The following is a 144,179-nucleotide window of genomic DNA, read 5'->3' on the forward strand; positions in this document are numbered from 1 at the left end:
CATCAGCACCACACTTCTGTTTGTCCAAAACACACAATATCTCCTCTCCCACCGACGTCATGTGTTCATTTATCTTCAGCCGTACAGACTCCATTTGACACGTTTTTACCTCCTTTATGGCCTTTAGCCCCCTGGTGGAAGAGGTGTGTAAGTGAAGATAGAGCTGTGGAAAGACAGTCTGTCCTCCCTCACTGTGAGTCCTGAGAGTTTAACTGTGGTGTGTCCTGGAGTCTGAGCAGGAGGATAGAGTGGAGATTTGGAGTGAAAACACCACCATTTATCTTGAAGAGGAGAAAAACCTCCCACCTCCTCACATTCTTCCAGTTCACTGCAGTCAGGGTCCATTTAAATGTGAAAGGCTCGTAACAAAAGACAGTGTAATGATGGGTCATCGTCAGAGAAACATTTACATAGATGCAAGTTCCAATGTCTTTTGTTTCGACAGATTTCACTCACTTATTTGTGATGAGGCAAAAGTGAATTTTGAGTTTCAGCTATTGATCAAGTTCTTCTGTGGAATTGTCCGTTTAGATAACAAAATGTTACTTCGCTTTGAAAACAAGTGTGTTTGGTGGACATTACAATGATACGCTGTCATGCCAACCTTTTTTGTTTTAGAAAATGTGCTGAATTCTGGGTTTTGAGTGGGAGTGTTTACTAATGAATGACATTATTCCAGTGATTTTGTTCTTCTTTTACATAGCATGTGAATGAGTTTAATTCTTGAACTACCAACAATGTCTTTACTTTCATTTCAATACCCAGAGCAACATGTTGCGCAGATGTTAAACATCTGCATACTGATTGACATACAGATAGATAGATACAGAACTAAAATATTAGTTAACTTTATATGGGGAACTATTACTAGGGAGGTTACAAATGTATTAAAAATTAAAGGATGGAGGGCTTGGTAAAAATGTAGCATCCGGTTTATAAAGAAGAGCTTTGTGGATAGGTGAGGCCTTGAGTTGGAACAATCAGAAGGGTTGTGCAAGGAGCTCTGTGCCTAATTTTAATATTATGTATGGTGAGTTAGTAAGCACATTTGCACGTTTAAATATTGGTCTGAAATGTCCAGTACAAATATTTATGTTAATCTGTGTGAAGATGCGTATGGTGGCCTTTTCCCCTACAAATGTCTAGATGACTCTCAAAAGCAGGTGTGTATAAAAATATTTGGAGTAAAAACATTTCTGAAAAAGAGGTATGTCATGTGGCTGGTCTCAGTGAGGAGCTGCTTTTTGAAAACTGTTAAAAGACCTATTGAGAACTGTAATGAGGACGAATCTATTGAACAATGTATGTTTTTTTTGAAGAAAACATGTATGCCATGGATCAGGAGTTCCATTGGCCTGTTGTGTGCACTGTGGTCAGCCAACTATGGACCACTCCATGTGCCATGGTCATACATCAGGAGTCAATCTCTGGAGAGGTGGTCTTTAAACAAATATAAAACTGAACTAAAAAGACAAAAAACTATTGACTCCAGACCAAAAATGCTGAAGCCATGGTTGATGCCATCTTTGTATTGAAAGTCTTTTTGCTATATTTTTGTATGCAATTGCTTATAACCTTGTCATCTAAATGCCGATTCATTATAAACCCTGAATAATTTCAAATAAAGTATATATAAAATGTAAATGAGGTGTTGAAATGATATTAAGCAGTAAGGTCTGCTCCTTTTTGAGCTCAGCATCAAATCTCTTTACTGAAAATAGCCCATCTACAAGTCGCAATGTGACGCATTGTGAGCATTGTAGATCGGTTATTTTCGTCACCAATGTTACTCCTTGCAACTCCTTGCAACCATTATCCCCAGTTGCAAAGAGTTGCATTGGTGTGGACTGTTCTTAAAACTGTCTTGTTGCAAGGAGTTGCGACTAGTTCCTCTTTGCCTCTTTGCCTGGCCTACTTGTTGTTAACTAGTTGCACAAACGCTTGTTTTATTGTTGTATTGTTTTATTGGATCTTGTTTAGTCGATACAATTATTTGTTTTAGCTCCTGCTCATTTGATTTAGCTATTTTCTCTCATCTGTTTAAGGAAATAGGTAGCTGATATATTGCACTTTTACCTTAGCGCTAGGTATACTCTTGGTTGCTTGTTTTTGCAGAAAATGCACTTAAGACTTCTGGTGATTAGTAGTTTTTGTTCCCTACCTATGTTGAATGCACTTATTGTAAGTCGCTTTGGATAAAAGCGTCTGCTAAATGACTGCAATGTAGTTGCATTGGTGCGGTCTGGTCTTTAGAATGTTGCTTTAGAGTTTTTGTTCAGTAACAGTGGTCTCCCTGTCTCTCCAGGTCTTTAATAAACTGTTCATTTTCAGGTTGGTTACAAATTAAGTCAAATTTGTCAAATTAAGTTTTGTCAAATTATTTTCACCAAATACACTTGTTTATTCACTTTTTACTGAAGAGCTGGAGAGACCCCAGTCATCTATAGCAGTGGTTCTGAACCTTGTGTTATAATTAATACATATTGTGAAAACAGCAGATCTACATGCTCACAACGCCTCACATTGCGAGGTCTTAATAGTCCTTCAATTGTGACTTCATCCCAAAAATTAGATCCACAGGTTGAGAACCACTGGCCTATAGCAATGATTATACAGGAATATTGAGTGGGCAGAGGATGGGCCGTGGGTAGCGTGGGAACCAACGCCCATCCTGCCACATTAACAACACAGATCATCACTTTATTTTATTCACATACCAGTAGACTAACCTTTTTCATCATCTAAACTGACCATTTTATTGACCAAAATAATTTGATCACTTTCGGAAAAAAACTAGAAGAAATAAACTGTTAACATCTTGAGGTTTGCTTTCTTTGGCAAAGAACAGTCAGCATGTTGATGAAGACCTTGTCAACTTGTCTCTATGTCAATATCTCTGATGATGGCCCATCATCATCTAGGTGTCTTTTGTTATGAGCCTTTTACATTGAAATGGTCCCTGACTGCAGTTAACTGGAGGAGGTGGGAGGAGGTTTTTCTCCACTCCAAGACAAAAGACACACACACACACACACACACACACACACACACACACACACACACACACACACCTTATTGTTGTCTTATTTGCATTTCAAATGTGCCGGCCGGCCCACTTGGCACAGCACGGATAATCTACACACACTTTAGGTGTGTCATTGTCTCCAAGTATCCCCCAATCTAGACTTGGTTGTCGTTGATCAACATGTGATTCTCAAACTCTCTAATTTCAAGGACCCCACATTAGATTTGCATTAGACCACAAACCTCCATTTGACAAGATGTTTATCTCTGGAACCCAAATCTAAGATATTTATGTTATTAGGAATGATTCAGTCAAATTGTCGGTCCATAATACATTTACTGTCTATGTACTGAAGGTATGGAGATCACAGTGAAATTGTGATCAAATTCAATGACCTCTGGAGGTCCCCAAACCCTACATTGAGATCCACTGATCTACAATATGGCAAATTAAGAACTAACTAGAGACACCATGATTGATATACTGATATCTGTTTGGTGCATCTTTGGGTTGGTTTGGTAGTTGAAGAAACTCAGCATTTATGAATGAAACAATGTCATTCATTAGTAAACACTCCCCCACTCTGTGTGCAGTGCAAAGGGCCTTGATCAGCCACATCCTGAAAAGACAGGAGAGGATATGTAAAATGTTATTATATTAGGCAGTATTGTCTCAACAACCTAAGAGTCTCCAGATAAATATAAATCCCTGTCTGCAGATTTGACTCTAATTTAAAAACAATAAAAGACTAGGGGTCCTTTAGTTTAGGGCGTTTCAGGGGGATCCCAGCTAATTTGGTGAAATATTTGGTGTAGAGGAAAACAGGGAGGGGGGACCCCAGTCAACATAGTGGTTCATATAGCATAGACATTATGACAATTTTACCTGTTTTATACTATATATACTTCTGGGTCACTGTTCAAAATTATCATTTTATAATGACAACTAATAATAATAATAATAATGCATTTTATTTATAACGCACTTTACATTATTGTAAATCTGAAAGTGCTTCAGGGTTTAAAAGCATGGCATAAAAACAGCATAGGCAACCAAACAATTACATGGGACCCAACTAGGCTAGATTAGGGTCAAATTAAAACTATAGGTGAAAAAGCAGTTTCACTCTCAAAACCTTTGCATCATCATCATGTCACACACACAGAATGCGGCACAAACACAACACCAATGGTTTGGATCATGTGGATTGTGGAAGTTAAATGGTGGATTTGTGGATAGGACTCTATATCAGGGGTCTTCAACCTTTTCAGGCCAAGGACCCCCTAGCTGAGAGAGAGATGAAGCAGGGACCCCCTCTACATATTGTATAAAAGTGTGTTGCAGATTAAACCTTTTCATAGATTTCAACAGTGTTGTGTGAACTAATGTTTTTTGTTTATTTCACTTAAACCCTCAAGTCAATACTTCAATCGTTGGCTCTGTACTTGATCTGCTCTTTTTTCCTTCTACACCAAACCTCTTTGCCGAAAATAGCCGATCTACAAGCGAGGCGTTGTGAGCTTGTAGATCTGCTATTTTCGGCTATTTCCCCTCAGAATAGGGATTCTAAGGTTGAAGGTGTTAATGTAAAAAAGAAATCCTATCACTCAAAGATTTGGTGGCCCCCCTTTAGTAACTCTGAGGACCCCCTAGGGGTCCCGGACCCCCTGTTGAAGACCCCTGCTCTATATGAACAAACTTGTTATGTCAACAAAATGCATCGCATTCTGTTTGTGTGACATGCATGATGCAAAGGTTTTGAAAGAGAAACTGGTCAAAGTCACTGGCCACCTACTGTAAGACATTAAAGGAATGGTTTTGTCACAAAGGCAGCGCCGTACCATATGCACGCAATTCGGGAGTTCCGAGGCGGCTATCCACGGAATGAAGTGCACTCGTTCCGTGCAATGTTACGGTAATCTCTGGAGATCGGGTTGGTTTGGTAGTTGAAGAAACTCAGCATTTATGAATGAAACAATGTCATTCATTAGTAAACACTCCCCCACTCTGTGTGCAGTGCAAAGGGCCTTGATCAGCCACATCCTGAAAAGACAGGAGAGGATATGTAAAATGTTATTATATTAGGCAGTATTGTCTCAACAACCTAAGAGTCTCCAGATAAATATAAATCCCTGTCTGCAGATTTGACTCTAATTTAAAAACAATAAAAGACTAGGGGTCCTTTAGTTTAGGGCGTTTCAGGGGGATCCCAGCTAATTTGGTGAAAGATTTGGTGTAGAGGAAAACAGGGAGGGGGGACCCCAGTCAACATAGTGGTTCATATAGCATAGACATTATGACTATTTTTTACCTGTTTTATACTATATATACTTCTGGGTCACTGTTCAAAATTATCATTTTATAATGACAACTAATAATAATAATAATAATGCATTTCATTTATAACGCACTTTACATTATTGTAAATCTGAAAGTGCTTCAGGGTTTAAAAGCATGGCATAAAAACAGCATAGGCAACCAAACAATTACATGGGACCCAACTAGGCTAGATTATGGTCAAATTAAAACTATAGGTGAAAAAATCAGTTTCACTTTCAAAACCTTTGCATCATCATGCATGTCACACACACAGAATGCGGGACAAACACAACACCAATGGTTTGGATCATGTGGATTGTGGAAGTTAAATGGTGGATTTGTGGATAGGACTCTATATCAGGGGTCTTCAACCTTTTCAGGCCAAGGACCCCCTAGCTGAGAGAGAGATGAAGCAGGGACCCCCTCTACATATTGTATAAAAGTGTGTTGCAGATTAAACCTTTTCATAGATTTCAACAGTGTTGTGTGAACTAATGTTTTTTGTTTATTTCACTTAAACCCTCAAGTCAATACTTCAATCGTTGGCTCTGTACTTGATCTGCTCTTTTTTCCGTCTACACCAAACCTCTTTGCCGAAAATAGCAGATCTACAAGATCACAACGCCTCGCGCTGCGAGGCGTTGTGAGCTCGTAGATCTGCTATTTTCGTCTATTTCCCCTCAGAATAGGGATTCTAATGTTGAAGGTGTTAATGTAAAAAATAAATCCTATCACTCAAAGATTTGGTGGCCCCCCTTTAGTAACTCTGAGGACCCCCTAGGGGTCCCGGACCCCCTGTTGAAGACCCCTGCTCTATATGAACAAACTTGTTATATCAACAAAAGAAACGCATCGCATTCTGTTTGTGTGACATGCATGATGCAAAGGTTTTGAAAGAGAAACTGGTCGAAGTCACTGGCCACCTACTGTAAGACATTAAGGCTAAAAGCATAGCACAAAAAAAATCCTGGGGACTTCTTTCCACATAGCATAAAATAATAATAATAATAATAATAATACAATGTATGCAGACTGTAAAATGAATACTTACTCATGTACCCTGTAGTAATACAAGTATACAAGGTATAAAGGCTAACATTGCTGTAATGATAAAGCACACATAGAGGACATACAGTGGTGAAACCTTTATTAAATCAAACAACCAAAAACATTATCAACATTTATTTTCCCAGGTATTAAAGTGTTTCTTTGGGTTAAAAAAAACTGAGTAAATGTAAATAAGTAATCTGTAAAAACAATTCCGTAAAAGTAAACTAAGTCAACTGTCAGCTGTCTCAGACATCTACAAAATATGTACTATAATAATTTAACAATACAAACAACACACGTGTCAACACACAGTGAACAGCTACACAAAACCAGCAGCTTGTCAGCACTTTACTGCACCATTATGCATGCATATCAATGAAAATAATAATGAACAAGACTCGTTTTAATCCCGACAAATGTGGACAGACAGTGGTGCTCATGTTGTTCTACCAATAACCTATAGGCTGGAGGGAATAATACAAGATTATAAAAAACAAGCAATTGAAATTACATCATGTTAAATGGAAAATAAGATCCATACACAAGATAAATCAAACATCTATATACACAAACAAATAATGTTTATTCAGTCGTGTTGATATTGTCAGATTATGAGATTCCTCTGCTTTAGTATCCTTGTCATTGACATCCTGGATTAGACTGAATGATCATATGTGTGTCTGTGTGTGACTAACTTCAACTAAAGGCTCCCCCCTGTATGAGTCCTCATGTGTTTGTTTAGATTACTTGTGCTAGCAAAGCTTTTACCACAAACTGTACAGGTATAGGGCTTTTCACCTATGAGTCCTCATGTGTGTTTTTAGATGACCCTGTTGATTAAAGCTTTTACCACAAACTGTACAGGTATAGGGCTTTTCACCTGTATGAGTCCTCATGTGTATTTTAAGATGACTTGGGCTAAGACAGCCTTTACCACAAACTGTACAGGTACAGGGCTTTTCACCTGTATGAGTCCTCACGTGTGTTTTTAGATTACTTGTGCTAGCAAAGCTTTTACCACAAACTGTACAGGTACAGGGCTTTTCACCTGTATGAGTCCTCACGTGTGTTTTTAGATTACTTGTGCTAGCAAAGCTTTTACCACAAACTGTACAGGTATAGGGCTTTTCACCTGTGTGAGTCATCATGTGTTTTTTAAGATGACTTGTGCTAACACAGCCTTTACCACAAACTGTACAGGTACAGGGCTTTTCACCTGTATGAGTCCTAATGTGTGTTTTTAGATTACACTGTTGATTAAAGCCTTTACCACAAACTGTACAAGAAAATGGCTTTTCACCTGTATGAGTCCTCATGTGTGTTTTTAGATTACCCGTGTAAACACAGCCTTTACCACAAACTGTACAAGAAAAGGGCTTTTCGCCTGTATGAGTCATCATGTGTGTTTTAAGATGACTTTTGCTAACACAGCCTTTACTACATACTGTACAAGAAATTTGCTTTATGCCTGTATGAGTTTGTTTCTGTGATTTCAGGTCTTGGGACAGCTTTCGCTGTCCTCCCACATGTTGTGTCTTGTGTGATTTCAGTGTGTTTAAAGCTGACTGATCTGCCCTAGTCTCCTCCCAGTCATCACTGTCTTCAGTGTCTGATTCAGAACAATGTGAAGAGAGGAGCTGGTCATCACTAGTTGGTTGTGATGTTCCACAGTCCTCTACATCAGTTTGTGTTTTCATGTGTTCAGTTGAGGTGCTGGCTACAGGCTCTGTCTCTCTGTTTTCATCATCATCTTCACTTTTCACAGCTAGTAATGTCAACGTTGACCCACCAGCCTCTTCTGGTCTTTGAAGTAGCTCCTCTTGTTCCTCTTTAATCTGTGGAGGTTGTGGTTCCTCCTGGAGCAGACTGGGGCTCCTCTCCTCTTCAGGGCAAACCTCCTCTTTACACACAGGGACATGCAGGAAGTCTACGAAAAAGATACAATGAGACTCTATAAAATGTTTGAATCTTGTACATCCACTGCACTACCCCAGTGCAGAGTTGTGGCTGGAATAAGTATCAACAGATTACTCTTTGCCCACAACTGAACCATCGTCTGATTCATGGTACATTTAGATTGATGCAGCGGTCCGTGCATCAATGTAGTCACATCGCTAATGCTAAAATCGATAACCAATTCATATCGGTTCAACTTTACACCCTCAGTACCGGCCTACTTTCACCAATAAAATAAATAAAGAGTGTGCTTGAAACTTACTGAGATCCAGGTGGTCTTCAGGTTCCTGTTTAATGTGGTCTTCAGGTTCCTGTTTGATCGAAACAGTCCTGGCTGGAGAACTGATCTTCACCTGCAGACTGGACTCCACACACTGATCTGGAATGAAGTAATACAGCACACACTTTAATAATATGGACTTTGATGTGATGTGAATAAGGACTGTAATAATACGGACTTTGTGACATAAATAAGGACTTCAATAATAAGGACTTTGAAAAATAAATAAGGATTTTTTTAAACAATTATGAATCTAATCTCAAAATGAAAGAACCTCAGCGAGCAGTATTTGTATTGCATATTAGAAACAGCCAATCAGTTTGATAACAGATGTATGATCCTAAAATAGATGACACAAGTAGGTATAATATTGTTGCTGTCAGGTGGAAACCAGGTGGACAATAATTTACGAGAAAAAATCACTTCAAAGGTTAACATATGGAGATACAAGGTTTCTGCCCGACAGCAACGATATGTTAACAAAATGAACAGCTGCTATAATAGAACAGTGAGAATCAGGATGTGAATCTCAGGATTCACATGGGAACGGTGTGGCTCCATCTAGAGTTACCAAATGGAAATCACGTACTGAATGTATTGACAGAAAAGCTCATAACATGTCTATGGCGGATTTTTATGAAACACAAACTTTGCAGATAGTGAGAGGATCATTCAAGATTTCTTTACAGCTACAATATGTTGGTGAGTTTAAACGTGTTTAATACAATCAGATAGGACTTTTCTGTTTGGATGTATGGGCTGTCAAGGGTTGGTATTAAAACTCTACAGGCCAGATATAAAAAATAGGATCAAAGAGTTGATTGCGGCTGTGTGTGTGTGCAAGAGACATACCTGCAGTGTGTAGTTTAATTGTGTGTGTGTGTGTGTGTATGTGTGTGTGTGTGTGTGTGTGTGTGTGTGACAGACAACCTGCAGTGTGTAGTTTGATGTTGTGTGTGCAACAGACATAGGCTATCTGCAATGTGTAGTTTAATGTTGTGCGTGTGTAACAGACTACCTGCAGTGTGTAGTTTGATGCTGTGTGTGCAACAGACATACCTGCAGTGTGTAGATCGATGTCCATATCAAAATCAATGTCCAGCAGTTTGTTTTGTTTCTCCAGCAGAGTTTCTAGTGTCTCTATCTCTCTATGGAAGAGGTTGCACATGAACTCTGCAGCCGCACTGAGGCGCTCCAACACAAACACTCTGACAAGCTTCACACTACAAACATCAGCACCACGCTGTTGTTTGTCCAAAACACACAATATCTCCTCTCCCACCGACGTCATGTGTTCATTTATCCTCAGCCGTACAGACTCCATTTGACACTTTTTTACCTCCTTTATGGCCTTTAGCCCCCTGGTGGAAGAGGTGAGTAAGTGAAGATAGAGCTGTGGAAAGACAGTCTGTCCTCCCTCACTGTGAGTCCTGAGAGTTTAACTGTGGTGTGTCCTGGAGTCTGAGCAGGAGGACAGAGTGGAGATTTGGAGTGAAAACACCACCATTTATCTTGAAGAGGAGAAACACCTCCCACCTCCTCACATTCTTCCAGTTCACTGCAGTCAGGGTCCATTTCAATGTGAAAGGCTCATAACAAAAGACAGTGTAATCATCAGAGAAACATTTACATAGATGCAAGTTCCAATGTCTTTTGTTTCATCAACATGTTGACTGTTTTTCTTTCACCAAAGAAAGCAAACTCACTCACTTCTTTGTGATGAGGCCAAAGTGAATTTTGAGGTTTAGCTATTGATCAAGTTCCTCTGTGGAATTGTCCGTTTAGATAACAAAATGTTACTTCGCTGTGAAAACAAGTGTGTTTGGTGGACATTACAATGATACGCTGTCATGCCACCCTTTTTTGTTTTAGAAAATGTGCTGAATTCTGGGTTTTGTCAGCACTGCACACAGAGTGGGAGTGTTTACTAATGAATGACATTGTTCCAGTGATTATGTTCTTCTTTTACATAGCATGTGAATGAGTTTAATTCTTGAACAACCAACAATGTCTTTACTTTCATTTCAATACCCATAGCAACATGTTGCACAGATGTTAAAAATCTGCATACTGATTGACAGACAGATACAGAACTAAAATATTAGTTAACTTTATATGGGGAACTATTACTAGGGAGGCTACAAATGTATTAAAAATTAAAGGATGGAGGGCTTGGTAAAAATGTAGCATCCGGTTTATAAAGAAGAGCTTTGTGGATAGGTGAGGCCTTGACTTAGAACAAACAGAAGGGTTGTGGAAGGAGCTCTGTGCCTTATTTTAATATTATGTATGGTGAGTTAGTAAGCACATTTGCACGTTTAAATATTGGTCTGAAATGTCCAGTACAAATATTTATGTTAATCTGTGTGAAGATACGTATGGTGGCCTTTTCCCCTACAAATGTCGAGATGACTCTCAATAGCAGGTGTGTATAAAAATATTTGGAGTAAAACATTTCTGAAAAAGAGGTATGTCATGTGGCTGGTCTCAGTGAGGAGCTGCTTTTTGAAAACTGTTAAAAGACCTATTGAGAACTGTAATGAGGACGAATCTATTGAACAATGTATGTTTTTTTTTAAGAAAACATGTCTGCCATGGATCAGGAGTTCCATTGGCCTGTTGTGTGCACTGTGGTCAGCCAACTATGGACCACTCCATGTGCCATGGTCATACATCAGGAGTCAATTTCTAGAGAGGTGGTCTTTAAACAAATATAAAACTGAACTAAAAAGACAAAAAACAATTGACTCCAGACCAAAAATGCTGAAGCCATGGTTGATGCCATCTTTGTATTGGAAGTATTTTTGCTATATTTTTGTATGCAATTGCTTATAACCATGTCATCTAAATGCCGATTTATTATAAACCCTGAATAATTTCAAATAAAGTATATATAAAACGTAGATGAGGTGTCAAAATGATATTAAGCAGTAAAGGTCTGCTCCTTTTTTAGATCCAAATCTCTTTACTGAAAATAGCCCATCTACAAGTCGCAATGTGACGCATTGTGGGCATTGTAGATCGGCTATTTTCGTCACGTTTGTCTCAAGGCCAGTCCACACCAATGTTACTCCTTGCAACTCCTTGCAACCATTATCCCCAATGGCAGTTGCAAAGAGTTGCATTGGTGTGGACTGGCCTTAAAACTGTCTTGTTGCAAGGAGTTGCGACTAGTTGCATTGGTGCGGTCTGGTCTTTAGAATGGGGCAGTTGCTATAGAGTGTTTGTTCAGTAACAGCGTGGTCTCCCTGTCTCTCCAGGTCTTTAATAAACTGTACATTTTCAGGTTGGTTACAAATTAAGCCCCATCAGCAGAGGGAACCCCACAAATATAATTCCTCAGCTTGTGTCATACGTAGTTCCAATTTTGTCAAATTATTTTCACAAAATACACTTGTTTATTTACTTTTTACTAAAGAGCTGGAGAGACCCCAGTCGTTTATAGCAGTGGTTCTGAACCTTGTGTTATAATTAATACATATTGTGAAAACAGCAGATCTACATGCTCACAACGCCTCACATTGCAAGGTCTTAATAGTCCTTAAATTGTGACTTCATCCCAAAAATTAGACCCACGGGTTGAGAACCACTGGCCTATAGCAATGATTATACAGGAATATAGAGTGGGCAGAGGATGGGCCGTGGGTAGCGTGGGAACCAACGCCCATCCTGCCACATTAACAACACAGATCATCACTTTATTTTATTCACATACCAGTAGACTAAAATTTTTCATCATCTAAACTAACCATTTTATTGACCAAAATAATTTGATCACTTTGGAAATAAACTGTTAACATCTTGAGGTTTGCTTTCTTTGGCGAAGAACAGTCAGCATGTTGATGAAGACATTGTCAACTTGTCTCTATGTAAATATCTCTGATGATGGCCCATCATCATCTAGGTGTCTTTTGTTATGAGCCTTTTACATTGAAATGGTCCCTGACTGCAGTTAACTGGAGGAGGTGGGAGGAGGTTTTTCTCCACTCCAAGACAAAAGACACACACACACACACACACACACACACACACACACACACACACACACACACACACACACACACGTTATTGTTGTCTTATTTGCATTTCAAATGTGCCGGCCGGCCCACTTGGCACAGCACAGATAATCTACACACACTTTAGGTGTGTCATTGTCTCCAAGTATCCCCCAATCTAGACTTGGTTGTCGTTGATCTACATGTGATTCTCAAACTCTCTAATTTCAAGGACCCCACATTAGATTTGCATTAGACCACAAACCTCCATTTGACAAGATGTTTATCTCTGGAACCCAAATCTAAGGATATTTATGTTATTAGGAATGATTCAGTCAAATTGTCGGTCCATAATACATTTACTGTCTATGTACTGAAGGTATGGAGATCACAGTGAAATTGTGATCAAATTCAATGACCTCTGGAGGTCCCCAAACCCTACATTGAGATCCACTGATCTACAATGTGGCAAATTAAGAACTAACTAGAGACACCATGATTGATATACTGATATCTGTTTGGTGCATCTCATGTGATTTGGTAGTTGAAGAAACTCAGCATTTATGAATGAAACAATGTCATTCATTAGTAAACACTCCCCCACTCTGTGTGCAGTGCAAAGGGCCTTGATCAGCCACATCCTGAAAAGACAGGAGAGGATATGTAAAATGTTATTATATTAGGCAGTATCGTCTCAACAACCTAAGAGTCTCCAGATAGATATAAATCCCTGTCTGCAGATTTGACTCTAATTTAAAAACAATAAAAGACTAGGGGTCCTTTAGTTTAGGGCGTTTCAGGGGGATCCCAGCTAATTTGGTGAAAGATTTGGTGTAGAGGAAAACAGGGATTTATTATGACTATTTTAACCTGTTTTATACTATATATACTTCTGGGTCACTGTTCAAAATTATCATTTTATAATGACAACACAAAAACAACTAATAATAATAATAATAATGCATTTTATTTATAATGCACTTTACATTATTGTAAATCTGAAAGTGCTTCAGGGTTTAAAAGCATGGCATAAAAACAGCATAGGCAACCAAACAATTACATGGGACCCAACTAGGCTAGATTAGGGTCAAATTAAAACTATAGGTGAAAAAGCAGTTAAACTTTCAAAACCTTTGCATCATCATCATGTCAAATACACAGAATGCGGCACAAACACAACACCAATGGTTTGGATCATGTGGATTGTGGAAGTTAAATGGTGGATTTGTGGATAGGACTCTATATCAGGGGTCTTCAACCTTTTCAGGCCAAGGACCCCCTAGCTGAGAGAGAGATGAAGCAGGGACCCCCTCTACATATTGTATAAAAGTGTGTTGCAGATTAAACCTTTTCATAGACTTCAACAGTGTTGTGTGAACTAATGTTTTTTGTTTATTTCACTTAAACCCTCAAGTCAATACTTCAATCGTTGGCTCTGTACTTGATCTGCTCTTTTTTCCTTCTACACCAAACCTCTTTGCCGAAAATAGCCGATCTACAAGCTCACAACGCCTCGCGCTGCGAGGCGTTGTGAGCTTGTAGATCTGCTATTTTCGACTATTTCCCCTCAGGATAGGGATTCTAAGGTTGAAGGTGTTAATGTAAAAAAGAAATCCTATCACTCAAAGATTTGGTGGCCCCCCTTTAGTAACTCTGAGGACCCCCTACACTGAAAAAAATAAGTCGTTGGATCTATGTGATTGAATAGTGGACATTGGTTGCACACTAATCGTTTGCATTGGCAGCACTCAATCCAGTTGTCTAGATTAAACACATCAATATTAACTTCACCTAATGTAATTGAACAAAGTTATTCATACATGTTTCAATCACGTTCTGGCAACATGATTCAGTCATGTTATTTTAACATCATTCCATTGATTTATAAATGTTTCAATCACGTTCTGGCAACATGATTCATTCATGTTCTGGCAACATGATTCAGTCATGTTCTGGCAACATGATTCAGTCATGTTATTTTAACATCATTCCATTGATTTATAAATGTTTAAATCACGTTCTGGCAACATGATTCAGTCATGTTATTTTAACTTAATTCCATTGATTTATAAATGTTATAATCATGTTCTGGCAACCTTATTCAGTCATGTTCATTATTCTAGATACATGATATGATCATATTAGTCCAACACAATTCAAATAGTGCAAATAAATTTTATTTCAAATGCAGGGGAATACAGTAAAGTGCATTGTGTAATGTAAAACACTGCATCAAATGAACATTTTCAACAAACAACAATATAAACATGTTAACATTCTTTTTTTAATACATTTTAGCTAATTTTAGATTTTTTTTTTTGTCTTCCCCATTAGTCACATTCAGAGAGAGATTCACAGTTTGAGAGAGGTTCTCTTGTATTCAAACAGAGGCAAAATTCTTAAAATGCATTTCTTCAAAGTCCAGGACTAATTCAGTCCAAACATATGGAACAAGATGCATGGTATTTTCTAATGTGAACAGTGGTTAGAATATTTATACATTTCTATACTTATTTGGGCCGTGAGTGAGAACGGACATAAGGCACATAAAAACATCAAACCCATTAAAACCGGAAAGTGCCATTTTAGATTTGAACCACTTTAACTAACACTATTTATACTAACTATTATGTTAAACTTTGGCCATTATTAGTATAAAACATGACATGTTTTGGTCAACTTTAAGATATTAAAGAGGCAAACAAGAGTCTGAGATTCTTTGACACAGTCTTCTTCAAAGACTGGTAGAATGTGTGAGTACCCCCCCTTCCCTTCACCCCCCACCAGTGAGCATCACTCACACTGGTGTAGCTTGGTCTTCAAGCTTTGTGCTTTGTGGGAGAGGACCCCACCATCCAACTCCATAATGATCTTCTGCAGTACCTCAAATGTGCAGCTGAGCTTTTTTGGGTAACTCAGGTTCAGAGAGTAAATCAGTCCCAACAACATGGCGGCTGCAAAAGCCACAGTCTCCAAATCTTGAATGACTGTGACCCCCTCCAGGACAATTCTGACATCGTCCTCACTGGCGGTGTTTTTTAGGCTGAAGATCCCCATGGTGGTCTTCTCAATCGCACCTTCAACGATCGTCTCATCCACATCCTAGTGTTCACAAAAAGGATTATTAGTTAAGAAAAAGCATTCATGAGACCAGCATTCAACACAGGAATCTCAATCATGAGTCAAGACTGTGATATAGCTCTGATTAGCTTGTAGTCAGGGGATATTAGCAGAAAAATGTCCAATCTTGGAATAAATTCCTTACCAAAAAAAATATTCACCAATGCGTTTGTAAAAGTGTCTAGTAACACATCTCACAAAGACTGAAATGCAGTTTCCCTAGGGGAATTTTTGACAGCTGCTGAAAGTTGGGGTGATGTTTATACCCACCATAACCTTATGCGGGGGAAAAAAATAAAAATGTAATTCTGTTTTAAGTAGCATGTGAGGGGTCAAACTAGGGTGTTTTTATGATTCTGAATCCATTGCAAGCATTTGTTTTGCACCAAAACCACTCCTTGGGCTAAAAACGGCCCAATCTCAATGGGCTTTTTACACAAAAAGTATACCTGGAAAAGGATGGCTATGGCCGTTTTATTTATTTATCTGTAGTTAATGAGATGCACTGTGCTTTGAGGCTGTGTCACTTTAGCTTCTTTCTCATATACAGAGTGGTTTGATCAAGTCTGATTACACTTTTTGTACTTTTTTGGTTGTCTGGCACCGAAATCTACAACCTCACAACGTGTTGTGAGCTTGTAGATCAGCTATTTTTGGTGAGACACTGGTGTGCAACTAAGTCATGTGTAAAGTATGACCATCATGGGAGATGAAGCAATCATTAGTAGCCCATGTTTCTCAGCCAACAGTTTAGTTGTTAGTTAAATAATCAGCAATCATGCAGTCACTAAAGGAGTGATAGAATAATTAGTCAGTGCTTTTAGTAGTATTTACCATTTTAGTATGTGTTTAAGTCACAACTATGTAATTCAACTACAGTACAGTTCATTTGAGTAGCATCACACTTGAGCAGAGTTAACAGAACACTGACGTCTGAGTGCTCAGCTAAAAAAGAGCTAATGACAGAGAAAGTTCTCTGGTTCTTAATCTAAGATGTACACATGTATACACTTTACAATTAGTCACTTACTATGAACTCCTGCACAAGGTCTCCAGGATCCTCGTTGAGGTAGAGGCAGAGTCCTTTCAATAGGAGGTCCCTTCCCGCATCAATGTCATCCTGAAAGATGAGTGACAGAAGAACAGAATACACACTTAAAACTAAAATACACAAATACATAAGGTCCTTGCAGCACATGTTTGGCAATACATTTAAAAAAAAATTGCTGTGCATGCACTATCATCATCAACACAAATCCTGCTCCAATGGCCACCTTTCCCTTTTAGAACATTCTATTTATGACCAGGACCACAACAAAGTTCCATACTTTATAGCAGCCCACCCCACACCTCCCCCTGAACTCTCAAAGGAAAGCAATGGGTGGAACAATGACAAGCCAGAGTGACTCTTTTCTAAAAAAAAATAAGAACCATGGTCCACAGGTTAAACTTGGGCTAGACACCTAGCTTAACCGAGTAAGACCTGAGGCCAATTCTAAAACCGTTTCCTGACAAAATTATGTTGCTATATTTCAGTGTTGCTCAAACTTTTTCATGTCAAGGACGCCCAAAACAATAATGGCTATCTACACGTTATAAAACTTGATATGGTGAACCAGATCAAGTTGATGGATGAGGAGTCTGGCGACTAACGAGACTTAAGTATCTGAGAGGAGAAAGCCGGGGTGTCCCCACAGGGTCCCACCCAGAGGATTCCATAGGCTGACATTACTGTACTCTGACCTGTGTTTAGCCTCACTTCCTGCTTTATGTCTAGCGACGTCCTTTCACTTGCCCACCTAAACATCTACTAAAGTATCAGATAACTTACAGTGTCCATGTTGTTGGTCAACGCTTTCAGTTTTTTCCCTTTCTGCCCAGTTGTGCTTTCAAACATCTTCAGCAGGTTTGCAGAGTACAGGTCCAGCTGTGATAGGAACTTAGACTGCAGAGGAATTGTGGTGATCCGTTTGAACTCAGCATTAATCTGAAAGCACACATATGGCTTTATGAGACAATTTTCATTAATATGGCACAGCGTTTACACAATAAGTCACATACGCTGTCACTAGTTCATACTAACCTCAGTCTCATCAAAGAGAGCAGGCCATCTCATTGTGAAGTCGCTGATCATGGGATCACAACCAATGACTTCGTGTCTTCTTAAAGCGAATGTTCTCTGCATTTTCATCTTAACAGTCTCTCTGTTGTTACGCTTCTTGATATCAGACAGAAGTTCAACTCGAATGTTTTCCAGTGAATCGTCATCTTCTCCACTCGGAAAGGAGGGGCAGTAAGCCACTTCACCTCTCTTTGGCTTCTTAACAGCAAAGGCAGGACTGCGTCTGCCATCTGGTTTGTGCTTCAAGGCATTTACAGTCACTTCCCGACATCCCATCTTCCGGAGAATTGTGCGATAACTGGACAGCTTATTTTTAATACTCCTTACCCATCCAGAACATCCAGTCTCAGAGGCTACCTCTGTTAAGCAAGGATGTTTATGGATGAGTGCCTGTGCGATTTTCTCAGCATCCATGTCTGCGAAATAGACTTTGTATTGGACTATCTCCTGGTTCAAACCCTGAAGTATGTCAGACCTCAGCTTTGGATCAGGGATCAGCCGCGTCCCTTCTTCTCTGTAGACTTGGCTGGCCTGCTCAAGCTTCAGCTCTGCATCATAAGTAAAACGGGGAATGTGGAAGACCTCTGGCCAAGAAGACCTAGGGGAAACGGACTCTTGAGATGAGAGCATCACAGTAGTGTCAGCAGGTGAAACGGATGAGGGTTCACCAGCGTGATTAGGAACGTGTGTCGGAGTTAATGGGCCATTGTCACAGCCCCCAGCAACAACAGGTCTGAGGGGCAGCACTTTGACTGTAGCTCTGTCTTGTATTTCTTCCATGGAAGTCAAGTCCTGGAAGATGTTTCCAAAAAGTTCATCCATGAACTGCAGTCGAAACAGGTCCTGAAGTTGACACTGCCTCCTTATCTCATTCTCCAGTTGAGTCACGGTATCTGGCAGGCCCAAGGGAAGGACCACTCTCTGGCTGCTGTTCTCCCCCAGGATGACTCTGAGAACTGCCGAGGTTGCCATGGTCCACCTTCTTTGTCTAAGGAAAAAGAAAAGCACACTCATGATACAAGTTGTAGTCAATTCAAGAGGCAACTTTGTTCAAAGTTGAATTAACCTGAAAAAAGCACTAGTATTAATAACCGTATCTTCACAGGCATGTTTTCACCACACAGGACTGTGGCTATATTGAAAATTCACACCTTTTGGGTTAAAATGTCAAGTTATACCTCTAAGATGTGAAATTAGTGATAGAAATCATAGCTATAGTGTTCAGTAATAGGGCTCTACGCGTCTCTCCAGCTCTAACTAAAATACATTTTCGGGTTGGTAGCTAATTTGACCTCATCAGCAAAGAGTAACCATTTATCAGCTTGTTTTATAGTGTTCCAGTTCCATTTTGTCTGCTCATTTCTTTACGTCATCACTTCCAATTTCACTCGTTTATCCTGTATGAGTCCTTCCTCCTGATTGGATTAAATTGGTACAACAACCTGACATTTCTTTTTGTGTATTAAGAGCTGGAGAGACAGGAAGACCCATACAACACACGTTTAATTTGTTACCTTATCACAGACAGATTGACCTTTTCAAGGTCACCATCCGTACATTTCCAACCCGATACTCAGCCAGGGGGTAATCATCGGCAAGTTCATTTACATCTACAAGATTCAGTCCTCGTGTAGGAGCTGGAGTCAGCTCATAGGCTCTATAGTGCTCATTATACCATCCACACAGCTCTTTCAAAATGAAACACAATCTCTGATCCAAAATGCATATTTGACTAATTTCCCCAAATTCAGGTAGGCCACCTTCAGACCCATGGGGAACTACCATCCCAACTCTGTAGTTTATACCCTTGCTCCAAGCATTTTTAGCCAGATGGATTTCAGATAGGTCAGGGTATCTTTGCTTAACAGCTTGAGCTATCTCCTCCTTCAAGATATCTAATGGGACTGTAGATACACTTGACACATCTAGCGTTGGTTTATCAAGACTTGGAGATGACAAGTGGTACCCCATCATGAATTGATGCTTCACAGCCAGTGACAACGGCACATTTTTAAAGCAACTGGTATGTTTAATAACCTTCTTAAAAAAACTGTGCTTTGCCTCAAATCTTAAAGTCCAAAGTCCCACAAGAGGTCCAAACAACCTAATCAATGTGGGGTAATGTTCCAAGTAGTGGTGTTTAGGCAGCAGTCTATTTTCAGGAAATAGCTCCTGATATCTTTGTCTATGCTCTGAGATTTTGCAATCAAGGTAAGCAATGGACTCATCATTGTGGACTGGCGCAGCAACAAGCTCCATAATCTCTTTTAAATCCATCAGAACCAGCCATGCTGGCTCGCCCTCAGGAATCTTAGTCCCTATTAGAAACGGGAGCAATCTTAACAGGCACCAGTTTTCATGTGCATTACCACCTATGGATTTCCTGCTTGAAAGATTTTGTGGCACAATATGAGGCTTATTAGTTTTATCAGTCCACTTATAGGGGAAGTTCAGAATGGCATTATTTATGCCCTCCAAAGTAATATACTTCTTGGATATAAATAATTTGAGACGCAGTGCAAGTTCAACAGGTACAACGCCCTCAAAGATATCATGAGCAATGTCAGGAGGGTACCCAGTGAGGACATGGAAATGAGAAAGAGCTTTAGTCAAAGGACAAGCTTGTTTTACTCCAAAACTGCTAGTGCCACTCTCTTTAGCTGACTTTACATGAGCCTCATGTTGCTCTTTACTTCTGAGGCTGAATTTTCCTGCTCCCACTTCTTGTGATTGGAAGTCTGCGTTACTTGCAATGCAAAAACGGCAACAATAATGAGCTGTGAAACCTTCAACGAAGCCTGCAAGTGAGTGAGCTCCCAAATTGTCTGCTGCAACAGTTTGAACTGTACCTTTCAGAGTTGTTCCCAACTCCGAAACAAATATGCCTTCTTCTTCCAAAGCCCTGAGATCTTTTAGCAGTGGCTCTAAAACTTCCAAGCGATGTTTCTTTAGATCATCTGTTTTGCATAAAATGGCTAAGTAAATGGAGGACAAAGAGGAATTGGATTCTGGGGGTAGGTTACTGAGCACCCAGTATACACCACAAAGTTTGTGTTTCTTACAGGAGGTGCCCAGAGGATTACAGACTTCAAAGTCATCCGCATACAATCCAATAGATATTCTTAACTCGTCACCTGAGAAGAAATCATTTTTCTTAAAATGTTGGCCATCCCTGAAAGACCTATACAGATTCAGATTTTCTGCCTCTGCTTGTGGTCTGTGATTACCAACTACAAGGTCCAAAACATCTTTCCTATTCAAGAGCACTTGCAGGGATTCCAGAATGGGAACATACTGAAAGGTTTTCTTTTTTCTAATATCCAGAAAATATTCAATTGGCTCAACAACTTTGAAGTTAGCCTTATAGTATTTCTTACGTTGATATGCAGAACTCAGAGTGCCACCTTTCTGTATAGCTTTAGTTATAGGGTTAACTGTGCACAAAGTACTGGCTATTTCCTTTATGATAGATCTGTCAACTTGGAGATTGTGCTTCTGAAAAACTTGACCCAAAACATTATCAGTAATGGGAATATACAGAGAGCTAGTTATGCGGTGAAGCTCTTGTAAGAATTCATTGATTGTTTTACTTGGTACATGAGAAAAATGTTCAAGTTTCAACAAAGCTGCAGCAAAGGAGTGCTCAATTACTTGGGGAAGGTCCTCTGTGGCATCAATATTACTATCTGGTTGTACATCAGAGCATGCCTCACCTACTACATCATCATCATCATTTTCTACAGCTTCTTGGTCAACTGTTGCGGTAGTTGTCACAATATCTGGTTTAAAATCTAATAAAGAATAAGAACGATGTGTTCTGCTCCTGTGAGATTTAAACGTGCCACAGATATTTGTTTGATAGTTGCAACCCAAAAACATGCAAGTCACTACTTCCTCTTTCTTCAGGTGTGCATTAATGTGAGTCCAATAATCTTTTTCAGAGGCAAGATCTTTACACGGGCATAGATGGCAGCTAAATGTACAACCAGCTGAACGATTGTGACTGGTAACGGTCACATGACATCTGTTTAAATGAATTTGAAGAGCATTCCAAGTTCTAAAAGTACAAGGGCAGCTTGTATATATACACATAAAACGACAATTTTTCCCATGAATCGTATGTTTCTCTCTGTAATGTTTTAAAAGTTGGGACCTACTAGACACTGCTACAGCACACACCTTACACAGCCACATTCACAGCAACAGTCACTGAAAAAGAAGAGAATGTTGCAATTAGTGATCATCAATAAATCCAATGGATGTTGTTGCCGTCTGGCAGAAACCTTGCATCTCCACATTTTTTTATTATTTTAATACATGAATGCCCCATTTTATACTTCATCATGGCAGTGTCACAAGTAGGGAAACTCACAGCTTGATGCATCAGGTCGTGAGATTGGCGGTTACAGCAACAAACAAATTGTGAATATATTTTGAAAATCTTCACCTATAATAAAATGCAAATTTGGGTTGCCAGATTGAGTAGTTAGGTGCGTATGTCGATTATATGAATATTTAACCAATGAAAGTATTAACAATAACTTGTGACTGAACAACTACGTTCATTCAATGTTGTGGACATGCAAGGTTTCTGCCCAACAGCGATGATATTAAGCAGATCATTTGATAGTTAAGGTAGAGGGGAAGTGAATGAAGTCATATACTCACCACAAGAAAATGAGCCTACAGTACAATGAGCCTAGTTGACAGCGTGCCGGAGCGTGACTTGGACGCAGGGCGAGATTCAACCCGCTACACAGGTCGTTTGTCTGCAACACATCAACATACAACAGGTTACAAACATACAACGGTAACTCTGTAGTTTTACCAAAGTGTTAAAGTATTCATTCAAACATTTCTACAACATTGACTGCATAAGCAGTCATTTTTTAAGGTTAACAGGTTAGAATTTACCAGTGGAGCAGGGACGACAGGCTTGACTTGGATGCAGGGCGAGACTCAAGCCGCTATACACGTCGTTTGTCTGTAACACACCCACATCAAACAGGTTAAAAACATACAACTGGGGTGCCATATTGCACTTGGCATCACAAACAGAGAGAACAGAGTTTGTGTGAGTGAGTGTGTGAGTGTGTATGTGAATCCAACAGTTCTTTCACAGCTAGCCTTAATGACCTTCAGCCTGATGGAAGGGTCTCGTAGTGGTGTGTGAGGGGTCCTTGACTTGGATGCAGGATGACACTCAACCCGCTACACAGGTCGTTTGTCTGCAACACATCAACATACAACAGGTTACAAACATACAACGGTAACTCTGTAGTTTTACCAAAGTGTTAAAGTATTCATTCAAACATTTCTACAACATTGACTGCATAAGCAGTCATTTTTTAAGGTTAACAGGTTAGTATTTACCAGTGGAGCAGGGACGACAGGCTTGACTTGGATGCAGGGCGAGACTCAAGCCGCTATAAACGTCGTTTGTCTGTAACACACCCACATCAAACAGGTTAAAAACATACAACTGTGGTGCCATATTGCACTTGGCATCACAAACAGAGAGAACAGAGTTTGTGTGAGTGAGTGTGTGAGTGTGTATGTGAATCCAACAGTTCTTTCACAGCTAGCCTTAATGACCTTCAGCCTGATGGAAGGGTCTCGTAGTGGTGTGCGAGGGGTCCTTGACTTGGATGCAGGATGACACTCAACCCGCTACACAGGTCGTTTGTCTGCAACACATCAACATACAACAGGTTACAAACATACAACGGTAACTCTGTAGTTTTACCAAAGTGTTAAAGTATTCATTCAAACATTTCTACAACATTGACTGCATAAGCAGTCATTTTTTAAGGTTAACAGGTTAGTATTTACCAGTGGAGCAGGGACGACAGGCTTGACTTGGATGCAGGGCGAGACTCAAGCCGCTATAAACGTCGTTTGTCTGTAACACACCCACATCAAACAGGTTAAAAACATACAACTGGGGTGCCATATTGCACTTGGCATCACAAACGGAGAGAACAGAGTTTGTGTGAGTGAGTGTGTATGTGAATCCAACAGTTCTTTCACAGCTAGCCTTAATGACCTTCAGCCTGATGGAAGGGTCTCGTAGTGGTGTGTGAGGGGTCCTTGACTTGGATGCAGGATGACACTCAACCCGCTACACAGGTCGTTTGTCTGCAACACATCAACATACAACAGGTTACAAACATACAACGGTAACTCTGCAGTTTTACCAAAGTGTTAAAGTATTCATTCAAACATTTCTACAACATTGACTGCATAAGCAGTCATTTTTTAAGGTTAACAGGTTAGAATTTACCAGTGGAGCAGGGACGACAGGCTTGACTTGGATGCAGGGCGAGACTCAAGCCGTTATACACGTCGTTTGTCTGTAACACACCCACATCAAACAGGTTAAAAACATACAACGGTAACTCTGCAGTTTTACCAAAGTGTTAAAGTATTCATTCAAACATTTCTACAACATTGACTGCATAAGCAGTCATTTTTTAAGGTTAACAGGTTAGTATTTACCAGTGGAGCAGGGACGACAGGCTTGACTTGGATGCAGGGCGAGACTCAAGCCGCTATAAACGTCGTTTGTCTGTAACACACCCACATCAAACAGGTTAAAAACATACAACTGTGGTGCCATATTGCACTTGGCATCACAAACGGAGAGAACAGAGTTTGTGTGAGTGAGTGTGTATGTGAATCCAACAGTTCTTTCACAGCTAGCCTTAATGACCTTCAGCCTGATGGAAGGGTCTCGTAGTGGTGTGTGAGGGGTCCTTGACTTGGATGCAGGATGACACTCAACCCGCTACACAGGTCGTTTGTCTGCAACACATCAACATACAACAGGTTACAAACAGCAAAGTACGGCATTCATTTATGGAGAATGTTAAAATACGGAAATAAGAGGTTTCTGCTTGACAATATATGCAATGTGTCCCTCTTGAGTGAGTGTGGAAATAGTGGCCTTCTACATCATTAAAGTTGCATCACCCCTGCTCCATTTTGTAGAGCAGGGTCAGGTTCAAATGAAACATAACATTTTTTGTGTTTGAAACATTAATTTTTTTTGTGTTTGTTTAACAAACACGGTTGTTAGCAGTTACATATGTAACCAAATGGACAAAATAGAAGTTACTAAATACATGAAAACACTACTGACTACACCAGTTGGAATTGCACCTACAGCCATTTAAGGTTTTAACTTTAAAAAGAAGGCTTTACAGATTAGTAACAGACAGTAACAATTTATGCCACATTAATACTGGTTAATATTAGTTATAGTCTTCCTCAAAAGTTACCATTTCCATTTTTGACTCAATAAACAAATACATTAATACACAGCACACAACAAGGGTTTAACTGAAATCTCAAGTTATGGCATATAAAAAGGAGGGAGGACCAACATTTTAATAAATCATCGCTGAATTCCAGTTTTATTTTGAAATTTGTCTAGTTTTTAGGAAGTCCTTTAATCTGAGGCTGGATTGAAGCAACACTTTGGCTAAACCAGTGGTTCTCAACCTTTGCAGGCCGCGACCCCCCGAAATAATCATATTTGAACTGGGGACCCCCCAAAATAATCATATTTGAACTGGGGACCCCCCAAAATAATCATATTTGAACTGGGGACCCCCCCAACATAATCATATTTGAACTGGGGACCCCCCAAAATAATCATATTTGAACTGGGGACCCCCCCAACATAATCATATTTGAACTGGGGACCCCCCAAAATAATCATATTTGAACTGGGGACCCCCCCCCCCAAAATAATCATATTTGAACTGGGGACCCCCCCAAAATAATCATATTTGAACTGGGGACGCCCCATTTTGTTTGACTCCGTTCCACAGATAAATATTGTGAAAATAGCAGATCTACAAGCTCACAACGCCAGCTGCTATTTTCACAATGTTTGTCTCTTTCTTATATTATTTGACAATTTGGCCAATGTTTTATACTAGTTCATTGATTACTTGTGTTTTTACTTTCTTTTTAGGTATTAAAAAGGTTTAAAAGTCCTTAAATTGTCACTTCACTATCATCTGGGGACCCCCCAACATCATGTGGGTCCCGACCCACAGGTTGAGAACCACAGGGCTAAACAATGTGTTTATACTACGAGTATAATGTAGACTAGATGTGCCTTTATTTTCACCCTCTGGTGCATAAATAAGTTGCTGAGACTGCACTTCAAGTGCACAACTATTAATAGTCTAGCTAGCGCGACATGTGTGATGAACAGAGTCACGGTTTGATCAATATAACGTTGTTAATAGGCACAAACATTACTAGGCATGGTCTGTCCCAAACAAGTGCTACTTGTTCCTGGTATTGGAAATGTCTCCATTACAACCCGTACATCTACATAAACGTTCACATTTCAAATATAAAGTGATGACCCCACGGCCACGGATGTAACAAATCAAAACGCCTGTGTCTAAGTACCCGTATCTTCCGTATTGTTCGATAAAAATCTTTTTAATCCAACCGGTGGCCATTTTCTCAATTTCCATAAAATGCTTTCAATGACGTGACCCTACCGGTTGGGAGGTGTATTGCAGTCTCTGATACATTATAACTCTGAGAAAATGGCCGCCGATCAGATTAAAATGCTTTTTATTGAACAATATGGATGATACGGGTACTTAGACCCACCCGTTTCAACGTGTTATATCGATGCACACCTGGCGACATGTTGGGAAGCAACACCGTTGTGTGATGGACAGAATCAAGGTTTTACTAATAATATGACACAGGCTAGCAGCGCTAGCTGCAGGGACTAGCTAAGCTAACGCTGTTGCTAATGTTAATGCGAACAGCGTTGCTGTTAAGTGTTAACATTCCCTACCAAGTACGTCTTTTGAACGATAACAAACACATTAGGCCTACTGATATGAAATGTAAACCTTATAACGTTTTGATGGATGGATTAAGGGTTTATATTCTTACCGTGTGCCTGAGGGAATGCTTCCATCAACAAGTGGATGAAAGAAGAGGGAAAGGCGAACTTCCGTCCGCGCGCTTATTAGCGCCCCCCTCTGATCTTCCGGTGCAATTGAAACGCGTCAGGGCAATGTGATTGAATCACTTTCAGAGGATGATGTCAAGCTTCATGTTATCTCAACACAATGTAATCAGGTTTTTTGGTCAAACATGAATTGTTTATGTTGAGCACATATAATCAGTTCAATTATATCCCATAGGCCAACTTCTCATTTTTTTCAGTGTAGGGGTCCCGGACCCCCTGTTGAAGACCCCTGCTCTATATGAACAAACTTGTTATATCAACAAAACGCATTGCATTCTGTTTGTGTGACATGCATGATGCAAAGGTTTTGAAAGAGAAACTGGTCAAAGTCACTGGCCACCTACTGTAAGACATTAAAGGAGGAGTTCACCCAAAAATGACTTATTTTCTATCAATTACACACCCCATGAAGCCTTGATTTCATGGATTTATTTTTGTTTTTGTGGCATTCCTAAGACAATAATTTGATGACCGTGTGTATTTCCGGTAGGAGACACAAATAATCTACTTTGTGTCTCCTACCGGATACATTAGCCGGTAGGAGACGGGAATCAAATTATTAGCTTAGGAATGTGACAAAAACAAAAAATAATCAAATTGATAGAAATAAGTCATTTTTTGGGTGAACTCCTCCTTTAAGGCTAAAAGCATAACACAAAAAAAGTCCTGGGGACTTGTTTCCACATAGCATAAAATAATAATAATAATAATAATAATACAATGTATGCAGACTGTAAAATGAATACTTACTCATGTACCCTGTAGTAATACAAGTATACAAGGTATAAAGGCTAACATTGCTGTAATGATAAAGCACACATAGAGGACATACAGTGGTGAAACCTTTATTAAATCAAACAACCAAAAACATTATCAACATTTATTTTCCCAGGTATTAAAGTGTTTCTTTGAGTTAAAAAAAACGGAGTAAATGTAAATAAGTAATCTGTAAAAACAATTCCATAAAAGTAAACTAAGTCAACTGTCAGCTGTCTCAGACATCTACCAAATATGTACTATGATAATTTAACAATACAAACAACACACGTGTCAACACACAGTGAACAGCTACACAAAACCAGCAGCTTGTCAGCACTTTACTGCACCATTATGCATGCATATCAATGAAAATAATAATGAACAAGACTCGTTTTAATCCCGACAAATGTGGACAGACAGTGGTGCTCATGTTGTTCTACCAATAAAATATAGGCTGGAGGGAATAATACAAGATTATAAAAAACAAGCAATTGAAATTACATCATGTTAAATGGAAAATAAGATCCATACACAAGATAAATCAAACATCTATATACACAAACAAATAATGTTTATTCAGTCGTGTTGATATTGTCAGATTATGAGATCCCTCTGCTTTAGTATCCTTGTCATTGACATCCTGGATTAGACTGAATGATCATATGTGTGTCTGTGTGTGACTAACTTCAACTAGAGGCTTCCCCCCTGTATGAGTCCTCATGTGTTTGTTTAGATTACTTGTGATAGCAAAGCTTTTACCACAAACTGTACAGGTATAGGGCTTTTCACCTGTATGAGTCCTCATGTGGGTTTTTAGTTGACCCTGTTGATTAAAGCCTTTACCACAAACTGTACAAGAAAAGCGCTTTTCACCTGTATGAGTCCTCATGTGTGTTTTTAGATGACCACAGCCTTTACCACAAATTGTACAGGTAAAGGGCTTTTCACCTGTATGAGTCCTCATGTGTGTTTTTAGATGACCCTGTTGATTAAAGCCTTTACCACAAACTGTACAAGAAAAGGGCTTTTCACCTGTATGAGTCCTCATGTGTGTTTTTAGATGACACTGTTGATTAAAGCCTTTACGACAAACTGTACAAGAAAAGGGCTTTTCACCTGTATGAGTCCTCATGTGTGTTTTTAGATCACCCTGTTGATTAAAGCCTTTACCACAAACTGTACAAGAAAAGGGCTTTTCGCCTGTATGAGTCATCATGTGTATTTTAAGATGACTGTTGCTAACACAGCCTTTACTACATACTGTACAAGAAAGGGGCTTTTTGCCTGTATGAGTTTGTTTCTGTGATTTCAGGTCTTGGGACAGCTTTCGCTGTCCTCCCACATGTTGCGTCTTGTGTGATTTCAGTGAGTTTAAAGCTGACTGATCTGCCCTAGTCTCCTCCCAGTCATCACTGTCTTCAGTGTCTGATTCAGAACAGTGTGAAGAGAGGAGCTGGTCATCACTAGTTGGTTGTGATGTTCCACAGTCCTCTACATCAGCTTGTGTTTTCATGTGTTCAGTTGAGGTGCTGGCTACAGGCTCTGTGTCTCTGTTTTCATCATCATCTTCACTTTTCACAGCTAGTAATGTCAACGTTGACCCACCAGCCTCTTCTGGTCTTTGAAGTAGCTCCTCTTGTTCCTCTTTAATCTGTGGAGGTTGTGGTTCCTCCTGGAGCAGACTGGGGCTCCTCTCCTCTTCAGGGGAAACCTCCTCTTTACACACAGGGAAATGCAGGAAGTCTACGAAAAAGATACAATGAGACTCTATAAAATGTTTGAATCTTGTACATCCACTGCAGTACCTCAGTGCAGAGTTGTGGCTGGAATAAGTATCAACAGATTACTCTTTGCCCACAACTGAACCATCGTCTGATTCATGGTACATTTAGATTGATGCAGCGGTCCGTGCATCAATGTAGTCACATTGTTAATGCTAAAATCAATTCATATCGGTTCATCTTTACACCCTCAGTACCGGCCTACTTTCACCAATAAAATAAATAAAGAGAGTGTGCTTGAAACTTACTGAGATCCAGTTGGTCTTCAGGTTCCTGTTTAATAGAAACGGTCCTGACTGGAGAACTGATCTTCACCTGCAGACTGGACTCCACACACTGATCTGGAATGAAGGAATACAGCACACACTTTAATAATATGGACTTTGGTAAGACACAAATACAAACTTTAATAATAAGGACTTTGATGTGATGTGAATAAGGACTGTAATAATAAGGACTTTGTGACATAAGTAAGGACCTCAATAATAAGGACTTTGTGACATAAATAAGGATTTTTTTAAAAAACAATAATGAATCTAATCTCAAAATGAAAGAACCTCAGCGAGCAGTATTTTTATTGCATATTAGAAACAGCCAATCAGTTTGATAACAGATGTATGATCCTAAAATAGATGACACAAGTAGGTATAATATTGTTGCTGTCAGGTGGAAACCAGGTGGACAATAATTTACGAGAAAAAAAATCACTTCAAAGGTTAACATATGGAGATACAAGGTTTCTGCCCGACAGCAACAATATGTTAAAAAAATGAACAGCTGCTATAATAGAACAGTGAGAATCAGGATGTGAATCTCAGGATTCACATGGGAACGGTGCGGCTCCATCTAGAGTTACCAAATGAAAATCACGTACTGAATGTATTGACAGAAAAGCTCATAACATGTCTATGGAGGATTTTTATGAAACAAAAACTTTGCAGATAGTAAGAGCATAATTCAAGATTTCTTTACAGCTACAATGTTGGTGAGTTTAAATGTGTTTAATACAATCAGATAGGACTTTTCTGTTTGGATGTATGGGCTGTTAAGGGTTGGTATTAAAACTCTAGAGTCCATATATAAAAAATAGGATCTAAGAGTTGCTTGTGGCTGTGTGTGTATATTACTAGTTAACTTTATATGGGGAACTATTACTAGGGAGGTTACAAATGTATTAAAAATTAAAGGATGGAGGGCTTGGTAAAAATGTAGCATCCGGTTTATAAAGAAGAGCTTTGTTGATAGTTGAGGCCTTGAGTTGGAACAAACAGAAGGGTTGTGCAAGGAGCTCTGTGCCTTATTTTAATATTACGTATGGTGAGTTAGTAAGCACATCTGCTTTTTGAAAACTGTTAAAAGACCTATTGAGAACTGTAATGAGGACGAATCTATTGAACAATGTATGGGTTTTTTGAAGAAAACATGTCTGCCATGGATCAGGAGTTCCATTGGCCTGTATTGAACGTCTTTTTGCTATATTTTTGTATGCAATTGCTTATAAACATGTCATCTCAATGCCAATTCATTATAAACCCTGAATAATTTCAAATAAAGTATATATAAAACGTAGATGAGGTGTTGAAATTATATTAAGCAGTAGAGGTCTGCTCCTTTTTGAGCTCAGCACCAAATCTCTTTACTGAAAATAGCCCATCTACAAGTCGCAATGTGACGCATTGTGAGCATTGTAGATCAGCTATTTTTGTCACGTTTGTCTCAAGGCCAGTCCACACCAATGTTACTCCTTGCAACCATTATCCCCAATGGCAGTTGCAAAGAGTTGCATTGGTGTGGACTGGCCTTAAAACTGTCTTGTTGCAAGGAGTTGCGACTAGTTGCATTGGTGCGGTCTGGTCTTTAGAATGGGGCAGTTGCTATAGAGTTTTTGTTCAGTCTCCCTGTCTCTCCAGGTCTTTAATAAACTGTACATTTTCAGGTTGGTTACAACTTAAGCCACATCAGCAGAGGGAACCCCACAAATATAATTCCTCAGCTTGTGTCATACGTAGTTCCAATTTTCTCAAATTATTTTCACCAAATACACTTGTTTATTCACTTTTTACTGAAGAGCTGGAGAGACCCCAGTCGTCTATAGCAGTGCTAGATGCAAGTTCCAATGTCTTTTGTTTCATCAACATGTTGACTGTTTTTCTTTCACAAAGAAAGCAAACCCATGATGACAGATTTGCCTCTTTTTGATGAGGCAAAAGTGAATTTTGAGTTTCAGCTATTGAGCAAGTTCTTCTGTGGAATTGTCCGTTTAGATAACAAAATGTTACTTCGCTGTGAAAACAAGTGTGTTTGGTGGACATTACAACGATACACTGTCATGCCACTCTTTTTTGTTTTAGAAAATGTGCTGAATTCTGGGTTTTGAGTGGGAGTGTTTACTAATGAATGACATTATTCCAGTGATTGTGTTCTTCTTGTACATAGCATGTGAATGAGTTTAATTCTTGAACTACCAACAATGTCTTTACTTTCATTTCAATACCCAGAGCAACATGTTGCGCAGATGTTAAACATCTGCATACTGATTGACACACAGATAGACAGATACAGAATATAAATATTAGTTAACTTTATATGGGGAACTATTACTAGGGAGGTTACAAATGTATTAAAAATTAAAGGATGGAGGGCTTGGTAAAAATATAGCATCCGGTTTATAAAGAAGAGCTTTGTGGATAGGTGAGGCCTTGAGTTGGAACAAACAGAAGGGTTGTGCCTTATTTTAATATTATGTATGGTGAGTTAGTAAGCACATTTGCACGTTTAAATATTGGTCTGAAATGTCCAGTACAAATATTTATGTTAATCTGTGTGAAGATACATATAGTGGCCTTTTCCCCTACAAATGTCTAGATGACTCTCAAAAGCAGGTGTGTATAAAAATATTTGGAGTAAAAACATTTCTGAAAAAGAGTCATGTGGCTGGTCTCAGTGAGGAGCTGCTTTTTGAAAACTGTTAAAAGACCTATTGAGAACTGTAATGAGGACGAATCTATTGAACAATGTATGGGGTTTTTGAAGAAAACATGTCTGCCATGGATCAGGAGTTCCATTGGCCTGTTGTGTGCACTGTGATCAGCCAACTATGGATCACTCCATGTGCCATGGTCATACATCAGGAGTCAATCTCTGGAGAGGTGGTCTTTAAACAAATATAAAACTGAACTAAAAAGACAAAAAACAATTGACTCCAGACCAAAAATGCTGAAGCCATGGTTGATGCCATCTTTGTATTGAAAGTCTTTTTGCTATATTTTTGTATGCAATTGCTTATAACCATGCTATCTAAATGCCAATTCATTATAAACCCTGAATAATTTCAAATAAAGTAAATATAAAACGTAGATGAGGTGTTGAAATGATATTAAGCAGTAAGGTCTGCCCCTTTTTGAGCTTAGCACCAAATCTCTTTGCTGAAAATAGCCCATCTACAAGTCGCAATGTGACGCATTGTGAGCATTGTAGATCGGCTATTTTCGTCACGTTTGTCTCAAGGCCAGTCCAAACCAATGTTACTCCTTGCAACTCCTTGCAATCATTATCCCCAATGGCAGTTGCAAAGAGTTGCATTGGTGTGGACTGTTCTTAAAACTGTCTTGTTGCAAGGAGTTGCGACTAGCTGCATTGGTGCGGTCTGGTCTTTAGAATGGGGCAGTTGCTATAGAGTTTTTGTTCAGTAACAGTGGTCTCCCTGTCTCTCCAGGTCTTTAATAAACTGTACATTTTCAGGTTGGTTACAAATTAAGCCCCATCAGCAGAGGGAACCCCACAAATATAATTCCTCAGCTTGTGTCATACTTTTGTCAAATTATTTTCACCAAATACACTTGTTTATTCACAGAGCTGGAGAGACCCCAGTCGTCTATAGCAGTGGTTCTGAACCTTGTGTTATAATTAATACATATTGTGAAAACAGCAGATCTACATGCTCACAACGCCTCACATTGCAAGGTCTTAATAGTCCTTAAATTGTGACTTCATCCCAAAAATTAGACCCACGGGTTGAGAACCACTGGCCTATAGCAACGATTATACAGGAATATAGAGTGGGCAGAGGATGGGCCGTGGGTAGCGTGGGAACCAACGCCCATCCTGCCACATTAACAACACAGATCATCACTTTATTTTATTCACATACCAGTAGACTAACCTTTTTCATCATCTAAACTGACCGTTTTATTGACCAAAATAATTTGATGACTTTGGAAATAAACTGTTAACATCTTGAGGTTTGCTTTCTTTGGAGAAGAACAGTCAGCATGTTGATGAAGACGTTGTCAACTTGTCTCTATGTAAATATCTCTGATGATGGCCCATCATCATCTAGGTGTCTTTTGTTATGAGCCTTTTACATTGAAATGGTCCCTGACTGCAGTTAACTGGAGGAGGTGGGAGGAGGTTTTTCTTCACTCCAAGACAAAAGACACACACACACACACACACACACACACACACACACACACACACACACACACACACACACACACACACACACACACACACACACACACACACACCTTATTGTTGTCTTATTTGCATTTCAAATGTGCCGGCCGGCCCACTTGGCACAGCACGGATAATCTACACACACTTTAGGTGTGTCATTGTCTCCAAGTATCCCCCAATCTAGACTTGGTTGTCGTTGATCTACATGTGATTCTCAAACTCTCTAATTTCAAGGACCCCACATTAGATTTGCATTAGACCACAAACCTCCATTTGATAAGATGTTTATCTCTGGAACCCAAATCTAAGGATATTTATGTTATTAGGAATGATTCAGTCAAATTGTCGGTCCATAATACATTTACCGTCTATGTACTGAAGGTATGGAGATCACAGTGAAATTGTGATCAAATTCAATGACCTCTGGAGGTCCCCAAACCCTACATTGAGATCCACTGATCTACAATATGGCAAATTAAGAACTAACTAGAGACACCATGATTGATATACTGATATCTGTTTGGTGCATCTCATGTGTTTGGTAGTTGAGGAAACTCAGCATTTATGAATGAAACAATGTCATTCATTAGTAAACACTCCCCCACTCTGTGTGCAGTGCAAAGGGCCTTGATCAGCCACATCCTGAAAAGACAGGAGAGGATATGTCAAATTATATTATATTAGGCAGTATCGCCTCAACAACCTAAGAGTCTCCAGATAAATATAAATCCCTGTCTGCAGATTTGACTCTAATTTAAAAACAATAAAAGACTAGGGGTCCTTTAGTTGAATACAAGAAGACTCACTCCAAAACCAACTCACCCCAACTCAAAAAGGAAAACTCACCCCGGAGCTAGGAACACTCACCCCGGGGGGTGGGTAAACTCACCCCAGGACCTGAGAAAACTCACTCCGGAACACTCACCCCGGGGGTAGGAAAACTCACCCCGGGGGTAGGAAAACTCACCCCGGGGGAGACGCACTGTGATTGGCCAGTAGTCACTTTGAGTGGCAGTTGGGGCAAACGCAGTCAGTGGGGCAAACGCAGTGAGTTGGGCAAACGCAGTCCCCACCAAAAATATTTACTATTCTGTCCCTATCGGTACATAACTCGGACGGCGCTGATTCGACTAGCAGACCATCGGCTGGTCGTTGCGGGCACTCGCGCCTGGAGGCGCTCGGGCGCAACTCCTCAGCCTCAAGGTCTGCTGAGTCGGCGCGCCTCCGTCATGGTCCAAAACTATACTTTATCGGCGAAAAAAAGAAGTCCGCGGATGACTGAAAAAGTTTTACCCCAAGCATTCTGTGAAAATGGAAAGCTCACAAAGTTAAAAACCATTGGGGTGAGTTTTCCGGAGTGGGTTTTCTCAGGTCCTGGGGTGAGTTTTCCTACCCCCGAAAATCTTGGGGGTGAGTTTTCCTACCCTGTGGGGTGAGTTTTCCGGAGTGAGTTTTCCTAGCAATGGGGTGAGTTGGTTTTGGAGTGAGTCTTCTTGATACCCTTTAGTTTAGGGCGTTTCAGGGGGATCCCAGCTAATTTGGTGAAAGATTTGGTGTAGAGGAAAACAGGGAGGGAGGGGGGGGGGGACCCCAGTCAACATAGTGGTTCATATAGCATACAAATTATGACTATTTTAACCTGTTTTATACTATATATACTTCTGGGTCACTGTTCAAAATTATCATTTTATAATGACAACACAAAAACAACTAATAATAATAACGCATTTTATTTATAACGCACTTTATATTATTGTAAATCTGAAAGTGCTTCAGGGTTTAAAAGCATGGCATAAAAACAGCATAGGCAACCAAACAATTACATGGGACCCAACAAGGCTAGATTAGGGTCAAATTAAAACTATAGGTGAAAAAGCAGGGCAAAGACAAAAAAACAAAGGCCCAGAAAAAATTAAGAAAACGCTTTGTTAATTTTTTTTGTGTTATCAATTATTTTAAATTAATTTTCATAATCATTTTTAAAAGCATCAGTGGACTGTGGTGCTCTCAGGTGTTTTCGGGGAGGGCATTCCCTCTGTGTAGCAGAAGGCCTGTTCGCCCATGGTGAAGGAGGTTGGTGTTGGGGATGTGTGAGAATTTCCCCATGTTTTTCCCCACATTTAACATTGGGACATATAGGCCTATATTAATGACATCCCGCTCTTTCTCAGAGCGAATTAGTATTCGTAGGTAACATTTCACTCGTCTCGCTCAAACCTTTGGGTCGAGCAGGACAAATGAATGAGGTTTCTGGAACAATGCAAATACCCCCAAATACCCCCCAAAGCTGCCTCTTCTCTTCCCTTTCCGGATGTTTTAGACCAAATATGATTATTTTGGGAGGGGTCACAGCCTGAAAAGGTTGAGAACAACTGGCATAGCAAATTTAGGCTTAATGTTGCCTACAATCCCTTTAAAATGACACAGATTAGTTCCCGGCCTTAATGGATTAACTTGGAGGTGTGTGTTATTTTTTTTCCTTCTGCAAAGAGGTGGAAAGTAACTAAGTGAATTTACTTAAGTACTGTACAATTTTGAGGTATTTGTACTTTACTTGAGTATTTCCAACTTCTTCCAATACTTGTCCTTTACTCCACTACATCTCAGTGGCAGATATTGTACTTTTACACTAAATTTATTTGAACACTTAAGTTACTAGCAGTGGTGGACGAAGTAACTCGACCCCAGTACTTGAGTAAAAGTACATATACTCCTGGTCAAATTTACTCCACTACAAGTAAAAGTAGCTCAGTCAAATATCTGTCCGTCTGTGTGTGAATACATAGTGTTGGCAGGTGGAAGCAGCGAGTGTCCTGACATCCTGCAGGTCATGCAGCGAGCGCAGACATCAACACAATTTGAAACACGCTCTTTTTTTCTCCTTTTCTTTTGAGGTTTTTTATCCAGTGGCTTACAATGAACACACCTGTTTCACAACAACACACAGTAAGCCACATTTCCCAGAAAGTCCCCTCTCTTAAGCCATGGATTTATGTTGCTGTCTTGTCTGCGGTTGACTGACACATCAGTCTCCTTGATCTCATTGACCTCAGTCTGTCAGTGTTATTGATCTATATACGGTTGATCAAACATATAGTATGTTTTGATTGATTGAATACTTTATTAGACAGAAATGTAAGCACTTGGTATTAAAGTACAGTAGGTGGCCAGTGACTTTGACCAGTTTCACTTTGAAAACCTTTGCATCATCATCATGTCACACACACAGAATGCGGCACAAACACAACACCAATGGTTTGGATCATGTGGATTGTGGAAGTTAAATGGTGGATTTGTGGATAGGACTCTACAGGGGTCTTCAACCTTTTCAGGCCAAGGACCCCCTAGCTGAGAGAGAGATGAAGCAGGGACCCCCTCTACATATTGTATAAAAGTGTGTTGCAGATTAAACCTTTTCATAGATTTCAACAGTGTTGTGTGAACTAATGTTTTTTGTTTATTTCACTTAAACCCTCAAGTAAATACTTCAATCGTTGGCTCTGTACTTGATCTGCACCAAACCTCTTTGCCGAAAATAGCCGATCTACAAGCGAGGCGTTGTGAGCTCGTAGATCTGCTATTTTCGGCTATTTCCCCTCAGAATAGGGATTCTAAGGTTGAAGGTGTTAATGTAAAAAAGAAATCCTATCACTCAAAGATTTGGTGGCCCCCCTTTAGTAACTCTGAGGACCCCCTAGGGGTCCCGGACCCCCTGTTGAAGACCCCTGCTCTATATGAACAAACTTGTTATGTCAACAAAACGCATCGCATTCTGTTTGTGTGACATGCATGATGCAAAGGTTTAGAAAGAGAAACTGGTCAAAGTCACTGGCCACCTACTGTAAGACATTAAAGGAGGAGTTCACCCAAAAAATTACTTATTTTCTATCAATTACACACCCCATGAAGCCTTGATTTCATGGATTTATTTTTGTTTTTGTGGCATTCCTAAGACAATAATTTGATGTATGTGATGTGTGTATTTCCGGTAGGAGACACAAATAATCTACTTTGTGTCTCCTACCGGATACATTAGCAGGTAGGAGACGGGAATCAAATTATTAGCTTAGGAATGCGACAAAAAAAAACTCAAATTTTGAGAACCCGCGCCCGCCCCGCCCGTCAATACTCAGATCCGTAGACCGACCGTTTACCCGTGAGTATTTAAAAAAAAAAAGAGAGAATCAAATTGATAGAAAATAAGTGATTTTTTGGGTGAACGCCTCCTTTAAAGGTTTCATGACATTCACTTTTACACCACATTCAAAGTCTTTGTCCTGGTCCTTCAAAAGTGTACAAAAAGTGAAAATTCCATTCCAGTGATCCATGGCAGGTGTTTTTCTCTCACATTTCTAAAGCCTTTTCAACTGCAATGAAAAAAGAAATCTTTGCCTGCGGGTGTCACTGGTGAGGGATTTTGCCTGTCAATCATCGCCTCTGCTCCGCCCCCCCCAAAGGAAAGGATAGGGGAGGGGAGGGGCGAGGAGGAGAGTGGGCGGGATTAATCGACTGTGACCTCATTGTCGAAGGGCCAAGCTCAGATTACTTTTCAGCCTAATTATTCAGAAAACCCCAGACCACAGAAAATCCACTGAATGTTCTAAGTTCAGGTTTTTTGGGTGTAATTGAGGTCATAAAACCCCAAATAAAACATTGAAAATAAAAAAAGTTAAAATGAATGTCATGATACCTTTAAGGCTAAAAGCATAACACAAAAAAGAGTCCTGGGGACTTGTTTCCACATAGCATAAAATATGAATAATAATACTACAATGTATGCAGACTGTAAAATGAATACTTACTCATGTACCCTGTAGTAATACAAGTATACAAGGTATAAAGGCTAACATTGCTGTAATGATAAAGCACACATAGAGGACATACAGTGGTGAAACCTTTATTAAATCAAACAACCAAAAACATTATCAACATTTATTTTCCCAGGTATTAAAGTGTTTCTTTGGGTTAAAAAAAACTGAGTAAATGTAAATAAGTAATCTGTAAAAACAATTCCGTAAAAGTAAACTAAGTCAACTGTCAGCTGTCTCAGACATCTACCAAATATGTACTATGATAATTTAACAATACAAACAACACACGTGTCAACACACAGTGAACAGCTACACAAAACCAGCAGCTTGTCAGCACTTTACTGCACCATTATGCATGCATATCAATGGAAATAATAATGAACAAGACTCGTTTTAATCCCGACAAATGTGGACAGACAGTGGTGCTCATGTTGTTCTACCAATAACCTATAGGCTGGAGGGAATAATACAAGATTATAAAAAACAAGCAATTGAAATTACATCATGTGAAATGGAAAATAAGATCCATACACAAGATAAATCAAACATCTATATACACAAACAAATAATGTTTATTCAGTCGTGTTGATATTGTCAGATTATGAGATTCCTCTGCTTTAGTATCCTTGTCATTGACATCCTGGATTAGACTGCATGATCATATGTGTGTCTGTGTGTGACTAACTTCAACTAAAGGCTTCCCCCCTGTATGAGTCCTCATGTGTTTGTTTAGATTACTTGTGCTAGCAAAGCTTTTACCACAAACTTTACAGGTATAGGGCTTTTCACCTGTATGAGTCATCATATGTGTTTTTAGATGACCCTTGTGAACACAGCCTTTACCACAAATTGTACAGGTACAGGGCTTTTCACCTGTATGAGTCATCATGTGTATTTTAAGATTACCTGTGCTAAGACAGCCTTTACCACAAACTGTACAGGTACAGGGCTTTTTACCTGTATGAATCCTCATGTGTGTTTTTAGATTACACTGTTGATTAAAGCCTTTACCACAAACTGTACAAGAAAATGGCTTTTCACCGGTGTGAGTCCTCATGTGTGTTTTTAGATGACCCTGTTGATTAAAGTCTTTACCACAAACTGTACAAGAAAAGGGCTTTTCACCTGTATGAGTCATCGTGTGTTTTTTAAGATGACTTGTGCTAACACAGCCTTTACCGCAAACTGTACAGGTATAGGGCTTTTCACCTGTATGAATCCTCATGTGTGTTTTCAGATTACACTGTTGATTAAAGCCTTTACCACAAACTGTACAAGAAAGGGTATTTTCACCTGTATGAGTCCTTGTGTGTGTTTTTAGATGACCCTGTTGATTAAAGCCCTTACCACAAACTGTACAAGAAAGGGTCTTTTCACCTGTATGAGTCCTCATGTGTCTTTTTAGATCGCTTGTGCTAACACAGCCTTTACCACAAACTGTACAGGTATAGGGCTTTTCACCTGTATGAGTCCTCATGTGTGTTTTTAGATTACCCTTGTAAACACAGCCTTTACCACAAACTGTACAAGTATAGGGCTTTTCACCTGTATGAGTCATCATGTGTGTTTTAATAGTATTTTTCAGATTAAAGCCTTTACCACATACTGTACAAGAAAAGGGCTTTTTGCCTGTATGAGTTTGTTTCGGTGATTTCAGGTCTTGGGACAGCTTTTGCTGTCCTCCCACATGTTGTGTCTTGTGTGATTTCAGTGTGTTTAAAGCTGACTGATCTGCCCTAGTCTCCTCCCAGTCATCACTGTCTTCAGTGTCTGATTCAGAACAGTGTGAAGAGAGGAGCTGGTCATCACTAGTTGGTTGTGATGTTCCACAGTCCTCTACATCAGCTTGTGTTTTCATGTGTTCAGTTGAGGTGCTGGCTACAGGCTCTGTCTCTCTGTTTTCATCATCATCTTCACTTTTAACAGCTAGTAATGTCAACGTTGACCCACCAGTCTCTTCTGGTCTTTGAAGTAGCTCCTCTTGTTCCTCTTTAATCTGTGGAGGTTGTGGTTCCTCCTGGAGCAGACTGGGGCTCCTCTCCTCTTCAGGGCAAACCTCTTCTTTACACACAGGGACATGCAGGAAGTCTACGAAAAAGATACAATGAGACTCTATAAAATGTTTGAATCTTGTACATCCACTGCAGTACCTCAGTGCAGAGTTGTGGCTGGAATAAGTATCAACAGATTACTCTTTGCCCACAACTGAACCATCGTCTGATTCATGGTACATTTAGATTGATGCAGCGGTCCGTGCATCAATGTAGTCACATTGTTAATGCTAAAATCAATTCATATCGGTTCACCTTTACACCCTCAGTACCGGCCTACTTTCACCAATAAAATAAATAAAGAGAGTGTGATTGAAACTTACTAAGATCCAGTTGGTCTTCAGGTTCCTGTTTAATAGAAACAGTCCTGGCTGGAGAAGTGATCTTCACCTGCAGACTGGACTCCACACACTGATCTGGAATGAAGGAATACAGCACACACTTTAATAATATGGACTTTGGTAAGACACAAATACAAACTTTAATAATACGGACTTTGTGACATAAATAAGGACTTCAATAATAAGGACTTTGTGACATAAATAAGGATTTTTTTTAAAACAATAATGAATCTAATCTCAAAATGAAAGAACCTCAGCAAGCAGTATTTTTATTGCATTTTAGAAACAGCCAATCAGTTTGATAACAGATATATGATCCTAAAATAGATGACACAAGTAGGTATAATATTGTTGCTGTCAGGTGGAAACCAGGTGGACAATAATTTACGAGAAAAAAAAATCACTTCAAAGGTTAACATATGGAGATACAAGGTTTCTGCCCGACAGCAACGATATGTTAACAAAATTAACAGCTGCTATAATAGAACAGTGAGAATCAGGATGTGAATCTCAGGATTCACATGGGAACGGTGCGGCTCCATCTAGAGTTACCAAATGGAAATCACGTACTGAATTTATTGACAGAAAAGCTCATGACATGTCTATGGAGGATTTTTATGAAACAAAAACTTTGCAGATAGTAAGAGGATCATTCAAGATTTCTTTACAGCTACAATGTTGGTGAGTTTAAATGTGTTTAATACAATCAGATAGGACTTTTCTGTTTGGATGTATGGGCTGTCAAGGGTTGGTATTAAAACTCTAGAGTCCAGATATAAAAAATAGGATCTAAGAGTTGATTGCAGCTGTGTGTGTGCCTCAGACGTACCTGCAGTGTGTATATTGATGTTGTGTGTGCAAGAGACATACCTGCAGTGTGTAGTTTAATGGTGTGTGTATGTGTGTGTGTGTGTGTGTGTGACAGACAACCTGCAGTGTGTAGTTTGATGTTGTGTGTGCAAAAGACATAGGCTAACTGCAATGTGTAGTTTAATGTTGTGCGTGTGTAACAGACTACCTGCAGTGTGTAGTTTGATGTTGTGTGTGCAACCGACATACCTGCAGTGTGTAGATCGATGTCCATATCAAAATCAATGTCCAGCAGTTTGTTTTGTTTCTCCAGCAGAGTTTCTAGTGTCTCTATCTCTCTCTGGAAGAGGTTGCACATGAACTCTGCAGCCGCACTGAGGCGCTCCAACACAAACACTCTGACAAGCTTCACACAAACATCAGCACCACGCTGTTGTTTGTCCAAAACACACAATATCTCCTCTCCCACCGACGTCATGTGTTCATTTATCTTCAGCCGTATAGACTCCATTTGACACGTTTTTACCTCCTTTATGGCCTTTAGCCCCCTGTTGGAAGAGGTGTGTAAGTGAAGATAGAGCTGTGGAAAGACAGTCTCTCCTCCCTCACTGTGAGTCCTGAGAGTTTAACTGTGGTGTGTCCTGGAGTCTGAGCAGGAGGACAGAGTGGAGATTTGGAGTGAAAACACCACCATTTATCTTGAAGAGGAGAAACACCTCCCACCTCCTCACATTCTTCCAGTTCACTGCAGTCAGGGCCATTTCAATGTGAAAGGCTCATAACAAAAGACAGTGTAATGAAGGGTCATCATCAGAGACACATTTACATAGATGCAAGTTCCAATGTCTTTTGTCTCATCAACATGTTGACTGTTTTTCTTTCACCAAAGAAAGCAAACCCATGATGACAGATTTCACTCACTTATGAGGCAAAAGTGAATTTTGAGGTTTAGCTATTGATCAACTTCTTCTGTGGAATTGTCCGTTTAGATAACAAAATGTTACTTCGCTGTGAAAACAAGTGTGTTTGGTGGACAGCGTACAATGATACGCTGTCATGCCACCCTTTTTTGTTTTAGAAAATGTGCTGAATTCTGGGTTTTGTCAGCACTGCACACAGAGTGGGAGTGTTTACTAATGAATGACATTATTCCAGTGATTTTGTTCCTCTTTTACATAGCATGTGAATGAGTTTAATTCTTGAACAACCAACAATGTCTTTACTTTCATTTCAATACCCAGAGCAACATGTTGCGCAGATGTTAAAAATCTGCATACTGATTGACAGACAGATAGACAGATACAGAACTAAAATATTAGTTAACTTTATATGGGGAACTATTAGTAGGGAGGCTACAAATGTATTAAAAATTAAAGGATGGAGGGCTTGGTAAAAATTTAGCATCCGGTTTATAAAGAAGAGCTTTGTGGATGGGTGAGGCCTTGAGTTGGAACAAACAGAAGGGTTGTGCAAGGAGCTCTGTGCCTTATTTTTTATTATATATTATGTATGGTGAGTTAGTAAGCACATTTGCAAATTTAAATATTGGTCTGAAATGTCCAGTACAAATATTTATGTTAATCTGTGTGAAGATTTGTATGGTGGCCTTTTCCCCTACAAATGTCTAGATGACTCTCAAAAGCAGGTGTTTATACAAATATTTGGAGTAAAAACATGAAAAATGCAGGGCAAAGGTTTTTACTTGGCCTCTAGAGAGTGTGCATACAAAGATTTACACTGATCGGTGCAGTTATAGGTAAAAACATAAATCGGCCTGTTACAGCGCCACCATGAGGCTGATTTGAACATTTTCAAATGGCATTTCTTCCTCGGCCTAATGGGAATGTGTTTGCAAAATTTCACGGAAATTGCATGCTGTGTTCATGATTTGAGGCATTTTGTTCAAAACGGAGTACTCCTGCAAACTTTGAAAGTCCATGTTTGCCAATCAGGATTGAGTATGAAAAATCTGAAACGAGCCGTTTCTTTTAATGACTATAGAGATACTATCTAGCGATTTGCTGGATTTTTGGCCAAAATCTGTAGGAGTACTGTCCAAAAATGTGTTTTGCACAAATCGGCCTCCTGGTGGCGTTATAAAAGGCCCATGTGAAAAATTTGGAGCAGAGGTTCTGCTCTGGCATCCAGGGAGTGTGTTTGCACAGTTTCGCTGCGATCAAGCCAACGGTGCCAGAGATTAGCTGTACACAAAATGACACACACACACACACACACACACACACGGACGGACGAACGGACAGGGAGTAAAACATACTCTCTCGCCATGCCTTTCGGCCTGGCGGAGACAACAATAGACTCCAGACCAAAAATGCTGAAGCCATGGTTGATGCCATCTTTGTATTGAAAGTATTTTTGCTATATTTTTGCATGCAATTGCTTATAACCATGTCATCTAAATGCCAATTCATTATAAACCCTGAATAATTTCAAATAAAGTATATATAAAACGTAGATGAGGTGTTGAAATGATATTAAGCAGTAAAGGTCTGCTCCTTTTTGAGCTCGGCACCAAATCTCTTTACTGAAAATAGCCCATCTACAAGTCGCAATGTGACGCATTGTGAGCATTGTAGATCGGCTATTTTCGTCACGTTTGTCTCAAGGCCAGTCTACACCAATGTTACTCCTTGCAACTCCTTGCAACCGTTATCCCCAATGGCAGTTGCAAAGAGTTGCATTGGTGTGGACTGGCCTTAAAACTGTCTTGTTGCAAGGAGTTGCGACTAGTTGCATTGGTGCGGTCTGGTCTTTAGAATGGGGCAGTTTCTATAGAGTTTTTGTTCGGTGGTCTCCCTGTCTCTCCAGGTCTTTAATAAACTGTACATTTTCAGGTTGGTTACAAATTAAGCCCCATCAGCAGAGGGAACCCCACAAATATAATTCCTCAGCTTGTGTCATACTTTTGTCAAATTATTTTCACCAAATACACTTGTTTATTCACAGAGCTGGAGAGACCCAAGTCATCTATAGCAGTGGTTATGTGGACCCCCTCTACATATTGTATAAAAGTGTGTTGCAGATTAAACCTTTTCATAGATTTCAACAGTGTTGTGTGAACTAATGTTTTTTGTTTATTTCACTTAAACCCTCAAGTCAATACTTCAATCGTTGGCTCTGTACTTGATCTGCTCTTTTTTCCTTCTACACCAAACCTCTTTGCCGAAAATAGCTGATCTACAAGCTCACAACGCCTCGCGCTGCGAGGCGTTGTGAGCTTGTAGATCTGCTATTTTCGGCTATTTCCCCTCAGAATAGGGATTCTAAGGTTGAAGGTGTTAATGTAAAAAAGAAATCCTATCACTCAAATATTTGGTGGCCCCCCTTTAGTAACTCTGAGGACCCCCTAGGGGTCCCAGACCCCCTGTTGAAGACCCCTGCTCTATATGAACAAACTTGTTATGTCAACAAAACGCATCGCATTCTGTTTGTGTGACATGCATGATGCAAAGGTTTTGAAAGAGAAACTGGTCAAAGTCACTGGCCACCTACTGTAAGACATTAAAGGAGGAGTTCACCCAAAAAATTACTTATTTTCTATCAATTACACACCCCATGAAGCCTTGATTTCATGGATTTATTTTTGTTTTTGTGGCATTCCTAAGACAATAATTTGATGACCGTGTGTATTTCCGGTAGGAGACACAAATAATCTACTTTGTGTCTCCTACCGGATACATTAGCCGGTAGGAGACGGGAATCAAATTATTAGCTTAGGAATGCGACAAAAACAAAAAAGAATCAAATTGATAGAAAATAAGTCATTTTTTGGGTGAACTCCTCCTTTAAGGCTAAAAGCATGACACAAAAAAAGTCCTGGGGTCTTGTTTCCACATAGCATAAAATAATAATAATAATAATAATAATAATAATAAGGGAAATAATAATAATAATAATAATGATAAGGGTAATAATAATAATAATAATAATAATAATAATAATAGTACAATGTATGCAGACTGTAAAATGAATACTTACTCATGTACCCTGTAGTAATACAAGTATACAAGGTATAAAGGCTAACATTGCTGTAATGATAAAGCACACATAGAGGACATACAGTGGTGAAACCTTTATTAAATCAAACAACCAAAAACATTATCAACATTTATTTTCCCAGGTATTAAAGTGTTTCTTTGAGTTTAAAAAAAACTGAGTAAATGTAAATAAGTAATCTGTAAAAACAATTCCGTAAAAGTAAACTAAGTCAACTGTCAGCTGTCTCAGACATCTACCAAATGTACTATGATAATTTAACAATACAAACAACACACGTGTCAACACACAGTGAACAGCTACACAAAACCAGCAGCTTGTCAGCACTTTACTGCACCAGTAGACTCGTTTTAATCCCGACAAATGTGGACAGACAGTGGTGCTCATGTTGTTCTACCAATAACCTATAGGCTGGAGGGAATAATACAATATTATAAAAACCAAGCTATTGAAATTACATCATGTTAAATGGAAAATAAGATCCATACACTAGATAAATCAAACATCTACATACACAAACAAATAATGTTTATTCAGTCGTGTTGATATTGTCAGATTATGAGATTCCTCTGCTTTAGTATCCTTGTCATTGACATCCTGGATTAGACTGAATGATGTGTGTCTGTGTGTGACTTACTTCAACTAGAGGCTTCCCCCCTGTATGAGTCCTCATGTGTTTGATTAGATTACTTGTGCTAGCAAAGCTTTTACCACAAACTGTACAGGTATAGGGCTTTTCACCTGTATGAGTCCTCATGTGTATTTTAAGATGACTTGGGCTAAGACAGCCTTTACCACAAATTGTACAGGTACAGGGCTTTTCACCTGTATGAGTCATCATGTGTATTTTAAGATGACTTGTGCTAAGACAGCCTTTACCACAAATTGTACAGGTACAGGGCTTTTCACCTGTATGAGTCCTCACGTGTGTTTTTAGATTACTTGTGCTAGCAAAGCTTTTACCACAAACTGTACAGGTACAGGGCTTTTCACCTGTATGAGTCCTCATGTGTATTTTAAGATGACTTGGGCTAAGACAGCCTTTACCACAAACTGTACAGGTACAGGGCTTTTCACCTGTATGAGTCCTCACGTGTGTTTTTAGATTACTTGTGCTAGCAAAGCTTTTACCACAAACTGTACAGGTACAGGGCTTTTCACCTGTATGAGTCCTCACGTGTGTTTTTAGATTACACTGTTGATTAAAGCCTTTACCACAAACTGTACAAGAAAAGGGCTTTTCACCTGTGTGAGTCCTCATGTGTGTTTTTAGATCGCTTGTGCTAACACAGCCTTTACTACATACTGTACAAGAAAATGGCTTTTTGTCTGTATGAGTTTGTTTCAGTGATTTCAGGTCTTGGGACAGCTTTCGCTGTCCTCCCACATGTTGTGTCTTGTGTGATTTCAGTGTGTTTAAAGCTGACTGATCTGCCCTAGTCTCCTCCCAGTCATCACTGTCTTCAGTGTCTAATTCAGAACAGTGTGAAGAGAGGAGCTGGTCATAACTAGTTGGTTGTGATGTTCCACAGTCCTCTACATCAGCTTGTGTTTTCATGTGTTCCGTCGAGGTGCTGGCTACAGGCTCTGTCTCTCTGTTTTCATCATCATCTTCACTTTTCACAGCTAGTAATGTCAACGTTGACCCACCAGCCCCTTCTGGTCTTTGAAGTAGCTCCTCTTGTTCCTCTTTAATCTGTGGAGGTTGTGGTTCCTCTTGGAGCAGACTTTGGCTCCTCTCCTCTTCAGGGCAAACCTCCTTTTTACACACAGGGACATGCAGGAAGTCTACGAAAAAGATACAATGAGACTCTATAAAATGTTTGAATCTTGTACATCCACTGCAGTACCTCAGTGCAGAGTTGTGGCTGGAATAAGTATCAACAGATTACTCTTTGCCCACAACTGAACCATCGTCTGATTCATGGTACATTTAGATTGATGCAGCGGTCCGTGCATCAATGTAGTCACATTGTTAATGCTAAAATCGATAACCAATTCATATCGGTTCAACTTTACACCCTCAGTACCGGCCAACTTTCACCAATAAAATAAATAAAGAGAGTGTGCTTGAAACTTACTGAGATCCAGGTGGTCTTCAGGTTCCTGTTTAATAGAAACAGTCCTGGCTGGAGAAGTGATCTTCACCTGCAGACTGGACTCCACACACTGATCTGGAATGAAGGAATACAGCACACACTTTAATAATATGGACTTTGGTAAGACACAAATACAAACTTTAATAATACGGACTTTGATGTGATGTGAATAAGGACTGTAATAATACGGACTTTGTGACATAAATAAGGACTTCAATAATAAGGACTTTGTAAAATAAATAAGGATTTTTTTAAACAATTATGAATCCTAAAATAGATGACACAAGTAGGTATAATATTGTTGCTGTAAGGTGGAAACCAGGTGGACAATAATTTACGAGAAAAAAATCACTTCAAAGGTTAACATATGGAGATACAAGGTTTCTGCCCGAAAGCAACGATATGTTAACAAAATGAACAGCTGCTATAATAGAACAGTGAGAATCAGGATGTGAATCTCAGGATTCACATGGGAACGGTGCGGCTCCATCTAGAGTTACCAAATGGAAATCACATACTGAATTTATTGACAGAAAAACTCATAACATGTCTATGGCGGATTTTTATGAAACAAAAACTTTGCAGATAGTAAGAGGATCGTTCAAGATTTCTTTACAGCTACAATGTTGGTGAGTTTAAATGTGTTTAATACAATCAGATAGGACTTTTCTGTTTGGATGTATGGGCTGTCAAGGGTTGGTATTAAAACTCTACAGTCCAGATATAAAAAATAGGATCTAAGAGTTGCTTGCGGATGTGAGTGTGTAGATTGATGTTGTGTGTGCAAGAGACATACCTGCAGTGTGTAGTTTAATGGTGTGTGTGTGTGTGTGTATGTGTGTGTGTGACAGACAACCTGCAGTGTGTATTTTGATGTTTGTGTAACAGACATAACTGCAATGTGTAGTTTAATGTTGTGCGTGTGTAACAGACTACCTGCAGTGTGTAGTTTGATGTTGTGTGTGCAACAGACATACCTGCAGTGTGTAGATCGATGTCCATATCAAAATCAATGTCCAGCAGTTTGTTTTGTTTCTCCAGCAGAGTTTCTAGTGTCTCTATCTCTCTCTGGAAGAGGTTGCACATGAACTCTGCAGCCGCACTGAGGCGCTCCAACACAAACACTCTGACAAGCTTCACACAACAAACATCAGCACCACGCTGTTGTTTGTCCAAAACACACAATATCTCCTCTCCCACCGACGTCATGTGTTCATTTATCTTCAGCCGTACAGACTCCATTTGACACGTTTTTACCTCCTTTGTGGCCTTTAGCCCCCTGGTGGAAGAGGTGTGTAAGTGAAGATAGAGCTGTGGAAAGACAGTCTGTCCTCCCTCACTGTGAGTCCTGAGAGTTTAACTGTGGTGTGTCCTGGAGTCTGAGCAGGAGGACAGAGTGGAGATTTGGAGTGAAAACACCACCATTTATCTTGAAGAGGAGAAACACCTCCCACCTCCTCACATTCTTCCAGTTCACTGCAGTCAGGGTCCATTTCAATGTGAAAGGCTCATAACAAAAGACAGTGTAATGATGGGTCATCATCAGAGACACATTTACATAGATGCAAGTTCCAATGTCTTTTGTCTCATCAACATGTTGACTGTTTTTCTTTCACCAAAGAAAGCAAACCCATGATGACAGATTTCACTCACTTATGAGGCAAAAGTGAATTTTGAGGTTTAGCTATTGATCAAGTTCTTCTGTGGAATTGTCCGTTTAGATAACAAAATGTTACTTCGCTGTGAAAACAAGTGTGTTTGGTGGACATTACAATGATACGCTGTCATGCCACCCTTTTTTGTTTTAGAAAATGTGCTGAATTCTGGGTTTTGTCAGCACTGCACACAGAGTGGGAGTGTTTACTAATGAATGACATTATTCCAGTGATTTTGTTCCTCTTTTACATAGCATGTGGATGAGTTTAATTCTTGAACAACCAACAATGTCTTTACTTTCATTTCAATACCCAGAGCAACATGTTGCGCAGATGTTAAAAATCTGCATACTGATTGACAGACAGATAGACAGACAGATACAGAACAAAAATATTAGTTAACTTTATATGGGGAACTATTACTAGGGAGGCTAAAAATGTATTACAAATTAAAGGATGGAGGGCTTGGTAAAAATGTAGCATCCGGTTTATAAAGAAGAGCTTTGTGGATAGGTGAGGCCTTGAGTTGGAACAAACAGAAGGGTTGTGCAAGGAGCTGAAATGTCCAGTACAAATATTTATATTAATCTGTGTGAAGATTTGTATGGTGGCCTTTTCCCCTACAAATGTCTAGATGACTCTCAAAAGCAGGTGTGTATACAGATATTTGGAGTAAAAACATGAAAAATGCAGGGCAAAGGTTTTTCCTTGGCCTCTAGAGAGTGTGCATACAAAGATTTACACTGACCGGTGCAGTTATAGGTAAAAACACAAATCGGCCTGTTACAGCGCCACCATGAGGCTGATTTGAACATTTTCAAATGGCATTTCTTCCTCGGCCTAATGGGAATGTGTTTGCAAAATTTCACGAAAATTGCATGCTGTGTTCATGATTTGAGGCATTTTGTTCAAAACGGAGTACTCCTGCAAACTTTGAAAGTCAATGTTTGCCAATCAGGATGGAATATGAAAAATCTGAAATGAGCCGTTTCTTTTAATGACTATAGAGATACTATCTAGCGATTTGCTGGATTTTTGGCCAAAATCTGTAGGAGTACTGTCCAAAAATGTGTTTTGCACAAATCGGCCTCCTGGTGGCGCTATAAAAGGCCCAATTGATACATTTGGAGCAGAGGTTCTGCTCTGGCATCCAGGGAGTGTGTGTGCACAGTTTCGCTGCGATCAAGCCAACGGTGCCAGAGATTAGCTGTACACAAAATGACAGAATGACACACACACACGGACGGACGGACAGGGAGTAAAACATACTCTCTCGCCATGCCTTTCGGCCTGGCGGAGACAACAATTTACTCCAGACCAAAAATGCTGAAGCCATGGTTGATACCATCTTTGTATTGAAAGTCTTTTTGCTATATTTTTGCATACAATTGCTTATAACCATGTCATCTAAATGCCAATTCATTATAAACCCTGAATAATTTCAAATAAAGTATATATAAAACGTAGATGAGGTGTTGAAATGATATTAAGCAGTAAAGGTCTGCTCCTTTTTGAGCTCAGCACCAAATCTCTTTACTGAAAATAGCCCATCTACAAGTCGCAATGTGACGCATTGTGAGCATTGTAGATCAGCTTTTTTCGTCATGTTTGTCTCAAGGCCAGTCCACACCAATGTTACTCCTTGCAACTCCTTGCAACCATTATCCCAGATGTTTCAAAGATTTGCATTGGTGTGGACTGGCCTTAAAACTGTCTTGTTGCAAGGAGTTGCGACTAGTTGCATTGGTGCGGTCTGGTCTTTAGAATGGGGCAGTTTCTATAGAGTTTTTGTTCAGTAACAGCGGTCTCCCTGTCTCTCCAGGTCTTTAATAAACTGTACATTTTCAGGTTGGTTACAAAGTAAGGTCCATCAGCAGAGGGAACCCCACAAATATAATTCCTCTACTTGTGTCATACGTAGTTCCAATTTTGTCAAATTATTTTCACCAAATACACTTGTTTATTCACTTTTTACTAAAGAGCTGGAGAGACCCCAGTCGTTTATAGCAGTGGTTCTGAACCTTGTGTTATAATTAATACATATTGTGAAAACAGCAGATCTACATGCTCACAACGCCTCACATTGCAAGGTCTTAATAGTCCTTAAATTGTGACTTCATCCCAAAAATTAGACCCACAGGTTGAGAACCACTGGCCTATAGCAATGATTATACAGGAATATAGAGTGGGCAGAGGGTCATACCTATGTTCCCCGGACCTTTTTCATCATCTAAACTGACCATTTTATTGACCAAAATAATTTGATCACTTTGGAAATAAACTGTTAACATCTTGAGGTTTGCTTTCTTTGGCGAAGAACAGTCAGCATGTTGATGAAGACATTGTCAACTTGTCTCTATGTAAATATCTCTGATGATGGCCCATCATCATCTAGGTGTCTTTTGTTATGAGCCTTTTACATTGAAATGGTGCCTGACTGCAGTTAACTGGAGGAGGTGGGAGGAGGTTTTTCTCCACTCCAAGACAAAAGACACACACACACACACACACACACACACACACACACACACACACACACACACACACACACACACACACACACACACACACACACACACACCTTATTGTTGTCTTATTTGCATTTCAAATGTGCCGGCCGGCCCACTTGGCACAGCACGGATAATCTACACACACTTTAGGTGTGTCATTGCCTCCAAGTATCCCCCAATCTAGACTTGGTTGTCGTTGATCTACATGTGATTCTCAAACTCTCTAATTTCAATTATAACTTTAGATTTGCATTAGACCACAAACCTCCATTTGACGAGATGTTTATCTCTGGAACCCAAATCTAAGGATATTTATGTTATTAGGAATGATTCAGTCAAATTGTCGGTCCATAATACATTTACTGCAGTAAGGCGGGAATTTGATACCATAGTGCACTTGGTGATACAAGCTTGAAATTTGGCACAGATGTCCTTCATATGACCCTAATTGATAATCAACCTCTGGCCACGCAAAAATCCTAAGATTTCAAGATGGCCACCACCAGTTTTCAAAATGGCTGCAACTGGGCCAACATTTTGGACTATATCACTTTGCTGGGGCTGTAAATCTTTGATTTCCCCCTTATTCTAATATAGGAGAATATGTTCTGAAGGTATTTCTACCAAGTAATAATAATAATATTAGGTTCCAATATGGCGGCATATTTTCCAATATGGCTGCCGATAAATTGCATAAATGTACATTCACATGAGCTTGTAGCACATGTATTTGTATTAATTACCATACACAGATTTGGTAGCTTTTTAATTACCTAGGGCAACAGACTTTTCAATATGTTCACCAATAAATACAAAAACTTATATATATAGGGATATTTTCTCAAACAGGTGCTGACCCTTTTCTCTTTCCGTGGAAGGACAAAACTGTATGGCATCTGCTGAGCGCATGAAAGAAGCAAAGACCTGATGACTTTGATCCAATAGCTGATGCATTTTCATGAAGGGGGATCCATCTGAGGTCCTTCGACAGCTTTTTCAAGCCAAGTCTTTGTGTCTGGGTAGCTCAGTCGGTAGAGCTTTCACCTTCGGATCACATGGTCATGGGTTCGGTCAGGATCAGTGTATGAGTAGGTACAGTGAGTGTGGCGCTCCACCTCAGCAATACCAGGGGGTCAATAAGACCCCTGCGTTCTCAGCTGATACTGACAATAAGTCTCAGACTTACTTAATATGAACAAGTGCAACTGCTATGACGACAACGTCAGTATCTGAGCTGCAAATCATGATGTGTCAGATGCTATCCTCCTCTGCAGCTCTGCCTCAGATACTGACATTGTTGACATAACAGTTTCACTTGTTCAAAGACTTGGCTTGAATTAGCTGTGGATTGCCTTTGGAAGGAGGGAAGGATCTCAGATAGATCCCCGTTCATGAAATTGCATCAGCTATTGAATCAAAGTCATCAGGTCTTTGCTTCTTTCATGCATTCAGGGGATGCCACACAGTTTCGTCCTTCCATGGAAAGGGAAAAAGGTCAGCATGGCAGAAAACTTCTCCAAATTAGGTTCAACACCTGTTGCAATAAATGATAAAAATATGCAAGTCATTAAGGAGTTCATAGTACTCATGTACGATAGAACTTCATAGAAGTAGTTCCTACAAGGAAGTGAATGCAAGTGAAGTGCATTCCAAGTAGGACATATATGGGGCCAGTCACTCTTGTGCAGTCCTGTTTGCCAAATTATGCCAGAAGCTGACACGATGTGGATGTAAAAAAGCATGTTCTGGACACTGCAAATGCTTTAAGTTTGGACTTATCTGCACACCCCTCTGTGGTTGCAGTTGCTAGTACACTGGCCTGTCAGTTGCCCAGCCACCATTGTAAATGAGAATGTGTTTATAATGACTTATAACAAAACAAAAAGTAAGCACTAAGCTTTACCAAGCTAATAAATCACTTTCAAATGTTCCATAAATGGATTCTGTGTATGGTAATTAATACAAATACATGTACTACAAGCTCATGTGGATAAACCATAAGCAGATGCACATTGCTGCAATTTATCGGCAGCCATATTGGAAAACATGCCGCCATATTGGAACCTAATGTTATTTTTTATCGTACTTGGTAGAAATACCTCCAGAACATATTCTCATATATTAAAATAAGCCCCAGCAAAGTGATATCGTCCAAAACATTGGCCCAGTTGCAGCCATTTTGAAAACTGGTGGTGGCCATCTTGAAATCTTAGGATTTTTGCGTGGCCAGAGGTTGATTATCAATTAGGGCCATATGAAGGACATCTGTGCCAAATTTCGCGCTTGTATCACCAAGTGCACTATCGTGTATTGAAAACGGCATATTCCCGCCTTACTTGAAGGTATGGAGATCACAGTGAAATTGTGATCAAATTCAATGACCTCTGGAGGTCCCCAAACCCTACATTGAGATCCACTGATCTACAATATGGCAAATTAAGAACTAACTAGAGACACCATGATTGATATACTGATATCTGTTTGGTGCATCTCATGTGTTTGGTAGTTGAAGAAACTCAGCATTTATGAATGAAACCATGTCATTCATTAGTAAACACTCCCCCACTCTGTGTGCAGTGCAAAGGGCCTTGATCAGCCACATCCTGAAAAGACAGGAGAGGATATGTAAAATGTTATTATATTAGGCAGTATCGTCTCAACAACCTAAGAGTCTCCAGATAAATCCCTGTCTGCACATTTGACTCTAATTTAAAAACAATAAAAGACTAGGGGTCCTTTAGTTTAGGGCGTTTCAGGGGGATCCCAGCTAATTTGGTGAAAGATTTGATGTGGAGGAAAACAGGGAGGTCAACATAGTGGTTCATATAGCATAAAAATTGTGACTATTTGAACCTGTTTTATACTATATATACTTCTGGGTCACTGTTCAAAATTATCATTTTATAATGACAAAAACAACTAATAATAATAATAATAATGCATTTTATTTATAATGCACTTTACATTATTGTAAATCTGAAAGTGCTTCAGGGTTTAAAAACATGGCATAAAAACAGCATAGGCAACCAAACAATGACATGGGACCCAACTAGGCTAGATTAGGGTCAAATTAAAACTATAGGTGAAAAAGCAGTTTCACTTTCAAAACCTTTGCATCATCATCATGTCACACACACAGAATGTGGCACAAACACAACACCAATGGTTTGGATCATGTGGATTGTGGAAGTTAAATGGTGGATTTGTGGATAGGACTCTATATCAGGGGTCTTCAACCTTTTCAGGCCAAGGACCCCCTAGCTGAGAGAGAGATGAAGCAGGGACCCCCTCTACATATTGTATAAAAGTGTGTTGCAGATTAAACCTTTTCATAGATTTCAACAGTGTTGTGTGAACTAATGTTTTTTGTTTATTTCACTTAAACCCTCAAGTCAATACTTCAATCGTTGGCTCTGTACTTGATCTGCTCTTGTTTCCTTCTACACCAAACCTCTTTACCGAAAATAGCCGATCTGCAAGCGAGGCGTTGTGAGCTCGTAGATCTGCTATTTTCCCTCAGAATAGGGATTCTAAGGTTGAAGGTGTTAATGTAAAAAAGAAATCCTATCACTCAAAGATTTGGTGGCCCCCCTTTAGTAACTCTGAGGACCCCCTAGGGGTCCCGGACCCCCTGTTGAAGACCCCTGCTCTATATGAACAAACTTGTTATATCAACAAAACGCATCGCATTCTTTTTGTGTGACATGCATGATGCAAAGGTTTAGAAAGAGAAACTGGTCAATGTCACTGGCCACCTACTGTAAGACTTTAAAGGAGGAGTTCACCCAAAAATGACTTATCAATTACACACCCCACGAAGCCTTGATTTCATGGATTTATTTTTGTTTTTGTGGCATTCCTAAGACAATAATTTGATGACCGTGTGTATTTCCGGTAGGAGACACAAATAATCTACTTTGTGTCTCCTACCGGATACATTAGCCGGTAGGAGACGGGAATCAAATTATTAGCTTAGGAATACGACAAAAACAAAAAAGAATCCAATTGATAGAAAATACGTCATTTTTTGTGTGAACTCCTCCTTTAAGGCTAACATCATAACACAAAAAAAGTCCTGGGGAATTGTTTCCACATAGCATTAAATAATAATAATAATAATAAGGGTAATAATAATAATAATAATAATAATAATAATGTATGCAGACTGTAAAATGAATACTTACTCATGTACCCTGTAGTAATACAAGTATACAAGGTATAAAGGCTAACATTTCTGTAATGATAAAGCACACATAGACATACAGTGGTGAAAGGTTTATTAAATCAAACAACCAAAAACATTATCAACATTTATTTTCCCAGGTATTAAAGTGTTTCTTTGGGTAAAAAAAAACTGAGTAAATGTAAATAAGTAATCTGTAAAAACAATTCCGTAAAAGTAAACTGTCAGCTGTCTCAGACATCTACCAAACATATACTATGATAATTTAACAATACAAACAACACATGCGTCAACACACAGTGAACAGCTATACAAAACCAGCAGCTTGTCAGCACTTTACTACACCATTATGCATGCATATCAATGAAAATAATAATGAACAAGACTTGTTTTAATCCCGACAAATGTGGACAGACAGTGGTGCTCATGTTGTTCTACCAATAACCTATAGGCTGGAGGGAATAATACAAGATTATAAAAAACAAGCAATTGAAATTACATCATGTTAAATGGAAAATAAGATCCATACACAAGATAAAACAAAAATCTATATACAGAAACAAATAATGTTTATTCATCGTGTTGATATTATGAGATTCCTCTGCTTTAGTATCCTTGTCATTGACATCCTGGATTAGACTGAATGATCATATGTGTGTCTGTGTGTGACTAACTTCAACTAAAGGCTTCCCCCTGTATGAGTCCTCATGTGTTTGTTTAGATTACTTGTGTTAGCAAAGCTTTTACCACAAACTGTACAGGTATAGGGCTTTTCACCTGTATGAGTCATCATATGTGTTTTTAGATTACCCTTTTGAACACAGCCTTTACCACAAACTTTACAGGTATAGGGCTTTTCACCTGTATGAGTCATCATGTGTTTTTTAAGATGACTTGTGGTAAGACAGCCTTTACCACAAACTGTACAAGAAATGGGCTTTTCACCTGTATGAGTCATCATGTGTGTTTTTAGATTACCCTTGTGAACACAGCCTTTACCACAAACTGTACAGGTATAGGGCTTTTCACCTGTATGAGTCATCATGTGTTGTTTTAGATTACACTGTTGATTAAAGCCTTTACCACAAACTGTACAAGAAAAGGGCTTTTCACCTGTATGAGTCATCATGTGCTTTTTAAGATGACCTGTGCTAAGACAGCCTTTACCACAAACTGTACAGGTACAGGGCTTTTCACCTGTATGAGTCCTCATGTGTGTTTTTAGATTAGACTGTTGATTAAAGCCTTTACCACAAACTGTACAAGAAAAGGGCTTTTCACCTGTATGAGTCATCATGTGTTTTTTAAGATGACCTGTGCTAAGACAGCCTTTACCACAAACTGTACAGGTACAGGGCTTTTCACCTGTATGAGTCCTCATGTGTGTTTTTAGATTAGACTGTTGATTAAAGCCTTTACCACAAACTGTACAAGAAAAGGGCTTTTCACCTGTATGAGTCATCATGTGTTTTTTAAGATGACCTGTGCTAAGACAGCCTTTACCACAAACTGTACAGGTACAGGGCTTTTCACCTGTATGAGTCCTCATGTGTGTTTTCAGTGATTTCAGGTCTTGGGACAGCTTTTGCTGTCCTCCCACATGTTGTGTCTTGTGTGATTTCAGTGTGTTTAAAGCTAACTGATCTGCCCTAGTCTCCTCCCAGTCATCACTGTCTTCAGTGTCTGATTCAGAACAGTGTGAAGAGAGGAGCTGGTCATCATTAGTTGGTTGTGATGTTCCACAGTCCTCTACATCAGCTTGTGTTTTCATGTGTTCCGTCGAGGTGCTGGCTACAGGCTCTGTCTCTCTGTTCTCATCATCATCTTCACTTTTCACAGCTAGTAATGTCAAGGTTGACCCACCAGCCTCTTCTGGTCTTTGAAGTAGCTCCTCTTGTTCCTCTTTAATCTGTGGAGGTTGTGGTTCCTCCTGGAGCAGACTGGGGCTCCTCTCCTCTTCAGGGCAAACCTCCTCTTTACACACAGGGACATGCAGGAAGTCTACGAAAAAGATACAATGAGACTCTATAAGATGTTTGAATCTTGTACATCCACTGCACTACCCCAGTGCAGAGTTGTGGCTGGAATAAGTATCAACAGATTACTCTTTGCCCACAACTGAACCATCGTCTGATTCATGGTACATTTAGATTTATGCATCTGTCCGTGCATCAATGTAGTCACATTGTTAATGCTAAAATCCCTCAGTACCGGCCTACTTTCACCAATGAAATAAATAAAGAGAGTGTGCTTGAAACTTACTGAGATCCAGGTGGTCTTCAGGTTCCTGTTTAATAGAAACAGTCCTGGCTGGAGAAGTGACCTTCACCTGCAGACTGGACTCCACACACTGATCTGGAATGAAGGAATACAGCACAAGTCACACATTAATAATGTGGACTTTGGTAAGACACAAATACAAACTTTAATAATAAGGACTTTTTGACATAAATAAGGACTTTGACATAAATAAGGATTTTTTTAAAACAATAATGAATCTAATCTCAAAATGAAAGAACCTCAGCAAGCAGTATTTTGTATTGCATTTTAGAAACAGCCAATCAGTTTGATAACAGATGTATGATCCTAAAATAGATGACACAAGTAGGTATAATATTGTTGCTGTCAGGTGGAAACCAGGTGGACAATAATTTACGAGAAAAAAAACAAACACTTAAAAGGTTAACATATGGAGATACAAGGTTTCTGCCCGACAGCAACGATATGTTAACAAAATGAACAGCTGCTATAATAGAACAGTGAGAATCAGGATGTGAATCTCAGGATTCACATGGGAACCGTGCGGCTCCATCTAGAGTTACCAAATGGAAATCACGTACTGAATTTATTGACAGAAAAGCTCATAACATTTTTTTTTTCATAGGATTTTTATGAAACAAAAACTTTGCAGATAGTAAGAGGATCATTCAAGATTTCTTTACAGCTACAATGTTAGTGAGTTTAAATGTGTTTAATACAATCAGATAGGACTTTTCTGTTTGGATGTATGGGCTGTCAAGGGTTGGTATTAAAACTCTACAGTCCAGATATAAAAAATAGGATCTAAGAGTTGCTTGTGGCTGTGTGTGTGTAACAGACATACATGCAGTGTGTGGTTTGATGTTGTGTGTCTGTAACAGACATACATGCAGTGTGTAGATTGATGTGGTGTGTGTGTGTGTGTGTGTGTGTGTGTGTGTGTGTGTGTGTGTGTGTGTGTGTGTGTGTGTGTGTGTGTGTGTGTGTGTGTGTGTAACAGACGACCTGCAGTGTGTAGTTTGATGTTGTGTGTGCAAGAGACATACCTGCAGTGTGTAGTTTAATGGTGTGTGTGTGTGTGTGTGTGTGTGTGTGTGTGTGTGTGTGTGTGTGTGTGTGTGTGTGTGTGTGTGTGTGTGTGTGTGTGTGTGTGTGTGTGTGTGTGTGTAACAGACGACCTGCAGTGTGTAGTTTGATGTTGTGTGTGCAACAGACATACCTGCAATGTGTAATTTAATGTTGTGTGTGTGTAACAGACTACCTGCAGTGTGTAGTTTAATGGTGTGTGTGTGTGTGTGTGTGTGTGTGTGTGTGTGTGTGTGTGTGTGTGTGTGTGTGTGTGTGTGTGTGTGTGTGTGTGTGTGTGTGTGTGTGTGTGTCAGACAACCTGCAGTGTGTAGTTTGATGGCTTGTGTGTGTGTGTGTGTGTGTGTGTGTGTGCAACAGACATACCTGCAATGTGTAATTTAATGTTGTGTGTGTGTAACAGACTACCTGCAGTGTGTAGTTTGATGTTGTGTGTGCAACAGACATACCTGCAGTGTGTAGATCGATGTCCATATCAAAATCAATGTCCAGCAGTTTGTTTTGTTTCTCCAGCAGAGTTTCTAGTGTCTCTATCTCTCTCTGGAAGAGGTTGCACATGAACTCTGCAGCCGCACCGAGGCGCTCCAACACAAACACTCTGACAAGCTTCACACAAACATCAGCACCATGCTGCTGTTTGTCCAAAACACACAATATCTCCTCTCCCACCGATGTCATGTGTTCATTTATATTCAGCCGTACAGACTCCATTTGACACGTTTTTACCTCCTTTATGGCCTTTAGCCCCCTGGTGGAAGAGGTGTGTAAGTGAAGATGTGGAAAGACAGTCTGTCCTCCCTCACTGTGAGTCCTGAGAGTTTAACTGTGGTGTGTCCTGGAGTCTGAGCAGGAGGATAGAGTGGAGATTTGGAGTGAAAACACCACCATTTATCTTGAAGAGGAGAAACACCTCCCACCTCCTCACATTCTTCCAGTTCACTGCAGTCAGGGTCCATTTCAATGTGAAAGGCTCATAACAAAAGACAGTGTAATGATGGGTCATCATCAGAGACACATTTACATAGATGCAAGTTCCAATGTCTTTTGTCTCATCAACATGTTGACTGTTCTTTCACCAAAGAAAGCAAACCAATGATGACAGATTTCACTCACTTATGAGGCAAAACTGAATTTTGAGGTTTAGCTATTGATCAAGTTCTTCTGTGGAATTGACCGTTTAGATAACAAAATGTTACTTCGCTGTGAAAACAAGTGTGTTTGGTGGACAGCGTACAATGATACGCTGTCATGCCACCCTTTTTTGTTTTGAAAATGTGCTGAATTCTGGGTTTTGTCAGCACTGCACACAGAGTGGGAGTGTTTACTAATGAATGACATTATTCCAGTGATTTTGTTCCTCTTTTACATAGCATGTGAATGAGTTTAATTTTTGAACAACCAACAATGTCTTTACTTTCATTTCAATACCCAGAGCAACATGTTGCGCAGATGTTAAAAATCTGCATACTGATTGACAGACAGATAGACAGATACAGAACTAAAATATTAGTTAACTTTATATGGGGAACTATTACTAGGGAGGTTACAAATGTATTAAAAATTAAAGGATGGAGGGCTTGGTAAAAATGTAGCATCCGGTTTATAAACAAGAGCTTTGTGGATGGGTGAGGCCTTGAGTTGGAACAAACAGAAGGGTTGTGCAAGGAGCTCTGTGCCTTATTTTAATATTATGTATGGTGAGTTAGTAAGCACATTTGCACGTTTAAATATTGATCTGAAATGTCCAGTACAAATATTTATGTTAATCTGTGTGAAGATTTGTATTGTGGCCTTTTCCCCTACAAATGTCTAGATGACTCTCAAAAGCAGGTGTGTATACAAATGTTTGGAGTAAAAACATGAAAAATGCAGGGCAAAGGTTTTTACTTGGCCTCTAGAGAGTGTGCATACAAAGATTTACACTGATCGGTGCAGTTATAGGTAAAACACAAATCGGCCTGTTACAGCGCCACCATGAGGCTGATTTGAACATTTTCAAATGGCATTTCTTCCTCTGCCTAATGGGAATGTGTTTGCAAAATTTCACGGAAATTGCATGCTGTGTTCATTATTTGAGGCATTTTGTTCAAAATGGAGTACTCCTGCAAACTTTGAAAGTCCATGTTTGCAAATCAGGTTTGAATATGAAAAATCTGAAATGAGCCGTTTCTTTTAATGACTATAGAGATACTATCTAGCGATTTGCTGGACTTTTGGCCAAAATCTGTAGGAGTACTGTCCAAAAATGTGGTTTGCACAAATCGGCCTCCTGGTGGCGTTATAAAAGGCCCATGTGAAAAATGTGGAGCAGAGGTTCTGCTCTGGCATCCAGGGAGTGTGTGTGCACAGTTTCGCTGCGATCAAGCCAACGGTGCCAGAGATTAGCTGTACACAAAATGACAGAATGACACACACACACGGACGGACGGACGGACGGACGGACAGGGAGTAAAACATACTCTCTCGCCATGCCTTTCGGCCTGGCGGAGACAACAATTGACTCCAGACCAAAAATGCTGAAGCCATGGTTCATGCCATCTTTGTATTGAAAGTCTTTTTGCTATATTTTTGCATGCAATTGCTTATAACCATGTCATCTAAATGCCAATACAAATATTTGGAGTAAAAACATTTCTGAAAAAGAGGTATGTCATGTGGCTGGTCTCAGTGAGGAGCTGCTTTTTGAAAACTGTTAAAAGACCTATTGAGAACTGTAATGAGTATGAATCTATTGAACATTGTATGGGTTTTTTGAAGAAAACATGTCTGCCATGGATCAGGAGTTCCATTGGCCTGTTGTGTGCACTGTGGTCAGCCAACTATGGACCACTCCATGTGCCATGGTCATACATCAGGAGTCAATCTCTGGAGAGGTGGTCTTTAAACAAATATAAAACTGAACTAAAAAGACAAAAAACAATTGACTCCAGACCAAAAATGCTGAAGCCATGGTTGATGCCATCTTTGTATTGGAAGTCTTTTTGCTATATTTTTGTATGCAATTGCTTATAACCATGTCATCTAAATGCCAATTCGTTATAAACCATGAATAATTTCAAATAAAGTATATATAAAACGTAGATGAGGTGTTGAAATGATATTAAGCAGTAAAGGTCTGCTCCTTTTTTAGCTCGGCACCAAATCTCGTTACTGAAAATAGCCCATCTACAAGTCGCAATGTGACGCATTGTGAGCATTGTAGATCGGCTATTTTCGTCACGTTTGTCTCAAGGCCAGTCCACACCAATGTTACTCCTTGCAACTCCTTGCAACCATTATCCCCAATGGCAGTTGCAAAGAGTTGCATTGGTGTGGACTGGCCTTAAAACTGTCTTGTTGCAAGGACTTGCGACTAGTTGCATTGGTGCGGTCTGGTCTTTAGAATGGGGCTGTTGCTATAGAGTTTTTGTTCAGTAACAGCGGTCTCCCTGTCTCTCAAGGTCTTTAATAAACTGTACATTTTCAGGTTGGTTACAAATTAAGCCCCATCAGCAGAGGGAACCCCACAAATATAATTCCTCAGCTTGTGTCATACTTTTGTCAAATTATTTTCACCAAATACACTTGTTTATTCACAGAGCTGGAGAGACCCCAGTCGTCTATAGCAGTGGTTCTGAACCTTGTGTTATAATTAATACATATTGTGAAAACAGCAGATCTACATGCTCACAACGCCTCACATTGCGAGGTCTTAATAGTCCTTAAATTGTGACTTCGTCCCAAAAATTAGACCCACAGGTTGAGAACCACTGGCCTATAGCAATGATTATACAGGAATATAGAGTGGGCAGAGGATGGGCCGTGGGTAGCGTGGGAACCAACGCCCATCCTGCCACATTAACAACACAGATCATCACTTTATTGTATTCACATACCAGTAGACTAACCTTTTTCATCATCTAAACTGACCGTTTTATTGACCAAAATAATTTGATCACTTTGGAAATAAACTGTTAACATCTTGAGGTTTGCTTTCTTTGGCGAAGAACAGTCAGCATGTTGATGAAGACATTGTCAACTTGTCTCTATGTAAATATCTCTGATGATGGCCCATCATCATCTAGGTGTCTTTTGTTATGAGCCTTTTACATTGAAATGGTCCCTGACTGCAGTTAACTGGAGGAGGTGGGAGGAGGTTTTTCTCCACTCCAAGACAAAAGACACACACACACACACACACACACACACACACACACCTTATTGTTGTCTTATTTGCATTTCAAATGTGCCGGCCGGCCCACTTGGCACAGCACGGATAATCTACACACACTTTAGGTGTATCATTGTCTCCAAGTATCCCCCAATCTAGACTTGGTTGTCGTTGATCTACATGTGATTCTCAAACTCTAATTTCAAGGACCCCACATTAGATTTGCATTAGACCACAAACCTCCATTTGACAAGATGTTTATCTCTGGAACCCAAATCTAAGATATTTATGTTATTAGGAATGATTCAGTCAAATTGTCGGTCCATAATACATTTACTGTCTATGTACTGAAGGTATGGAGATCACAGTGAAATTGTGATCAAATTCAATGACCTCTGGAGGTCCCCAAACCCTACATTGAGATCCACTGATCTACAATATGGCTAAAGGGTCCTTTACTTTAGGGCGTTTCAGGGGGATCCCAGCTAATTTGGTGAAAGATTTGGTGTAGAGGAAAACAGGGAGGGGGGGGGACCCCAGTCAACATAGTGGTTCATATAGCATACAAATTATGACTATTTTAACCCGTTTTATACTATATATACTTCTGGGTCACTGTTCAAAATTATCATTTTATAATGACAACACAAAAACAACAAATAATAATAATGCATTTTATTTATAACGCACTTTATATTATTGTAAATCTGAAAGTGCTTCAGTGTTTAAAAGCATGGCATAAAAACAGCATAGGCAACCAAACAATTACATGGGACCCAACTAGGCTAGATTAGGGTCAAATTAAAACTATAGGTGAAAAAGCAGGGCAAAGACAAAAAAACAAAGGCCCAGAAAAAATTAAGAAAACGCTTTGTTAATTTTTTTTGTGTTATCAATTATTTTAAATTAATTTTCATAATCGTTTTTAAAAGCATCAGTGGACTGTGGTGCTCTCAGGTGTTTTCGGGGAGGGCATTCCCTCTGTGTAGCAGAAGGCCTGGTCACCCATGGTGAAGGAGGTTGGTGTGGGGGATGTGTGAGAGTAGTAGAATGAGAATTTTCCCATGTTTTCCCCCACATTTAACATTCGGACATATAGGCCTATATTAATGACATCCCAGCTCTTTCTCAGAGCGAATTAGTATTCGTAGGTAACATTTCACTCGTCTCGCTCAAACCTTTGGGTCGAGCAGGACAAATGAATGCAGTTTTTGGAAAACTGCAAATACCCCCCAAAGCCCACCCTAAGCTGCCTCTCTTCCCTTTCCGGATGTTTTAGACCAGATATGATTATTTTGGGGCGGGTCGCAGCCTGAAAAGGTTGAGAACCACTGGAATAGCAAATTTAGGCTTAATGTTGCCTACAATCCCTTTAAAATGACACAGATTAGTTCCCGGTCTTAATGGATTAACTTGGAGGTGTGTGTTATTTTTTTTCCTTCTGCAAAGAGGTGGAAAGTAACTAAGTGAATTTACAATTACAATACATTTCCTGTACAATTTTGAGGTATTTGTACTTTACTTGAGTATTTCCAACTTCTTCCAATACTTGTCCTTTACGCCACTACATCTAAGTGGCAGATATTGTACTTTTACACCAAATTTATTTGATCACTTAAGTTACTAGCAGTGGTGGACGAAGTAACTCGACCCCAGTACTTGAGTAAAAGTACATATACTCCTGGTCAAATTTACTCCACTACAAGTAAAAGTAGCTCAGTCAAATATCTGTCCGTCTGTGTGTGAATACATAGTGTTGGCAGGTGGAAGCAGCGAGTGTCCTGACATCCTGCAGGTCATGCACCAAGCGCAGACATCAACACAATTTGAAACACGCTCTTTTTTTCTCCTTTTCATTTGAGGTTTTTTATCCAGTGGCTTACAATGAACACACCTGTTTCACAACAACACACAGTAAGCCACATTTCCCAGAAAGTCCCCTCTCTTAAGCCATGGATTTATGTTGCTGTCTTGTCTGCGGTTGACTGACACATCAGTCTCCTTGATCTCGTTGACCTCAGTCTGTCAGTGTTATTGATCTATATACGGTTGATCAAATATATAGTATGTTTTGATTGATTGAATACTTTATTAGACAGAAATGTAAGCACTTGGTATTAACGTACAGTAGGTGGCCAGTGACTTTGACCAGTTTCACTTTCAAAACCTTTGCATCATCATCATGTCACACACACAGAATGCGGCACAAACACAACACCAATGGTTTGGATCATGTGGATTGTGGAAGTTAAATGGTGGATTTGTGGATAGGACTCTATATCAGGGGTCTTCAACCTTTTCAGGCCAAGGACCCCCTAGCTGAGAGAGAGATGAAGCAGGGACCCCCTCTACATATTGTATAAAAGTGTGTTGCAGATTAAACCTTTTCATAGATTTCAACAGTGTTGTGTGAACTAATGTTTCTTGTTTATTTCACTTAAACCCTCAAGTCAATACTTCAATCGTTGGCTCTGTACTTGATCTGCTCTTTTTTCCTTCTACACCAAACCTCTTTGCCGAAAATAGGCGTTGTGAGCTTGTAGATCTGCTATTTTCGGCTATTTCCCCTCAGGATAGGGATTCTAAGGTTGAAGGTGTTAATGTAAAAAAGAAATCCTATCACTCAAAGATTTGGTGGCCCCCCTTTAGTAACTCTGAGGACCCCCTAGGGGTCCCGGACCCCCTGTTGAAGACCCCTGCTCTATATGAACAAACTTGTTATATCAACAAAACGCATCGCATTCTGTTTGTGTGACATGCATGATGCAAAGGTTTTGAAAGAGAAACTGGTCAAAGTCACTGGCCACCTACTGTAAGACATTAAAGGAGGAGTTCACACAAAAAATGACTTATTTTCTATCAATTACACACCCCATGAAGCCTTGATTTCATGGATTTATTTTTGTGGCATTCCTAAGACAATAATTTGATGACCGTGTGTATTTCCGGTAGAGGAGACACAAATAATCTACTTTGTGTCTCCTACCGGATACATTAGCCGGTAGGAGACAGGAATCAAATTATTATCTTAGGAATGCGACAAAAACCAAAAATAATCCAATTGATAGAAAATAAGTCAATTTTTGGGTGAACTCCTCCTTTAAGGCTAAAAGCATAACACAAAAAAAGCCCTGGGGACTTGTTTCCACATAGCATATAATAATAATATTAATAATATTAATAATATTAATAATATTAATAATATTAATAATATTAATAATATTAATAATATTAATACAATGTATGCAGACTGTAAAATTAATACTTACTCATGTACCCTGTAGTAATATAAGTATACAAGGTATAAAGGCTAACATTTCTGTAATGATAAAGCACACATAGAGGACATACAGTGGTGAAACCTTTATTAAATCAAACAACCAAAAACATTATCAACATTTATTTCCCCAGGTATTAAAGTGTTTCTTTGAGTTAAAAGAAACTGAGTAAATGTAAATAAGTAATCTGTAAAAACAATTCTGTAAAAGTAAACTAAGTCAACGGTCAGCTGTCTCAGACATCTACCAAATATGTACTATGATAATTTAACAATACAAACAACACACGTGTCAACACACAGTGAACAGCGACACAAAACCAGCAGCTTGTCAGCACTTTACTGCACCATTATGCATGCATATCAATGAAAATAATAATGAACAAGACTCGTTTTAATCCCGACAAATGTGGACAGACAGTGGTGCTCATGTAGTTCTACCAATAACCTATAGGCTGGAGGGAATAATAGAAGATTATAAAAAACAAGCAATTGAAATTACATCATGTTAAATGGAAAATAAGATAAATCAAACATCTATATACACAAACATATAATGTTTATTCAGTCGTGTTGATATTGTCAGATTATGAGATTCCTCTGCTTTAGTATCCTTGTCATTGACATCCTGGATTAGACTGAATGATCATATGTGTGTCTGTGTGTGACTAACTTCAACTAAAGGCTCCCCCCTGTATGAGTCCTCATGTGTTTGTTTAGATCACTTTTGCTAGCAGAGCTTTTACCACAAACTGTACAGGTATAGGGCTTTTCACCTGTATGAGTCCTCATATGTCTTTTTAGATGACCCTTGTGAACACAGCCTTTACCACAAATTGTACAGGTACAGGGCTTTTCACCTGTATGAGTCATCATGTGTGTTTTTAGATTACTTGTGCTAAGACAGCCTTTACCACAAACTGTACAGGTACAGGTACAGGGCTTTTCACCTGTATGAGTCCTCATGTGTGTTTTTAGATTACTTTTGCTAGCAAAGCTTTTACCACAAACTGTACAGGTATAGGGCTTTTCACCTGTATGAGTCATCATATGTGTTTTTAGGTGACCCTTGTGAACACAGCCTTTACCACAAACTGTACAGGCATAGGGCTTTTCACCTGTATGAGTCATCATGTGTATTTTAAGATGACCTGTGCTAAGACAGCCTTTACCACAAACTGTACAGGTACAGGGCTTTTCACCTGTATGAGTCATCATGTGTGTTTTTAGATGACCCTGTTGATTAAAGCCTTTACCACATACTGTACAAGAAAAGGGCCTTTCGCCTATATGAGTCCTCATGTGTATTTTAAGATGACATTTGCTAACACAGCCTTTACTACATACTGTACAAGAAAATGGCTTTTTGCCTGTATGAGTTTGTTTCAGTGATTTCAGGTCTTGGGACAGCTTTCGCTGTCCTCCCACATGTTGTGTCTTGTGTGATTTCAGTGTGTTTAAAGCTGACTGATCTCCACTAGTCTCCTCCCAGTCATCACTGTCTTCAGTGTCTGATTCAGAACAGTGTGAAGAGAGGAGCTGGTCATCACTAGTTGGTTGTGATGTTCCACAGTCCTCTACATCAGCTTGTGTTTTCATGTGTTCAGTTGAGGTGCTGGCTACAGGCTCTGTCTCTCTGTTTTCATCATCATCTTCACTTTTCACAGCTAGTAATGTCAACGTTGACCCACCAGCCTCTTCTGGTCTTTGAAGTAGCTCCTCTTGTTCCTCTTTAATCTGTGGAGGTTGTGGTTCCTCCTGGAGCAGACTGGGGCTCCTCTCCTCTTCAGGGCAAACCTCCTCTTTACACACAGGGACATGCAGGAAGTCTACGAAAAAGATACAATGAGACTCTATAAAATGTTTGAATCTTGTACATCCACTGCAGTACCTCAGTGCAGAGTTGTGGCTGGAATAAGTATCAACAGATTACTCTTTGCCCACAACTGAACCATCGTCTGATTCATGGTTAATTTAGATTGATGCAGCGGTCCGTGCATCAATGTAGTCACATTGTTAATGCTAAAATCGATAACCAATTCATATCGGTTCAACTTTACACCCTCAATACCGGCCTACTTTCACCAATAAAATAAATAAAGAGAGTGTGCTTGAAACTTACTGAGATCCAGGTGGTCTTCAGGTTCCTGTTTAATAGAAACAGTCCTGGCTGGAGAACTGATCTTCACCTGCAGACTGGACTCCACACACTGATCTGGAATGAAGGAATACAGCACACACTTTAATAATATGGACTTTGGTAAGACACAAATACAAACTTTAATAATAAGGACTTTGATGTGAATAAGGACTGTAATAATAAGGACTTTGTGACATAAATAAGGACTTCAATAATAAGGACTTTGTGACATAAATAAGGATTTTTTTAAACAATAATGAATCTAATCTCAAAATGAAAGAACCTCAGCAAGCAGTATTTTTTATTGCATATTAGAAACAGCCAATCAGTTTGATAACAGATGTATGATCCTAAAATAGATGACACAAGTAGGTATAATATTGTTGCTGTCAGGTGGAAACCAGGTGGACAATACTTTACGAGAAAAAAAAATCACTTCAAAGGTTAACATATGGAGTTACAAGGTTTCTACCCGACAGCAACGATATGTTAACAAAATGAACAGCTGCTATAATAGAACAGTGAGAATCAGGACGTGAATCTCAGGATTCACATGGGAACGGTGCGGCTCCATCTAGAGTTACCAAATGGAAATCACGTACTGAATGTATTGACAGAAAAGCTCATAACATGTCTATGGAGGATTTTTATGAAACAAAAACTTTGCAGATAGTAAGAGGATCATTCAAGATTTATATACAGCTACAATGTTGGTGAGTTTAAATGTGTTTAACACAATCAGATAGGACTTTTCTGTTTGGATGTATGGGCTGTCAAGGGTTGGTATTAAACCTCTACAGTCCAGATATAAAAAATAGGATCTAAGAGTTGCTTGCGGCTGTGTGTGTGCAACAGACATACATGCAGTGTGTAGTTTGATGTTGTGTGTGCAAGAGACATACCTGCAGTGTGTAGTTTAATGGTGTGTGTATGTGTGTGTGTGTGTGTGTGTGTGTGTGTGTGTGTGTGTGTGACAGACAACCTGCAGTGTGTAGTTTGATGTTGTGTGTGCAACAGACATAACTGCAATGTGTAGTTTAATGTTGTGTGTAGTTTGATGTTGTGTGTGCAACAGACATACCTGCAGTGTGTAGATCGATGTCCATATCAAAATCAATGTCCAGCAGTTTGTTTTGTTTCTCCAGCAGAGTTTCTAGTGTCTCTATCTCTCTCCGGAAGAGGTTGCACATGAACTCTGCAGCCGCACCGAGGGGCTCCAACACAAACACTCTGACAAGCTTCACACAAACATCAGCACCACGCTGTTGTTTGTCCAAAACACACAATATCTCCTCTCCCACTGACGTCATGTGTTCATTTATCTTCAGCCGTACAGACTCCATTTGACACGTTTTTACCTCCTTTATGGCCTTTAGCCCCCTGGTGGAAGAGGTGTGTAAGTGAAGATAGAGCTGTGGAAAGACAGTGTGTCCTCCCTCACTGTGAGTCCTGAGAGTTTAACTGTGGTGTGTCCTGGAGTCTGAGCAGGAGGACAGAGTGGAGATTTGGAGTGAAAACACCACCATTTATCTTGAAGAGGAGAAACACCTCCCACCTCCTCACATTCTTCCAGTTCACTGCAGTCAGGGTCCATTTCATGTTTTGTGAAAGGCTCATAACAAAAGACAGTGTAATGATGGGTCATCGTCAGAGAAACATTTACATAGATGCAAGTTCCAATGTCTTTTGTTTCATCAACATGTTGACTGTTTTTCTTTCACCAAAGAAAGCAAACCCATGATGACAGATTTCACTCACTTCTTTGTGATGAGGCAAAAGTGAATTTTGAGTTTCAGCTATTGATCAAGTTCTTCTGTGGAATTGTATACTGGTATGTGAATAAAATAAAGTGATGACCTGTGTTGTTAATGTGGCAGGATGGGCGTTGGTTCCCACGCTACCCACGGCCCATCCTCTGCCCACTCTATATTCCTGTATAATCATTGCTATAGGCCAGTGGTTCTCAACCTGTGGATCTAATTTTTGGGATGAAGTCACAATTTAAGGACTATTAATTAAGACCTTGCAATGTGAGGCGTTGTGAGCATGTAGATCTGCTGTTTTCACAATATGTATTAATTATAACACAAGGTTCAGAATTTACTTGATCTGCTCTTTTTTCCTTCTACACCAAACCTCTTAGCCGAAAATAGCAGATCTACAAGCTCACAACGCCTCGCAGCGCGAGGCGTTGTGAGCTTGTAGATCGGCTATTTTCGGCTATTTCCCCTCAGAATAGGGATTCTAAGGTTGAAGGTGTTAATGTAAAAAAGAAATCCTATCACTCAAAGATTTGGTGGCCCCCCTTTAATAACTCTGAGGACCCCCTATGGGTCCCGGACCCCCTGTTGAAGACCCCTGCTCTATATGAACAAACTTGTTATATCAACAAAACGCATCGCATTCTGTTTGTGTGACATGCATGATGCAAAGGTTTTGAAAGAGAAACTGGTCAAAGTCTGGCCACCTACTGTAAGACATTAAAGGAGGAGTTCACCCAAAAAATGACGTATTTTCTATCAATTACACACCCCATGAAGCCTTGATTTCATGGATTTATTTTTGTTTTTGTGGCATTCCTAAGACAATAATTTGATGACTGTGTGTATTTCCGGTAGGAGACACAAATAATCTACTTTGTGTCTCCTACCGGATACATTAGCCGGTAGGAGACGGGAATCAAATTATTAGCTTAGGAATGTGACAAAAACTAAAAAGAATCCAATTGATAGAAAATAAGTCATTTTGTGGGTGAACTCCTCCTTTAAGGCTAAAAGCATAACACAAAAAAGTCCTGGGGACTTGTTTTAACATAGCATAAAATAATAATAATAATAATAATAATAATAATAATAATAATAATAATAATAATAATAATAATAATACAATGTATGCAGACTGTAAAATGAATACTTACTCATGTACCCTGTAGTAATACAAGTATACACGGTATAAAGGCTAACATTTCTGTAATGATAAAGCACACATAGAGGACATACAGTGGTGAAACCTTTATTAAATCAAACAACCAAAAACATTATCAACATTTATTTTCCCAGGTATTAAAGTGTTTCTTTGGGTTTAAAAAAAATGAGTAAATGTAAATAAGTAATCTGTAAAAACAATTCCGTAAAAGTAAACTAAGTCAACTGTCAGCTGTCTCAGACATCTACCAAATATGTACTATGATAATTTAACACGTGTCAACACACAGTGAACAGCTACACAAAACCAGCAGCTTGTCAGCACTTTACTGCACCATTATGCATGCATATCAATGAAAATAATAATGAACAAGACTCGTCTTAATCCCGACAAATGTGGACAGACAGTGGTGCTCATGTTGTTCTACCAATAACCTATAGGCTGGAGGGAATAATACAAGATTATAAAAAACAAGCAATTGAAATTACATAATGGAAAATGGAAAATAAGATCCATACACAAGATAAATCAAACATCTATATACACAAACAAATATCGGTATTCAGTCGTGTTGATATTGTCAGATTATGAGATTCTTCTGCTTTAGTATCCATGTCATTGACATCCTGGATTAGACTGAATGATCATATGTGTGTCTGTGTGTGACTAACTTCAACTAAAGGCTTCCCCCCTGTATGAGTCCTCATGTGTTTGTTTAGATCACTTTTGCTAGCAAAGCTTTTACCACAAACTGTACAGGTATAGGGCTTTTCACCTGTATGAGTCATCATATGTGTTTTTAGATCACCCTTGTGAACACAGCCTTTACCACAAATTGTACATGTACAGGGCATTTCACCTGTATGAGTCCTCATGTGTGTTTTTAGATTACACTGTTGATTAAAGCCTTTACCACAAACTGTACAAGAAAAGGGCTTTTCACCTGTGTGAGTCCTCATGTGTGTTTTTAGATCTCTTGTGCTAATACAGCCTTTACCACAAACTGTACAAGAAAAGGGCTTTTCGCCTGTATGAGTCATCATGTGTGTTTTTAGATGAGCCTGTTGATTAAAGCCTGTACCACAAACTGTACAAGAAAAGGGCTTTTCACCTGTATGAGTCATCATGTGTTTTTTTAGATCACCCTGTTGATTAAAGCCTTTACCACAAACTGTACAAGAAAAGGGCTTTTCGCCTGTATGAGTCATCATATGTGTTTTTAGATGACCCTGTTGATTACAGCCTTTACCACAAACTGTACAAGAAAAGGGCTTTTCGCCTGTATGAGTCATCATATGTGTTTTTAGATGACCCTTGTGAACACAGCCTTTACCACAAACTGTACAGGTAAAGGGCTTTTCACCTGTATGAGTCCTCATGTGTTTGTTTAGATTACTTGGGCTAGCAAAGCTTTTACCACAAACTGTACAGGTATAGGGCTTTTCACCTATATGAGTCCTCATGTGTGTTTTTAGGTTACCCTTGTGAACACAGCCTTTACCACAAACTGTACAGGTAAAGGGCTTTTCACCTGTATGAGTCATCATGTGTATTTTAAGATGACCTGTGCTAACACAGCCTTTACTACATACTGTACAAGAAAATGGCTTTTTGTCTGTATGAGTTTGTTTCTGTGATTTCAGGTCTTGGGACAGCTTTCGCTGTCCTCCCACATGTTGTGTCTTGTGTGATTTCAGTGTGTTTAAAGCTGACTGATCTGCCCTAGTCTCCTCCCAGTCATCACTGTCTTCAGTGTCTGATTCAGAACAGTGTGAAGAAAGGAGCTGGTCATCACTAGTTGGTTGTGATGTTCCACAGTCCTCTACATCAGCTTGTGTTTTCATGTGTTCAGTTGAGGTGCTGGCTACAGGCTCTGTCTCTCTGTTTTCATCATCATCTTCACTTTTCACAGCTAGTAATGTCAACGTTGACCCACCAGCCTCTTCTGGTCTTTGAAGTAGCTCCTCTTGTTCCTCTTTAATCTGTGGAGGTTGTGGTTTCTCCTGGAGCAGACTGGGGCTCCTCTCCTCTTCAGGGGAAACCTCCTCTTTACACACAGGGACATACAGGAAGTCTACGAAAAAGATACAATTCAAATGTTTGAATCTTGTACATCCACTGCAGTACCTCAGTGCAGAGTTGTGGCTGGAATAAGTATCAACATATTACTCTTTGCCCACAACTGAACCATCGTCTGATTCATGGTACATTTAGATTGATGCAGCGGTCCGTGCATCAATGTAGTCACATTGTTAATGCTAAAATCGACAACCAATTCATATCGGTTCAACTTTACACCCTCAGTACTGGCCTACTTTCACCAATAAAATAAATAAAGAGAGTGTGCTTGAAACTTACTGAGATCCAGGTGGTCTTCAGGTTCCTGTTTAATAGAAACAGTCCTGGCTGGAGAAGTGATCTTCACCTGCAGACTGGACTCCACACACTGATCTGGAATGAAGGAATACAGCACACACTTTAATAATATGGACTTTGGTAAGACACAAATACAAACTTTAATAATAAGGACTTTGATGTGATGTGAATAAGGACTGTAATAATAAGGACTTTGTGACATAAATAAGGACTTCAATAATAAGGACTTTGTGACATAAATAATGCTTTTTTTAAAACAATTATGACAAATGAAAGAACCTCAGCAAGCAGTATTTTTTATTGCATATTAGAAACAGCCAATCAGTTTGATAACAGATGTATGATCCTAAAATAGATGACACAAGTAGAAATCACGTACTGAACTGAATGGAAATCACGTACTGAATTAATTGACAGAAAAGCTCATAACATGTCTATGGCGGATTTTTATGAAACACAAACTTTGCAGATAGTAAGAGGATCATTCAAGATTTCTTTACAGCTACAATGTTGGTGAGTTTAAATGTGTTTAATACAATCAGATAGGACTTTTCTGTTTGGATGTATGGGCTGTCAAGGGTTGAGTCCAGATATAAAAAATAGGATCTAAGAGTTGATTGCGGCTGTGTGTGTGCAAGAGACATACCTGCAGTGTGTAGTTTAATGGTGTGTGTATGTGTGTGTGTGTGTGTGTGTGTGTGTGTGTGTGTGTGTGTGTGTGTGTGTCAGATAACCTGCAGTGTGTAGTTTGATGTTGTGTGTGCAACAGACATAGGCTAACTGCAATGTGTAGTTTAATGTTGTGCGTGTGTAACAGACTACCTGCAGTGTGTAGTTTGATGTTGTGTGTGCAACAGACATACCTGCAGTGTGTAGATCGATGTCCATATCAAAATCAATGTCCAGCAGTTTGTTTTGTTTCTCCAGCAGAGTTTCTAGCGTCTCTATCTCTCTCTGGAAGAGGTTGCACATGAACTCTGCAGCCGCACTGAGGCGCTCCAACACAAACACTCTGACAAGCTTCACACAAACATCAGCACCATGCTGCTGTTTGTCCAAAACACACAATATCTCCTCTCCCACCGACGTCATGTGTTCATTTATCTTCAGCAGTACAGACTCCATTTGACACGTTTTTACCTCCTTTATGGCCTTTAGCCCCCCGGTGGAAGAGGTGTGTAAGTGAAGATAGAGCTGTGGAAAGACAGTCTGTCCTCCCTCACTGTGAGTCCTGAGAGTTTAACTGTGGTGTGTCCTGGAGTCTGAGCAGGAGGACAGAGTGGAGATTTGGAGTGAAAACACCACCATTTATCTTGAAGAGGAGAAACACCTCCCACCTCCTCACATTCTTCCAGTTCACTGCAGTCAGGGTCCATTTCAATGTGAAAGGCTCATAACAAAAGATAGTGTAATGATGGGCCATCATCAGAGAAACATTTACATAGATGCAAGTGTCTTTTGTTTCATCAACATGTTGACTGTTTTTCTTTCACCAAAGAAAGCAAACTCATGATGACAGATTTCACTCACTTCTTTGTGATGAGGCAAAAGTGAATTTTGAGGTTTAAGTATTGATCAAGTTCTTCTGTGGAATTGTCCGTTTAGATAACAAAATGTTACTTTGCTGTGAAAACAAGTGTGTTTGGTGGACATTACAATGATACGCTGTCATGCCAACCTTTTTTCGTTTAAGAAAATGTGCTGAATTCTGGGTTTTGTCAGCACTGCACACAGAGTGGGAGTGTTTACTAATGAATGACATTATTCCAGTGATTTTGTTCTTCTTTTACATAGCATGTGAATGAGTTTAATTCTTGAACTACCAACAATGTCTTTACTTTCATTTCAATACCCAGAGCAACATGTTGTGCAGATGTTAAAAATCTGCATACTGATTGACAGACAGATACAGAACTAAAATATTACTAGTTAACTTTATATGGGGAACTATTACTAGGGAGGTTACAAATGTATTAAAAATTAATGGATGGTGGGCTTGGTAAAAATGAAGCATCCGGTTTATAAAGAAGAGCTTTGTGGATAGGTGAGGCCTTGAGTTGGAACAAACAGAAGGGTTGTGTCTTATTTTAATATTATGTATGGTGAGTTAGTAAGCACATTTGCACGTTTTAAATATTGGTCTGAAATGTCCAGTACAAATATTTATGTTAATCTGTGTGAAGATGCGTATGGTGGCCTTTTCCCCTACAAATGTCTAGATGACTCTCAAAAGCAGGTGTGTATAAAAATATTTGGAGTTAAAACATTTCTGAAAAAGAGGTATGTCATGTGGCTGGTCTCAGTGAGGAGCTGCTTTTTGAAAACTGTTAAAAGACCTATTGAGAACTAATGAGGGCGAATCTATTGAACAATGTATGGGGTTTTTGAAGAAAACATGTCTGCCATGGATCGGGAGTTCCATTGGCCTGTTGTGTGCACTGTGGTCAGCTAACTATGGCCACTCCATGTGCCATGGTCATACATCAGGAGTCAATCTCTGGAGAGGTGGTCTTTAAACAAATATAAAACTGAACTAAAAAACAATTGACTCCAGACCAAAAATGCTGAAGCCATGGTTGATGCCATCTTTGTATTGAAAGTCTTTTTGCTATATTTTTGTATGCAATTGCTTATAACCATGTCATCTAAATGCCAATTCATTAGAAACCCTGAATAATTTCAAATAAAGTAAATATAAAACGTAGATGAGGTGTTGAAATGATATTAAGCAGTAAAGGTCTGCTCCTTTTTGAGCTCAGCACCAAATCTCTTTACTGAAAATACACTCACACACACACGCACACGCACACATACACACACACACACACACACACACACACACACACACACACACACACACACACACACACACACACACACACACACACACTCACACTCACACACACCCCTTATTGTTGTCTTATTTGCATTTCAAATATGCCGGCCGGCCCACTTGGCACAGCACAGATAATCTACACACACTTTAGGTGTGCCATTGTCTCCAAGTATCCCCCAATCTAGACTTGGTTGTCGTTGATCTACATGTGATTCTCAAACTCTCTAATTTCAAGGACCCCACATTAGATTTGCATTAGACCACAAACCTCCATTTGACTTCATGTTTATCTCTGGAACCCAAATCTAAGGATATTTATGTTATTAGGAATGATTCAGTCAAATTGTCGGTCCATAATACATTTACTGTCTATGTACTGAAGGTATGGAGATCACAGTGAAATTGTGATCAAATTCAATGACCTCTGGAGGTCCCCAAACCCTACATTGAGATCCACTGATCTACAATATGGCAAATTAAGAACTAACTAGAGACACCATGATTGATATACTGATATCTGTTTGGTGCATCTCATGTGTTTGGTAGTTGAAGAAACTCAGCATTTATGAATGAAACAATGTCATTCATTAGTAAACACTCCCCCACTCTGTGTGCAGAGTGTCAAGGGCCTTGATCAGCCACATCCTGAAAAGACAGGAGAGGATATGTAAAATGTTATTATATTAGGCAGTATCGTCTCAACAACCTAAGAGTCTCCAGATAAATATAAATCCCTGTCTGCAGATTTGACTCTAATTTAAAAACAATAAAAGACTAGGGGTCCTTTAGTTTAGGGCGTTTCAGGGGGATCCCAGCTAATTTGGTGAAAGATTAGGTGTAGAGGAAAACAGGGAGGGGGGACCCCAGTCAACATAGTGGTTCATATAGCATAAAAAATATGACTATTTTAACCTGTTTTATACTATATATACTTCTGGGTCACTGTTCAAAATTATCATTTTATAATGACAACACAAAAACAACTAATAATAATAATAATGCATTTTATTTATAACGCACTTTACATTATTGTAAATCTGAAAGTGCTTCAGGGTTTAAAAGCATGGCATAAAAACAGCATAGGCAACCAAACAATTACATGGGACCCAACTAGGCTAGATTAGGGTCAAATTAAAACTATAGGTGAAAAAGCAGGGCAAAGACCAAAAAAAACAAAGGCCCAGAAAAAAATAAGAAAACGCTTTGTACCTTTTTTTTTTGTTATAAATGATTTTAAATTAATTTTCATAATCATTTAAAAAAGCATCAGTGGACTGTGGTGCTCTCAGGTGTTTTCGGGGAGGGCATTCCCTCTGTGTAGCAGAAGGCCTGGTCGCCCATGGTGAAGGAGGTTGGTATTGGGGATGTGTGAGAGTAGTAGAATGAGAATTTTCCCCACATTTAACATTCGGACATATAGGCCTATATTAATGACATCCCCGCTCTTTCTCAGAGCGAATTAGTATTCGTAGGTAACATTTCAATCGTCTCGCTCAAACCTTTGGGTCGAGCAGGACAAATGAATGCAGTTTCTGGAACAATGCAAATACCCTCCAAAGCCCACCCTAAGCTGCCTCTCTTCCCTTTCCGGATGTTTTAGACCAGATATGATTATTTTGGGGGGGTCACAGCCTGAAAAGGTTGAGAACCACTGGCATAGCAAATTTAGGCTTAATGTTGCATACAATCCCTTTAAAATGACACAGATTAGTTCCCGGTCTTAATGGATTAACTTGGAGGTGCGTGTTATTTTTTATTTATTTTTATTTTGCACAGAGGTGGAAAGTAACTAAGTGAATTTACGTAAGTACTGTACAATTTTAAGGTATTTGTACTTTACTTGAGTATTTCCAACTTCTTCCAATACTTGTCCTTTACTCCACTACATCTCAGAGGCAGATATTGTACTTTTACACTACATTTATTTGAACACTTAAGTTACTAGCAGTGGTGGACGAAGTAACTCGACCCCAGTACTTGAGTAAAAGTACAGATACTCCTGGTCAAATTTACTCCACTACAAGTAAAAGTAGCTCAGTCAAATATCTGTCCGTCTGTGTGTGAATACATAGTGTTGGCAGGTGGAAGCAGCGAGTGTCCTGACATCCTGCAGGTCATGCACCGAGCGCAGACATCAACAGAATTTGAAACTATCTCTTTTTTTCTCCTTTTCTTTTGAGGTTTTTTATCCAGTGGCTTACAATGAACACACCTGTTTCACAACAACACACAGTAAGCCACATTTCCCAGAAAGTCCCCTCTCTTAAGCCATGGATTTATGTTGCTGTCTTGTCTGCGGTTGACTGACACATCAGTCTCCTTGATCTCGTTGACCTCAGTCTGTCAGCGTTATTGATCTATACGGTTGGACCATCATATAGTATGTTTTGATTGATTGAATACTTTATTAGACAGAAATGTAAGCACTTGGTATTAACGTACAGTAGGTGGCCAGTGACTTTGACCAGTTTCACTTTGAAAACCTTTGCATCATCATCATGTCACACACACAGAATGCGGGACAAACACAACACCAATGGTTTGGATCATGTGGATTGTGGAAGTTAAATGGTGGATTTGTGGATAGGACTCTATATCAGGGGTCTTCAACCTTTTCAGGCCAAGGACCCCCTAGCTGAGAGAGAGATGAAGCAGGGACCCCCTCTACATATTGTATAAAAGTGTGTTGCAGATTAAACCTTTTCATAGATTTCAACAGTGTTGTGTGAACTAATGTTTTTTGTTTGTTTCACTTAAACCCTCAAGTCAATACTTCAATCGTTGGCTCTGTACTTGATCTGCTCTTTTTTCCTTCAACACCAAACCTCTTTGCCGAAAATAGCCGATCTACAAGCTCACAACGCCTCGCGCTGCGAGGTGTTGTGAGCTTGTAGATCTGCTTTTTTTCGGCTATTTCCCCTCAGAATAGGGATTCTAAGGTTGAAGGTGTTAATGTAAAAAAGAAATCCTATCACTCAAAGATTTGGTGGCCCCCCTTTAGTAACTCTGAGGACCCCCTAGGGGTCCCGGACCCCCTGTTGAAGACCCCTGCTCTATATGAACAAACTTGTTATCGCATTCTGTTTGTGTGACATGCATGATGCAAAGGTTTTGAAAGAGAAACTGGTCAAAGTCACTGGCCACCTACTGTAAGACATTAAAGGAGGAGTTCACCCAAAAAATGACTTATTTTCTATCAATTACACACCCCATGAAGCCTTGATTTCATGGATTTATTTATTTTTGTGGCATTCCTAAGACAATAATTTGATGACCGTGTGTATTTCCGGTAGGAGACACAAATAATCTACTTTGTGTCTCCTATCGGATACATTAGCCGGTAGGAGACGGGAATCAAATTATTAGCTTAGGAATGCGACAAAAACAAAAAAGAATCAAATTGATAGAAAATAAGTCATTTTTTGGGTGAACTCCTCCTTTAAGGCTAAAAGCATAACACAAAAAAAGTCCTGGGGTCTTGTTTCCACATAGCATAAAATAATAATAATAACAATAATAATACAATGTATGCAGACTGTAAAATGAATACTTACTCATGTACCCTGTAGTAATACAAGTATACAAGGTATAAAGGCTAACATTGCTGTAATGATAAAGCACACATAGAGGACATACAGTGGTGAAACCTTTATTAAATCAAACAACCAAAAACATTATCAACATTTATTTCCCCAGGTATTAAAGTGTTTCTTTGAGTTAAAAAAAACTGAGCAAATGTAAATAAGTAATCTGTAAAAACAATTCCGTAAAAGTAAACTAAGTCAACTGTCAGCTGTCTCAGACATCTACCAAATATGTACTATGATAATTTAACAATACAAACAACACACGTGTCAACACACAGTGAACAGCTACACAAAACCAGCAGCTTGTCAGCACTTTACTGCACCATTACGCATGCATATCAAAGAAAATAATAATGAACAAGACTCGTTTTAATCCCGACAAATGTGGACAGACAGTGGTGCTCATGTTGTTCTACCAATAACCTATAGGCTGGAGGAAATAATACAAGATTATAAAAAACAAGCAATTGAAATTACATCATGTTAAATGGAAAATAAGATCCATACACAAGATAAATCAAACATCTATATACACAAACAAATAATGTTTATTCAGTCGTGTTGATATTGTCAGATTATGAGATTCATCTGCTTTAGTATCCTTGTCATTGACATCCTGGATGAGACTGAATGATCATATGTGTGTCTGTGTGTGACTAACTTCAACTAAAGGCTCCCCCCTGTATGAGTCCTCATGTGTTTGTTTCGATTACTTGTGATAGCAAAGCTTTTACCACAAACTGTACAGGTATAGGGCTTTTCACCTGTATGAGTCCTCATGTGTGTTTTTAGATGACCCTGTCTATTAAAGCCTTTACCACAAACTGTACAAGAAAAGGGCTTTTCACCTGTATGAGTCATCATGTGTTTTTTAAGATGACTTGTGCTAACACAGCCTTTACCACAAACTGTACAGGTATAGGGCATTTCACCTGTATGAGTCATCATGTGTCTTTTTAGATCACCCTGTTGATTACAGCCTTTACCACAAACTGTACAAGAAAAGGGCTTTTCGCCTGTATGAGTCATCATATGTGTTTTTAGATGACCCTCGTGAACACAGCCTTTACCACAAACTGTACAGGTACAGGGCTTTTCACCTGTATGAGTCATCATGTGTATTTTAAGATGACTTGTGCTAACACAGCCTTTACTACATACTGTACAAGAAAAGGGCTTTTCGCCTGTATGAGTCATCATATGTGTTTTTAGATGACCCTTGTGAACACAGCCTTTACCACAAACTGTACAGGTAAAGGGCTTTTCACCTGTATGAGTCCTCATGTGTTTCTTTAGATTACTTGTGCTAGCAAAGCTTTTACCACAAACTGTACAGGTATAGGGCTTTTCACCTGTATGAGTCCTCATCTGTGTTTTTAGATTACCCTTGTGAACACAGCCTTTACCACAAACTGTACAGGTAAAGGGCTTTTCACCTTTATGAGTCATCATGTGTATTTTAAGATGACCTGTGCTAACACAGCCTTTACTAATACTGTACAAGAAAATGGCTTTTTGTCTGTATGAGTTTGTTTCTGTGATTTCAGGTCTTGGGACAGCTTTCGCTGTCCTCCCACATGTTGTGTCTTGTGTGATTTCAGTGTGTTTAAAGCTGACTGATCTGCCCTAGTCTCCTCCCAGTCATCACTGTCTTCAGTGTCTGATTCAGAACAGTGTGAAGAGAGGAGATGGTCATCACTAGTTGGTTGTGATGTTCCACAGTCCTCTACATCAGCTTGTGTTTTCATGTGTTCAGTTGAGGTGCTGGCTACAGGCTCTGTCTCTCTGTTTTCATCATCATCTTCACTTTTCACAGCTAGTAATGTCAACGTTGACCCACCAGCCTCTTCTGGTCTTTGAAGTAGCTCCTCTTGTTCCTCTTTAATCTGTGGAGGTTGTGGTTTCTCCTGGAGCAGACTGGGGCTCCTCTCCTCTTCAGGGGAAACCTCCTCTTTACACACAGGGACATGCAGGAAGTCTACGAAAAAGATACAATGAGACTCTATAAAATGTTTGAATCTTGTACATCCACTGCAGTACCTCAGTGCAGAGTTGTGGCTGGAATAAGTATCAACAGATTACTCTTTGCCCACAACTGAACCATCGTCTGATTCATGGTACATTTAGATTGATGCAGCGGTCCGTGCATCAATGTAGTCACATTGTTAATGCTAAAACCGATAACCAATTCATATCGGTTCAACTTTACACCCTCAGTACCGGCCTACTTTCTACAATAAAATAAATAAAGAGTGTGCTTGAAACTTACTGAGATCCAGGTGGTCTTCAGGTTCCTGTTTGATAGAAACAGTCCTGGCTGGAGAACTGATCTTCACCTGCAGACTGGACTCCACACACTGATCTGGAATGAAGGAATACAGCACACACTTTAATAATATGGACTTTGGTAAGACACAAATACAAACTTTAATAATAAGGACTTTGATGTGATGTGAAAAAGGACTTCAATAATAAGGACTTTGTGACATAAATGGATTTTTAAAAACAATAATGAATCTAATCTCAAAATGAAAGAACCTCAGCAAGCAGTATTTTTATTGCATATTAGAAACAGCCAATCAGTTTGATAACAGATGTATGATCCTAAAATAGATGACACAAGTAGGTATAATATTGTTGCTGTCAGGTGGAAACCAGGTGGACAATAATTTACGAGAACAAATCACTTCAAAGGTTAACATATGGAGATACAAGGTTTCTGCCCGACAGCAACGATATGTTAACAACATTAACAGCTGCTATAATAGAACAGTGAGAATCAGGATGTGAATCTCAGGATTCACATGGGAACGGTGCGGCTCCATCTAGAGTTACCAAATGGAAATCACGTACTGAATTTATTGACAGAAAAGCTCATAACATGTCTATGGCGGATTTTTATGAAACAAAAACTTTGCAGATAGTAAGAGGATCATTCAAGATTTCTTTACAGCTACAATGTTGGTGAGTTTAAATGTGTTTAATACAATCAGATAGGACTTTTCTGTTTGGATGTATGGGCTGTCAAGGGTTGGTATTAAAACTCTAGAGTCCAGATATAAAAAATAGGATCTAAGAGTTGCTTGCGGATGTGTGTGTGTAACAGACATACATGCAGTGTGTAGATTGATGTTGTGTGTGCAAGAGACATACCTGCAGTGTGTAGTTTAATGGTGTGTGTGTGTGTGTGTGTGTGTGTGTGTGTGTGTGTGTGTGTGTGTGTGTGTGTGTGTGTGTGTGTGTGTGTGACAGACAACCTGCAGTGTGTAGTTTGATATTGTGTGTGCAACAGACATAACTGCAATGTGTAGTTTAATGTTGTGCGTGTGTAACAGACTACCTACAGTGTGTAGTTTGATGTTGTGTGTGCAACAGACATACCTGCAGTGTGTAGATCGATGTCCATATCAAAATCAATGTCCAGCAGTTTGTTTTGTTTCTCCAGCAGAGTTTCTAGTGTCTCTATCTCTCTCTGGAAGAGGTTGCACATGAACTCTGCAGCCGCACCGAGGCGCTCCAACACAAACACTCTGACAAGCTTCACACAAACATCAGCACCACGCTGTTGTTGTTCCAAAACACACAATATCTCCTCTCCCACCGACGTCATGTGTTCATTTATCTTCAGCCGTACAGACTCCATTTGACACGTTTTTACCTCCTTTATGGCCTTTAGCCCCCTGGTGGAAGAGGTGTGTAAGTGAAGATAGAGCTGTGGAAAGACAGTCTGTCCTCCCTCACTGTGAGTCCTGAGAGTTTAACTGTGGTGTGTCCTGGAGTCTGAGCAGCAGGATAGAGTGGAGATTTGGAGTGAAAACACCACCATTTATCTTGAAGAGGAGAAACACCTCCCACCTCCTCACATTCTTCCAGTTCACTGCAGTCAGGGTCCATTTCAATGTGAAAGGCTCATAACAATAGACAGAGTAATGATGGGTCATCATCAGAGACACATTTACATAGATGCAAGTTCCAATGTCTTTTGTCTCATCAACATGTTGACTGTTTTTCTTTCACCAAAGAAAGCAAACCCATGATGACAGATTTCACTCACTTATGAGGCAAAAGTGAATTTTGAGGTTTAGCTATTGATCAAGTTCTTCTGTGGAATTGTCCGTTTAGATAACAAAATGTTACTTCGCTGTGAAAACAAGTGTGTTTGGTGGACATTACAATGATACGCTGTCATGCCACCCTTTTTTGTTTTAGAAAATGTGCTGAATTCTGGGTTTTGTCAGCACTGCACACAGAGTGGGAGTGTTTACTAATGAATGACATTATTCCAGTGATTTTGTTCCTCTTTTACATAGCATGTGAATGAGTTTAATTCTTGAACAACCAACAATGTCTTTACTTTCATTTCAATACCCAGAGCAACATGTTGCGCAGATGTTAAAAATCTGCATACTGATTGACAGACAGATAGACAGATACAGAACTAAAATATTAGTTAACTTTATATGGGGAACTATTACTAGGGAGGCTACAAATGTATTAAAAATTAAAGGATGGAGGGCTTGGTAAAAATGTAGCATCCGGTTTATAAAGAAGAGCTTTGTGGATAGGTGAGGCCTTGAGTTGGAACAAACAGAAGGGTTGTGCAAGGAGCTCTGTGCCTTATTTTTTATTATATATTATGTATGGTGAGTTAGTAAGCACATTTGCAAATTTAAATATTGGTCTGAAATGTCCAGTACAAATATTTATGTTAATCTGTGTGAAGATTTGTATGGTGGCCTTTTCCCCTACAAATGTCTAGATGACTCTCAAAAGCAGGTGTTTATACAAATATTTGGAGTAAAAACATGAAAAATGCAGGGCAAAGGTTTTTACTTGGCCTCTAGAGAGTGTGCATACAAAGATTTACACTGATCGGTGCAGTTATAGGTAAAAACATAAATCGGCCTGTTACAGCGCCACCATGAGGCTGATTTGAACATTTTCAAATGGCATTTCTTCCTCGGCCTAATGGGAATGTGTTTGCAAAATTTCACGGAAATTGCATGCTGTGTTCATGATTTGAGGCATTTTGTTCAAAACGGAGTACTCCTGCAAACTTTGAAAGTCCATGTTTGCCAATCAGGATTGAGTATGAAAAATCTGAAACGAGCCGTTTCTTTTAATGACTATAGAGATACTATCTAGCGATTTGCTGGATTTTTGGCCAAAATCTGTAGGAGTACTGTCCAAAAATGTGTTTTGCACAAATCGGCCTCCTGGTGGCGTTATAAAAGGCCCATGTGAAAAATTTGGAGCAGAGGTTCTGCTCTGGCATCCAGGGAGTGTGTTTGCACAGTTTCGCTGCGATCAAGCCAACGGTGCCAGAGATTAGCTGTACACAAAATGACAGAATGACACACACACACACACACACACACACACGGACGGACGAACGGACAGGGAGTAAAACATACTCTCTCGCCATGCCTTTCGGCCTGGCGGAGACAACAATAGACTCCAGACCAAAAATGCTGAAGCCATGGTTGATGCCATCTTTGTATTGAAAGTATTTTTGCTATATTTTTGCATGCAATTGCTTATAACCATGTCATCTAAATGCCAATTCATTATAAACCCTGAATAATTTCAAATAAAGTATATATAAAACGTAGATGAGGTGTTGAAATGATATTAAGCAGTAAAGGTCTGCTCCTTTTTGAGCTCGGCACCAAATCTCTTTACTGAAAATAGCCCATCTACAAGTCGCAATGTGACGCATTGTGAGCATTGTAGATCGGCTATTTTCGTCACGTTTGTCTCAAGGCCAGTCTACACCAATGTTACTCCTTGCAACTCCTTGCAACCGTTATCCCCAATGGCAGTTGCAAAGAGTTGCATTGGTGTGGACTGGCCTTAAAACTGTCTTGTTGCAAGGAGTTGCGACTAGTTGCATTGGTGCGGTCTGGTCTTTAGAATGGGGCAGTTTCTATAGAGTTTTTGTTCGGTGGTCTCCCTGTCTCTCCAGGTCTTTAATACACTGTACATTTTCAGGTTGGTTACAAATTAAGCCCCATCAGCAGAGGGAACCCCACAAATATAATTCCTCAGCTAGTGTCATACTTTTGTCAAATTATTTTCACCAAATACACTTGTTTATTCACAGAGCTGGAGAGACCCAAGTCATCTATAGCAGTGGTTATGTGGACCCCCTCTACATATTGTATAAAAGTGTGTTGCAGATTAAACCTTTTCATAGATTTCAACAGTGTTGTGTGAACTAATGTTTTTTGTTTATTTCACTTAAACCCTCAAGTCAATACTTCAATCGTTGGCTCTGTACTTGATCTGCTCTTTTTTCCTTCTACACCAAACCTCTTTGCCGAAAATAGCTGATCTACAAGCTCACAACGCCTCGCGCTGCGAGGCGTTGTGAGCTTGTAGATCTGCTATTTTCGGCTATTTCCCCTCAGAATAGGGATTCTAAGGTTGAAGGTGTTAATGTAAAAAAGAAATCCTATCACTCAAATATTTGGTGGCCCCCCTTTAGTAACTCTGAGGACCCCCTAGGGGTCCCAGACCCCCTGTTGAAGACCCCTGCTCTATATGAACAAACTTGTTATGTCAACAAAACGCATCGCATTCTGTTTGTGTGACATGCATGATGCAAAGGTTTTGAAAGAGAAACTGGTCAAAGTCACTGGCCACCTACTGTAAGACATTAAAGGAGGAGTTCACCCAAAAAATTACTTATTTTCTATCAATTACACACCCCATGAAGCCTTGATTTCATGGATTTATTTTTGTTTTTGTGGCATTCCTAAGACAATAATTTGATGACCGTGTGTATTTCCGGTAGGAGACACAAATAATCTACTTTGTGTCTCCTACCGGATACATTAGCCGGTAGGAGACGGGAATCAAATTATTAGCTTAGGAATGCGACAAAAACAAAAAAGAATCAAATTGATAGAAAATAAGTCATTTTTTGGGTGAACTCCTCCTTTAAGGCTAAAAGCATGACACAAAAAAAGTCCTGGGGTCTTGTTTCCACATAGCATAAAATAATAATAATAATAAGGGAAATAATAATAATAATAATAATAATGATAAGGGTAATAATAATAATAATAATAATAATAGTACAATGTATGCAGACTGTAAAATGAATACTTACTCATGTACCCTGTAGTAATACAAGTATACAAGGTATAAAGGCTAACATTGCTGTAATGATAAAGCACACATAGAGGACATACAGTGGTGAAACCTTTATTAAATCAAACAACCAAAAACATTATCAACATTTATTTTCCCAGGTATTAAAGTGTTTCTTTGAGTTTAAAAAAAACTGAGTAAATGTAAATAAGTAATCTGTAAAAACAATTCCGTAAAAGTAAACTAAGTCAACTGTCAGCTGTCTCAGACATCTACCAAATGTACTATGATAATTTAACAATACAAACAACACACGTGTCAACACACAGTGAACAGCTACACAAAACCAGCAGCTTGTCAGCACTTTACTGCACCAGTAGACTCGTTTTAATCCCGACAAATGTGGACAGACAGTGGTGCTCATGTTGTTCTACCAATAACCTATAGGCTGGAGGGAATAATACAATATTATAAAAACCAAGCTATTGAAATTACATCATGTTAAATGGAAAATAAGATCCATACACTAGATAAATCAAACATCTACATACACAAACAAATAATGTTTATTCAGTCGTGTTGATATTGTCAGATTATGAGATTCCTCTGCTTTAGTATCCTTGTCATTGACATCCTGGATTAGACTGAATGATGTGTGTCTGTGTGTGACTTACTTCAACTAGAGGCTTCCCCCCTGTATGAGTCCTCATGTGTTTGATTAGATTACTTGTGCTAGCAAAGCTTTTACCACAAACTGTACAGGTATAGGGCTTTTCACCTGTATGAGTCCTCATGTGTATTTTAAGATGACTTGGGCTAAGACAGCCTTTACCACAAATTGTACAGGTACAGGGCTTTTCACCTGTATGAGTCATCATGTGTATTTTAAGATGACTTGTGCTAAGACAGCCTTTACCACAAATTGTACAGGTACAGGGCTTTTCACCTGTATGAGTCCTCACGTGTGTTTTTAGATTACTTGTGCTAGCAAAGCTTTTACCACAAACTGTACAGGTACAGGGCTTTTCACCTGTATGAGTCCTCATGTGTATTTTAAGATGACTTGGGCTAAGACAGCCTTTACCACAAACTGTACAGGTACAGGGCTTTTCACCTGTATGAGTCCTCACGTGTGTTTTTAGATTACTTGTGCTAGCAAAGCTTTTACCACAAACTGTACAAGAAAAGGGCTTTTCACCTGTATGAGTCATCATGTGTTTTTTTAGATGACCCAGGTGATTTAAGTCTTTACCACAAACTGTACAAGAAAAGGGCTTTTCACCTGTATGAGTCCTCATGTGTGTTTTTAGATCGCTTGTGCTAACACAGCCTTTACCACAAACTGTACAGGTATAGGGCTTTTCACCTGTATGAGTCCTCATGTGTGTTTTAAGATTACCCTTGTGAACACAGCCTTTACCACAAACTGTACAAGAAAAGGGCTTTTCGCCTGTATGAGTCATCATGTGTATTTTAAGACGACTTGTGCTAACACAGCCTTTACCACAAACTGTACAGGTATAGGGCTTTTCACCTGTATGAGTCCTCATGTGTGTTTTTAGATTACCCTTGTAAACACAGCCTTTACCACAAACTGTACAAGAAAAGGGCTTTTCGCCTGTATGAGTCATCATGTGTTTTTTAAAATGACTTGTGGTAAGACAGCCTTTACCACAAACTGTACAAGAAAAGGGCTTTTCACCTGTATGAGTCATCATATGTGTTTTTAGATTACCCTTGTGAACACAGCCTTTACCACAAACTGTACAGGTATAGGGCTTTTCACCTGTATGAGTCATCATGTGTTTTTTAAGATGACTTGTGGTAAGACAGCCTTTACCACAAACTGTACAAGAAAAGGGCTTTTCACCTGTATGAGTCATCATGTGTATTTTAAGATGACTTGTGGTAAGACAGCCTTTACTACATACTGTACAAGAAAATGGCTTTTTGCCTGTATGAGTTTGTTTCTGTGATTTCAGGTCTTGGGACAGCTTTCGCTGTCCTCCCACATGTTGTGTCTTGTGTGATTTCAGTGAGTTTAAAGCTGACTGATCTGCCCTAGTCTCCTCCCAGTCATCACTGTCTTCAGTGTCTGATTCAGAACAGTGTGAAGAGAGGAGCTGGTCATCACTAGTTGGTTGTGATGTTCCACAGTCCTCTACATCAGCTTGTGTTTTCATGTGTTCAGTTGAGGTGCTGGCTACAGGCTCTGTCTCTCTGTTTTCATCATCATCTTCACTTTTCACAGCTAGTAATGTCAACGTTGACCCACCAGCCTCTTCTGGTCTTTGAAGTAGCTCCTCTTGTTCCTCTTTAATCTGTGGAGGTTGTGGTTCCTCCTGGAGCAGACTGGGGCTCCTCTCCTCTTCAGGGCAAACCTCCTCTTTACACACAGGGACATGCAGGAAGTCTACGAAAAAGATACAATGAGACTCTATAAAATGTTTGAATCTTGTACATCCACTGCAGTACCTCAGTGCAGAGTTGTGGCTGGAATAAGTATCAACAGATTACTCTTTGCCCACAACTGAACCATCGTCTGATTCATGGTACATTTAGATTGATGCAGCGGTCCGTGCATCAATGTAGTCACATTGTTAATGCTAAAATCGATAACCAATTCATATCGGTTCAACTTTACACCCTCAGTACCGGCCTACTTTCACCAATAAAATAAATAAAGAGTGTGCTTGAAACTTACTGAGATCCAGGTGGTCTTCAGGTTCCTGTTTAATAGAAACAGTCCTGGCTGGAGAAGTGATCTTCACCTGCAGACTGGACTCCACACACTGATCTGGAATGAAGGAATACAGCACACACTTTAATAATATGGACTTTGGTAAGACACAAATACAAACTTTAATAATAAGGACTTTGATGTGATGTGAATAAGGACTGTAATAATAAGGACTTTGTGACATAAATAAGGACTTCAATAATAAGGTCTTTGTGACATAAATTATTTATTTAAAGCATTAATATGATAATACGATAATACTTTATTGTCAGTTCACACTGAAATTTGTCTTGCGACACAGCAGCCATGTATGCAACAATAAACATGACATAAGAAAACAAAACAAAATACATACATAAAGACATACAAAGACAAGAGCAATGTCCACCTCTCAGCCTACCCCAAGCCTACAACTCCTGATTAAGCCTCAATGTCGTCTGATGGACAAAGGACCTCTTCAGTTTGACCTTATTGTATGTAGGAACACTGTATCTCCTTCCTGAAGGCAGCAACCTATATTCTCCATACAAAGCATGGCTTGTGTTTGAAGTGATATTCCTTGCCAACCTTATCATACTGTCATTATACGTAGATGTATAGAGCCTCTGAAGTGGTTGTCCAACAATCTTTGAACAAATGTTCAGTTGCTGCAGCAGTTGTGACTTTAAGGCTACAGACAGACATCCATACCAGGTGGTACTACAGTACTGAAGAACACTCATAATAACAGAAGTGAAAAACAAAAGAAGAATCTGTCTACTAGCACCAAAAGATCTCAGGCGGCGAAGGAAATAGACTCTTTGCTTTGTCTTCTTACCCACTGATTCAATCTGGTCTTTCCATGACAGAAGGTGGTCAATTACTACTCCTAGGTATGTATACGAACATACCTGGTTGATCTGTTCACTATGAATAGTAATGGGGGATCTGTGTATCTCTAGTGGGGCACCAAAAACAATCTCCTCTGTCTTTTTTGTGTTAATGATAAGAGCGTTGTTATCACTCCACTCCACCACCTTATTTACTCTGTGTTGGTGCAGTCCAGGATCACTGGAACTATCCAAAAGAGAAATCAAAACTGTATCATCAGAGTACTTTAGAATGTATTGGTCTGGTTTGTCAGTGCGACATTCAGACAGACATTCCTCAGTACGACAGCTGTCAGTATAAAGGGTGAAAAGTACAGCTGAGCTTACACAACCCTGGGGAGCACCAACATTAGTAGTTAATGCTGCGGAGAGGGTTCTGTTCACTTTCACCCTCTGTACTCTGTTAGTAAGGAAGGAAGCATACCAGTGAATTAAGTATGGATTCAGTTCCAACTGTACCATCTTTGACACCAGAATATCAGACTGTATTGTATTGAAAGCTGAAGAGAAGTCTAAGAACAGCACCCTTGCATGATTCTTATTAGACTTATCTAGGTGTTTTGTAATGAAGTGGACCAGTGTGACAACCGCATCCTCTGTACCGCAACCTTTCTTATAAGCAAACTGACAGGGGTCGAATTTGTCTTTAGTTATACTTACAAGATGTTGCAACAGTATTCTTTCCAGTGATTTCATGATCACTGAAGTGAGAGCTATGGGTCTATAATCCTTATGTTCTTTTGGACATTGGATTTTGGGTAGTGGTTTTATGTGTGAGGTTTTCCAACACAGAGGAATTATGTGTGTGTCTACAGAGGTTTGAAATATTGGTTGCCACACAGGAGCCAACTCAGATGCGAAGTTTTTGAGGAGGAAAGCACTGCACTCGTCCGGCCCATTAGCTTTCCTTGTGTTAGTACACCAAAACACTTTTCTGACATCCTCTTCAGTGATGATAATTCTGTCTGAGGGGGCAGGTGTTACAGCCTTAAAGGTATCATGACATTCATTTTCACTTTTTTTATTTTCAATGTTTTATTTGGGGTTTTATGACCTCAATTACACCCAAAAAACCTGAACTTAGAACATTCAGTGGATTTTCTGTGGTCTGGGGTTTTCTGAATAATTAGGCTGAAAAGTAATCTGAGCTTGGCCCTTCGACAGTGAGGTCACAGTCGATTAATCCCGCCCACTCTCCTCCTCGCCCCTCCCCTCCCCTATCCTTTCCTTTGGGGGGGGCGGAGCAAAGGCGATGATTGACAGGCAAAATCCCTCACCAGCGACACCCGCAGGCAAAGATTTCTTTTTTCATTGCAGTTGAAAAGGCTTTAGAAATGTGAGAGAAAAACACCTGCCATTGATCACTGGAATGGAATTTTCACTTAAAACTTTTTGTACACTTTTGAAGGACCAGGACAAAGACTTTGAATGTGGTGTAAAAGTGAATGTCATGAAAGCTTTAAGTATTTCAGTGCACTTAGAGGAATCACCTAATGATTCGAATCTAGCAAAGAAAGTATTTAGGTCATTAGAAAAGCCAAGTTCATTATCTGTCACAATAGGTTTTGTTGGGGATGACATTCCCGTCATGGATTTCATAGTATCCCATGCCTTTTTGTGATTTTTGGCTTTGAACGCATCCTCTAGATGCTGTCTATGTGCCAATTTTGCCTGCCTCATTTTTGTTTTTAGCTTTTTTTCTGTCAATTTGAGTGCACCGAAATCTTTGTTTATGAAGGCTGTTTTCCTTTCATTTATAACATTCTTTATGTCCTTGGTCACATAAGATTTATTGTTCGGATAGATTTTAATTTATTTTGTAGGAACAACCAGCTGTACACAAAAATTAATGTAATCATTTGTAACTGTGGTTACTTCGTCCAATGAGCCATCTCTAAAGGTGTCCCAATCTGTACAGTCCAGGCATGCTCTCAGTTGTTCCTTGCTTTCATTTGTCCATGTCCTAACTACTTTCTTCTCCACCTTTCCTCTCTTTAGTTTTGACTTATAAACTGGAGTCATGCACACAACGTTGTGATCAGAGGTCAATATAGGCGGCCCAACCGTGGCAACATATGCATTTGGGATGTTCACATAACACTTGTCCAGAATGTTATTTTTCCTCGTCGCATCCTTAACATACTGTTCAAATCCCGGCAACACGGTGTCCAGATAGCACTGATTTAAGTCTCCCAGCACGATTGCTGGTGCCTCTGGATACTGCAGTTGCAGTCCGTGCACACAGTCAGCAGTGGTTTTTGCTGCTTGTGCAGCTCTTCCTGGCCCTTTAGGAGGCACATAAACTAGAAAAAGTAAGATGCACCCAAATTCGCGGGGAAGATAGAAAGGTCTTAAAGTCATGCCTAGGATCTCCACGTTGGGATCGTCGCATATCCTAAGTTTGACGGAGAAGGATCGACACCAGAGATCATTTATGTACACACATACACCGCCGTAACCCCTCCCTCCACCTCTGTCCAGTCGTACCAGAGTGAATCCGGGGACTTCATAGAGTGAGTCTGGTTGTGATGGCTTTAACCAGCTCTCAGTGAAACAAAACAGTGATGCCTCACGAAAATCATGATTGTACCTGGTATATGTCCGTATCGTGCCTATTTTGTTGTGCAGGGAACGCACGTTGGCCAGAACGATAGAAGGGAGCGGGGGGCGGGTGAATCTCCTCCGTAGTCGGTTCCGAATTCCCCCTCTTTTCCCTCGTCTCCTCTTCCTTTTTCCTCGGATCAACTCGGCGGGGATGTTATCCAACACCGGTAGGTGGACGTGGTTTGCCGTTGTGTTCGGCTCCGGCGGCCGTAATGCCAGCAGTGCAGCTCGGCTGTACACAGTGACACAGGCGTCGCCGATCCTGGTCGCGCCGTCCTCACGCCAGATGTTTTTGTCGAGTTGAGTCTGTTCGACCGATAAGCAGGAGTTGATAGTCCATAGGATCAGCAGAGCTACTTCTACTGCTCTCATCATAACATGTAACGACATATAGGCACACGGACAATACAAACAACTATACAATAAGGCATACAAGGCACTCTGAGGTCGCGGTGCTGCAGCAGAGCCGCGCACACGGAAGCAACAGCTCAGCAGAGCTAGATTAATGAATCTAATCTCAAAATGAAAGAACCTCAGCAAGCAGTATTTTTTATTGCATATTAGAAACAGCCAATCAGTTTGATAACAGATGTATGATCCTAAAATAGATGACACAAGTAGGTATAATATTGTTGCTGTCAGGTGGAAACTAGGTGGACAATAATTTACGAGAAAAAAATCACTTAAAAGGTTAACATATGGAGATACAAGGTTTCTGCCCGACAGCAACGATATGTTAACAACATTAACAGCTGCTATAATAGAACGCTGAGAATGAGGATGTGAATCTCAGGATTCACATGGGAACGGTGCGGCTCCATCTAGAGTTACCAAATGGAAATCACGTACTGAATGTATTGACAGAAAAGCTCATAACATGTCTATGGCGGCTTTTTATGAAACACAAACTTTGCAGATAGTAAGAGCATCATTCAAGATTTCTTTACAGCTACAATGTTGGTGAGTTTAAATGTGTTTAATACAATCAGATAGGACTTTTCTGTTTGGATGTATGGGCTGTCAAGGGTTGGTATTAAAACTCTAGAGTCCAGATATAAAAAATAAATTCTAAGGGTTGCTTGTGGCTGTGTGTGTGTGTAACAGACATACATGCAGTGTGTAGATTCAGATTTATGTTGTGTGTGTGTGTGTGTGTGTAACAGGACATACCTGCAGTGTGTAGTTTGATGTTGTGTGTGCAAGAGACATACCTGCAGTGTGTAGTTTAATGGTGTGTGTGTGTGTGTGTGTGTGTGTGTGTGTGTGTGTGTGTGTGTGTGTGTGTGTGTGTGTGTGTGTAACAGACATACATGCAGTGTGTAGATTCAGATTTATGTTGTGTGTGTGTGTGTGTGTAACAGGACATACCTGCAGTGTGTAGTTTGATGTTGTGTGTGCAAGAGACATACCTGCAGTGCGTAGTTTAATTGTGTGTGTGTGTGTGTGTGTGTGTGTGTGTGTGTGTGTGTGTGAGAGACAGACAACCTGCAGTGTGTAGTTTGATGTTGTGTGCAACAGACAACCTGCAGTGTGTAGTTTGATGTTGTGTGCAACAGACAACCTGCAGTGTGTAGTTTGATGTTGTGTGCAACAGAAATACCTGCAATGTGTAGTTTAATGTTGTGTGCAACAGACATACCTGCAATGTGTAGTTTAATGTTGTGCGTGTGTAACAGACTACCTGCAGTGTGTAGTTTGATGTTGTGTGTGCAACAGACATACCTGCAGTGTGTAGATCGATGTCCATATCAAAATCAATGTCCAGCAGTTTGTTTTGTTTCTCCAGCAGAGTTTCTAGTGTCTCTATCTCTCTCTGGAAGAGGTTGCACATGAACTCTGCAGCCGCACTGAGGCGCTCCAACACAAACACTCTGACAAGCTTCACACAACAAACATCAGCACCACGCTGTTGTTTGTCCAAAACACACAATATCTCCTCTCCCACCGACGTCATGTGTTCATTTAGGGTGCACCCCCGCATTCCTAAACCCCCCCACTCCTACACACCCCCATTCCGAAACCCCCCCCCCCCCACTCCTACACCCCCCCATTCCGAATTTTTTTTTCGGAATGGGGGGGTGTAGGAGTGGGGGGGTTTTGAAAACTTGGAATAAACCCTGCCATTCCGAAAAATAGATATAAATCCTATCTTTTTTTTTTTTTTGCGGGGGGGTATATATGGGGCACCCCCCCGCAAAAAAAAAAAAAAAAGTTATTTTCTTTTAATTTATTTTTTATTACAAAATAATTTGTGGACTGAAGTTGGTTTGCTTCCACAATCCATAATGATGCATAGATATAAATCCTATCTATCTAACTTTTTTTTTTTGCGGGGGGGTGCATATGGGGCACCCCCCCCCCCGGAAAAAAATAAAATAAAAAAACATTTTTTTAAAACATTTTTTTTATTAAATTCTTTTATTAAAAAATAATTTGTGGACTGAAGTTGGTTTGCTTCCACAATCCATAATGATGCATTTTCGAACTAAATTAATTAGGCTATCTGCACTTCCACAACGTGTACTGTACATATATATATACAGCCCACTGTAGGCTGACATTTTGGGGGGTTTTAGCTATGGACCCCAAAGCTCCAAGCTCCACCTTAGCGCCGCTAATGGAGCGGTTTCAGAAAAGAAAAATGAAAAAAATTAAACCAAAAAAAAAGGCGTGTCTGTCTGTCTGTCTGTCTGTCTATAAATCTTTCTAAATATCTATCTATCTATCTACCTATCTATCTATCTATCTATCTATCTATCTATCTATCTATCTATCAAACTATCTATCTCCAGCAATGTACCGCTCAGCAACATGTTGTTCAACAAATAGCAGATCTACAAGCTCACAACAACTGTTATTGTGAGCTTGTAGATCTGCTATTTTCAAATAGCGTATGTATAAAATATGTCTGAATTGGTTAGTGATTCATAATATAATAATTTATATCTGCGAAGTGTAGGATTATTATAATTATTATATTACAACTAAAGTAAGCGCATCGGTTAGTGTGATTGAGTGCGCTTCCATGCAAGGCCTGGGTCTGTCTGTCTGTCTGTCTGTCTGTCTGTCTGTCTGTCTGTCTGTCTGTCTGTCTGTCTGTCTGTCTGTCTGTCTGTCTGTCTGTCGGTCGGTCGGTCGGTCGGTCGGTCGGTCGGTCGGACGGGAAGATACGTAATTCTCATCTCTGCTGATGTATTAATTGGATTCAGCATATGTGGGCACTAGGGACATCTTGGCACCAGGGAGAGTGGGCACTATGTGCATTGCCTGTGAGATTGTATTCTTTATTAACATTGATTATTAACACCATTTTTTCCCGGTGCCCAGTCTTCATGGTTCCCAGATTTCCCTGCCGCCCACTCTTATCCACCCTAAGTGCCCACTCTTCCAAGTGTCCACATGTCCCTAATGCTCACTCGTCCAAGGTGCCCAGTTAGCCCTAGTGCCCAGAATGTTTTGGTGTCCCCCTATTCTGGCTGTTACCGTTACTACATAAATACACACTGCAGTTATTTCCACACAGCCTACAATCTATCTATCTATTTATCAACAGTTTAGCTGTTCATTCTTGCGCGATCTTCAAACGGAGGTATCCAGAGGTTCATTCATTTCATTGGTCAAATGCAACAGCTTCACAAATCTCTCTCTCTCTCTCTCTCTCTCTAATAAATCAAATAAATAATTGTATTGTGTGAGCTTGTAGATCTGCTATTCAAAGGATTTTTATACATTTGAAAACTTGTGAAATGGGACCTTCTGCATAACGAGTACTTTTACTTTTGGTATTTTAAGAACATTTTGATACCAATACTTGGGCTTTGTAGGATACTTTTACTCAAATTTGAATTCTTGACTTTTACATGTTACAGAGTAGGCCTACATTGCAGTATTGGTACTTTTACTTTAGTAAAACATTTGAGTAATTTTTCCACCACTGATGCGTATACTATTCATGTGAGATGTGACAAGTGGGTTAATTAGCGAGAAAACATCTGAGAAACCTGAGCATGTGAGCGTCTCTGAGTAGGCCTACGTGATTACTGACCCGTCAATCAACGTGTGCGCAAAAGTGAGCTGTGACAGAACATCAACATTAATGTAATAATAATAATATTAATAATAATAATAATAATAATAATAATCATCATAATCATAATAATGATAATAATCATAATAATAATCATAATCATAATAATCATAATAGCGTAATAGTAGTAGTAATAATAATAATAATAATAATAGCATAATAATAATAATAACAATAGCGTAATAGTAGTTGTAGTAATAATAATAATATGGGTAATAATTATAATAATAAGGGTAATAATAATAAGGGTAATAATAATAATATTAGTTTTATTATTCTGAATACAACATTAATGGACTGAACCAGTCTGTCTGTCTGTCTGTGTGTCTGTCTGTCTGTCTGATATAAATTATTATATTATGAATTATTATATTATGAACCATACATTAACCACTTCAGACCTATTTTATGCATACGCTATTTGAAAATAGTAGATCTACAAGCTCACAATAACCGAGCTTGTAGACAGATCGATCTACAAGATACATACATAGATACATACATAGACAGACAGACAGACAGACAGACAGACAGACAGACAGACAGACAGACAGACAGACCCAAGCCGTGGAAGCGCACTCAATCACACTCCCGATGCGCTTACTTTAATTGTGGGATCGCTAAAGCGATCACACTACTGTTATCTTCACCGTTTTTGGGACAGTTTTTTGGCCCCTAACTAGTCCTTCATACTTTTAGCTACAAACTCCGTTCCAACTCTTCAACGTTCGGCCTACTCAGGACATGTCGGCTACCATTTGAATTTTTGAAATAATTTGTACTTTTAGAGATATTTCACTTTTTACTGCTAAAAAAATCCCATTCATTTCAATGGGGAAATTCATACTTTTAGCTAGAAACTCCGTTCCAACTCTATAACGTTCAGCCTACTTAGGACATATTGGCTACCATTTGAATTTTTGAAATAATTTGTACTTTTAGAGATATTTCACTTTTTACTGCTAAAAAAAATCCCATTCATTTCAATGGGGCAATCCTATTTAGCTACAGTGGAGCCTAGCAACTGCTTATTAGACCCTAGCAACACCATATTAGACCATAGCAACCACCTATCATACCCTAGCAACCACCGATTAGACCCTAGCAACCACCTTTCTAACCTAGCAACCACCTGTTTTACCCTAGCAACCACCAATTAGACCCTAGCAACCACCTATTAGAACCTAGCAACCGGCTATCAGACCCTAGCAACCACAGTTTTACCCTAGAAAACTACATTTTACACTATTCAACACCGACAAACCTTTAGAACCGTAGACCTTTAAAACCTTTAGAACCTTTCAAACCTTTCGAACCTTTAGAACCTTTCAAACCTTTCAAACCTTTAGAACCTTTAGAACCTTTAGAACCTTTCAAACCTTTCAAACCTTTCAGACCTTTCAGACCTTTCAGACCTTTCAAACCTTTCGAACCTTTCGAACCTTTCAAACCTTTAGAACCTTTCAAACCTTTGGAACCTCTTAAACCTTTCGAACCTTTCAAACCTTTCAAACCTTTAGAACCTTTCAAACCTTTCAAACCTTTAGAACCTTTCAAACCTTTCAAACCTTTAGAACCTTTCAAACCTTTCAAACTTTTAGAACTTTAAACCTTTCAAACCTTTAACACTACTAACAATATCAATACCCAATACCATCAACATTCTTAGCGATCCCACACTGTTTCTTCAGGAACAGTACTTTCTAGTTGTAATATGATAATAATAATTATAATAATCCTACACATCGCAGATATATATGAATCACTAACCAATTCAGACATATTTTATACAAACGCATACATTATTTGAAAATAGCAGATCTACAAGCTCACAATAACAGTTGTTGTGAGCTTGTAGATCTGCTATTTGCTATTATGTTGCTGAGCGGTACATTGCTGGAGATAGATAGTTTGATAGAAAGATAGATAGATATCTAGATAGATTTAGAATAGCCGCGCCAGAAGACTGCAGATATGGTCGATGGATCGGAAATTGACGTTGGTGCCATGAAGGATCGACTACGTCGATATGGGGGAGAAAATTAATTCATGACTGATAGATAGAGTGGCGGCCTTTCCTATGTTTCACCCGTTTCAATTGAAACGGTGAAAAACATTTTTTTTTAATAAAAAAAAAATATATTATTATTATTATTATTTTTTTTAAATATTGCAGATAGCCTAATTAATTTAGTTCGAAAATGCATCATTATGGATTGTGGAAGCAAACCAACTTCAGTCCACAAATTATTTTTGAATAAAAAAAATAAATAAAAAAAAACGTTAAAAAATAAAATAAATTTTTAACTTTATTTTATTTTTATTTTAATTTTTATTATTATTACTATTAATTTTTTTTCAGTCCACAAATTATTTTTTAATAAAAAAAAATAAAAATAAAAAAACGTAATTTTTTTTTTTTTTAACTTTTTTTATTTTTATTTATTTTTGCAGGGGGGGGGTGCCCCATATGCACCCCCCCACAAAAAAAAAAAAAAAAGTTAGATAGATAAGATGTATATCTCTGCATCATTATGGATTGTGGAAGCAAACCAACTTCAGTCCACAAATTATTTTTTAATAAAAAAATAAAAAACTTTTAAAAAACTTTTAAAAAACTTTTTTTTTTTCAGTCCACAAATTATTCTTTAATAATAATAATAATTAATAAAAAAAATGTAAAAAAAAAAAGTTAACTTTTTTTTTTTTTTTTTTTTTTTTTCAGGGGGGGGGATGCCCCATATGCACCCCCCACAAAAAAAAAAAAAAAAAAAAAAGATAGGATTTATATCTATTTTTCGGAATGGCAGGGTTTATTCCAAGTTTTCAAAAACCCCCCACTCCTACACCCCCCCATTCCGAAAAAAAAATTCGGAATGGGGGGGTGTAGGAGTGGGGGGGGGGGGGTTTTCGGAATGGGGGTGTGTAGGAGTGGGGGGGTTTAGGAATGCGGGGGTGTACCCGTTCATTTATCTTCAGCCGTACAGACTCCATTTGAGACGTTTTTACCTCCTTTATGGCCTTTAGCTCCCTGGTGGAAGAGGTGTGTAAGTGAAGATAGAGCTGTGGAAAGACAGTGTGTCCTCCCTCACTGTGAGTCCTGAGAGTTTAACTGTGGTGTGTCCTGGAGTCTGAGCAGGAGGACAGAGTGGAGATTTGGAGTGAAAACACCACCATTTATCTTGAAGAGGAGAAACACCTCCCACCTCCTCACATTCTTCCAGTTCACTGCAGTCAGGGTCCATTTAAATGTGAAAGGCTCGTAACAAAAGACAGTGTAATGATGGGTCATCGTCAGAGAAACATTTACATAGATGCAAGTTCCAATGTCTTTTGTTTCATCAACATGTTGACTGTTTTTCTTTCACCAAAGAAAGCAAACTCATGACGACAGATTTCACTCACTTCTTTGTGATGAGGCAAAAGTGAATTTTGAGTTTCAGCTATTGATCAAGTTCTTCTGTGGAATTGTCCGTTTAGATAACAAAATGTTACTTCGCTGTGAAAACAAGTGTGTTTGGTGGACATTACAATGATACGCTGTCATGCCACTCTTTTTTGTTTTAGAAAATGTGCTGAATTCTGGGTTTTGAGTGGGAGTGTTTACTAATGAATGACATTATTCCAGTGATTTTGTTCTTGTTTTACATAGCATGTGAATGAGTTTAATTCTTGAACTACCAACAATGTCTTTACTTTCATTTCAATACCCAGAGCAACATGTTGCGCAGATGTTAAACATCTGCATACTGATTGACATACAGATAGATAGATACAGAACTAAAATATGAGTTAACTTTATATGGGGAACTATGACTAGGGAGGTTACAAATGTATTAAAATTTTAAGGATGGAGGGCTTGGTAAAAATGTAGCATCCGGTTTATAAAGAAGAGCTTTGTTGATAGGTGAGGCCTTGAGTTGGAACAATCAGAAGGGTTGTGCAAGGAGCTCTGTGCCTAATTTTAATATTATGTATGGTGAGTTAGTAAGCACATTTGCACGTTTAAATATTGGTCTGAAATGTCGAGTAAAAATATTTATGTTAATCTGTGTGAAGATGCGTATGGTGGCCTTTTCCCCTACAAATGTCTAGATGACTCTCAAAAGCAGGTGTGTAGGCCTATACAAATATTTGGAGTAAAACATTTCTGAAAAAGAGGTATGTCATGTCATGTGGCTGGTCTCAGTGAGGAGCTGCTTTTTGAAAACTGTTAAAAGACCTATTGAGAACTGTAATGAGGACGAATCTATTGAACAATGTATGGGGTTTTTGAAGAAAACATCTCTGCCATGGATCAGGAGTCACATTGGCCTGTTGTGTGCACTGTGGTCAGCCAACTATGGACCACTCCATGTGCCATGGTCATACATCAGGAGTCAATCTCTGGAGAGGTGGTCTTTAAACAAATATAAAACTGAACTAAAAAGACAAAAAACTATTGACTCCAGACCAAAAATGCTGAAGCCATGGTTGATGCCATTGAAAGTCTTTTTGCTATATTTTTGCACGCAATTGCTTATAACCATGTCATCTAAATGCCGATTCATTATAAACCCTGAATAATTTCAAATAAAGTATATATAAAACGTAGATGAGGTGTTGAAATGATATTAAGCAGTAAAGGTCTGCTCCTTTTTGAGCTCAGCACCAAATCTCTTTGCTGTAAATAGCCCATCTACAAGTCACAATGTGAGCATTGTAGATCGGCTATTTTCGTCACGTTTGTCTCAAGGCCAGTCCACACCAATGTTACTCCTTGCAACTCCTTGCAACCATTATCCCCAGTTGCAAAGAGTTGCATTGGTGTGGACTGGCTTTAAAACTGTCTTGTTGCAAGGAGTTGCGACTAGTTGCATTGGTGCGGTCTGGTCTTTAGAATGGGGCAGTTTCTATAGAGTTTTTGTTCAGTAACAGTGGTCTCCCTGTCTCTCCAGGTCTTTAATAAACTGTACATTTTCAGGTTGGTTACAAATTAAGCCCCATCAGCAGAGGGAACCCCACAAATATAATTCCTCAGCTTGTGTCATACTTTTGCCAAAATATTTTCACCAAATACACTTGTTTATTCACAGAGCTGGAGAGACCCCAGTCATCTATAGCAGTGGTTCTGAACCTTGTGTTATAATTAATACATATTGTGAAAACAGCAGATCTACATGCTCACAACGCCTCACATTGCGAGGTCTTAATAGTCCTTAAATTGTGACTTCATCCCAAAAATTAGACCCACGGGTTGAGAACCACTGGCCTATAGCAATGATTATACAGGAATATAGAGTGGTCAGAGGATGGGCCGTGGGTAGCGTGGGAACCAACGCCCATCCTGCCACATTAACAACACAGATCATCACTTTATTTTATTCACATACCAGTAGACTAACCTTTTTCATCATCTAAACTGACCGTTTTATTGACCAAAATAATTTGATCACTTTGGAAATAAACTGTTATCATCTTGAGGTTTGCTTTCTTTGGCGAAGAACAGTCAGCATGTTGATGAAGACATTGTCAACTTGTCTCTATGTAAATATCTCTGATGATGGCCCATCATCATCTAGGTGTCTTTTGTTATGAGCCTTTTACATTGAAATGGTCCCTGACTGAGGTGGGAGGAGACACACACACCTTATTGTTGTCTTATTTGCATTTCAAATGTGCCGGCCGGCCCACTTGGCACAGCACGGATAATCTACACACACTTTAGGTGTGTCATTGTCTCCAAGTATCCCCCAATCTAGACTTGGTTGTCGTTGATCTACATGTGATTCTCAAACTCTCTAATTTCAAAGACCCCACATTAGATTTGCATTAGACCACAAACCTCCATTTGACAAGATGTTTATCTCTGGAACCCAAATCTAAGATATTTATGGTTTTAGGAATGATTCAGTCAAATTGTCGGTCCATAATACATTTACTGTCTATGTACTGAAGGTATGGACTTACAAATTCAATGACCTCTGAAGGTCCCCAAACCCTACATTGAGATCCACTGATCTACAATATGGCAAATTAAGAACTAACTAGAGACACCATGATTGATATACTGATATCTGTTTGGTGCATCTCATGTGTTTGGTAGTTGAAGAAACTCAGCATTTATGAATGAAACAATGTCATTCATTAGTAAACACTCCCCCACTCTGTGTGCAGTGCAAAGGGCCTTGATCAGCCACATCCTGAAAAGACAGGAGAGGATATGTAAAATGTTATTATATTAGGCAGTATCGTCTCAACAACCTAAGAGTCTCCAGATAAATATAAATCCCTGTCTGCAGATTTGACTCTAATTTAAAAACAATAAAAGACTAGGGGTCCTTTAGTTTAGGGCATTTCAGGGGGATCCCAGCTAATTTGGTGAACGATTTGGTGTAGAGGAAAACAGGGAGGGGGGACCCCAGTCAACATAGTGGTTCATATAGCATAAAAATTATGACTATTTTAACCTGTTTTATACTATATATACTTCTGGGTCACTGTTCAAAATTATCATTTTATAATGACAACACAAAAACAACTAATAATAATAATAAGAATAATGCATTTTATTTATAACGCACTTTACATTATTGTAAATCTGAAAGTGCTTCAGGGTTTAAAAGCATGGCATAAAAACAGCATAGGCAACCAAACAATGACATGGGACCCAACTAGGCTAGATTAGGGTCAAATTAAAACTATAGGTGAAAAAAGCAGTTTCACTTTCAAAACCTTTGCATCATCATCATGTCACACACACAGAATGCGGCACAAACACAACACCAATGGTTTGGATCATGTGGATTGTGGAAGTTAAATGGTGGATTTGTGGATAGGACTCTATATCAGGGGTCTTCAACCTTTTCAGGCCAAGGACCCCCTAGCTGAGAGAGAGATGAAGCAGGGACCCCCTCTACATATTGTATAAAAGTGTGTTGCAGATTAAACCTTTTCATAGATTTCAACAGTGTTGTGTCAACTAATGTTTTTTGTTTATTTCACTTAAACCCTCAAGTCAATACTTCAATCGTTGGCTCTGTACTTGATCTGCTCTTTTTTCCTTCTACACCAAACCTTAATGTAAAAAAGAAATCCTATCACTCAAAGATTTGGTGGCCCCCCTTTAGTAACTCTGAGGACCCCCTAGGGGTCCCGGACCCCCTGTTGAAGACCCCTGCTCTATATGAAAACTTGTTATATCAACAAAACGCATCGCATTCTGTTTGTGTGACATGCATGATGCAAAGGTTTTGAAAGAGAAACTGGTCAGAGTCACTGGCCACCTACTGTAAGACATTAAAGGAGGAGTTCACCCAAAAAATGACTTATTTTCTATCAATTACACACCCCATGAAGCCTTGATTTCATGGATTTATTTTTGTTTTTGTGGCATTCCTGAGACAATAATTTGATGACCGTGTGTATTTCCGGTAGGAGACACAAATAATCTACTTTGTGTCTCCTACCGGATACATTAGCCGGTAGGAGACGGGAATCAAATTATTAGCTTAGGAATGCGACAAAAACAAAAAATAATCCAATTGATAAAAAATAAGTCATTTTTTGGGTGAACTCCTCCTTTAAGGCTAAAAGCATAACACAAAAAAAAGTCCTGGGGTCTTGTTTCCACATAGCATAAAATAATAATAATAATAATAATACAATGTATGCAGACTGTAAAATGAATACTTACTCATGTACCCTGTAGTAATAAAAGTATACAAGGTATAAAGGCTAACATTGCTGTAACGATAAAGCACACATAGAGGACATACAGTTGTGAAAACTTTATTAAATCAAACAACCAAAAACATTATCAACATGTATTTCCCCCGGTATTAAAGTGTTTATTTGAGTAAAAACAAACAGAGTAAATGTAAATAAGTAAAATAAGTAAAAGTAAACTAAGTCAACTCCCAGCTGTCTCAGACATCTACCAAATATGTACTATGATAATTTAACAATACAAACAACACACGTGTCAACACACAGTGAACAGCTACACTAAACCAGCAGCTTGTCAGCACTTTACTGCACCATTATGCATGCATATCAATGAAAATAATAATGAACAAGACTTGTTTTAATCCCGACAAATGTGGATAGACAGTGGTGCTCATGTTGTTCTACCAATAACCTATAGGCTGGAGGGAATAATACAAGATTATAAAAAACAAGCAATTGAAATTACATCATGTTAAATTGAAAAGAAGATCCTTACACAAGATTTTAAAAAAATCTATATACAGAAACAAATAATGTTTATTCAGTCGTGTTGATATTGTCAGATTATGAGATTCCTCTGCTTTAGTATCCTTGTCATTGACATCCTGGATTAGACTGAATGATCATATGTGTGTCTGTGTGTGACTAACTTCAACTAAAGGCTTCCCCCCTGTATGAGTCCTCATGTGTTTGTTTAGAATACTTGTCCTAGCAAAGCTTTTACCACAAACTGTACAGGTAAAGGGCTTTTCACCTGTATGAGTCATATGTGTTTTTAGATTACCCTTGTGAACACAGCCTTTACCACAAACTGTACAGGTATAGGGCTTTTCACCTGTATGAGTCCTCATGTGTGTTTTTAGATTAGACTGTTGATTAAAGCCTTTACCACAAACTGTACAAGAAAAGGGCTTTTCACCTGTGTGAGTCCTCATGTGTGTTTTTAGATCGTTTGTGCTAACACAGCCTTTACCACAAACTGTACAAGAAAAGGGCTTTTCGCCTGTATGAGTCATCATGTGTATTTTAAGATGACTGTTGCTAACACAGCCTTTACTACATACTGTACAAGAAAGGGGCTTTTTGCCTGTATGAGTTTGTTTCTGTGATTTCAGGTCTTGGGACAGCTTTCGCTGTCCTCCCACATGTTGCGTCTTGTGTGATTTCAGTGAGTTTAAAGCTGACTGATCTGCCCTAGTCTCCTCCCAGTCATCACTGTCTTCAGTGTCTGATTCAGAACAGTGTGAAGAGAGGAGCTGGTCATCACTAGTTGGTTGTGATGTTCCACAGTCCTCTACATCAGCTTGTGTTTTCATGTGTTCAGTTGAGGTGCTGGCTACAGGCTCTGTGTCTCTGTTTTCATCATCATCTTCACTTTTCACAGCTAGTAATGTCAATGTTGACCCACCAGCCTCTTCTGGTCCTTGAAGTAGCTCCTCTTGTTCCTCTTTAATCTGTGGAGGTTGTGGTTCTTCCTGGAGCAGACTGGGGCTCCTCTCCTCTTCAGGGCAAACCTCCTCTTTACACACAGGGACATGCAGGAAGTCTACGAAAAAGATACAATGAGACCCTATAAAATGTTTGAATCTTGTACATCCACTGCAGTACCTCAGTGCAGAGTTGTGGCTGGAATAAGTATCAACAGATTACTCTTTGCCCACAACTGAACCATCGTCTGATTCATGGTACATTTAGATTGATGCAGCGGTCCGTGCATCAATGTAGTCACATTGTTAATGCTAAAATCGATAACCAATTCATATCGGTTCAACTTTACACCCTCAGTACCGGCCTACTTTCACCAATAAAATAAATAAAGAGAGTGTGCTTGAAACTTACTGAGATCCAGGTGGTCTTCAGGTTCCTGTTTAATAGAAACAGTCCTGGCTGGAGAAGTGATCTTCACCTGCAGACTGGACTCCACACACTGATCTGGAATGAAGGAATACAGCACACACTTTAATAATATGGACTTTGGTAAGACACACATACAAACTTTAATAATAAGGACTTTGATGTGATGTGAATAAGGACTGTAATAATAAGGACTTTGTGACATAAATAAGGACTTCAATAATAAGGACTTTGTGACATAAATAATGATTTTTTAAAACAATTATGACAAATGAAAGAACCTCAGCAAGCAGTATTTTTTATTGCATATTAGAAACAGCCAATCAGTTTGATAACAGATGTATGATCCTAAAATAGATGACACAAGTAGGTATAATATTGTTGCTGTCAGGTGGAAACCAGGTGGACAATAATTTACGAGAAATAAATCACTTCAAAGGTTAACATATGGAGATACAAGGTTTCTGCCCGACAGCAACGATATGTTAACAAAATGAACAGCTGCTATAATAGAACAGGGAGAATCAGGATGTGAATCTCAGGATTCACATGGGAACGGTGCGGCTCCATCTAGAGTTACCAAATGGAAATCACGTACTGAATTTATTGACAGAAAAGCTCATAACATGTCTATGGCGGATTTTTATGAAACAAAAACTTTGCAGATAGTAAGAGGATCATTCAAGATTTCTTTACAGCTACAATGTTGGTGAGTTTAAATGTGTTTAATACAATCAGATAGGACTTTTCTGTTTGGATGTATGGGCTGTCAAGGGTTGGTATTAAAACTCTACAGTCCAGATATAAAAAATAGGATCTAAGAGTTGCTTGCGGCTGTGTGTGTAACAGACATACATGCAGTGTGTAGATTGATGTTGTGTGTGCAAGAGACATACCTGCAGTGTGTAGTTTAATGGTGTGTGTATGTGTGTGTGTGTGACAGACAACCTGCAGTGTGTAGTTTGATGTTGTGTGTGCAACAGACATAGGCTAACTGCAATGTGTAGTTTAATGTTGTGCATGTGTAACAGACTACCTGCAGTGTGTAGTTTGATGTTGTGTGTGCAACAGACATACCTGCAGTGTGTAGATCGATGTCCATATCAAAATCAATGTCCAACAGTTTGTTTTGTTTCTCCAGCAGAGTTTCTAGTGTCTCTATCTCTCTCTGGAAGAGGTTGCACATGAACTCTGCAGCTGCACTGAGGCGCTCCAACACAAACACTCTGACAAGCTTCACACAAACATCAGGACCACGCTGTTGTTTGTCCAAAACACACAATATCTCCTCTCCCACCGACGTCATGTGTTCATTTATCTTCAACTCCATTTGACACGTTTTTACCTCCTTTATGGCCTTTAGCCCCCTGGTGGAAGAGGTGTGTAAGTGAAGATAGAGCTGTGGAAAGACAGTCTGTCCTCCCTCACTGTGAGTCCTGAGAGTTTAACTGTGGTGTGTCCTGGAGTCTGAGCAGGAGGATAGAGTGGAGATTTGGAGTGAAAACACCACCATTTATCTTGAAGAGGAGAAACACCTCCCACCTCCTCACATTCTTCCAGTTCACTGCAGTCAGGGTCCATTTCAATGTGAAAGGCTCATAACAAAAGACAGTGTAATGATGGGCCATCATCAGAGAAACATTTACATAGATGCAAGTTCCAATGTATTTTGTTTCATCAACATGTTGACTGTTTTTCTTTCACCAAAGCAAGCAAACTCATGATGACAGATTTCACTCACTTCTTTGTGATGAGGCAAAAGTGAATTTTGAGGTTTAAGTATTGATCAAGTTCTTTTGTGGAATTGTCCGTTTAGATAACAAAATGTTACTTCGCTGTGAAAACAAGTGTGTTTGGTGGACATTACAATGATACGCTGTCATGCCACCCTTTTTTGTTTTAGAAAATGTGCTGAATTCTGGGTTTTGTCAGCACTGCACACAGTGGCAGTGTTTACTAATGAATGACATTATTCCAGTGATTTTGTTCTTCTTTTACATAGCATGTGAATGAGTTTAATTATTGAACTACCAACAATGTCTTTACTTTCATTTCAATACCCAGAGCAACATGTTGCGCAGATGTTAAAAATCTGCATACTGATTGACAGACAGATAGATAGACAGATACAGAACTAAAATATTAGTTAACTTTATATGGGGAACTATTACTAGGGAGGTTACAAATGTATTATAAAATTAAAGGATGGAGGGCTTGGTAAAAATGTAGCATCCGGTTTATAAAGAAGAGCTTTGTGGATAGGTGAGGCCTTGAGTTGGAACAAACAGAAAGGTTGTGCAAGGAGCTGAAATGTCCAGTACAAATATTTATGTTAATCTGTGTGAAGATTTGTATGGTGGCCTTTTCCCCTACAAATGTCTAGATGACTCTCAAAAGCAGGTTTGTATACAGATATTTGGAGTAAAAACATGAAAAATGCAGGGCAAAGGTTTTTCCTTGGCCTCAAGAGAGTGTGCATACAACGATTTACACTGATCGGTGCAGTTATAGGTAAAAACACAAATCGCCCTGATACAGCGCCACCATGAGGCTGATTTGAACGGCATTTCTTCCTCGGCCTAATGGGAATGTGTTTGCAAATTTTCATGGAAATTGCATGCTGTGTTCATGATTTGAGGCATTTTGTTCAAAACGGAGTACTCCTGCAAACTTTGAAAGTCAATGTTTGCCAATCAGGATGGAATATGAAAAATCTGAAATGAGCCGTTTCTTTTAATGACTATAGAGATACTATCTAGCGATTTGCTGGATTTTTGGCCAAAATCTGTAGGAGTACTGTCCAAAAATGTGTTTTGCACAAATCTGCCTCCTGGTGGCGCTATAAAAGGCCCAATTGAAACATTTGGAGCAGAGGTTCTGCTCTGGCATCCAGGGAGTGTGTGTGCACAGTTTCGCTGCGATCAAGCCAACGGTGCCAGAGATTAGCTGTACACAAAATGACAGAATGACACACGGACACACACACACACACAAACACACACGGACGGACAGGGAGTAAAACATACTCTCTCGCCATGCCTTTCGGCCTGGCGGAGACAACAATTGACTCCAGACCAAAAATGCTGAAGCCATGGTTGATGCCATCTTTGTATTGAAAGCATTTTTGCTATATTTTTGCATGCAATTGCTTATAACCATGTCATCTAAATGCCAATTCATTATAAACCCTGAATGATTTCAAATAAAGTATATATAAAACGTAGATGAGGTGTTGAAATGATATTAAGCAGTAAGGTCTGCTCCTTTTTGAGCTCAGCACCAAATCTCTTTGCTGAAAATAGCCCATCTACAAGTCGCAATGTGACGCATTGTGAGCATTGTAGATCGGCTATTTTCGTCACGTTTGTCTCAAGGCCAGTCCACACCAATGTTACTCCTTGCAACTCCTTGCAACCATTATCCCCAATGGCAGTTTTTGTTCAGTAACAGTGGTCTCCCTGTCTCTCCAGGTCTTTAATAAACTGTACATTTTCAGGTTGGTTACAAATTAAGCCCCATCAGCAGAGGGAACCCCACAAATATAATTCCTCAGCTTGTGTCATACTTTTGTCAAATTATTTTCACCAAATACACTTGTTTATTCACAGAGCTGGAGAGACCCCAGTCGTCTATAGCAGTGGTTCTGAACCTTGTGTTATAATTAATACATATTGTGAAAACAGCAGATCTACATGCTCACAACGCCTCACATTGCGAGGTCTTAATAGTCCTTAAATTGTGACTTCATCCCAAAAATTAGACCCACAGGTTGAGAACCACTGGCCTATAGCAATGATTATACAGGAATATAGAGTGGGCAGAGGATGGGCCGTGGGTAGCGTGGGAACCAACGCCCATCCTGCCACATTAACAACACAGATCATCACTTTATTTTATTCACATACCAGTAGACTAACCTTTTTCATCATCTAAACTGACCATTTTATTGACCAAAATAAGCATTTTTGCCACTGCCCCCACTGCCCCCTGCTGGAACCAGCCGGTTCCAGCAGGGGGCAGTGGCAAATACTTGGTCTCAGAGAGCATACATAACAAAGAGAGCCTAACCCTTTAAACAAAGGATTATGTAAATCCCGCTATGCATGATGGGATTGATAGCCCAGTAGTACTATCTCTGAATGAGATCCATTCAACTGGTCTTTTCTCTACTGAAGAGTTTTAACTTGACTTCAGTTCTATAAGCTGTAGTTTCAAAACTATTCACTCAATCTTATTAACCAATATATCATTATTTTGCTATGATTCCCTGCTTTCATATGACATGAGAAAACGAAAATGAAAAAATCCTAGATGACTAGAATAAAAAACGAAAATGAAAAAAGCCTAGATGACTTATCCTTTATCGCGGTGGGTCACAAATGAAAGAAATCCTATCACTCAAAGATTTGGTGGCCCCCCTTTAGTAACTCTGAGGACCCCCTAGGGGTCCCGGACCCCCTGTTGAAGACCCCTGCTCTATATGAACAAACTTGTTATATCAACAAAACGCATCGCATTCTGTTAGTGTGACATGCATGATGCAAAGGTTTAGAAAGAGAAACTGGTCAAAGTCACTGGCCACCTACTGTAAGACATTAAAGGAGGAGTTCACCCAAAAAATGACTTATTGTCTCCGCCAGGCCGAAAGGCATGGCGAGAGTATGTTTTCGCCCCTGTCCGTCCGTCCGTGTGTCCGTGTGTGTGTCCGTCCGTCATTCTGTCATTTTGTGTACAGCTAATCTCTGGCACCGTTGGCTTGATCGCAGAGAAACTGTGCACACACACTCCCTGGATGCCAGAGCAGAACCTCTGCCCCAAATTTTTCACATGGGCCTGTTATAGCGCTACCAGGAGGCCGCTTTTTGCAAAACACATTTTTGGACAGTACTCCTACAGATTTTGGCCACAAATCCCCCAAATCGGTACACAGTATCTCTATAGTAATTAAAAGAAACGGCTAATTTCAGATTTTTCATATTCCATCCTGATTGGCAAAAATTGGCTTTCAAAGTTTGCAGGAGTACTCCGTTTCGAACAAAATGCCTCAAATCATGAACACAGCATGCAATTTCCGTGAAATTTTGCTCACACATTCCCATTAGGCCGAGGAAGAAATGCCATTTGAAAATGTTCAAATCAGCCTCATGGTGGCGCTCTAACAGGCCGATTCGTGTTTTTACCTATAACTACACCGATCAGTGTAAAACTTTGTATGCACACTCTCTAGAGGCCAAGGAAAAACCTTTGCCCTGCATTTTTCACATTTGCCTTTTATAGCGCCACCAGGAGGCAGACTTATGTAAAACAAATTTTTTGATATTAAGCCTTCACATTTGATCCAAATTTCACGCAAATAGGTACACATGATCTCTATAGTCATGTGATCAAGACGGATCTGTTTGATTTTTCATATTCCATCCTGATTGGCTAACATTGACATGTAATGTTTGCAGGAGTGGCCCGTTTTGAACAAAATGCCGCAAATCATGAACGCAGCGTCCGATTGTGGTGAAACTTTGAATGCACATTTGCACTACGTTGAGGAACCTTTTAACATTGGCATGTTATAGCGCCACCAGCAGGTCAAAATTAGTAAAACACATTTTTAGAACAAAATGCCTCAAATCATGCATGCAGTGTTCGATTGCCGTGCACAGCCTAGGAATAAATGGCACCCTTTTCACATTGGCCTATTATAGCGCCACCAGGAGGCCATAATAACCTACCTGACCTGGCGGAGACGTGTGCTCCGAGGAGCACTTTTTCTAGTTTTCTATCAATTACACACCCCATGAAGCCTTTTTTTTTTGTGGCATTCCTAAGACAATAATTTGATGACCGTGTGTATTTCCGGTAGGAGACACAAATAATCTACTTTGTGTCTCCTACCGGATAAATTAGCCGGTAGGAGACGGGAATCAAATTTTTAGCTTAGAAATGCGACAAAAACAAAAAAGAATCCAATTGATAGAAAATAAGTCATTTTTTGGGTGAACTCCTCCTTTAGGGCGCGCCCCCACCAAGAGTTGGCTGGCCGCTGATTGCAGAATCTGCCAATGCATTGTCAATGCAAATGCGTGGATTCTTGGAAAAAATCCGCAAGACCAGGAATCCACGCATTTGCATTGACAATGCATTGGCAGATTCTGCAATCAGCGGCCAGCCAACTCTTGGTGGGGGCGCGCCCTTAAGGCTAAAAGCATAACACAAAAAAAGTCCTGGGGACTTGTTTCCACATAGCATAAAATATGAATAATAATAATAATAATACAATGTATGCAGACTGTAAAATGAATACTTACTCATGTACCCTGTAGTAATACAAGTATACAAGGTATAAAGGCTAACATTTATGTCATGATAAAGCACACATAGAGGACATACAGTGGTGAAAACTTTATTAAATCAAACAACCAAAAACATTATTTAACATTTATTTTCCCAGGTATTAAAGTGTTTCTTTGAGTTAAAAAAAACTGAGTAAATGTAAATAAGTAATCTGTAAAAACAATTCCGTAAAAGTAAACTAAGTCAACTGTCAGCTGTCTCACACATCTACCAAATATGTACTATGATCATTTAACAATACAAACAACACACGTGTCAACACACAGCTTCAGCACTTTACTGCACCATTATGCATGCATATCAATGAAAATAATAATTAACAAGACTCGTTTTAATCCCGACAAATGTGGACAGACAGTGGTGCTCATGTTGTTCTACCAATAACCTATAGGCTGGAGGGAATAATACAAGATTATAAAAAACAAGCAATTGAAATTACATCATGTTAAATGGAAAATAAGATCCATACACAAGATAAAACAAAAATCTATATACACAAACAAATAATGTTTATTCAGTCGTGTTGATATTGTCAGATTATGAGATTCCTCTGCTTTAGTATCCTTGTCATTGACATCCTGGATTAGACTGAATGATCATATGTGTGTCTGTGTGTGACTAACTTCAACTAAAGGCTCCCCCCTGTATGAGTCCTCATGTGTTTGTTTAGATTAGTTGTGCTAGCAAAGCTTTTACCACAAACTGTACAGGTATAGGGCTTTTCACCTGTATGAGTCCTCATGTGTGATTTTAGATGACCCTGTTGATTAAAGCATTTACCACAAACTGTACAAGAAAAGGGCTTTTCACCTGTATGAGTCATCATGTGTTTTTTTAGATCACTTGTGTTAAGACAGCCTTTACCACAAACTGTACAGGTACAGGGCTTTTCACCTGTATGAGTCATCATATGGGTTTTTAGATGACCCTTGTGAACACAGCCTTTACCACAAATTGTACAGGTACAGGGCTTTTCACCTGTATGAGTCATCATGTGTATTTTAAGTTGACTTGTGCTAACACAGCCTTTACCACAAACTGTACAGGTACAGGGCTTTTCACCTGTATGAGTCATCATGTGTGTTTTTAGACTACCCTGTTGATTAAAGCCTTTACCACAAACTGTACAAGAAAAGGGCTTTTCACCTGTATGAGTCCTCATGTGTGTTTTTAGATGACCCAGGTGATTAAAGCCTTTACCACAAACTGTACAAGAAAGGGGCTTTTCACCTGTATGAGACCTCATTTGTGTTTTTAGATCGCTTGTGCTAACACAGCCTGTACAAGAAATGGGCTTTTCACCTGTATGAGTCATCATGTGTATTTTAAGTTGACTTGTGCTAACACAGCCTTTACTACATACTGTACAAGAAAATGGCTTTTTTGCCTGTATGAGTTTGCTTCGGTGATTTCAGGTCTTGGGACAGCTTTCGCTGTCCTCCCACATGTTGTGTCTTGTGTGATTTCAGTGTGTTTAAAGCTGACTGATCTGCCCTAGTCTCCTCCCAGTCATCACTGTCTTCAGTGTCTAATTCAGAACAGTGTGAAGAGAGGAGCTGGTCATCACTAGTTGGTTGTGATGTTCCACAGTCCTCTACATCAGCTTGTGTTTTCATGTGTTCAGTTGAGGTGCTGGCTACAGGCTCTGTCTCTCTGTTTTCATCATCATCTTCACTTTTCACAGCTAGTAATGTCAACGTTGACCCACCAGCCTCTTCTGGTCTTTGAAGTAGCTCCTCTTGTTCCTCTTTAATCTGTGGAGGTTGTGGTTCCTCCTGGAGCAGACTGGGGCTCCTCTCCTCTTCAGGGCAAACCTCCTCTTTACACACAGGGACATGCAGGAAGTCTACAAAAAAGATACAATGAGACTCTATAAAATGTTTGAATCTTGTACATCCACTGCAGTACCTCAGTGCAGAGTTGTGGCTGGATTAAGTATCAACAGATTACTCTTTGCCCACAACTGAACCATCGTCTGATTCATGGTACATTTAGATTGATGCAGCGGTCCGTGCATCAATGTAGTCACATTGTTAATGCTAAAATCGACAACCAATTCATATCGGTTCAACTTTACACCCTCAGTACCGGCCTACTTTCACCAATAAAATAAATAAAGAGTGTGCTTGAAACTTACTGAGATCCAGGTGGTCTTCAGGTTCCTGTTTAATAGAAACAGTCCTGGCTGGAGAAGTGATCTTCACCTGCAGACTGGACTCCACACACTGATCTGGAATGAAGGAATACAGCACACACTTTAATAATATGGACTTTGGTAAGACACAAATACAAACTTTAATAATAAGGACTTTGATGTGAATAAGGACTGTAATAATATGGACTTTGTGACATAAATAAGGACTTCAATAATAAGGACTTTGTGACATAAGTAAGGATTTTTTAAAACAATTATGAATCTAATCTCAAAATGAAAGAACCTCAGCAAGCAGTATTTTTATTGCATATTAGAAACAGCCAATCAGTTTGATAACAGATGTATGATCCTAAAATAGATGACACAAGTAGGTATAATATGGTTGCTGTCAGGTGGAAACCAGGTGGACAATAATTTACGAGAAAAAAATCACTTCAAAGGTTAACATATGGAGATACAAGGTTTCTGCCCGACAGCAACGATATGTTAACACAATGAACAGCTGCTATAATAGAACAGTGAGAATCAGGATGTGAATCTCAGGATTCACATGGGAACGGTGCGGCTCCATCTAGAGTTACCAAATGGAAATCACATACTGAATTTATTGACAGAAAAGCTCATAACTGTCTATGGCGGATTTTTATGAAAAAAAAACTTTGCAGATAGTAAGATGATCATTCAAGATTTCTTTACAGCTACAATGTTGGTGAGTTTAAATATGTTTAATACAATCAGATAGGACTTTTCTGTTTGGATGTATGGGCTGTCAAGGGTTGGTATTAAAACTCTACAGTCCAGATATAAAAAATAGGATCTAAGAGTTGATTGCGGCTGTGTGTGTGTGCAACAGACATACCTGCAGTGTGTAGATCGATGTCCATATCAAAATCAATGTCCAGCAGTTTGTTTTGTTTCTCCAGCAGAGTTTCTAGTGTCTCTATCTCTCTCTGGAAGAGGTTGCACATGAACTCTGCAGCCGCACCGAGGCGCTCCAACACAAACACTCTGACAAGCTTCACACAAACATCAGCACCACGCTGTTGTTTGTCCAAAACACACAATATCTCCTCTCCCACCGACGTCATGTGTTCAGCCGTATAGACTCCATTTGACACGTTTTACCGCCTTTATGGCCTTTAGCCCCCTGTTGGAAGAGGTGTGTAAGTGAAGATAGAGCTGTGGAAAGACAGTATGTCCTCCCTCACTGTGAGTCCTGAGAGTTTAACTGTGGTGTGTCCTGGAGTCTGAGCAGGAGGATAGAGTGGAGATTTGGAGTGAAAACAGCACCATTTATCTTGAAGAGGAGAAACACCTCCCACCTCCTCACATTCTTCCAGTTCACTGCAGTCAGGGTCCATTTCAATGTGAAAGGCTCATAACAAAAGACAGTGTAATGATGGGTCATCATCAGAGACACAGAGTGGCCCGTTTTGAACAAAATGCCGCAAATCATGAACGCAGCGTCCGATTGTGGTGAAACTTTGAATGCACATTTGCACTACGTTGAGGAACCTTTTAACATTGGCATGTTATAGCGCCACCAGCAGGTCAAAATTAGTAAAACACATTTTTAGAACAAAATGCCTCAAATCATGCATGCAGTGTTCGATTGCCGTGCACAGCCTAGGAATAAATGGCACCCTTTTCACATTGGCCTATTATAGCGCCACCAGGAGGCCATAATAACCTACCTGACCTGGCGGAGACGTGTGCTCCGAGGAGCACTTTTTCTAGTTTTCTATCAATTACACACCCCATGAAGCCTTTTTTTTTTGTGGCATTCCTAAGACAATAATTTGATGACCGTGTGTATTTCCGGTAGGAGACACAAATAATCTACTTTGTGTCTCCTACCGGATAAATTAGCCGGTAGGAGACGGGAATCAAATTTTTAGCTTAGAAATGCGACAAAAACAAAAAAGAATCCAATTGATAGAAAATAAGTCATTTTTTGGGTGAACTCCTCCTTTAGGGCGCGCCCCCACCAAGAGTTGGCTGGCCGCTGATTGCAGAATCTGCCAATGCATTGTCAATGCAAATGCGTGGATTCTTGGAAAAAATCCGCAAGACCAGGAATCCACGCATTTGCATTGACAATGCATTGGCAGATTCTGCAATCAGCGGCCAGCCAACTCTTGGTGGGGGCGCGCCCTTAAGGCTAAAAGCATAACACAAAAAAAGTCCTGGGGACTTGTTTCCACATAGCATAAAATATGAATAATAATAATAATAATACAATGTATGCAGACTGTAAAATGAATACTTACTCATGTACCCTGTAGTAATACAAGTATACAAGGTATAAAGGCTAACATTTATGTCATGATAAAGCACACATAGAGGACATACAGTGGTGAAAACTTTATTAAATCAAACAACCAAAAACATTATTTAACATTTATTTTCCCAGGTATTAAAGTGTTTCTTTGAGTTAAAAAAAACTGAGTAAATGTAAATAAGTAATCTGTAAAAACAATTCCGTAAAAGTAAACTAAGTCAACTGTCAGCTGTCTCACACATCTACCAAATATGTACTATGATCATTTAACAATACAAACAACACACGTGTCAACACACAGCTTCAGCACTTTACTGCACCATTATGCATGCATATCAATGAAAATAATAATTAACAAGACTCGTTTTAATCCCGACAAATGTGGACAGACAGTGGTGCTCATGTTGTTCTACCAATAACCTATAGGCTGGAGGGAATAATACAAGATTATAAAAAACAAGCAATTGAAATTACATCATGTTAAATGGAAAATAAGATCCATACACAAGATAAAACAAAAATCTATATACACAAACAAATAATGTTTATTCAGTCGTGTTGATATTGTCAGATTATGAGATTCCTCTGCTTTAGTATCCTTGTCATTGACATCCTGGATTAGACTGAATGATCATATGTGTGTCTGTGTGTGACTAACTTCAACTAAAGGCTCCCCCCTGTATGAGTCCTCATGTGTTTGTTTAGATTAGTTGTGCTAGCAAAGCTTTTACCACAAACTGTACAGGTATAGGGCTTTTCACCTGTATGAGTCCTCATGTGTGATTTTAGATGACCCTGTTGATTAAAGCATTTACCACAAACTGTACAAGAAAAGGGCTTTTCACCTGTATGAGTCATCATGTGTTTTTTTAGATCACTTGTGTTAAGACAGCCTTTACCACAAACTGTACAGGTACAGGGCTTTTCACCTGTATGAGTCATCATATGGGTTTTTAGATGACCCTTGTGAACACAGCCTTTACCACAAATTGTACAGGTACAGGGCTTTTCACCTGTATGAGTCATCATGTGTATTTTAAGTTGACTTGTGCTAACACAGCCTTTACCACAAACTGTACAGGTACAGGGCTTTTCACCTGTATGAGTCATCATGTGTGTTTTTAGACTACCCTGTTGATTAAAGCCTTTACCACAAACTGTACAAGAAAAGGGCTTTTCACCTGTATGAGTCCTCATGTGTGTTTTTAGATGACCCAGGTGATTAAAGCCTTTACCACAAACTGTACAAGAAAGGGGCTTTTCACCTGTATGAGACCTCATTTGTGTTTTTAGATCGCTTGTGCTAACACAGCCTGTACAAGAAATGGGCTTTTCACCTGTATGAGTCATCATGTGTATTTTAAGTTGACTTGTGCTAACACAGCCTTTACTACATACTGTACAAGAAAATGGCTTTTTTGCCTGTATGAGTTTGCTTCGGTGATTTCAGGTCTTGGGACAGCTTTCGCTGTCCTCCCACATGTTGTGTCTTGTGTGATTTCAGTGTGTTTAAAGCTGACTGATCTGCCCTAGTCTCCTCCCAGTCATCACTGTCTTCAGTGTCTAATTCAGAACAGTGTGAAGAGAGGAGCTGGTCATCACTAGTTGGTTGTGATGTTCCACAGTCCTCTACATCAGCTTGTGTTTTCATGTGTTCAGTTGAGGTGCTGGCTACAGGCTCTGTCTCTCTGTTTTCATCATCATCTTCACTTTTCACAGCTAGTAATGTCAACGTTGACCCACCAGCCTCTTCTGGTCTTTGAAGTAGCTCCTCTTGTTCCTCTTTAATCTGTGGAGGTTGTGGTTCCTCCTGGAGCAGACTGGGGCTCCTCTCCTCTTCAGGGCAAACCTCCTCTTTACACACAGGGACATGCAGGAAGTCTACAAAAAAGATACAATGAGACTCTATAAAATGTTTGAATCTTGTACATCCACTGCAGTACCTCAGTGCAGAGTTGTGGCTGGATTAAGTATCAACAGATTACTCTTTGCCCACAACTGAACCATCGTCTGATTCATGGTACATTTAGATTGATGCAGCGGTCCGTGCATCAATGTAGTCACATTGTTAATGCTAAAATCGACAACCAATTCATATCGGTTCAACTTTACACCCTCAGTACCGGCCTACTTTCACCAATAAAATAAATAAAGAGTGTGCTTGAAACTTACTGAGATCCAGGTGGTCTTCAGGTTCCTGTTTAATAGAAACAGTCCTGGCTGGAGAAGTGATCTTCACCTGCAGACTGGACTCCACACACTGATCTGGAATGAAGGAATACAGCACACACTTTAATAATATGGACTTTGGTAAGACACAAATACAAACTTTAATAATAAGGACTTTGATGTGAATAAGGACTGTAATAATATGGACTTTGTGACATAAATAAGGACTTCAATAATAAGGACTAAGTAAGGATTTTTTAAAACAATTATGAATCTAATCTCAAAATGAAAGAACCTCAGCAAGCAGTATTTTTATTGCATATTAGAAACAGCCAATCAGTTTGATAACAGATGTATGATCCTAAAATAGATGACACAAGTAGGTATAATATGGTTGCTGTCAGGTGGAAACCAGGTGGACAATAATTTACGAGAAAAAAATCACTTCAAAGGTTAACATATGGAGATACAAGGTTTCTGCCCGACAGCAACGATATGTTAACACAATGAACAGCTGCTATAATAGAACAGTGAGAATCAGGATGTGAATCTCAGGATTCACATGGGAACGGTGCGGCTCCATCTAGAGTTACCAAATGGAAATCACATACTGAATTTATTGACAGAAAAGCTCATAACTGTCTATGGCGGATTTTTATGAAAAAAAAACTTTGCAGATAGTAAGATGATCATTCAAGATTTCTTTACAGCTACAATGTTGGTGAGTTTAAATATGTTTAATACAATCAGATAGGACTTTTCTGTTTGGATGTATGGGCTGTCAAGGGTTGGTATTAAAACTCTACAGTCCAGATATAAAAAATAGGATCTAAGAGTTGATTGCGGCTGTGTGTGTGTGCAACAGACATACCTGCAGTGTGTAGATCGATGTCCATATCAAAATCAATGTCCAGCAGTTTGTTTTGTTTCTCCAGCAGAGTTTCTAGTGTCTCTATCTCTCTCTGGAAGAGGTTGCACATGAACTCTGCAGCCGCACCGAGGCGCTCCAACACAAACACTCTGACAAGCTTCACACAAACATCAGCACCACGCTGTTGTTTGTCCAAAACACACAATATCTCCTCTCCCACCGACGTCATGTGTTCAGCCGTATAGACTCCATTTGACACGTTTTACCGCCTTTATGGCCTTTAGCCCCCTGTTGGAAGAGGTGTGTAAGTGAAGATAGAGCTGTGGAAAGACAGTATGTCCTCCCTCACTGTGAGTCCTGAGAGTTTAACTGTGGTGTGTCCTGGAGTCTGAGCAGGAGGATAGAGTGGAGATTTGGAGTGAAAACAGCACCATTTATCTTGAAGAGGAGAAACACCTCCCACCTCCTCACATTCTTCCAGTTCACTGCAGTCAGGGTCCATTTCAATGTGAAAGGCTCATAACAAAAGACAGTGTAATGATGGGTCATCATCAGAGACACATTTACATAGATGCAAGTTCCAATGTCTTTTGTCTCATCAACATGTTGACTGTTTTTCTTTCACCAAAGAAAGCAAACCCATGATGACAGATTTCACTCACTTATGAGGCAAAAGTGAATTTTGAGGTTTAGCTATTGATCAAGTTCTTCTGTGGAATTGTCCGTTTAGATAACAAAATGTTACTTCGCTGTGAAAACAAGTGTGTTTGGTGGACAGCGTACAATGATACGCTGTCATGCCACCCTTTTTTGTTTTAGAAAATGTGCTGAATTCTGGGTTTTGTCAGCACTGCACACAGAGTGGGAGTGTTTACTAATGAATGACATTATTCCAGTGATTTTGTTCCTCTTTTACATAGCATGTGAATGAGTTTAATTCTTGAACAACCAACAATGTCTTTACTTTCATTTCAATACCCAGAGCAACATGTTGCGCAGATGTTAAAAATATGCATACTGATTGACAGACAGATAGACAGATACAGAACTAAAATATTAGTTAACTTTATATGGGGAACTATTACTAGGGAGGCTACAAATGTATTAAAAATTAAAGGATGGAGGGCTTGGTAAAAATTTAGCATCCGGTTTATAAAGAAGAGCTTTGTGGATGGGTGAGGCCTTGAGTTGGAACAAACAGAAGGGTTGTGCAAGGAGCTCTGTGCCTTATTTTAATATTATGTATGGTGAGTTAGTAAGCACATTTGCACGTTTAAATATTGGTCTGAAATGTCCAGTACAAATATTTATGTTAATCTGTGTGAAGATTTGTATGGTGGCCTTTTCCCCTACAAATGTCTAGATGACTCTCAAAAGCAGGTGTTTATACAAATATTTGGAGTAAAAACATGAAAAATGCAGGGCAAAGGTTTTTACTTGGCCTCTAGAGAGTGTGCATACAAAGATTTACACTGATCGGTGCAGTTATAGGTAAAAACACAAATCGGCCTGTTACAGCGCCACCATGAGGCTGATTTGAACATTTTCAAATGGCATTTCTTCCTCTGCCTAATGGGAATGTGTTTGCAAAATTTCACGGAAATTGCTGCTGTGTTCATGATTTGAGGCATTTTGCCTCGAGTACTCCTGCAAACTTTGAAAGTCCATGTTTGCCAATCAGGATTGAGTATGAAAAATCTGAAACAAGCCGTTTCTTTTAATGACTATAGAGATACTATCTAGCGATTTGCTGGATTTTTGGCCAAAATCTGTAGGAGTACTGTCCAAAAATGTGTTTTGCACAAATCGGCCTCCTGGTGGCGTTATAAAAGGCCCATGTGAAAAGCTGTACACAAAATGACAGAATGACACACACACACACACACACGGACGGACGAACGGACAGGGAGTAAAACATACTCTCTCGCCATGCCTTTCGGCCTGGCGGAGACAACAATAGACTCCAGACCAAAAATGCTGAAGCCATAGTTGATGCCATCTTTGTATTGAAAGTCTTTTTGCTATATTTTTGCATGCAATTGCTTATAACCATGTCATCTAAATGCCAATTCATTATAAACCCTGAATAATTTCAAATAAAGTATATATAAAACGTAGATGAGGTGTTGAAATGATATTAAGCAGTAAAGGTCGGCTCCTTTTTGAGCTCAGCACCAAATCTCTTTACTGAAAATAGCCCATCTACAAGTCGCAATGTGACGCATTGTGAGCATTGTAGATCGGCTATTTTCGTCACGTTTGTCTCAAGGCCAGTCCACACCAATGTTACTCCTTGCAACCGTTATCCCCAATGGCAGTTGCAAAGAGTTGCATTGGTGTGGACTGGCCTTAAAACTGTCTTGTTGCAAGGAGTTGCGACTAGTTGCATTGGTGCGGTCTGGTCTTTAGAATGGGGCAGTTTCTATAGTTTTTGTTCGGTGGTCTCCCTGTCTCTCCAGGTCTTTAATAAACTGTACATTTTCAGGTTGGTTACAAATTAAGCATCAGCTTGTGTTTTCATGTGTTCAGTTGAGGTGCTGGCTACAGGCTCTGTCTCTCTGTTTTCATCATCATCTTCACTTTTCACAGCTAGTAATGTCAACGTTGACCCACCAGCCTCTTCTGGTCTTTGAAGTAGCTCCTCTTGTTCCTCTTTAATCTGTGGAGGTTGTGGTTCCTCCTGGAGCAGACTGGGGCTCCTCTCCTCTTCAGGGCAAACCTCCTCTTTACACACAGGGACATGCAGGAAGTCTACAAAAAAGATACAATGAGACTCTATAAAATGTTTGAATCTTGTACATCCACTGCAGTACCTCAGTGCAGAGTTGTGGCTGGATTAAGTATCAACAGATTACTCTTTGCCCACAACTGAACCATCGTCTGATTCATGGTACATTTAGATTGATGCAGCGGTCCGTGCATCAATGTAGTCACATTGTTAATGCTAAAATCGACAACCAATTCATATCGGTTCAACTTTACACCCTCAGTACCGGCCTACTTTCACCAATAAAATAAATAAAGAGTGTGCTTGAAACTTACTGAGATCCAGGTGGTCTTCAGGTTCCTGTTTAATAGAAACAGTCCTGGCTGGAGAAGTGATCTTCACCTGCAGACTGGACTCCACACACTGATCTGGAATGAAGGAATACAGCACACACTTTAATAATATGGACTTTGGTAAGACACAAATACAAACTTTAATAATAAGGACTTTGATGTGAATAAGGACTGTAATAATATGGACTTTGTGACATAAATAAGGACTTCAATAATAAGGACTTTGTGACATAAGTAAGGATTTTTTAAAACAATTATGAATCTAATCTCAAAATGAAAGAACCTCAGCAAGCAGTATTTTTATTGCATATTAGAAACAGCCAATCAGTTTGATAACAGATGTATGATCCTAAAATAGATGACACAAGTAGGTATAATATGGTTGCTGTCAGGTGGAAACCAGGTGGACAATAATTTACGAGAAAAAAATCACTTCAAAGGTTAACATATGGAGATACAAGGTTTCTGCCCGACAGCAACGATATGTTAACACAATGAACAGCTGCTATAATAGAACAGTGAGAATCAGGATGTGAATCTCAGGATTCACATGGGAACGGTGCGGCTCCATCTAGAGTTACCAAATGGAAATCACATACTGAATTTATTGACAGAAAAGCTCATAACTGTCTATGGCGGATTTTTATGAAAAAAAAACTTTGCAGATAGTAAGATGATCATTCAAGATTTCTTTACAGCTACAATGTTGGTGAGTTTAAATATGTTTAATACAATCAGATAGGACTTTTCTGTTTGGATGTATGGGCTGTCAAGGGTTGGTATTAAAACTCTACAGTCCAGATATAAAAAATAGGATCTAAGAGTTGATTGCGGCTGTGTGTGTGTGCAACAGACATACCTGCAGTGTGTAGATCGATGTCCATATCAAAATCAATGTCCAGCAGTTTGTTTTGTTTCTCCAGCAGAGTTTCTAGTGTCTCTATCTCTCTCTGGAAGAGGTTGCACATGAACTCTGCAGCCGCACCGAGGCGCTCCAACACAAACACTCTGACAAGCTTCACACAAACATCAGCACCACGCTGTTGTTTGTCCAAAACACACAATATCTCCTCTCCCACCGACGTCATGTGTTCAGCCGTATAGACTCCATTTGACACGTTTTACCGCCTTTATGGCCTTTAGCCCCCTGTTGGAAGAGGTGTGTAAGTGAAGATAGAGCTGTGGAAAGACAGTATGTCCTCCCTCACTGTGAGTCCTGAGAGTTTAACTGTGGTGTGTCCTGGAGTCTGAGCAGGAGGATAGAGTGGAGATTTGGAGTGAAAACAGCACCATTTATCTTGAAGAGGAGAAACACCTCCCACCTCCTCACATTCTTCCAGTTCACTGCAGTCAGGGTCCATTTCAATGTGAAAGGCTCATAACAAAAGACAGTGTAATGATGGGTCATCATCAGAGACACATTTACATAGATGCAAGTTCCAATGTCTTTTGTCTCATCAACATGTTGACTGTTTTTCTTTCACCAAAGAAAGCAAACCCATGATGACAGATTTCACTCACTTATGAGGCAAAAGTGAATTTTGAGGTTTAGCTATTGATCAAGTTCTTCTGTGGAATTGTCCGTTTAGATAACAAAATGTTACTTCGCTGTGAAAACAAGTGTGTTTGGTGGACAGCGTACAATGATACGCTGTCATGCCACCCTTTTTTGTTTTAGAAAATGTGCTGAATTCTGGGTTTTGTCAGCACTGCACACAGAGTGGGAGTGTTTACTAATGAATGACATTATTCCAGTGATTTTGTTCCTCTTTTACATAGCATGTGAATGAGTTTAATTCTTGAACAACCAACAATGTCTTTACTTTCATTTCAATACCCAGAGCAACATGTTGCGCAGATGTTAAAAATATGCATACTGATTGACAGACAGATAGACAGATACAGAACTAAAATATTAGTTAACTTTATATGGGGAACTATTACTAGGGAGGCTACAAATGTATTAAAAATTAAAGGATGGAGGGCTTGGTAAAAATTTAGCATCCGGTTTATAAAGAAGAGCTTTGTGGATGGGTGAGGCCTTGAGTTGGAACAAACAGAAGGGTTGTGCAAGGAGCTCTGTGCCTTATTTTAATATTATGTATGGTGAGTTAGTAAGCACATTTGCACGTTTAAATATTGGTCTGAAATGTCCAGTACAAATATTTATGTTAATCTGTGTGAAGATTTGTATGGTGGCCTTTTCCCCTACAAATGTCTAGATGACTCTCAAAAGCAGGTGTTTATACAAATATTTGGAGTAAAAACATGAAAAATGCAGGGCAAAGGTTTTTACTTGGCCTCTAGAGAGTGTGCATACAAAGATTTACACTGATCGGTGCAGTTATAGGTAAAAACACAAATCGGCCTGTTACAGCGCCACCATGAGGCTGATTTGAACATTTTCAAATGGCATTTCTTCCTCTGCCTAATGGGAATGTGTTTGCAAAATTTCACGGAAATTGCTGCTGTGTTCATGATTTGAGGCATTTTGCCTCGAGTACTCCTGCAAACTTTGAAAGTCCATGTTTGCCAATCAGGATTGAGTATGAAAAATCTGAAACAAGCCGTTTCTTTTAATGACTATAGAGATACTATCTAGCGATTTGCTGGATTTTTGGCCAAAATCTGTAGGAGTACTGTCCAAAAATGTGTTTTGCACAAATCGGCCTCCTGGTGGCGTTATAAAAGGCCCATGTGAAAAGCTGTACACAAAATGACAGAATGACACACACACACACACACACGGACGGACGAACGGACAGGGAGTAAAACATACTCTCTCGCCATGCCTTTCGGCCTGGCGGAGACAACAATAGACTCCAGACCAAAAATGCTGAAGCCATAGTTGATGCCATCTTTGTATTGAAAGTCTTTTTGCTATATTTTTGCATGCAATTGCTTATAACCATGTCATCTAAATGCCAATTCATTATAAACCCTGAATAATTTCAAATAAAGTATATATAAAACGTAGATGAGGTGTTGAAATGATATTAAGCAGTAAAGGTCGGCTCCTTTTTGAGCTCAGCACCAAATCTCTTTACTGAAAATAGCCCATCTACAAGTCGCAATGTGACGCATTGTGAGCATTGTAGATCGGCTATTTTCGTCACGTTTGTCTCAAGGCCAGTCCACACCAATGTTACTCCTTGCAACCGTTATCCCCAATGGCAGTTGCAAAGAGTTGCATTGGTGTGGACTGGCCTTAAAACTGTCTTGTTGCAAGGAGTTGCGACTAGTTGCATTGGTGCGGTCTGGTCTTTAGAATGGGGCAGTTTCTATAGTTTTTGTTCGGTGGTCTCCCTGTCTCTCCAGGTCTTTAATAAACTGTACATTTTCAGGTTGGTTACAAATTAAGCCCCATCAGCAGAGGGAACCCCACAAATATAATTCCTCAGCTTGTGTCATACTTTTGTCAAATTATTTTCACCAAATACACTTGTTTATTCACAGAGCTGGAGAGACCCCAGTCATCTATAGCAGTGGTTCTGAACCTTGTGTAATAATTAATACATATTGTTAAAACAGCAGATCTACATGCTCACAACGCCTCACATTGCGAGGTCTTAATAGTCCTTAAATTGTGACTTCATCCCAAAAATTAGACCCACAGGTTGAGAACCACTGGCCTATAGCAACGATTATACAGGAATATAGAGTGGGCAGAGGATGGGCCGTGGGTAGCGTGGGAACCAACGCCCATCCTGCCACATTAACAACACAGATCATCACTTTATTTTATTCACATACCAGTAGACTAACCTTTTTCATCATCTAAACTGACCGTTTTATTGACCAAAATAATTTGATCACTTTGGAAATTAACTGTTAACATCTTGAGGTTTGCTTTCTTTGGCGAAGAACAGTCAGCATGTTGATGAATACATTGTCAACTTGTCTCTATGTAAATATCTCTGATGATGGCCCATCATCATCTAGGTGTCTTTTGTTATGAGCCTTTTACATTGAAATGGTCCCTGACTGCACTAACTGGAGGAGGTAGGAGGAGGTTTTTCTCCACTCCAAGACAAAAGACACACACACACACACACACACACACACACACACACACACACACACACACACACACATACACACACACACCCACCTTATTGTTGTCTTATTTGCATTTCAAATGTGCCGGCCGGCCCACTTGGCACAGCACAGATAATCTACACACACTTTAGGTGTGTCATTGTCTCCAAGTATCCCCCAATCTAGACTTGGTTGTCGTTGATCTACATGTGATTCTCAAACTCTCTAATTTCAAAGACCCCACATTAGATTTACATTAGACTACAAACCTACATTTGACAAGATGTTTATCTCTGGAACCCAAATCTAAGATATTTATGTTATTAGGAATGATTCAGTCAAATTGTCGGTCCATAATACATTTACTGTCTATGTACTGAAGGTATGGAGATCACAGTGAAATTGTGATCAAATTCAATGACCTCTGGAGGTCCCCAAACCCTACATTGAGATCCACTGATCTACAATATGGCACTTTAAGAACTAACTAGAGACACCATGATTGATATACTGATATCTGTTTGGTGTATCTCATGTGTTTGGTAGTTGAAGAAACTCAGCATTTATGAATGAAACAATGTCATTCATTAGTAAACACTCCCCCACTCTGTGTGCAGTGCAAAGGGCCTTGATCAGCCACATCCTGAAAAGACAGGAGAGGATATGTAAAATTATATCATATTAGGCAGTATCGCCTCAACAACCTAAGAGTCTCCAGATAAATATAAATCCCTGTCTGCAGATTTGACTCTAATTTAAAAACAATAAAAGTCTAGGGGTCCTTTAGTTTAGGGCGTTTCAGGGGGATCCCAGCTAATTTGGTGAAAGATTTGGTGTAGAGGAAAACAGGGAGGGGGGGACCCCAGTCAACATCGTGGTTCATATAGCATAAAAATTATGACTATTTTGACCTGTTTTATACTATATATTCTTCTGGGTCACTGTTCAAAATTATCATTTTATAATGACAACACAAAAACAACTAATAATAATAATAATAATGCATTGTATTTATAATGCACTTTACATTATTGTAAATCTGAAAGTGCTTCAGGATTTAAAAGCATGGCATAAAAACAGCATAGGCAACCACACAATTACATGGGACCCAATCTGGGAACCCAGATCCAACTGAAAATGAAAAACAGCGACCTTTGCTGTTTGTTCTATGTCTGTTGGCTCTGGGCGGAAGAAAACGTAACACCAGTGCGCAAGGAAACCGGGGTTTAGGTTTGCCTTCAGCTTTCACTTCCGGTGGGTGCCACTATGTTTTCATTCCCACTAACAATATTTCTACACAGAACACTAACACCACTTCTCCCAGAGAACATGGATCGTTTTGGTTATAAGCCCACTTGTTTCTATGATGAAAGAGTAAGTTAAAATGTGAATATCTTTCCGTGGTTTTGTCTGCTCAGTGGACGCTATTGTTAAATTAGTTTGGGTTTGTTTCGAGGGGGAAAGATCGACGGACATGTGAATCCCGCCCACTACATTTGATTGGGTAAAGCGCGGCCTGCTTCCTGATCTGAAGGCACGCCCACTTGTAGCCAAATGCGCACACGTTATGACGAACCTCCCCGACAGATTCCAACGCAGTGCAGAATCTGTTCTTGAGAGATTAGATGGGACCCAACTAGGCTAGATTAGGGTCAAATTAAAACTATAGGTGAAAAAGCAGTTTCACTTTCAAAACCTTTGCATCATCATCATGTCACACACACAGAATGCGGCACAAACAACACCAATGGTTTGGATCATGTGGATTGTGGAAGTTAAATGGTGGATTTGTGGATAGGACTCTATATCAGGGGTCTTCAACCTTTTCAGGCCAAGGACCCCCTAGCTGAGAGAGAGATGAAGCAGGGACCCCCTCTACATATTGTATAAAAGTGTGTTGCAGATTAAACCTTTTCATAGATTTCAACAGTGTTGTGTGAACTATTGTTTTTTGTTTATTTCACTTAAACCCTCAAGTCAATACTACTAAAAGACACAAAAAAAAAGACGGTGATCCATTGAGCCATTTTTACCAAGTGAAGCAATTTACAATTTAGGCCTTTTTCACACTCTTCACCAGTGCAAATTTAGTCAGTCTTTTGAATGAAATTCCATTTAGTTTTAGTCATATTTTAGTCATCTGAAATGTTTTAGTTTTTGTCTAGTTTTAGTCGACTAAATATCATAAGATTTTAGTTGACTAAATATCATAAGATTTTAGTCGACAAAATATACAGTTGATTTAGTCGACTAAAATGTATTTTGGCGGTGCCTTGATTGAGTCGTAATGGCTGATTTTACACTTGGTTGCATGCAGAAAATAGCAGATCTACGCGTTGTGAGCTTGAAGATCTGCTATTTTCAGAGCGCAACACCCGAGCACAACGACACATAAAATGACTTGTCTTTTAGTTCTACTTCTCCACTAGTCCCTCACTAACATTTTAGTCTAGTTTTTATTTGTTGAAGAAATTGTCAATATATTTGGTGTAGTTTTAGTCATCATAGCTTAGTTTTTATTTAGTTTTTATGTAGTTTTCTTCAGTGAAAAAACATCAAACATCTATATACACAAACAAATAATGTTTATTCAGTCGTGTTGATATTGTCAGATTATGAGATTCCTCTGCTTTAGTATCCTTGTCATTGACATCCTGGATTAGACTGAATGATCATATGTGTGTCTGTGTGTGACTAACTTCAACTAGAGGCTTCCCCCCTGTATGAGTCCTCATGTGTTTGTTTCGATTACTTGTGATAGCAAAGCTTTTACCACAAACTGTACAGGTATAGGGCTTTTCACCTGTATGTATGTTGATATTTAGTCGACTAGACTAGACTAAGACTAAACCATTTTCAGAAGACTAAAATAGGTTCTAAAACTAAATGGTGTGTTATTCAAAAGCAGACTAAAGGTCCTTACACACCGAGGGCGATTTTTTTCAATGCGAATAATACGTTAAAAAAATTTGTTTTAAAATAAAGTCAATGCAAGCTTCCACATTAGTTTCGCGGAGCGAAAAAGCGTCTTTTATTTATTCGGACCGAGTCCGAATTTTGCGTATATTCGCATAATCGCCGGTGTGTAATGACCTTAATACTAAACACTTTTCAGAAGACTAAAATAGGACTAAAACTACGGTAAATGGTGTGTCATTCAAAAGACTGAGACTAAATCAAAATTTGCTGTCAATTAACACTGCTTCTGTGCTTCATACCAATTTTCAGTGTGGAACTAACAGAGACTGTAGGTTGCCTTCAGTCCTCTCCCTGTGTGAGAAAATAAAAGTCAGGTGAATTAAGAGGTGGTGGGGGGGGGGGAATTGATTTATTTATTTTGCTTAGAGACATGTGCTCCTTGTTGCCCCTGGTAAAATCAAATGGAGGTAGGGTTTTTTTCTTTGTTATTTTCGGTTCTAATCTTCTCTTATGAGAGAGAGAGAGAGAGAGAGAGAGAGAGAGAGAGAGAGAGAGAGAGAGAGAGAGAGAGAGAGAGAGAGAGAGAGAGAGAGAGAGAGAGAGAGAGAGAGAGAGAGAGAGAGAGAGAGAGAGAGATGGAAAAAGTACTCACTTTTTTTTACGTATTAAAAGTATCAATACCACAATGTAATACTCAAGTCTGGTATTCAACATTTTCTTGAGTAAAAGTACAAAAGTAATGGCATCAAAATGTACTTAAAGTACCAAAAGTAGGGAGGTTGATAGATTTCAACAGTGTTGTGTGAACTAATGTTTTTTGTTTATTTCACTTAAACCCTCAAGTCAATACTTCAATCGTTGGCTCTGTACTTGATCTGCTCTTTTTTCCTTCTACACCAAACCTCTTTGCCTCGCGCTGCGAGGCGTTGTGAGCTTGTAGATCTGCTATTTTCGGCTATTTCCCCTCAGAATAGGGATTCTAAGGTTGAAGGTGTTAATGTAAAAAATAAATCCTATCACTCAAAGATTTGGTGGCCCCCCTTTAGTAACTCTGAGGACCCCCTAGGGGTCCCGGACCCCCTGTTGAAGACCCCTGCTCTATATGAACAAACTTGTTATATCAACAAAACGCATCGCATTCTGTTTGTGTGACATGCATGATGCAAAGGTTTTGAAAGAGAAACTGGTCAAAGTCACTGGCCACCTACTGTAAGACATTAAGGCTAAAAGCATAACACAAAAAAAGTCCTGGGGTCTTGTTTCCACATAGCATAAAATAATAATAATAATAATAATAATAATAATACAATGTATGCAGACTGTAAAATGAATACTTACTCATGTACCCTGTAGTAATACAAGTATACAAGGTATAAAGGCTAACATTTCTGTAATGATAAAGCACACATAGAGGACATACAGTGGTGAAACCTTTATTAAATCAAACAACCAAAAATATTATCAACATTTATTTACCGAGGTATTAAAGTGTTTCTTTGAGTTAAAAAAACTGAGCAAATGTAAATAAGTAATCTGTAAAAAACAATCCCGTAAAAGTAAACTAAGTCAACTGTCAGCTGTCTCAGACATCTACCAAATATGTACTATGATCATTTAACAATACAAACAACACACGTGTCAACACACAGTGAACAGCTACACAAAACCAGCACTTTACTGCACCATTATGCATGCATATCAATGAAAATAATAATGAACAAGACTCGTTTTAATCCCGACAAATGTGGACAGACAGTGGTGCTCATGTTGTTCTACCAATAACCTATAGGCTGGAGGGAATAATAGAAGATTATAAAAAAACAAGCAATTGAAATTACATCATGTTAAATGGAAAATAAGATCCATACACAAGATAAATCAAACATCTATATACACAAACAAATAATGTTTATTCAGTCGTGTTGATATTGTCAGATTATGAGATTCCTCTGCTTTAGTATCCTTGTCATTGACATCCTGGATTAGACTGAATGATCATATGTGTGTCTGTGTGTGACTAACTTCAACTAAAGGCTCCCCCCTGTATGAGTCCTCATGTGTTTGTTTAGATTACTTGTGCTAGCAAAGCTTTTACCACAAACTGTACAGGTATAGGGCTTTTCACCTGTATGAGTCATCATGTGTTTTTTAAGATGACTTGTGCTAACACAGCCTTTACCACAAACTGTACAGGTATAGGGCTTTTCACCTGTATGAGTCATCATGTGTGTTTTTAGATTACCCTGTTGATTACAGCCTTTACCACAAACTGTACAAGAAAAGGGCTTTTCACCTGTATGAGTCCTCATGTGTGTTTTTAGATCGCTTGTGCTAACAAAGCCTTTACCACAAACTGTACAGGTAAAGGGCTTTTCACCTGTATGAGTCATCATGTGTATTTTAAGATGACCTGTGCTAACACAGCCTTTACCACAAACTGTACAGGTAAAGGGCTTTTCACCTGTATGAGTCATCATGTGTGTTTTTAGATTACCCTGTTGATTACAGCCTTTACCACAAACTGTACAAGAAAAGGGCTTTTCGCCTGTATGAGTCATCATGTGTATTTTAAGATGACTTGTGCTAACACAGCCTTTACTACATACTGTACAAGAAAATTGCTTTTTGCCTGTATGAGTTTGTTTCTGTGATTTCAGGTCTTGGGACAGCTTTCGCTGTCCTCCCACATGTTGTGTCTTGTGTGATTTCAGTGAGTTTAAAGCTGACTGATCTGCCCTAGTCTCCTCCCAGTCATCACTGTCTTCAGTGTCTGATTCAGAACAGTGTGAAGAGAGGAGCTGGTCATCACTAGTTGGTTGTGATGTTCCACAGTCCTCTACATCAGCTTGTGTTTTCATGTGTTCAGTTGAGGTGCTGGCTACAGGCTCTGTCTGTCTGTTTTCATCATCATCTTCACTTTTCACAGCTAGTAATGTCAACGTTGACCCACCAGCCTCTTCTGGTCTTTGAAGTAGCTCCTCTTGTTCCTCTTTAATCTGTGGAGGTTGTGGTTCCTCCTGGAGCAGACTGGGGCTCCTCTCCTCTTCAGGGCAAACCTCCTCTTTACACACAGGGACATGCAGGAAGTCTACGAAAAAGATACAATGAGACTCTATAAAATGTTTGAATCTTGTACATCCACTGCAGTACCTCAGTGCAGAGTTGTGGCTGGAATAAGTATAAACAGATTACTCTTTACCCACAACTGAACCATCGTCTGATTCATGGTACATTTAGATTGATGCAGCGGTCCGTGCATCAATGTAGTCACATTGTTAATGCTAAAATCGACAACCAATTCATATCGGTTCAACTTTACACCCTCAGTACCGGCCTACTTTCACCAATAAAATAAATAAAGAGAGTGTGCTTGAAACTTACTGAGATCCAGGTGGTCTTCAGGTTCCTGTTTAATAGAAACAGTCCTGGCTGGAGAACTGATCTTCACCTGCAGACTGGACTCCACACACTGATCTGGAATGAAGGAATACAGCACACACTTTAATAATATGGACTTTGGTAAGACACAAATACAAACTTTAATAATAAGAACTTTGATGTGATGTGAATAAGGACTGTAATAATAAGGACGTTGTGAAATAAATAAGGACTTCAATAATAAGGACTTTGTGACATAAATAAGGATTTTTTTAAACAATAATGAATCTAATCTCAAAATGAAAGAACCTCAGCAAGCAGTATTTTTTATTGCATATTAGAAACAGCCAATCAGTTTGATAACAGATGTATGATCCTAAAATAGATGACACAAGTAGGTATAATATATATTGTTGCTGTCAGGTGGAAACCAGGTGGACAATAATTTACGAGAAAAAAATCACTTAAAAATGTTAACATTTGGAGATACAAGGTTTCTGCCCGACAGCAACGATATGTTAACAACATTAACAGCTGCTATAATAGAACAGTGAGAATCAGGATGTGAATCTCAGGATTCACATGGGAACGGTGCGGCTCCATCTAGAGTTACCAAATGGAAATCACATACTGAATTTATTGACAGAAAAGCTCATAACATGTCTATGGCAGATTTTTATGAAACAAAAACTTTGCAGATAGTAAGAGGATCATTCAAGATTTCTTTACAGCTACAATGTTGGTGAGTTTAAATGTGTTTAATACAATCAGATAGGACTTTTCTGTTTGGATGTATGGGCTGTCAAGGGTTGGTATTAAAACTCTAGAGTCCAGATATAAAAAATAGGATCTAAGAGTTGCTTGTGGCTGTGTGTGTGTAACAGACATACATGCAGTGTGTAGTTTGATGTTGTGTGTGTGTGTGTGTGTAACAGACATACCTGCAGTGTGTAGTTTGATGTTGTGTGTGCAAGAGACATACCTGCAATGTGTAGTTTAATGGTGTGTGTGTGTGTGTGTGTGTGTGTGTGTGTGTGTGTGTGTGTGTGTGTGTGTGTGTGTGTGTGTGTGTGTGTGTGTGTGTGTGTGTGTGTGTGTGTGTGTGTGTGTGTGTGTGTAACCAGGCTGGCTGGTGTAACAGACAACCTGCAGTGTGTAGTTTGATGTTGTTTGTGCAACAGACATACCTGCAATGTGTAGTTTAATGTTGTGGGTGTGTAACAGACTACCTGCAGTGTTTAGTTTGATGTTGTGTGTGCAACAGACATACCTGCAGTGTGTAGATCGATGTCCATATCAAAATTAATGTCCAGCAGTTTGTTTTGTTTCTCCAGCAGAGTTTCTAGTGTCTCTATCTCTCTCTGGAAGAGGTTGCACATGAACTCTGCAGCCGCACTGAGGCGCTCCAACACAAACACTCTGACAAACTTCACACAACCATCAGCACCACGCTGCTGTTTGTCCAAAACACACAATATCTCCTCTCCCACCGACGTCATGTGTTCATTTATCTTCAGCCGTACTGACTCCATTTGACACGTTTTTACCTCCTTTATGGCCTTTAGCCCCCTGGTGGAAGAGGTGTGTAAGTGAAGATAGAGCTGTGGAAAGACAGTCTGTCCTCCCTCACTGTGAGTCCTGAGAGTTTAACTGTGGTGTGTCCTGGAGTCTGAGCAGGAGGCCAGAGTGGAGATTTGGAGTGAAAACACCACCATTTATCTTGAAGAGGAGAAACACCTCCCACCTCCTCACATTCTTCCAGTTCACTGCAGTCAGGGCACATTTCAATGTGAAAGGCTCATAACAAAAGACAGTGTAATGATGGGCCATCATCAGAGAAACATTTACATAGATGCAAGTGTCTTTTGTTTCATCAACATGTTGAATTTTGAGGTTTAGCTATTGATCAAGTTCTTCTGTGGAATTGTCCGTTTAGATAACAAAATGTTACTTCGCTGTGAAAACAAGTGTGTTTGGTGGACATTACAATGATACGCTGTCATGCCACCCTTTTTTGTTTTAGAAAATGTGCTGAATTCTGGGTTTTGTCAGCACTGCACACAGAGTGGGAGTGTTTACTAATGAATGACATTATTCCAGTTATTTTGTTCTTCTTTTACATAGCATGTGAATGAGTTTAATTCTTGAACGACCAACAATGTCTTTACTTTCATTTCAATACCCAGAGCAACATGTTGCATCCGGTTTATAAAGAAGAGCTTTGTGGATAGGTGAGGCCTTGAGTTGGAACAAACAGAAGGGTTGTGCAAGGAGCTCTGTGCCTTATTTTAATATTATGTATGGTGAGTTAGTAAGCACATTTGCACGTTTAAATATTGGTCTGAAATGTCCAGTACAAATATTTATGTTAATCTGTGTGAAGATGCGTATGGTGGCCTTTTCCCCTACGAATGTCTAGATGACTCTCAAAAGCAGGTGTGTATAAAAATATTTGGAGTAAAAACATTTCTGAAAAAGAGGTATGTCATGTGGCTGGTCTCAGTGAGGAGCTGCTTTTTGAAAACTGTTAAAAGACCTATTGAGAACTGTAATGAGGACGAATCTATTGAACAATGTATGGGTTTTTTGTCTGCCAAGGATCAGGAGTTCCACCAGTGCACTGTGGTCAGCCAACTATGGACCACTCCATGTGCCATGGTCATACATCAGGAGTCAATTTCTGGGAGAGGTGGTCTTTAAACAAATATAAAACTGAATTAAAAAGACAAAAAACTATTGACTCCAGACCAAAAATGCTGAAGCCATGGTTGATGCCATCTTTGTATTGAAAGTCTTTTTGCTATATTTTTGTATGCAATTGCTTATAACCATGTCATCTAAATGCCAATTCATTATAAACCCTGAATAATTTCAAATAAAGTATATATAAAACGTAGATGAGGTGTTGAAATGATATTAAGCAGTAAAGGTCTGCTCCTTTTTGAGCTCAGCACCAAATCTCGTTACTGAAAATAGCCCATCTACAAGTCACAATGTGAGCATTGTAGATCGGCTATTTTCGTCACGTTTGTCTCAAGGCCAGTCCACACCAATGTTACTCCTTGCAACCATTATCCCCAATGGCAGTTGGAAAGAGTTGCATTGGTGTGGACTGGCCTTAAAACTGTCTTGTTGCAAGGAGTTGCGACTAGTTGCATTGGGTCTGGTCTATAGAATGGGGCAGTTGCTATAGAGTTTTTGTTCAGTAACAGCGGTCTCCCTGTCTCTCCAGGTCTTTAATAAACTGTACATTTTCGGGTTGGTTACAAATTAAGCCCCATCAGCAGAGGGAACCCCACAAATATAATTCCTCAGCTTGTGTCATACTTTTGTCAAATTATTTTCACCAAATACACTTGTTTATTCACAGAGCTGGAGAGACCCCAGTCGTCTATAGCAGTGGTTCTGAACCTTGTGTTATAAGTAATACATATTGTGAAAACAGCAGATCTACATGCTCACAACGCCTCACATTGCGAGGTCTTAATAGTCCTTAAATTGTGACTTCATCCCAAAAATTAGACCCACAGGTTGAGAACCTATAGCAACGATTATACAGGAATATAGAGTGGGCAGAGGATGGGCCATGGGTAGCGTGGGAACCAACGCCCATCCTGCCACATTAACAACACAGATCATCACTTTATTTTATTCACATACCAGTAGACTAACCTTTTTCATCATCTAAACTGACCATTTTTTTGAAAACCAAAATAATTTGATCACTTTGGAAATAAACTGTTAACATCTTGAGGTTTGCTTTCTTTGGCGAAGAACAGTCAGCATGTTGATGAAGACATTGTCAACTTGTCTCTATGTAAATATCTCTGATGATGGCCCATCATCATCTAGGTGTCTTTTGTTATGAGCCTTTTACATTGAAATGGTCCCTGACTGCAGTTAACTGGAGGAGGTGGGAGGAGACACACACACACCTTATTGTTGTCTTATTTGCATTTCAAATGTGCCGGCCGGCCCACTTTGCACAGCACAGATAATTTACACACACTTTAGGTGTGTCATTGTCTCCAAGTATCACCCAATCTAGACTTGGTTGAGTATGTTACTACAATATAACTTATACAATCAGGGTGGTTGTATTTTGTCTCCCTGCTCTTCTATTGAGACATTTAGATAATGTCAAAGGCCATGTCTCACCTAGACACAGGATCTGACACAAATTCAGTGTATCCTCTGATCAAGCAGGCAGGCTCTATTATCACGATGGTGAAATTTCAGCACTTGCACTGGAAACCGCGTTCAAATCCGGGGTAGAAGAGGAAATGTATATAGTGCTGAAGTGGTCAATATATTAATAACCAAAATCTACAAAGTAACTGGTACCTAAAGTTTTCAAATAATTGTAGTGGAGTAAAAGTAGGCTAATATCTGCCTCTGATATGTAGTTGAGTAGAAGTAGGTAGCTGATATATTGCACTTTTACCTTAGCGCTAGGTATACCCTTGGTTGCTTGTTTTTGCAGAAAATGCACTTAAGACTTCTGGTGATTAGTAGTTTCGTTCCCTACCTATGTTGAATGCACTTACTGTAAGTCGCTTTGGATAAAAGCGTCTGCTAAATGACTGTAATGTAGTAAAAGTACTGAAAATTGCAAATACTTCAGTAAAGTAAAAAATAAGTCAAAATTGTACTTAACTAAAGTACTTGAGTAAATGTACTTAGTTACTTTCCACCACTGGTTATAGTTCAAAATCAATACTATCAGAGATAGTATAGATAACCTACTGCTCTCGGCCCCTGCTGGACCACCCTCCGATGTGGTATCCTCAGAAGTGGCTGTGCGACACAGTGTATATTTGGACAGTTTCTCCCCGGTCGAGCTCTCCGAATTCACTTTAATGATCACATCTTCCAAACCAACGACCTGTCTCTTGGATCCAGTCCCAACTAAATTACTTAAAGAGGTCCTGACCCCGGTTGGTGCATCCCTACTCAATATGATCAATATGTCCCTGGTGACGGGCTACGTACCACAGTCCTTTAAGGTAGCTGTCATCAAACCTCTCCTCAAGAAGCCTACTCTCGACTCAGGCATTTTGGCTAACTATAGACCTATATCGAACCTTCCATTTCTCTCTAAAATCCTTGAGAAAGCAGTCGCCAAGCAGTTATGTGACTTTTTACATAACAATAAGCTATTTGAAGCTTTTCAGTCAGGATTCAGAGCACACCATAGCACTGAGACGGCATTGGTGAAGGTCACAAATGACCTCCTGATTGCATCCGATAACAACCTTCTCTCTGTACTGGTTTTGTTGGACCTCAGTGCTGCATTTGATACTATCGATCACCATATTTTGTTACAGAGGCTAGAGCATTTGGTTGGCATTAAGGGTGCTGCATTGAACTGGTTTGAGTCATATCTGTCTGACAGATTTCAATTTGTAAACGTTAACGATACACCCTCATTACGCGAAAAGGTTAAATACGGAGTCCCACAAGGCTCTGTACTTGGACCAATACTATTTACTCTATATATGCTTCCTTTAGGTGAGATAATTAGGAAACACTCTATAAATTTCCACTGTTATGCAGATGATACACAATTATATCTATCGATGAAGCCAGATGAAACAGATCAACTGGCTAAACTTCAAGCATGTCTTATAGACATCAAGAGTTGGATGACCCGTAATTACCTACTCCTCAACTCGGACAAAACTGAAGTTATTGTACTTGGCCCTAAGCACCTCAGAGATAAACTAGCCGATAAGAATTTTAACCTAGATGGTATTACCTTGACCTCCAGGGCCACTGTAAAGAATCTGGGAGTCACGTTTGACCAAGATATGTCCTTTCAGTCCCACATAAAACAAATTTCAAGAAATGCCTTTTTTCACCTGCGTAATATTGCAAAAGTTAGGCACATTCTGTCCCAAAATGATGCAGAAAAACTTGTCCACGCATTTGTTACCTCTAGGCTGGACTATTGCAACGCTTTATTAGCAGGCTGCCCAAGTAAGTCCCTAAAAAGCCTGCAGCTAGTCCAAAATGCCGCTGCGCGCATACTGACAGGAACCAGAAGAAGAGATCATATCACTCCTTCATTGGCCTCGTTGCACTGGCTCCCGGTTAAATACAGAATAGAGTTTAAAGTTCTCCTCCTCACATACAAGGCTCTCAATGGACAGGCACCAGTATATCTCAAAGAACTCATCGAGCCCTATAAACCAGCCAGAACACCATTGCGTCCACAGTATGAAAAAATGCTTACAGCTCCAAGAAACCCCAAAAAGATTAGAACAGGAGGTAGAGCATTTAAGTTTCAGGCACCTCAGCTGTGGAACCTTCTCCCAGTCTCAGTCCGTGAAGCAGACACACTCTGTAAATTTAAGACTAGACTAAAAACCTTTCTCTATGATAAAGCCTATAGCCAAAGTGTATAGACTCAGTCACCCTATAGTCATCCTCTCCCCCCCCCTTTTTCCTCTCTCCTCTCGTCCTCTCCTTTCTCGTCCTCCCTTTGGTTGTGTGGGTTTGTGTCCCATTGGTACAATCGTAGTTAACCCTGTACAGATTCACGCTCTAGTAAGGCCTGCCACTAATTCTACAAAAGGGGACCTGCTCCCCGGAGTTTCTTTTATTTCCCACGTCGCAGGTCCATGGACCCCCAGCTGCGGCTCAATACTGTGACTGCGGACCGGGCCTCTCCATGGAGCACGACCGTGGATTTCTACTACACTACACTATACCACTACACTATACTGTATATTATCTTAACATTCTTTTATTATACCATTATATACTGCATACACACTATTGCTGTACTATATTATTTTATTATATTATATTATCATATACTATCTTACACTATTATATTTGCTGCTAGTGTTATTGTTACTACCTGCACTGTATCTCTTTCTGTCTCTCCTCTGTCTGTCTGTCTCTCCCTCTCTCTCTCTCTTCTTTCCCCCGACACGGTCGAGGCAGAAGGCCGCCACCCTAGAGCCTAGGGTCTGCCTGACGTTTCTTCCAGTTAAGAGGGAGTTTTTCGTTGCCACTGTCGCAAAATTGCTTGCTCAGGGTGGGATGTCGGGTCTCTTCTCTACATGTAAAGTGTCTTGAGACAACTTGTTGTGATTTGACACTTTAATAAAATTGAATTGAATTGAATTGAATAGTTTGCTCTTAGCACGCAGTAATGTTAATGTGAAGTATAGATCTTGCCTTGCATACTGCTTTTCTCGTCTTGTCTTCCACCTTGTAATCTTTAAAACCGAAAGCTATAACTGCTGGAGTTGACATTTTATTCCACCTGGCTTCAGTTCCAGCAGCGACGGCAGGAGTGAAGCCGGTGTGTTGTTTGTTTGGTAACGTGCAACATGTAGGCCAGTGTTGCCAAGTATCGGGAGAGAAACAAGCGAACCGACTTCCAAAAACAAGCCAAAAACAAGCCAAAGTTTGTCCAAAAGTTAGGGTAAATAAGCAGCTTTGGCAACACTACACTAGGTGTCACTGACGGCCGGGATTTCTGACTAATAACATTATAGTTTTTAAACATTTTTGGCTTGCTTAAGTGACTTGAAAGTGACTTGAAAAGACTTGAATTTTCAAGTCAAGAGGGCTCAAGTCAAGTCTCAAGTCTTTAGCGTTCAAGTCAAGTCTCAAGTCTTTGGCATTCAAGTCCCAAGCAAGTCCAAGTCTATTTTTGATTTGGTCAAGCAAGTCTAAAGTCATCAAAATCGGGACTCGAGTCCAAGTCGAGTCTCGAGTCCAAGTCCCCACCTCTGGTAAAATGGAGGTAGGGTTTTTTTCTTTGTTATTTTCGGTTCTAATCTTCTCTTATGAGAGAGAGAGAGAGAGAGAGAGAGAGAGAGAGAGAGAGAGAGAGAGAGAGAGAGAGAGAGAGAGAGAGAGAGAGAGAGAGAGAGAGAGAGAGATGGAAAAAGTACTCACTTTTTTTTACGTAAGTAAAAGTATCAATACCACAATGTAATACTCAAGTCTGGTATTCAACATTTTCTTGAGTAAAAGTACAAAAGTAATGGCATCAAAATGTACTTAAAGTACCAAAAGTAGGGAGGTTGATAGATTTCAACAGTGTTGTGTGAACTAATGTTTTTTGTTTATTTCACTTAAACCCTCAAGTCAATACTTCAATCGTTGGCTCTGTACTTGATCTGCTCTTTTTTCCTTCTACACCAAACCTCTTTGCCTCGCGCTGCGAGGCGTTGTGAGCTTGTAGATCTGCTATTTTCGGCTATTTCCCCTCAGAATAGGGATTCTAAGGTTGAAGGTGTTAATGTAAAAAAGAAATCCTATCACTCAAAGATTTGGTGGCCCCCCTTTAGTAACTCTGAGGACCCCCTAGGGGTCCCGGACCCCCTGTTGAAGACCCCTGCTCTATATGAACAAACTTGTTATATCAACAAAACGCATCGCATTCTGTTTGTGTGACATGCATGATGCAAAGGTTTTGAAAGAGAAACTGGTCAAAGTCACTGGCCACCTACTGTAAGACATTAAGGCTAAAAGCATAACACAAAAAAAATCCTGGGGACTTGTTTCCCACATAGCATAAAATAATAATAATAATAATAATACAATGTATGCAGACTGTAAAAATACTTACTCATGTACCCTGTAGTAATACAAGTATACAAGGTATAAAGGCTAACATTTCTGTAATGATAAAGCACACATAGAGGACATACAGTGGTGAAACCTTTATTAAATCAAACAACCAAAAACATTATCAACATTTATTTACCGAGGTATTAAAGTGTTTCTTTGAGTTAAAAAAACTGAGCAAATGTAAATAAGTAATCTGTAAAAACAATCCCGTAAAAGTAAACTAAGTCAACTGTCAGCTGTCTCAGACATCTACCAAATATGTACTATGATCATTTAACAATACAAACAACACACGTGTCAACACACAGTGAACAGCTACACAAAACCAGCACTTTACTGCACCATTATGCATGCATATCAATGAAAATAATAATGAACAAGACTCGTTTTAATCCCGACAAATGTGGACAGACAGTGGTGC

The sequence above is a fragment of the Gymnoscopelus braueri genome, assembly GCF_963280865.1.
Source record: "Gymnoscopelus braueri genome assembly, chromosome: 10".
NCBI classification, from domain to species: domain Eukaryota; kingdom Metazoa; phylum Chordata; class Actinopteri; order Myctophiformes; family Myctophidae; genus Gymnoscopelus; species Gymnoscopelus braueri.